The sequence below is a fragment of the Spermophilus citellus genome, assembly GCF_964194105.1.
Source record: "Spermophilus citellus genome assembly, chromosome: 6".
Classification (NCBI taxonomy): domain Eukaryota; kingdom Metazoa; phylum Chordata; class Mammalia; order Rodentia; family Sciuridae; genus Spermophilus; species Spermophilus citellus.
The window spans coordinates 160,630,770-160,762,348 of record NC_138187.1 but is presented as its reverse complement, the minus strand read 5'-3'; the positions used below and the strand labels follow the sequence as shown (position 1 = coordinate 160,762,348).

Here is a 131,579-nt window from a genome sequence, read left to right as displayed (position 1 = left end):
GGCTGTTGGAACTTGTTTCAGCATCGACTGAGCACCTTCTGCATGCCACATCTGTGCTGGACAGTGGGGACACTTGGATGATATGAATGAGGCTCCAGGTCATGCAGCGTGGTCCTCTGTGTCTGGCTGGGAGGAAGGCCACCCGGGGCACCCTTCACGAACCAGCAGCTGGCCTTGAAGGAAAAGGGGAAAGGGAGGAGCAAGTGGCTCCGGTGGACCCTGAGGCAGAGGGTGACAGGAAGCTGAGGAGCCTGTCAGGCCAGCTGTGGGCAGGAGGAGGGGAGACCTGGGAAGACGCCGCCATGCCAGGTGCCAAAGGGCCTGAACACTCTGAAGTGCAGCTTGGACAGTTGCTCATAGTGACCGCTCCCTGTTCCCCTCAGGACCCAGTCCCATGCTGCCCGGGACCACTAAACTATAGTGACCTCGCCCGAGCACTGAGTCCCGGGAACATCCTTCCCCCTCCCATCCTGCCCCTGGGGCCCCAACACCCGAGCCACAGCAGACACCTGCACATAGGTGTGCACCTTCCCTGTGTTTGGAGCCGCGCTCTGTGGCCTGCTCTTTGCTGCTCACCTGCATCCTGGTTTCTCTGCTGGGTTACCTCTCCGCAGAGGGACACAGCCGCCCCCTTCCCTGGATCCTCCTCCAGCGCCTGACTCCTGGGCCGGGTGTGTTAGGTCTGATGACAGAGGACACCTGCTCCTCCTGCAGCACACTCACGTGATCCACATCAGTGTTGGAGGCAGAAAGGGCACACTTAGGTGGTGGGCTCCACCTTGACCTTGCTTCCCCTTCACGAGAGCTCCCCTCCCACCGCCCGCCACGCAGGCACCAAGCTCCAGCATGGGATGCGGAGGCAACAGCCCACGGGGATGATTCCCTGTGCCACAGTCCCTCACTCACATCCTCACCCCACTTCTCCAGTTGCACCAACCAATAGAGCTGGGGTGCACTTCCACACCTCCTCAGTCTGCACTGGGGGTGCTGTTGGGTGTTTTGCTGAACACCCTGGTTATACTACTCTCTGCATTTACGAGAATGTAGTAAAATCATCTGTTTTCTTCTGCTCGGTAAAACTGGAGTTTCTGGAAAGCAAGGGTCATCTCTACACTTGGGTGTGTGCTCTGGGACTCACAGCGAATATGGGTCAAATCAGTGAAATGCCAACAGAACATGTTCCCTCCTGCTCCAACAAAAACGTTCACACATTTATAAGTGCTACTCAATGGAAAGGATGAAAAATGAATTACTTTATTTTTTCCCTTAACGCACAATGTTATATCACCCAGAAATCTCAGAATTCACCTTTCACGATTAGGGCAACCTTCTTTTCCCATCCACTAAACCAGCAGGATACCTAGACAGGTAGAGTCAACAGGGACCTTCCCAAGAACATCCCATTCCTGACTCCTGAGTCTGAAAATGTTGCTTTACATGGTGAAAGAACATCTTCAGGGGTGATCATGAATTGGGAGAAGGTCAGGTTATAGTGGTCCCAATGTAATCACAAGGGCCTGTATCAGAGAAAGAGGGGAGGTCACTGGGAAAGACACTTTTGAAGCTGCTGCTCTGCTGGCTTTGAAGGCTGAGATAGTGGCCATGAACCAACAGATGCAGCTCTAGGTGCTGAGCAAAGCAAGCAGAGGTTCTCCCTGAGGGTCTCAGAGTGAGCGAGGTCTTAAGGATGTTTCGCTCCAGCCTGCTCCAGTCAGAAAAAAATTGGTTCAGTTTAAAAAATTGGTTCAATGGCAATCTGCTGGAGGCTGAGGAGAGGCGGGTGTCATCAGAAGGGCCACCCAGCTGCACTGTGGTTTTTCAGATGAGGGCATCGGTGGGGACTGTGGGGGCCAGAGGTGGGCTTGCACCTCCATAGCACTCTGAATACTTCAAAATGCGGTAGCATACCTCTTGCAAGGGTCAGCAGCCCACTTGTCCGCCCCAGTAAAGACGGAGTCATATGGAAGAACTGAGGCCTCAGGAAGTCAAACCAACCATCCTGTGCCACCTTAGACTCTTCAGTGTCTGAGACCTCTCCCTGCACCTCTCCCTGACCACCTGCCGTGACAGAGAAGGAACTTAATGTAGTTGAACCAGGAATCTGTGCCTTGGAAGGAGACTGGTGAAAAGTACTCTTTTTAGAGGTCTTTAATCAAAGAATTTGAGAACTGTACTTATATAATATTCATGTGATTGAAATTAGATCACCACTCAGAAATGTATTCTGAGGCCAGGAGACTGCGCTAGTCCCCAGTGCCAGAAAATTTAATCCTGATACTTTGGGATCCCATTTTTTTGTTTTTAACCACATGATTTCTTCCTTTTAGTGTACCTTTTACCACCTACAAATATGAAAAATGTCTCAAGATAAAATTTTCCTTTGCAAACTATCAGATAGTTTCATTAGGAGGTTATAACTATAACCAAAAATACTAAAAAGCGGCTTTTTAGTAGAGAAGGAAGGATAAATGATGAAGAACCCCGGTAGTAGGAGCTGTGTGAGCCAATGGTGTCTAAGATGAACATGACGTGCATTCTAATAAACAAGCCAGGCCGAGGAATTCCACAATGTGCACCCACAAGACACAGCAGACATAAATCAACAGGGTCTCATATAAAAATAGTGGTCATTGCATAAGTCATTATATAACATCTTGAAATTTGGGAGGGGTTTAGTTCATTCTTTACTCAAAACATGTCCGTTGATTTACAGATGTATTTACCAAAACATTCATAAAATAATTCCAATAATGAAACATTCTCTAACTACTTCAGAAAGTTCTAAAATGAACAGAATTCATGCACTCAGAGAAACTCCAGGAATTTCAAACATAGGTTAAATCTTTAATAAACAAGACTTAAAAAAAATACTATTCTGTTGAAGCATTAGTGTTGACTTGCAAAGATCCTTTGTCATTTTTATCTTTGTTGATAAAGATAAAAATGATTGATTATAAACTGGCAGACAGCTGCCTGGCTCTGAGGCTCTCCTGCACTTCCTGCTCCTCCCCACAGTACCCGTGCGTCCACGCTGAGTGTGGCTGTCAACTCTTCTTGAGCTAAGAACTTTATACCTTTTGTTTAATTCACATAGCAACCTTCCCAAGGCAAACAATTTCAAATTCACTTTTTATAGATAAAGAAATAAAAATTGCATGGGGTAATTTTCCATGAGGCACAACGAGGTTCCAACCCAGACTTTCTGACCGAAACCAGATGGCTCTCTTGATTGCTCAGGTCTGTGGCTTCCTGCTTTGCGAGGTCATCCCACTGTGATTACAGAACCTGACGTCCTAAGAAGACCCCGACTAATCAGAAAGCTTCACATCAGTTACCTCAACGATAGCCGGACTTATAGGAAAAATATATTCCTATTGGGGATGAAAAAATATGTGATCATGGTCTTGCTTAATCAAGAGCTGGCCCAGGACAGGGCTAGAGTCAGTCATACTAGGAAGGAGTGGCCCAAGGGCATCACAAGGACACCCAGGTTCTCTTGCAAAAGCAAGCCCTGGTACACTCCCTGAAATTCTCCCATTTGTCAGGGAGTTAATATTTACCAAGTACTTTCTGTTAGGCGGTTCTCTGACCCCCACCCCGCCCTCTCCTTCCTGGCTGCCTTGAGCTCAGCAGCTTTATTCTACCACCCGGCCTCCTCCCGGCCTCCTGTCTCAGGCCCAGCAATGGAGCCAGTGGACCATGACAGAATCTCTGAAGCCATGAGCCAAAACAAATCTTTCCTTCACTAAGTTTTTTTTTTTTTTTCCTTGAATTTTGTCACAGTGATGAACTAACACAGGAATTTAGGAGAGGAGTGGCCAAAACACAGCTTGAGTTCTTTTGTCCTCCAGCCCGCTTGCCCTGGATAAGGAGATAAAATGCCATTCTTTCAAATCTAGTGCTTATGCCCAGATCTCACCATTAAATTCTTTAGTCTTCTGTCTTTTATTCTGTCATGCTATCCCTAAGGGCATCAAGACCCTGCTATTTGAAGGAGGATCATCAAGTTAGAGGAAATAGTGACTGATAACAAATTTGGTTGATTTATCAAAATAATGTCCCACTGTGTAGGTGTCATGGTTGTTTATATTTACCCACCGGATTTGTTGCCGAAGGAGGCTGATGAAGTAGTGACTGGGTCCTTAGATTCTGGGACCCAATGACTTGGGTTCCAACACCAGCAATACCACTTACTAGCTGTGTGACCTTGTGTGAGTGACTATTTCTTAAGTGCCTTGGTTTTCTCACTGTGTCATGATGATAGTGATAATAGCACCTTCTTCACATGCTGTTCTGCATGCTGAGTGAGACATGTCCAGAGCAGTGCACACAGAACATGCAATGTCCGTGTTCGCTGCTGTGACTACTGAGGATGCTGGGCTCTCTAACTCTGGGCAGAGGTTGGTCTCCGATCACGTGGGACTTGGCTTGTAACCACTGGGGAAAGCAAACCAATGTGTTAACCCCAAGGAAAATGTGTATCAATCCATAACATGAGAATAAAGCCTCTACTCTTCAGCATTAGAGCCAAGCATGGAACGTGAATTTAGAATGACTTAATGAAATACAGTTTGAAATGTTCCTCATCCTCATTCACTCACTCACTTCATATTCATTCAATTGAGCAGATCTTGAACATCTACGTGCACATGACAGCATGCTCCTGGACTTCATGGCTCCCTCCAGGGACACACATCAGCAAACTGAAGAAGAAAAGGCAATCCTGACAGCCACCATGCTCCATGCTACCAACTTGATCCTGGGTCTCTGAAAAAGCAAAAGACGCATTCACTGCTCTTTCACCAGGAAATTTTATATTATTTACATTTATATTATAAAATAATTTTTAAAAATTTTTTAATAATTAAAAAAATTCTCCAAGGATTTTTCTGTAATCTTGACACCAGTGACCAGGCATTGGAGAAGAATTCTTCCAACCTGGCCTATTTCTCTTGGGAAGGATGAGGAGTACTATTCTCAGAAAGAGTGGGTTATGAGGGGTGAAAATAGAATTCGCAGTGCCATCGATGCACATTTTGGCAGCCCTTGCAACAATCCATTTGAATATTAAGCTTGCCATGGTTCAGGAGTACTTAGTACACCAGTGTGCAGCCTAGTTAGCGTAAAGTATGTGCCATGTGCTGCCACTTAACATTAATGGTGTGGCTCATGAAATCAACCTCCTCCAAGCTGCAGTTTTCTTGTTTGTAAAATGGAAAAGATGACAGCATCAATCTCACGGACTCTAGCGAGCATTGGGGACGATGCATACGTGAGACTTCAAGTGGTATCTGCTGCTCCACACTGGATACCTACAGGGTACCAAGGACTGTCACATGACCTCATTCCCTCTCAGGGCAACATGTGATGTAGATATTATTATCCTTGACACTGGGAAACCAAGACTCAGAGTGAAGTGGCCCACATGTTATCAGAGCCAGGAGACGGGGAGCCAGGTCTTGTACTTTCCCACTGTGTGTCTGGTGTGTACACAGGGAATTGTAGACGATCATACTTGCCACACAGATCAAAACTAAAGGGAGATTTGAGTAGTTCTGGAGTTTCTGATCAAGGCAAGCAAAGCCCAGCACCTATTAGTACCATCAAAACCTTGAAGGGCCTCCCCTGGCTCTGCTCTTCCCCAGGCCCTGGGGAGATCCAAAGCCAGCTGCCAAGTCCACTTCCTGGTGGCTGGATCAAAACAGGGCTCTCGGGCAGCATCAAGAGCAAAAATGACATGTTTAGGAAGGTTTCCACCTCAGGATACTCTCAAGTGTCTCCATGTGCTGGACATTGTTTAATTGAAGGGGTTACAGAAGTGAATAAAATCAACAGGAACCCTTACAGCCTAGCAGGAGGCACAGGGGTGAACAGTGAGAAGAAGCAGTAAGTGAAAGATGCTGCCCGCTGATGGACGGGCCCGGGGAGACAGCAGGGTGGGGGTCAGCAATCCACAGGAGCGAGCAGCTCCACAGCCTCTTTTACCCAACACGTTCCCGGATGTGAACCCAAAGAAGGTCAAGACACTGCTGGGGCACCACAGGAAGCTGGTCTCTTCTCCCATCCAGGAAATCCCCAACTCTGCAGGAAGCCCTGAGGAAGATCCTTGGAGCGGGGTCTCAGGCCACAGCATGTTGTTCAGGAGAAAACTGAGCCTCTGCTTGGAGAAAAGCAAGGATCTCGGGGGCCAGTGGGAATTCTGGGGTGGAGGCTTCTCCTACACGGGTGGTAAATGCTCAGCTTGTTCACCCTGGGGGGACCAGAGACGACCAGTACACTGCTGAAGGGGGTGGGGGGGAACTCCAAGATTCTCCCTTCCCAGAGTCACCTATTAGCCCTAGAGTGGCACGCGGCACTCCCTGTGTGGCCCTGGAAACTCCCTGTTTGCTCTTATAATGTAATTGTCATATTAAACTGTGGAAAAGTCAGAGGAGATGGTATTTTGTAGGGCAGATAAACCAGGGCTTGCGCCAGAGACTGACTATTTCTTAATAGGCCTGTATTCATGTACCTTGGGCTCCAGAGATTTTATTGTATGGTTTGAAATAAAAAAAGTATTTCATACTTATTATCTCATGTGACAGTTTTTGTTACAAGGTATTTACGAAGCAAATGGTAAATACTAGGCACAAAAGATACTCCCATGAATGTACAATGTATTTCCTTCCCTCAAAGAGTTTAAAAGGTAATTAGAGGGCTGGGGCAGTAGCTCAGAGGCATGTGTGAGGCCCTGGGTTCGATCCTTAGCACCACATAAAAATAAACACAATAAAGGCATTCTGTCCATCTATTACTACTACAAAAAAAAAATTTTTAAAAGGTAATTAGAAAGACAAGACAATATAGGAAATCAAATACTAATGCAAGCTGTAGAAACAATTCAATGCAAAATCACAAACAAGGCAGACATTAAAGGGCAGGTGAGCTAGAAAGACCCAGAGCCTGGGCTTCCCAGAGCCTGCTTCCTATGGGCTCCTGCCAGGGCTAATCAGAAAGCTTCACCTCAAGGGATTCCTTACTTGATCTGTTTTGGAGACCAGACTACAAGGTCTCCAAATGAGGAGAAGATAGTTCTGCTGTACTTTTCTCTCCAGGACTGATGAAAAGATGTGGGGATAGTTGAAATTGTCCGAAAGGTGAATGAAAGTCAATGAGAAGCAGCACGACAGCCTTTGTCAAAGTTTCGCAAATGTGAGTGGGCCTGGCTACAGGGCACCTGCTAGGAGTCAGCCTTCTGATTCCAAAACCGGCTGCAGTTCTGCAACGTGCACCATTTGGCAAGTAACCAGGTGAGAACCTGTTCATGACGAGGGCATCGCGCTGGACGTGAGGAAGATCCAAGTGAGAAGAGCAGACATGATTCCTACCCTCTGCAAGAACCTATCATCTATTTTTAGAAAGAAAAGCTTCCACGATGATGATACCCAAGGCGTTGGTGACGATGCAGAGGCGGAAAGTTCAGATGTCGAAGTAAAGCAGGGACTCTCAGAGCCTCCGAAATTCCTGGGAATGAAAGGAAAAATTCATTTTGCTCTAAGATAGAGACCATATCAAGGACTTAACTTTTATCACTCCATAAAATGCTGAGTTGTGTATAAAAACTGGATTTTTTTTTGTTGTTCTTGGATGAAAAGATAAAAGAATAATTGAATCTCTTCCAGCACCTTCAGAAGTCAAGCCAACAAAGCTAGCTGACAAATGCACTAGGTCTCCTATAAATAAATGCATGCCGTCCTGCGAATCTTGATTGATGTCTAGATAATACACAATGATATTCACTGTAACATTTTATTATCATATGTAGCATTTTCATAAACTTCAAACTTATTAAAGCAATTTCAAAGAGTTTTGGGTTTTGATGGTAACTTCTAAGTGACTCCTGCGTTACTGAGGGGCCAATCAATGCTGGGTCTCCCTCTTTGATGATATTCTCGGGCAGGAGGAATAGTGAAATGGAAGTATTATTTCAAAATTTAACGAGGGGATTCTGAATTTTAAACACATAATACTGTATGTCAGACTCTTAGGAGCACAACAGGAAAACAGCAACAATGTAAGTTATAGAGCATTAATGTTCAGAACGGTACCAGGCACACTGTGGCCTCTCTCTTACTAGATTAATGAATGAAGTGTGTGTATGACACAGTGAAATTAACTATTCGCACGTCCTCTTTGCTAAGCCCTACACTCTGTGTCTTATAAATCTTTATGTCTTCAATACCTTACTCAGTGCCTGGCACATAGTAGGTGTTTGTGAAATATTTGATGAACTTGTCAGTTACAATTTGAGCAAACCAATCCACCTCCTTCACATTTCTTTTTATCTAAAAGTAAAATAAGTGGGCTGAGCTGTAAATGGTTCTCAGAGACAGCAATACCTCCCCGTAGGAGCATCTGGAAATGTGGAAAGGCAGTTTTTCTTCTCAGGAAAACCCTAAGAGTTTTCCCACACAATAGAAAATTGCCCTGGCCAAAGTGTTTAGTGAGGCCAATTGGAATGTTAATCCCTGGTCTTGTTCAGAGTTCTAAAATTAGGTGTTTTTAAGTAGAAAGAAGTAAATTTTGAAAATTATTATTCTATGACACAGACAGGAATAACATCAGCTGGAAGGGTTCCGGTTTTGCTCCCTCTTTTGCCCCAGGTATGTCTCGGGTGACGTTGGACCTGAGATCAAGGGCAGTATATGGGCTGTATGAATGAAGAGGCCAGTGTCCCTAGAGTGAAGGCCAAACCACTGTCTCTGCTCTCCATGGGTCCAAAACCAGCCATGGAAGCACTATTTGGCCCTTTTACACTAATCCAGTTATAATCATTCAATCTAGAGAGTAGAATTAGGCCCCAAACTCTATCCTGTCCCCTTCCTTCCCCCTAAAAAAATTATCAAAGCAACCAAGACAAAGACTGTCTCTCTAACGAGTTTTAAAAGTGATCTTCTTATTCCTGAGGCTCCGGCTCTGGCAGGCTCTGATAATCCTGCCTTTCCTGGTGAGTTAGGGTGTTTGGAATTTCAGCAACTCTCCTAAGTTCCCTTAATGAAGGCCCATTTGGTTTCCCTGCTCCTGGGGTCACATTAGCAGTGTGAGGAGCAGTGAGTGACCCCTTTTAAAGACACCACATGAGGGCACCACCCAGTGCTGTGGCTGATCCAACTGTCCTGTCAGTATTTCTCAAGGGTGCATCCAAAGGTTGGGAACCACAAAGTCACAGCCAAACTTTGACTTACACTCCTGTTCAAATTTACACTGGCTTGTTAATTCTAGGGTGAAATGTAGTCTTTTGTTATTTAAGTTCTGGAACATTTTTTTTCCCAGCGAGAAATTTTGTAGTTCATTTTTTTCCATTTTATTCATTCATTTGTTTGTTTGTTTGTTTGGTCTTAGTATTTTCATCTGCTTACATATGAGCCTCACATGTTAAGGAAAAGCATTAACAAGGAGGTGTATATAGACATTCATATTTTTCTCCCTGATAAAATAAGTGAGTGTGTCTATGTACATTTATGTTCACATTTATATAGAATTTTCTTAAAATCAGTGTTTATTTTGGAAATTAGGATATTATAAGGATTATTAAGCATATTGCTTTTTTTCCTTCCCAATACTTCATGGGGTATTTCTCCAAGACATCCATTATAACTTTATGCTTCTTGGTACTCAAAGAATATCACACAGAGGGAATGAAAAATCATTCATTTATCTAACAATAAGCATTCATTTTATCTCCAGTTCTTTAATACTTTGAATGACATTGAAATAAAATTATCTGTACAATTTGTTGAACATACTTGTATTTATATTTCTATAGAATATATTCTCTGAAGATGAAATTGTATAAAATAGTATAGGTCTTTTTTAAAAGAAGAAAATCCTAAGCATTTTATTTTTATCACCATCACAACCATTCTCATTATTGAAATAAATATTGACAATTACACAAAATTTTGCGTAATTTCACATCAATAATTTAGGTCCCATAGTTACGTGACATAGCTAGCTAAAAATATATGAAAATATGTCTTTGGAAGCAAACCCAGCATTCTTCTGGCTATGAACTTGACTTGGTAACAGGAGGTGCTAGGGGCTGACCAAGCCTAACCCGGTGCTGCCTGGGCTGTTACGCAGGTGAGACGTGCACTTCAGAACATGACTGGTGAAGAGCCCGTATCTTTGAAATGTTCTGCAGCAGTTTTAGTGATCAATTCTAAATCTATAAAGCCCATTGACATTTTATATGAACCTTTCAGCCATTAAGCATTATCAGATATACCAACAGTCACAAGAAATATATAGGGCTGGGGCTGTAGCTCAGCAGCAGAGCGTTTGCCTCGCACATATAAGGCACTGGGTTCTATCCTCAGCACCACATAAAAATAAATAAATAAAATAAAGGTTTTATGTCCATATACAAATAAAAAAAAAGAAATATATACTCTGTTTCTCGTAAATCAATCAGAAGTCAAAAAAAGCAGAAGTTTCTTTAAAATTCAAAGAAAATCTGGTGCAATAGGGTAGAATATGTGGATTCCCACTTTCATCCCCACCACAGCAGAAATAATTTGGCATCAATTCTTGGGCAAAATTGTTGATATTGGAGTTTGGGGATCAGGTAGGAAGTTATGAAGCCCCAGGGAAGCCCAAGACCAGGGACCCCCATTTGGAGAAGGCAGGCCTGTGTCTGGGTGGCATGCTTCCTAACCGTGCCCAGTTACAGATCCAAAAAGAGCCCTTTCCCTCTGTGGGCTTAGCCATAACCCCTTGGCCTTAGTCCTGCCGCCAGCACTGTCCACCAAGCCTCCTAACATAAGCATGTACCCTCATGCCTCAAGCAACAGCCCACTGACCTTGGTCCTGGCCCTGGACTCTGCAGCAGCCCATGACCCAGCTCTAACCACACTCCAGGGACACTTCTGCCCTAACAGGAATGCTATAAGAGGCATGGACAGGGCACCAAGAGGAAAGCCTGCAGACCTTGGTCTGACTACGGATCCTAGTGTCCCTGTGTCTCAATCCCAGCCCCGTCCACTCATGGTCCAGAGGCAGTCCTGCTCACTGAGGGATCTGGCTAGAGACAGGTCCATCCACACAACAAAGGCAGACCTGCAAATCTCATTTCTGACTATGGACCTTAAAAAAGCCTTGTAACTTGGTTACTTCAGTTTCTACTGCACTATTGGAACAATCCTGCCCACACAGCAACCCTCCCAGTGACATAGCAGAAGCCATATTAGGAACCCAGGAGTCACATCCACTCGTGCACTTAGTAATCGGTCTACCATCTTGCACACGACTTTGAACCTTCAACTGAATCCTGATTCCAGTGCTAGACCTCGTGGCCAAGATCATGAGGGTGGTCACATTGACCCAGAGACCAGGAAGAACCATGCCAAACCAGAATGCTGATAGCAAGTCTGCCAGTTGCAGGTGCCACTGTGGACACAGCAGAGGCCACCTGACTTGGCTCCATCCACCTGACTGTGATCCCACAGGTCATCATATCAACCAGGGAGTCAACAGAAGAAGCTCTTTTCATGACAAAACCCATATGTAAGGACTAGCAAGGTATTTACTGCTTCAAATGCACAGACACCAATATAAAGCTCCATGGATCATGAGGAATGAAACCAACATGATGCCACAAAATTAAATCAATAAAGCTACAGTAATGGAGGCCAAAGAAACAGAAAGCTACAACGGATTCAAAATGCTCGTCTTAAAGATGCTCATCTTAAAGGTGCTCATTAAAATGCAAGAGAGCACAGAGACAGCCAATTGGGGAAAGATGCATAGACAAAATTAACATTTAATAAGGAAACAGGAAACACTCAAAAGGAGTTCTGGAACTGACGAGTGCAATAACAGAACTGAAAAATTCAATAGAAAGCTTTAATAACAGGCTTAATCATGCAGAAGAGACCATCAGTCTCAACGATAATTTAGTTGAAATCAGCCACCTAGAGAAACAAAAAGAAAAAAAATGAACAAAAAATGGTGGAGAAGGAACATGGGAACTATGAGACCCGTCACTAAGCAAATAAACATATGGTTATGAGAATTCCAGAGGGATACAAGAGAGAAAAAGGAGCAAAAACAGTCTATTTAAGAAATAATGACTAAGAACTTCCCACCACTTGGGAAGAATATGGATAACCAGACTGAAAAGTCAACAAGTAATATCAACGCAAAGATCACCCTACATGCTTAATAACCAAATTGTCAAAAATCAATAAAACAAAGAGAATTTTGAAAGTACCAAGAGAAACAGCAATTTATCAAAACTGTATATAAAGAGTATTGCATGCAGCAAGCCTATTCATCAGAAGTAAAGGGGAGATAAAGCCAAAGCAATAAAAACTGAGGGAGTTTATCAACACTAGAACTCTATTACAAGAAATATAAAGGAACCCTTCAAGTTGAAATGAAAGGGCACTCAGCAATGACATGGAAGCATAAAACTCACTGGAAAACATGAATACGTAGTAAAATCCAGAGTAATAATGTCATAGTGGTGTGTGAGTATGTTTTAACTTCTACCATAAAATTTGGAACAAAAAAGTATTATAAATAATGATAGCTATGTTAATTTGTACATGGACATAAAATATAAAAGATGCAAAGTGTGGCTTGTTTAGCATAAAATGTTGAGGGAAAGTGAAAATGTAGATTTTTATTGATTTGAAGTTTCTATCAACTTAAATATACTATGTAATATTTTGTATATGGACTATGTCGACCACAAAGGAAAAAACCCTCCAGTGGAAGCACAAAAGATACCAAGAAAGAAATCAAAGCATGCCTCTACAAAAGACAGCATGACAGGAAGAAAAACCTACAAGACAGGAAAAAATGGCACTACTGAGTCCCAACCTATCAATAATTGTTTTGAATGTTAATGGATTAAAGTCACCAATTAAAGAGACACAGAATGGCTGAATGTATTTTTTTTTAATTACAAGATTCAACAATATGCTCCATGCAAGAGACTCGCTTTGTCTTAAAGGACACACAAAGGCTAAAAGGGAAGAGATGGCAAAATACATTCTGTGCAAGTGATAACCAAAGGGAGCAGGGTGTTGAGACTAATATGTTGCAAAATGGACTTTAAGACAAAAACAGCTAACAGAGACAAAGAAGTAGGGGCCAGTTAGTCAAAAGAATATAATTATTTTGGAGATATATATATATATATATATATATATATATATATATATATATGCATCTAACTTTGGGCACACCTAAATATATAAAGTAAATATTAAGAGGGAAGGAAAGATGGACACGGGCAGCAACACCATAGCAGAAAATGACTCAGTGCCTCACTTTCAACAGTGGACGATCATCCAGGCAGAAAACCAATAAGGGAACAGCAGACAGACTCCTACTATAGGCCCAGTCGACCCAAGAGACACCCAGAATATTCCCTCCCACAACAGGAGAATACAGACACTTCTCAAGCACACACGTGACCTTTTCCAGGCTAGGTCATATGACATGCCACAAATAAATCATAATAACATTTTTAAGAAGATTGAGATCTTATGAATCATCCTTCTGACCACAGTGGTATTAGACTAGAAATCAAAATGAGAGGAGTGTTATGATATTTACAACCACCTGGACATTGAACCACACACTCCTGAACAGTCAACAGGTCAAAGGAGAAATCAAAAGAGAAACCAAAATGCATCCTGAGATGATCGGAAATGGAAACACAGCATCAGTGAGCTCATGGGAAGCTGGAAAGCCGTCTCACAAAGAGGTTTACAGTGATAGGTTCCTACCTTAAGAAAGAAAAGGGACTGGGACATACGTCTGTGGGGGAGCACTTGCCTAGCACGCATAAGGCCCTGGGTTCAACTCAGAACCACACACACGCAAAAAGGAAAAAATTGGTCTCCGGCAAGATAATTCTGTACCCCGGGCATAAGAAAAATTACAAACTCAGCTGACAGCAAGCAGAAGTAAGGAAATGATCATGATGAGAACTGAAATAAATGAAATAGTAGAAAGACAATTAAAAAAAATAAGCTTCTGAAAAATAATAAAAATTGAAAATCTTTCACTATATTAGCCAAAAGAAGAAGAAGAAAACTCCACTCAGTTAAATTAAAAAATGGAAGAAGAGACACTGCAATTAATATCACAGAAATGCAAAGAAATGTCAGGGATATTTGAACAGTTAGTGGACAAATACCTGTTTAATGTTTCTGTTTCTGCATGTTTTGATCTTCATAAATTATAAAGATCACAGTTATAAAGATCAAAACCTACAGAAACAGAGTCATTAAACATACCCGTAACAAATTAAGAGATTAAATAAGTAATCAAAAACCTCCCAACAACAAAAAGTGACTCCACCCAATGCCTTCACAGGTGAATTCTACCTGTCCTTTAAAGAAGAGTCAATGCCAATCTTCTTCAGAGTCTTTCAAAGCGTTGGGGAGGAGAGAATGCTTCCACTCTGGTTTGACAAGGCCAGCATCACCCCATAACTAAGGCACATGTAAACACTACAAGAAAAGAAAATTCTAGGCCAATGCTCCCGATGGACACAGTGCAAAATCCTCAACTGAATTCAAAAACACATTAAAAGGGTCATGCAATATGACCAGGATGGTTCAACATACACAAATTAATAAATGTGATTTGTCACATTAACGGAATGAAGGATAAAATCATATGATGATCTCTATGGATTCAGAAAAAAAAACACTTGACAAAATCCAACATTCTTTCGTGACGAACACAAGAAATTCAGTACAGAAGAAATCTACCTCAATAAAATAAAGGCCAATGGAGCAAGTCCACAGCTGGCGTTCTAGTCAGGGGCTAAAAAGCAACTTTGTCTCTAGACGAGGAAGAAGACCAGGGTAACCTCTCCCACAAGTTACACATAAGATGGTACCAGAAGTCCCAGCCAAAGCACTAAGGCATGAAAAAAAAAAAGGAAAATACATCAATATCAAAAAGGAAGAAGCTAAATCATCTGTGCTCAGAGTTGAGATGATCTTTTGGACTTACTTGGGATGGAGCTGTTCCTTTCTCCGTACCCTTTTCCCCTTCTGGCGAGGGAACGTCTGTCCCCCTGTTTTATGCCAGAACCTATAACTGAGCTACCACGTTCACAGCTGGAGAGCAGCTGACCTTGGAATGACCCCTGCCTGGGACTCTCCTGTATCTGACTTGGATCATATTTGGATGAGACTTTGAACTTAGACTTTAATGTTGATTCTGAAACCTGAATAGACATTCCTCAGAAAACACACAAATAGTTCTATGAAAATATTCAACATCACTAGTTACCAGGAAAATGCAAATCAAAACCACAGCAAGCGATCACTTACCCTAGTTAAAATAGACATTATCAAAAAGACAAAAAATATCAATTACTGGCATGGATATGGAAAAGGGGGAACTTGGGCACTAATGGTGGGAATGTGAATTAGTAGTCATTGCTAATACTTTTTCCATTGCTATAACAAAAACTCCTGCAACTGGGAATTAATAAAGAAAAAAAGGTCTAGTTCGCCTCCCATTTGGGGGATTTGGGAGCATGGTGCTGACATATGCTCAGGCTGATGGGAGCCCCATGGCTGTCACATGGTGGGCAGCATGTATATTTGAATGCATGTGAGAGGAAGAGGTCAGGGAGTGGGGAAGAGTCATTCTGGCTCTTTCGTAACTTGTGAGAACTAGCCAGAGTCCTATAAGAACTATGCAAATTCCTTCTGAGGACAGCACCTACAGTGATTTGTCACCTGTCAACCTTGTCACACTGAGGACCAAGCTCCCAACCCATGAAGCACTGGGGGACACCCTCAAGCCCTGTCCAGTCAGTAGCAAGTGTTACGGAAAACAGTATGAGATTCCTCAAAATATGAAAACTAGCACTCGTAAGGTCCATAATACCACTTGGTGTATTCCCAAAGGCAAGAAATCAAGATGTGTCTCCCACACTCAGTGTAGCACTGTGCACAATAGCCAAGAGAAAGAACCAGCCCAGGTGTCTGTCACCGGTGAATGTGGACAGAAAGGGCCATGTGTGTACACCATAGAAGAGAATTCAGCCACTGCAAACGGTGAAGGGTGAATGAAACCCGATTGCTTGTGGCAACATTGATGACCTGGAGGAATCTATGTTGAAATAAGCCAGGCACAGAAAGCCCAATTCCACATGAGCTCACTTAGAAGCAAAACCTGTGAAATGAAAAGACGTTGATATCATGGAGGTAGAGAGCAGATATGTGGGTGAGAGGCCAGGAAGGGAGACTGGTCGATGGGTACACAGTCACAGGAAGGCAGGAGAAATAAGTTCTGATAGCCCTCTGTACAGTAGGGTAGCTGTGATTATCAATATTGCTATTAATATTCAAAATAGCTAGAAAAGAGGACTTTTAAAATGATAAATGTATGAGGAGGTGGATGAAAAATACAGTGATTTGATTATGATCATGCACAATGTATGTATTCAAGCACCGCACTCTACTCCATGATATGTACAATCTTTTTAGCAATTTTTAAAAACTTTTATAAAGGACTGGAGGAATCAGCAAGGCCTGCTCTTTGCCCTTCATCTCTTCCACCACGTAAGGCACCTCGTGGTGGCAACTGGGGGGTACAGGCCCTCTGCAGACCCTGCACCTTCCAGTACTTGGACCTGGGACCTTCCGAGCCTCCAAAACCGGGAGGAAAAACAAAACCAAAACTTGTTTAAAAATCACTCATTGTCAGTTTGCTATGGCAGCACAACTGTGGTGAATAATGCCGTATTATATACTTGACATCTGCTAAAGGAGGCAGTCTTAAGTGCCCTCACCGCCCCCCTACACACACACACACAAGTAACAATAGGTGAGGCTAATCACTCCGATTGTGTGGACCATCTTACACGGTATGCGCATTTCCACAAACTCATGCTATTTAATTCTCAGCCACAGAGAAACAAGAGACGCTGCACACCTTAAAATGGAGAAAATAAGAAGTGTTGTACATCTTCAAAATATACACTTATTTGTTGGCTATCCTTCAATAAAGCTTGAAAAAAAAATTAAGGAAATCGATGCTGCTCTACGAGGAGGTATGAGAAAGTTTGACAGGACTGGATTCATATCAGTTTTCATCAATGAACAGCTGCAGATTTAACAGTGGATCCCAGTCCAGTGGTGTAGACACTGGTCTTGGTACCACAGCGACCAGAGGAAGACCACCACAGGAAAAGCAGCCAGCCACTCCACATTGTCTCCCTAGCACTTGCTCCAGACTTTACTACTGCACGGATACATAAGCCAGTCTGTCCTAGAACAGGACACCCCAAAGCTGTTATCATCATTGGTAGGAAAAAATATGCAGAATAATTTACAATCGCCTGACATGCCAACGTCGTGGGTCTGGGTACAGAAAATTGTGCAATCAGAGCAAAATTATTTGGGACACAGTTTGATAACTAGATTATTCCAGCTAAAATGGAATGTGTGTATTTCTACTTGCTGATGTAATCAATCTCCCTTTAGAGACAAAACTGATGTCTTAGCAAGTCAAGTAGGTAGGTTTTGATCTGGTCTTTATTTTACATCCAACTGTCCACCTGTCTATTTCTCCACCCTGGTCAGTGATCGTGGCAGGAGCTCAGTAGCAGCTCTTGCTCAAAGCACAGAGGTGGTTACTGTACACCTGGTGTTTGTGTTCACCTCTATTACTCTGGAGTGCCAGGCCTTCTCTTCCTGGGGACTCACACTGAGGTGGCTCAGGTGGAAAGTACACTCACTGAGCAAACAGCCTATGTCGCAACTTTTCATAAATATAACTCTTTGAATAACTTAAAGATGCACTTATTGGATTACTAACAGATGATAAATCCTGTAAAAATTACTTTAAAAATTTTGGTAAGGTTTCGTTTGAGGCTGTCCTGGTTCATCTGATTTGTCAACTTGATGAGATCAAGAGACGCCTGAATTAAGAGGCTGCTGGGTGTGTTGGTGAGGATGTCCCCAGGAATTATGGGCCTGTGGGACAGCACACTGAGAGGGAAGCCCATCCTGAATGTGGGCAGCACAGTCAACGGGCTGGGGGCCTGGAGGGAATGGAAGGTGAAGATCAAGAGAGTCCTGCTCCTTCACTCTTCCCAAGCAGACTCTGGCCAGTGACTCTCCAGGGAACCCCCATCCATCCTGGACTGTGGCTACATCATGGTCCCTCTTGTTCTGAGCCTCCAACTTCTTGGACTGAGCAGTGGCCGGTTCCTCCAGTTCTCCACCCTGCAGATGGCCACCGGGTCTATCCAGCTTCTGATCCTGGAGGCCAATCAAATAAATCCCCTTTGGATAATCACGGATCTGTAACTCCTGTTGGTTTTGTTCCTCTAGAGAACCCTTTGACAGGTTAATTACCGCATCAAGCTTTGTAAATGCTTTACAAATACCTTTTAAACACATGTACTCTCTTTCAAGAATATAAGGCATTTACATACATATCATTAAAAAAATATGTATTGTATTTAGTCCCATCGACTGATGGTGTGATACTCAGGTTGCAGAACAACCCTGAAAGCCATTTTGAAAATCTCCACTATGACTTGGAATGAGTCTTCTAATGGAGTTCTCTTCAGATTGCTAGTGGTTTCCATTCCGTGAAGGTAGCTGCTGTGTGTAGTGCACACCGGCTTCTGACCATTATCCTCATCACATCCTCAGAAGGCTAGGCTGACTCCTGGTACCTTTTACCCAGAACAGTATATTCAAGTATCATATCAATATTAGCCAGTAAACACTGCTGATATTTTCCCCAACAGCATTAGTTCCCAGACCTTCTCCCTTCACTCACAATCTGTTTGGCGCTGTCTGCCTCTCCCTCTGAACCCCGGGATTTTCTGCTATTTGGGACTCTCCTACCTCTCCAACAAGGCCAGATTAGCTTTTCTAGCTCCTTCTCTATTGCTCTCTGAAGAGTCTGGTTCAATGCCTTTGACTTCCTGACCCCTCAAGAACACACCCCTCCCCCCAGTTTCAACCATAAAATCCCAGACCCATGGCAGTCAAGGGTTGAGCATAAGTCACTTTAAATTCCTTCTCAGGATAATTTTGTGTATGCAAAGTGGCAAACATTTTCTTTTTAAGAAAAAGAAATTCTTTCCATATTTACCCTTCAACAATACCCCTTAGGCGTGAAATGCACCTGGAAATATAAATTCTACTTTGTTCTTCTATTAAGGTACATATGTCTGAATAAGAACACCCATTTTGGGAAATCAATGACCTCATAAAGCAGAACTCAAGAGACTTCTTAGAGCAAACTCGTCTTGATGGTAATGTACACAACATTCAGACTAACGCACATCTATTGTTATTCACAAATTTGGGGGCTTGGTTTATTTATTTGTTTAACCTTTAAACCTTCATTTTACATCTCTCTTGGTCACTATTGCAGCTGGTTGAGGTTAACCTCTAAGGAAGCAGGTAAGTCAACAGTTGGAAAGGTGCAGTCCCCACCAGGCCTCCTACCTGGGGGGAACAGGATTGCAGTGAATACCTCTTTCCACTGGAGGGAACACTATAGGGGCAAATTGAATTGCAAGAGGCATCCTCATTTTTCATTTGGAAATTCCCATAAAATTCTTCCAAGACCCAGTTGCAAGCCCTTAGTTTGAAGCTTGTAAGTCTGCTCACTTCTCAGAAGATCCTCAAAAGCCCTGAGCAATGGTTCACTTGAACATTGTGCTTCTTCTGAAGCCTAGTTAACCGGTGGTCAAGTTTGGCCCCACTTGTCCCTGTGACTTCCAATCTAAGAGTGGTGTATGTGGCAGAGAAAAGCCACCTTTGCTGCTGGCTCTCTCAGCTCAGAGCCTAACTTCCCACAGCCTTTGATGGGCTACTGTGAGCGCCCCACTGAGGAACTAGGAGCAAGGAAAAGAAAGTGGGCTTTGAGGGCTGGGGAGGTGGCTCAAGTGGTAGCGCGCATGCGCAGGGCACTGGATTCGATCCTCAGCACCACATAAAAATAAAATAAAGATATTAAAACATTCTCCCTCTTTCTCTCTCTTAAAAAAAGTGAGCTTTGAAACCCCACATTATGGGATTTGAGGGGACAATGACAAACCACCTGGGAGGGAGGAACAGGCTGACTCCTGGAGCCAGGAGCCTGGGGCCCTCCCCTAGCTGGTGTTCACCAGGACTGACAGGAATGTGGGGCCAGGCGACCAGAGACAGGCCCTACGCCCCACAGGTCATAGGATGGGGTGTGCTTGTTTTTAGAGGATCAAGGAAATCCCTACCTCTTTAAGAACAGCTCCTCCCTTTTCCAATAACCCCTCCAGAATCTGAGTCCAGTGGAGCATTTGCTCTTAAAAATCGCCCAGGACAGACAGGACTTGGACATACAGAAGAAGACAGAGAAAAGGTGAGAGGAGGAAAGGACTGGTGCTGCGAAGGGCTGAACGGGAGCTTGATACGTGAAGGGGCACAGCTGTGGGTTTAGCCGATGTGTGGCTGGGAGGAGAATGACATCCGGTCCAGGCAGATTCTGGGTTTTGTTTTTATACACTTTGGTGACTCTATCTAGAAAGTAAGTAAGAAATAGAGAGAAAAGTAGTAGTGGAGTCTAACGATAGTCTCGGGAACAGGGAAGGCTGGGAAGTGTAAGTTTTTAGAAGGAAGGAGCTGGCTCCATGGCATGTGGAGATGTAAACCCCCCAGTCTACGTCAAGTGGAATGAGAAGGCAGGTGTGAGTGTGTGTGTGTGTGTGTGTGTGTGTGTGTGTGTGTGTGGAGCTGGCCCCTGCGTCTGCAGGTTCCACACCTGAGGATTCATCCAACCATGGATGGGTGGTCCTCTGATGGCTAGATCTGGTCCCAACACACAAAAGGCTTTTTTCTTGTCATTATTCCTTAAACAATTCAGGGCACAGTTATACACATAGCACTTGTGTAATATCAGATATTAATAGTAACATCAATGATTTAAAGTATCCAGGAGGATGTGCATGGATTAGATACAAATACTAGGCCATTTCATATAAGGGACTTGAGAATCTGCAGATTGGGGTGTCCAGGGTGGAGTGGAGGCCTGGAAACAACTCTCCACGGTACTGAGGGTGGCCGCACGCACACACACATAAATACTGGTTTCTTCACTCAGGCCTTCATGCACAGGAGGTGGATGGGTGCTGGGTGTGTGGCTTAGTTGTGACTCTCCTTTCCTTTCTTCTGCTCATTCTCTTTGGTAAGAGTGAATGACAAAAGGCCAAACACAAAAAAAGATAAATTATCTGTATATAAATTATATATATATATGATGGATCATCAGTTTCTCAGTTTTGGAGATTAGACTAAAAGTGTTTCATGTCTTGGAAGAAAACATTTTCTTTGGAAATTAGAGACATACAGAATATAGTTTGATTACTAACCAGAATTCTGAAGTCTTTTTTTTTTCATACTGTTTTCTTGGGTGCAAAAGGAAAGATTTTTATTATGCCAAAAAGCAACACACAAAAAAATACGTTTTCAGAACTACTGATGCAATCAATGTCCTTTGCCCAGGCAGCCATGGGGCGGAGAGTGGCCATCGTTGGAGCTGGTGTCAGTGGCTTGGCTGCCATCAGGAGCTGTCTGGAGGAGGGGCTGGAGCCCATCTGCTTCGAGAGGAGCGATGACGTGGGCGGCCTGTGGAAGTTCTCGGTGAGTGGGCGAGGGTGCGGGAGGCGGGCAGCAGAGGGGAGGTGAGCAGCACACCATCGAACACGGCTTCCAAACTGGCCACCTGGTAGTTAAAATCCCTACTGGAATCCACAAACTAGGTCAGGCTGGGAAGCAAACTCCTCTCAAGTTAGAGGTCACCTAGGCAACAGGCTACCTTTGGAAGTTGGCCCTGTGAGCCAGAACTCACCTCTGGGTAAATCATTAATAACCGCCATTTGGATATGAAATCCAGGGTCAAATAATGGTTAGGTTTATATTATACACACATATAAGTATTTCACTCATTTAGAAAACCCGAGGCTACCAAAGGTCCTCCTAGTGATTCTGTCCACAGACTTTAAAGTTCCGGGTGCCTTTGCTCTTGGGTGGTCACCTCTGCCGAGCATTGTTTGGCTGTGGGGCTGGGGTCATTTCTGCGCTCTCTGTCCTGTTCCCTTGGTTGAGTCTGTAGTCATGCCAATGTCATGGTCTCGGGGACGCTGCAGCTTTGAGTGTACTTTGAAGTTGGTGACCGGACCCTTCCAGCTTTGTTCTTTTTGCTCAAGATTGGGGCGGGGCTACTCAAGGTCTCTTGCACTTCCATGTGGATTTTAGATTATTGTCTCTAGTTCTGTGAGGGATGACATTGGTATTTTGATGTGGATTTCACTGAATTTGTAAATTGCTTTGGGTAGTATGGACATTTTAACATTTAATTCTCTCCATCCATGAACATGGGAGGTCTTCCTATTTTTGAGAAGTCCTGTTTAATTTCTTTCATGAGACTGTGCCATTTTGATTGAAGAGGTCTTGGGGTTGTAGCTCAGTGGTTGAGCACTTGCCTGGCATGTGTGAGGCACTGGGTTTGATCCTCAGCACCACATAAAAAAATAAATAAATAAAACAAAGATATTGTGTCCATCTACAACTAAAAAATGTTTTAAAGAATTTATACATAGGTTGTTGTTGTTGTCGTTGTAAATGAGACTCCTCTCATGATTTCTTTCTCAGCAACCTCGTTATTGGTTGGAAAAGGGACAGCTTCTTTAGTAAAAGGTGTTTTGCAAACTGGTATTCACATGCAGAATGTTGAAACTTGACCCCTCTTGCCCTTTGAAAATTAAACTCAAAGTGGATCAAAGACCTAACCTGTAAGACCCAGCACCATAAAAGTACGAGAAGAAAACACACAAAAACACTTCAAGACACTGGTATAGGGGAACCAGCCTAGGTGTCCGATAGCAGGTGAATGGGGAAAGAAAATGTGCTGTATATATACCTAGTGGAACATTATTCAGCCTTATAAAGAATGATAGCCTCTCATTTGCAGCAAAATGTATGGAACCAGAGGACATTATATTAAGTGAAGTCATCAGACACAGACAAATTCTGCTGTTCTTTCTCATGTGTGGATATTTTAAAAAAATCATAATGTATGTAGTGATTCCTGGAGGCTGGGAAGAGCAGGGACAGAGAGGAGCATAGGAAGTTTGACAACAGGCACCCACACACAATTAGAAGTAATAAGTTCTAGTGTTCTACAGAACAGTGTGGGAGCTACAGTTCACGATGCCCTATTCTAGATCTATGAGTTACTGGTATAGAGGAGCTTGAAGGCTCTAAACACAAAGTAATGACAAGGAGGCGGGAAGTTCATCACCCGGACTTGAACAGCATGTATAACACCCGCACACTGAAATATCACCCTGGGATGTGCACCATTATTACACATCAGTCACCAGGTCATTTAAAATGTCAAGCCAGGCATTATGGTGCATGCCCATGATCCCGGCTACTCAGGTATTTGAGGTCAGCCTGGGAAACTTTGCAAGATCCTATTTAAAAAAAAAAAGTATAAAGAAATGGAAATTTTAACTGCTTTGATTTGTCATTACACAGTGTATACATGTATTGAATCATCACACTGCACCCTATCAATCTGTATAATTGAAATATTTTTTTAATTTAAAAATTAAGGAGTTTCAGGTGCTGACTTTGGCCTTGTAAAACCACATAATCAATGAGACAGCTGTGTGACAAAATAAGTGTGGATGTGCTGCCCATCTCATCATCCATCATGGAAATCCACCAGCAGAGAAGCACAAATGTACTCATCAAACGTCCTAATCCCTGAGGCCTGTGGAAGTTGCCTTATAAGAGAAAGGGATGTTTGTGCTGGGATTAAGTTTAAAATATCGAGATGGAGCCAGGCACAGTGGAACACACCTCAATCCCAGCAACTAGGGAGGTTTAGGCAGTAGGATTGTGAGCTTGAAGCCAGCCCCAGAAACTTAGTGAGGCCTTAAGCAACTTAGTGAGACCCTGTCTTTAAATTTTAAAAAAGGGGCTGGGGTGTGGTTCAGTGGTAAAGCATCCCTGGGTTCGATCCTCGAGATATATATATATATATATTTGAAGATGCACAGAGGAAGCACAGGCCCAGGAACACAGGTGGCATCTGGACACAAAGAAGCCAAGGAATGCTGGTGTGCACCAGAGCTCTGAGGGGCAAGGAGTGGCTCCTCTCCTGAGCCTCTGGAAACCAGCACGGCCCTGCTGACTTTGGGGCCCAGAGATGCTGATTTCTGATTGCTGACCTCCAGAACTACAGGAAAACCAATCCTGTTCTTTAGGCCACCGTGCTGATGGTAATTTACTACAATAGCCACAAGAAACAAATGGAGTGACTTACTCAGGGGTTCCTAACTCTTTCACCCCCACCAGGGGGTTACAGATCACAAATGCTGTGGGAACAGCAGTACTTCTCAGCCACCCAGGACTCTGCAGCCACACCCCTGTACCCAGGTTGTATTTCCAAATTCCATCAATTTTATATTTTCATTACCTTTAATTTCTGAAGTCAGCATTTTACAATATCTCAACTGTCTTTTCTTTCAGAAGGCGTCAGACGCCACTTAAGTGTGAGAAACTAAGGGTGCAGACAGTTGACATTTGCTGCTATTTCCTAGAGCACTTTCCTCTGCCCACCTAGTTCTTCTAAACCTGATTCAAATCCAAATAGCATAATTCCCTATCCTTTGAGCACAGAGAAAATAAGGTGCTTTATGACCAGGCCACAGGTCTCAGTGAAATGTCTTTCTTTCTCAGAGCTCTCCAAATAATATATCGGTGAATTTCAAGGATATAGGCAAGAAGTTTCATGGATGAGGCTCTTTTCTCTGAATTCACCCTTTCTTAACTTCTTCTGTATCTTTTCTAGTTTACAAATAGGAGGAATGTCTATTGTTGGAAATGTTTGGGATCAGAAGGTTTTAGGGTGGATTTTTTTCAGAGTTTGGAATATTTGCATATATACAATGAGATGCCTTGGAGATGAGATCTGCGTCTAAACACAAAATTCATCTGTTCCTGATGTGCACCTTACACATGTAGTGAAAAGGCAATTCTGTGCAATATTTTACTGTTCCTGTGTTTCATCTGCAACCCGTCATGTAAGCACAAATGTGGAATTTCCCACCTGCAATGTCTATGTTGGCATTTGAAGAGTTTCAGATTTGAAAGCTTCTCAGATTTTGCATTTTCAGGTTGAGATGCTCAAGTTGTATCAACTTATTCCTTGATGTGTATTCTCTAATTTATTGATATAGCTTCGGTCGAACTTCCTGAATTCACTGAATTACTTACCAGGCTGCAGACATGCTGGCTTTGGGCATGCGTGCAACATTCTAATTTGTACTAAACATTCATATTCTGGGGGTCCTAACAGCTGTGAGTTGCATGAACCCTAATTAGAGATTCCCAGTGCTCGGTACTTGTCATTATGAACCAGCAACAGGAAGATCTGCAGTTGATCTTTCATCAAAATCCAGTTTGCTGATTTATTGTTGGGGGAGCTGCTGAGATAGAAAGGTACTGTGGCTGTGCCGTGGTCACAGAGTGCCTCGGTGGCTCCACAGAGGCGTATCAAGGTTCGTCTCTTCTTAACCTAAGATGGATTTTCCGTTTGATGCTTTTCACTGTGTCACTGTCTTGCATGTGGAGCTCCCAGCTCTATCAGGTGTGTCGCAGGAGTCTCGCACAGTGACCTTTGACTTCTGTTTGTCTCACTCTGTACTGGGACTGCCAGCCTTCACTGAACAGCTCCTTGGGTGCTTTTAAAGCTCCTGGCCAACGCTCTCAGAGTGGGACAGACTCTGTTTGGTAAAGTGCCCCAGTTGATTCCAGCATGTGGCCAAGATGAGAACCACAACACGGGGTCCCGATCTTCTCCTCACTATCATTCCTTAATGTTCTTTTTTCTTTCTTCATCATCACTTCATGGCCTCTCTAAGATTTTAGAAGGGTGGTTCTTTCTATAGCTTCTCAGGATTAGTAGAACCAATTTGGATACTTTTTCATTTCCGAAAGTTAAAACTTTGTTGCCTATGTAAGTACCATAAATGCAATGTGTTTGGTTCAAAATAGATACTTTATATATGGTGGAAAGCTCAATTTTTAAAAGATTAAATTTTAAAGTGTTAACATTTACATATCTTATAAATAGTTGGCAACCACCTGTCACTGTTTGCTGTTATACATTGAACACTCATTTATAAACTGACCACTCATGCTCACGAGGTGACACATTGAAATCATTCAAGATTGAAATTTGGAAAACATCCATCACCATGTTGAATTCCTTGAGGAGATAAAATAATTCTAGTTATACATTTCTTAAAGGACATAATGAAACTAGTTCCCTTAGAAAAGAAAATGTGAAGAAAAGCAGGTCCTTCCACATTCTGTGGAAGATTTGCTGGAGTGAAGTTGACTTATGTGTGGTCTTACTGAGTCTCCCTGTGGGTGATTGTTAGAACTGCTGTGAATACGATCAGAAAACTCAGGTACCAGTTTCCTTCACTCACAGGAACGTGTGGAGGAGGGCAGGGCGAGCATCTACCCATCAGTCTTTGCCAACTCTTCCAAGGAGATGATGTGCTTTCCAGACTTCCCCTATCCTGAGGACTTCCCCGTCTTCATGCACAACAGCAAGCTCCAGGAATACATCACCTCATTTGCCAGAGAAAAGGGCCTTCTAACACACATACAATTTGAGGTAAGAAATAGCTAACCTTAGGGGTCCTGATGAAGAGGTTCCATTTTTCTTCTCTTTTTTTTTTATTGGTTGTTCAAAACATTACAAAGCTCATGACATATCATCTTCCATACATTTGATTCAAGTGGATTATGAACTCCCCTTTTTTACCCCAAATACAAGTTGCAGAATCACATCGGTTACACATCCACATTTTTACATAATACCATATTAATGACTGTTGTGTTCTGCTACCTTTCCTATCCCCTACTATCCCCCTCCCCTTCCCTCTCATTTTCCCTCTCTATCCCATCTGCTGTTGTTTAATTCTTTCCCTTGTTTTTTCCCCTTTCCCCTCACAAACTCTTCTATGTAATTTTGTGTAACAATGAGGGTCTCCTTCCATTTCCATACAGTTTCCCTTCTCTCTCCCTTTCTCTCCCCCCACTCGTCTCTGTTTAATGTTAATCTTTTCCTGGTGCTCTTCTTCCCTGTTCTGTTCTTAGTTGCTCTCTTTATATCAAAGAAGACATTTGGCATTTGTTTTTTAGGGATTGGCTAGCTTCACTTAGCATTATCTGCTCTAATGCCATCCATTTCCCTGTAAAATCCATGGTTTTGTCATTTTTTAGTGCTGCATAATACTCCATTGTGTATAAATGCCACAGTTTTTTAATCCATTCATCTATTGAAGGGCATCTAGGTTGATTCCAAAGTCTAGCTATTGTGAATTGTGCTGCTATGATCATTGATGTGGCAGTATCCCTATAGTATGCTCTTTTAAGGTCCTCAGGGAATAGACCGAGAAGGGCGATAGCTGGGTCAAATGGTGGTTCCATTCCCAGCTTTCCCAGGAATCTCCATACTGCTTTCCATATTGGCCGCACCAATTTGCAGTCCCACCAACAATGTACAAGTGTACCCTTCTCTCCACATCCTCGCCAGCACTTATTGTTGTTTGACTTCATAATGGCTGCCAATCTTACTGGAGTGAGATGGTATCTTAGGGTGGTTTTGATTTGCATTTCTCTGACTGCTAGAGATGGTGAGCATTTTTTCATATACTTATTGATTGATTGTATGTCCTCCTCTGAGAAGTGTCTGTTCAGGTCCTTGGCCCATTTGTTGATAGGGTTGTTTGTTATCTTATTGTTTAATTTTTTGAGTTATTTGTATATTCTGGATATTAGGGCTCTATCTGAAGTGTGAGGAGTAAAAATTTGTTCCCAGGATGTAGGTTCCCTGTTTACCTCTCTTATTGTTTCTCTTGCTGAGAAAAAACTTTTTAGTTTAAGTAAGTCCCATTTGTTGATTCTTGTATATAACTCTTGGGCTATGGGTGTCCTATTAAGGAATTTGGAGCCCGACCCCACAATATGTAGATCGGAGCCAACTTTTTCTTCTATCAGGTGCAGAGTCTCTGATTTGATATCTAGCTCCTTGATCCATTTTGAATTGACTTTTGTGCATGGCGAGAGAAAGGGGTTCAGCTTTTCTTTTAACTATTCTTTTCCTATTTGACAACATTTTAAATAGGGTGGCTTCTCCAATCCTAGATTCAGAGAACATAACTTATGTTATGTTCTCTGTCTTAACTTATGTCTATAACACATGAGAAATTTACAAATATTTGACTACATAAAATTCTTGGACCAAAATGGCACTAACTCAGAAATCAATAACAAATAAATAAATGCAAAATATCCAGAAATTTAGAAATTAAAGACTCTTAGTCAGGTGCACTGGTGCATGCCTGTAATCCCAGTGATTCAGGAGGCTGAGGTGGGAGGATTGCAAGCTTGAGGCCAGCTTTACACAACTTAGTGAGACCCTGTCTCAAATAAAAAATAAAAAGGGTTGGGGATGTGGCTGAGTGGTTAACCACCCCTGTGTTCAATTGCTGTCACACACACCAAAAAAACAAAAAAAAAAACCCTATTTTTCTAAATAACATATGGGTCAAAGAAGAAATTTAATGAAAATTTTAAAATATCTAGAACTGAATATTTAGACTGTATGCATTAGTACTTGAGCTATCCTTTCATGAAGTTATAAACTTAAATGTTTGCAATAGAAAGTGAGAAAGGTTTAAAAGTCATAAGTTAAGGAATTTTAAGAAATTTATAGAAGAAAAACATAATGAACCCAAAGAACATAGAATGAAAGTGATAATAAAGTATTAATTAAATAGAAATCAAAATTGAAAGTACATCCTTTGAAAAGTCTAATAAAATAAGCAACAGACAAATAGCTGGAAAAAAAATGAGCCAAGACAAACAAATAACATTGAGAAAGAAAAAGTAGACAGAATAGATACAGGTAAAATTTAAAAATATAACCAGAATACTATAAAAGTGTTTGCTAAATAATATTTTAATTTGTTCAAATCTTTAAAATCTTTTTAAAAATGTTTTTTAGTTGTAGATGGACACAATACCTTTATTTTATTTATTTATATGTGGTGCTAAGGATAGAACCCAGTGCCTCACATGTGCTAGGTGAGTGCTCTACTATTGAGCCACAACCCCAACCCCTTAAAATCTTTTTTAACATACCAAAATTCACTCAAGAAGAAGTAGAAAGCCTGATAAGTCTTTGGTGATTTATAATTTTTGACTCAGAAATTAGAAATCTTCCATAAAATAAGTAAGAAGATAGTTCCATAGATGAGTACTTTCAAATTTGCAATGGACAAATTATTTCAGTATTTTACAAATTCCTTCGGAAGTTAAAAATAGGTGTTTTCCAAACTCACTTATAACATTATAACCTTAATATCAAATGCAGAAGGCTGAGGTTGTGGCTCAGTGGTAGAGCGCTTGCCTAGCACATGTGAAGCCCTGGGTTCGATTCTCAGCACCATATTTAAATAAGTAAAATAAAGGTCCAAAAAAATTTTTAACTAAAAACAAATTTTAAAAAAATATCAAATTGGGCTGGGGGTGTGGTTCAAGCGGTAGCATGCTCTCCTGGCATGTGTGGGGCGCTGGGTTCAATCCTCAGCACCACATAAAAATAAAATAAAGATGTTGTGTCCACCGAAAACTAAAAAATAAATATTAAAAAATCTCTCTCTCTCTCTCTCTCTCTCTCTCTCTCTCTCTCAAAAAAAAAAATCAAATGCAGAAAATGTAAATAGGAAATAGGAAAATTATAGGCCAGTCTCCCTCCAGAAAATCAATCCAAAAATCCTTCAAAAATGATAGCAGCAGAGTATTTTAAAAAATTAACAGTTTTTATTGAATTGAGTTTGGTCTAAGGATGCAAGATTTTAATATTATAAAATATAAAGATGTAATCCACTATAAAAACCTATCATAGGAAGAAAATCATATGTTTAACAAATTCAAAAAAGACATTATCTTAAACTCAACACCCATTTGTGTTTGAAAGAAAGATAAAAAAAAAAGGAGAAAATTCTCACCAAACCAAGATTAGAAGGGACTTTTCTTGACCCCTGAAAATATCCATTAACATTGTCTTAAGTCTGCACTGTTCAATATGGCAGCCTCCAGTCACACTGGAAAAAGATGTGTTTGAAGTGTAAAACGCACACTGGATTCCAACATCTTGCTATGAAAAAATATGAACTTCTTCACTAACAAATTTTATTTTGATTACATACTGAAACTCTACTGTAGTGGCTATATCAGGTTAAATTATACATTTTTTTCACTTTTAAATGTGACTGCTGGAAATTCTTAAATTACATATGTTGTGCATATGATATCACTAGTGGACAGTTATGTGCTGAAGAGCAAACAGAAACATTTCCCTCAAAATCCAGAAGGTGAGGACTCCTAATTATTATTACTTCTCTTCAATAATCTGAAATTTAAGAAACAATGGAGTAAATAAAGAAAAATAAAAGGAATGACCCAACTTGGAAGAAAAGCATCGTTATTGTAGATGATATGATCGTCTGTGTACTAAATCCAAACGAATCTACAAAAATATTAGAATTCGTAGAAATACAAAAAAGTTAGGCAAGGAAGTAGCCCACAAACTCAACATACAGAAATCAATTACATTTCTGTAAGCCAACAGCAAACAGAAACTATGATCCAAAACAGGTATGATTTACAGTAGCCTAAATAAGTAGGTAGATAGATAAAAAAATAATGTGATTCTAAAGAATGATGTACAAGATCTGATGGGTTCATATGTGACCGTCTTATTATTTTACTTCTTAAGTAGAGTGTCATACACATGTGTGTATTCTCTCAGATGTATGAAATACTACATAATAAAATCTCTAAGAACAATTAATACCAAATAAAAAAAATTATGCTTTCAATATAACCAGAAGAATTGAAAGATTTTTTAAAAAGAAGGAGCAGGCAGCCATTTAGCCATGACTAAAGGCTCACTGATGACGGACACTGGAGCTGCTGAGCACAGTCCCAGCAGCCTCCCCTCCCCTGGGAGGCCCGGGGAGGTTTAGACCTTCTCCCTCCGCCCACGGAACCAGAGATCTGGACGTGTGCTTTTACAAGCTTCCTAGGCAACTCTGACACCTAAGAAAGCCTGAGAGAAACTTGTGTCCTGATATAGATGATTTCTCTCACTTTAATACAACACTAATATTAACAGTGAAATGTCTAGAGGTTAGGATGCGGCTGCTGTTGCAAAGAGTGCTAGCTACCAGGGTGCTTTTGTGTGGCATGTGCCTCTTGTGAACTATGACTGAACTCACTGTTATATCTCAAAGAGTGTCCTTCTTGCACTGCAGAAAGTACTGGTGGTACACTACAAACCGTGCGAGAATAAAAAGCACACACCCACGCCACATGTCATGTTTTGATTTCTTTGAAGAGAATTTTGAATTTTGAATACGAATCTTACTAATGAATTTTTCCTAAGCCACTATCTATTAAGAGTATTTTTCATACTATTTCTTCCAAATCTACCTATGAGCATAGAAAAGAAGGCTTTCTTTTTGTATTTCTCTTAGACACTTGTATCCAGTATAAGTAAGCGTCCTGATTTCTCAACTACTGGCCAATGGGATGTTGAAACTGAAAAGAACGGTAAAAAAGAGTCGGCTGTCTTTGATGCTGTTATGATCTGTTCTGGACATCATGTCTACCCCAATCTACCAAAAGACTCCTTTCCAGGTAAGTCTGAAACGTAGGCCACCATCTACAAATTTGACAAAAAGGATTAAACTAATGATGTCTGTATTACTATGACTTCTGATGCTATAATAGAATACTTGAGGCTTTGGACTCATTAACAAATAAAAATGCATTTGGCTCGTGATTCTGGCTAGAAGATCCAAGTGCATTGGTGCTAGCATTCTAGCAAGGGACCCTTGGCTGCACCATCACACAGCGCAGAAATGGAAAGGGAGCCAGCCCTTTGCCAAAAGAGTAGATTCCGTGGTGGGACAGAAGCAAGAGGGATTGGGGAGCCTGGCTTGCTCTCTTGGAAATAAACACTCCACCAGACCAGCACTACCCCCTTCCAAGGGCAGCGCCCCCAGGGGTCACATTTCCTCCTTCATGGCCCCCCTCTTGAGGGTCCCACCTCCCCTCACCCCGCCACATTGGGGACCAGACTCCCAGCACAGAATCCTTTGGGGGACACACTCTACCCAGACCCAAGTGTCTTTTTTTCTTCAAATAAAATGCCAAGGTAAAAGGACATTCCTGCTCTATCTAATAGAGCATTAAAATTCCTCCTTTCTGTGACTTTACCCACCTGGTTAAAGGAGACGTCTCCCACTTGTCGTGCAGGTCTGGAGCACTTCGGGGGCCAGTGCTTCCACAGCAGGGAGTACAAGGATCCGGGCCTGTGGAAGGGGAAGCGAGTGCTGGTGATTGGCCTGGGGAACTCAGGCTCTGACATTGCCATAGAGCTGAGTCGAGTGGCTGAAAAGGTACCGCCCCACACAATCAGGGCCAGCACAGAAGCACATGACGACATTGAGAGGTGGGGTCTGCAATGGGGAGGGGGCACCTGGTGAAAGCTAAGAGGTATTTCACAAGGCCCAGCTTCCTAGGTGACAGGCAGGGGCAAGGAGTGATGCTGGCATCCAACAATCTTTTTTTGGGGGGGTGGGGGGGACAACCAGGGATTGAACATAGGGGCACCCAGCCACATCCCCAGCCCTATTTTGTATTTTATTTAGCTACACAGAGTCTCACTGAGTTGCTTAGTGCCTTGCTTTTTGCTGAGGCTGACTTTGAATTTATGGTCCCCCTGCCTCAGCCTCCCAAGCCGCTGGGATTACAGGTATGCACCACCACACCTGGCCCTGTGGTTTTTCTTCAACACATTGGTGCCTCACATCTGTCTGATTGACTCCTCTAAAACTGGAGTGGATTCAGGGTCAAAGTCATGACTCTGAGATTCGTGGGCAACTTGTTCACTGCCTCTGGGTCTCAGGTTCCTCATGCTGCATCCAAGGATATCTGTTGGAAGCCTCCTGGGTGCTGGGCACTGGGGTGCGTGTTGGAGGGAGCGAGAAACCCAGCAGACATTGGCCTTACATGGAACTCCGTCTAGTGCAAAAAGACACGTGGAATAAGTAAATGCTCAAATGTGCAAGTTAAAGCTGTGAAAGGACTAGAAAATCAAGAGACAGCCTGTCACCAGGCCATCAGTAGAGGACGCCTACTTCCTGGGGCAACTGGAAGGACCCGATGACCTGTACGCTGAGAACTAGAAGCTGAGAGAGAGGCAGATGTTAGAAAGTCTGGAAGCAAGGGGCTCAGTGTCTCACAGTCCTGTGGCTGCAGCTCAGGGGTTTGGGAAGGACGAGCTGAGGGGGTGGGGAAGATGGAGAAGATGGTGACATGGGTCCTCAGGGAATGAGCTCATACAGATGTCACCTGCTAGCTTGGGCAGATTCTGTAAGGGTTGGCACTCGGAATCCCAGAGATAGGAATCACATCTCCAGATGTCATAGGTCCCCAACATGGGTCATCCCAAGAGATGCCCTGGCCATCCACTACACATGTCCACCTTCACCTCATGGTGCTGCGGTCACTGAAGTGGGGCGATGGATACCGGACACAGGGTGTGAACACACATCTTGTGTGCCTGTTTACCACACTACGTGGCACAGGGAGAAACATAGGAACTCGGCCCCACGGCCTCTCTTCCAAGGAATCTAAGATTTAGCTCACCGACGCATGCGGATCCAATATGACGGCAAGAGCTCAGCAGAACGGGTGACCGCAGTGTAGGGGCTGCCACTGGAGGAAAGGGCAGATGCCAGGACCCAGTGCCTAAGTGACTGCAGACCTGGAGGCCTCACAGCAGGCGGACCAGAGCCCGTCCTCGACAGATCATGGGCTCACGGTGGAGGAGGCAGACGCTGCGCTTGGAGCGCTCATGGCAGGAGCAGAGGCGTGAAGATGGGAGGAGCCGCGCGCTCTCAGCTGCTGAGACTCCTCCAGCTGGATGGAGGCTCTCACCCTGGCGACCTGCGTCCTGCACCACGGTGCTCAACACCTGCGTGGAGAGGAGTCCTGGGAGGGTGGGACGACGGGAGCTCGCTTCACCCTGCCATTTACAGAAAGGGACTGAGGGCCAGAACTGCCTTCGTCTTCGTGGAGGCCCGACAGGACTGGAGCTGAAATTCTGGTCCTCCGCTGCCAAGAACCGAGGAGCTGCAGGAACTGAGTCAGGAAAGAAAGGGTGGGGTCGGGTGACGACGTCTTTTCAAGGACTTCAACAGAAGGCTAAATAATTAGAAATCATCCACAAGTAAAGGTAAATATTTAAGCCTCCTGAGCTAAGGAAAGGTATGATGAAACCACCATGGTGCCGTGGAATTTGTGTTTGTCCCCATGATGGATGACCGGGAAGAAGGACCATTTCCAAGGCTCTCAATTCATTGATCTTCAGTCTTTTGCTATTTGTCTAGCTTCCCTTATAAGAAATGCCTTTAAATGACACTATATATAAAAATGTTTTTTTGTTTTTTTTTAAAGAAAAGAAAAAAAACGACACTGTTTGGGATGAACAAAACCTGAGCAGGTGCCACATGCTCAGTGCTACTAGCCACGTTGTGAAGGTGGTAGCATTAAATTAGCCCTCGCACACACATGTCGTGTGGAGGCACTGCTCCTCCCCATGCTGACACCAGGAAGCCAGGATTTGAGCCTATGGCTTTCCAATTCCAAATTCCCTCCTTCTTTTAGGAAGGAGGCAGGCGTTTTTGTTCAAAACACCCGCTGTTAGATCATGGTTGCTTGTCTGTGGATGGCAGCGGTCAGGGAAGCTCTCAAGGAATAATGGCTGGAATTCCGTTATCTGTCACCTAAGCCAGGGAAGACTGGGTTAAAATGTGAACACTTGCCTGCACCCACCAGCAGGGCAGCTGACCTCAGATGGAATTAGCTCCAGTGAATGTCCCGGGAGTGCTCTCAGGATCCCTTTGAGATTTTCCCAAGTCGAGGTGACTGATGGTCTGAGCCTTTTACTCCTGCATGGGCCAGTCACTGCCTGCAGGGGACTCAGGAAGGGCACAAGACCTCGAGGGAGACCCATCACTTCAGCCAAAGCAACTCCCAAAGAGGGCTGGGTGCTGAGGGATTCCTGCAGCAGCACCCGGGGAGCCGGGTGATGACCCCATTCCGACAGGGGACACGGGGACGCACATCACAACGTCCACTGTAAATGTGCAGCTTTCACGGTTGACTTGATGTTTGCAGGTCGTCGTCAGCTCCAGAAGTGGCTCCTGGGTGCTGAGCCGGGTCTGGGATGATGGCTACCCCTGGGACATGGTGTTCATCACGCGCTTTCAGACGTTCCTCAAGAACAGCTTGCCCACAGCCATCTCCGACTGGTGGTACATGAAGCAGATGAACTCAAAGTTCAAGCACGAGAACTACGGCTTGATGCCTCTAAACGGGTAACATAGCGGGACGTGGTGTTTCTGCTGAGTCGTTTCAGTGTCAACAACCCTGAAAGTGTGTTGTAATCACAAAGCAAATCAAAATATTGGTGTAGTGATCACATTTCATACATCAGAGGATCAAGAGCTGCCAGTCTTAGGAGTGATTTCCACCCACCCTCCGTAGCAGATTTACTCGACTGCACAGTCACACAAGGCTTAAGCAATCGGTTCCTACGATAATCATAATAGCTCTTAATGTTTTAAGTACTTAATTCACTTCAGAGTCTTCTGAAGCCTCTGCTAGGCTCCAATGTGTATTATCTCATTTTATCCACACAACTTTGAAGAGAGCTCCATTAGCATCCCCATTTTAGAGACAAGAAAACTGAGGTCCAATGTAGTTCGTAACTTTACGAAGTCCCTCAGCCAGCAAGTAGAAGTAGCATTCAAAACAGCCAGATCTGCTGGCTCCAGAGCCCCTTGGCCACGTGCTCGCTGCCTCACACTGAGTGGCAAAGTCAAACAAGGCAAGAGAGCTTTCCCGGGGGACACTCTCATTGCACACCCCCAGCCAGTCCCCCTCACTGAACTATGGCCACATCTGGAGCTTCCTCCTCAGTGGCTCCTCTAACTCTTCCAAGCCCATCTCACGGTAAGAAATGACTCTGATGTGGAGTGAAAACCAAACCTCAGAGTGAATTCATTAATCAATAAGTATCAGTTGAGCATTTATTACCTGCCAGTCCCCGGTTAGGTCCTGTGGATACAGCAACAAGTAACAGAAACCCAACGAGCTAGAAAGAGTGGCCCTCGTGGGTGGGCTGCCATGAGAAGAAAGGGCCAGCAAGGCGGTGGCCGGCGCCATCAGGACAGTTCCCATCAGGGTCCTCAGGGGGGGCCTCAGAAGAGGACTTTGAGGGAGACTTCAGAGGTGAGGGATGGGCCTGGGGATGTGCATGGCCCGCTGCCTGGAGGCTTGGTGACAGGATCAACCTGACTCCTGGGAAGGGGAGAAAGGCTGCCGAGGAGCCAGCCGTGGGACCTAGTGGGCACTGTGGGGAGTGACAGGAAGCCACAGGCATCTGAGCATGTCAGGGACAAGATCTAAGTTTGCACTGAAGGTCACTCCACTGTTGTGGTCGCCACCCCAGGCAGAGGGCAGAGCCGGCAGCAGTAAAGGACCAGTTCAGAACTACTGTCACACCCAGATGACAGGATGGCGGCTTGGACACAGCTTGCCAGCAGTGAGGGGTCAGAAGTGGCAGATTCCAAGGGAGCCCAAGGCAGACCCAGACAGGATCTTCTGTTGGGCTGGATCAAGGATGTGAGAGCAAGGAGGCGCTGGAGGACGGAGCAGGGTGGGGTTGACACTCGCTGGCGGGGGAGAAGACTGCGGGGAAGCAGGGGTCTCATCTGAGACAGAGGAGCTCAGGATGCCGAGCACCTGCTGCCACATAATAACTAGCCCCTTCCTCCAGTTCCACAGTGGGCTCAGACGATCTGTGTCCACTAGGTTTGTTACTGAGTAAAAAATAGTGGAACTCGCTCTTTTCAGACTTCCAGGGCCCAAAGCTTCAGACCGGCCCCCTCCTTTCCTGGCCAACGAGATTCCTAGGTGCCCTGTCCCTCACCTGGGGGAGCTCAGGCCTTGTCCCTCTGTGACAGCCCAGCTGCACTAACCCACCTTCCACCTTCTTGCTCCTGTTGGACTTTCTTTGTATTACAACAGCCAGGCTGGAGTTCACTAGGAGCAGCAGCTGACAGTTTTCAGCACTGGAGCCCATGCTAGAGACTGCAAAATTCCTCATGTTATTCAGGTCTCCCAGCCACCTGAGGCAGGTATGAGTGTTAGTGCCAGACAAGAAAAACGAGGCACAGAGAATCTAAGAACCCTTGATTTTATCCAGGTTCACAGGTAATAAATAGGTAGCAAAGAAAAAGTACAAGCAGCAGGCACTCTCACATTAGGACTTTTCCCTATAAGGAAAAGGAGTATTCACCGGGTTTCACTCGGGTCTCAGGCCAGAGAGGCTGGAATTAGGGAGGGGAGGGACTCTCACTCCTCTTGAGCGTAGGATTGTAACTTGGGCTTTGAAAGGAGAAAAGGCAAATGACGGGAAATTGTTGTAAAGGCAAAGCTCAATTTAGGGGGAAGGGGCTCTAAAGCACACCGCCTCATTTTGGTTGGGTGTGGGGTTCATGCTTGGATTTGGAACGAGCGAGGGATGGGTGAGAAGGGGAGCCGCCTAGAAAACAGATACGGGGTCAGCCAAGCTGCCTCCCTGCGGTTTTGTTTTTTTTAACTGTTGGTGACTCCACAGCTCAGAAAAAAAAATTCCTGGGTGGTATTCTCCTTCCCTATCAATTTGTGTATGACCCAGGGGGAATGTTGCTGTTCTAATGCTTGTCTCCGTGTCCTACAGAGCCCTGAGGAAAGAGCCCGTGTTCAATGATGACCTCCCCGCCCACATCCTCTGCGGCAGGGTCTCCATCAAGCCTAATGTGAAGAAGTTCACAGAGACCTCGGCCATTTTTGAGGACGGGACGGTGTTTGAGGCCATCGACTGCGTCATCTTCGCCACAGGCTACAGTAATGCCTACCCCTTCCTTGACGACTCCATCATCAAAAGCAGGAACAACGAGGTCACCTTGTACAAAGGCATCTTCCCGCCTCAGCTGGAGCAGTCGACCTTGGCTGTGATTGGCCTGGTCCAGTCCCTGGGGGCTGCCATCCCCACAACGGACCTGCAGGCCCGCTGGGCAACCCGAGTCATAAAGGGTAAGCAGCCAGAGTTCAGGGACGGGTGCTCATGACAAGGTCATTGAGTCCTTGAGAAAACCATGGTCCTCATCACAAAGATCCCATCTGGTTTGGGGCATCTGTAACTCCATGTTCCTCAATGCTCTGTTTTATAAGCGATTGAACTCTATCACGTCGGACTACGATGTGCAGGAGTAAGAGATTGTTAGAGAAGCTTTTTGTCACTTATAATTCCTTCCAGCTGATGGTCACCAGCGGTCATTCATTAAGAACACCTGAGTTCTTAATCTTAAGTGCATGACAGCTTCATAAAATTGTGATTTCAAAATTCAGTGGGATGACATCGCTTGGAAGGTTAATAGGAAAAGGCGCTTCAAGCCCTTATCCAGCCGCTCAGGTGTCCACGGCCATGGTCAGCCTGGTGCTAGGTTTGCCTCCATCATCTTCCCTCTGTGCGTCCGTGAAGGAGAAGCAGTGCATGATCAGAGGCAGAGAGTGCTAGGTGTGGCCCAGGGTCCGTTTCTAAGATAGAAGAGGACTGACTTTCTATGTTATTAAAAAAAGAAAAAGGACACAAGAGACCTGGCTGGGGCCGGTAAGGAAGGCCATCAGTGTCCTCCGGTGGCGGGCCCTGGGGTCAGATGCACGGAACTTCTGCAGTTGTGTGCAGAGGCACATCACAAGACTAAGTAGGCTCCCATGATTAGAGGGCAACAAAGTTCGTTGCACAAAGTTGAGTTGCACCTTGAGCCATAAAATTTCTGGATGAGGAAGGCTGGGTGGCCTGCTGCCTTTTACAGCCATAGCTGAGGCTCCCGGTCCTACCACGGCTTATGGGGTTTAAAGATTCTTCCACTCACAGGAACTTGGAGGCTACCTCTATCCATCCTGGCCCCCCCTCACCACCAGGCCTCCCACCCTCAGTGATCTCCCTGCAACTCCCTGACTCCCCCACCCCAGGCAGAGGGTGCTGCTGCCCAGAGGCTGATGTTGCTCGGGGAGGCAGCAGACAGGAAGACAATGGCTTGAGGTTGCCCTCGGTGCCACCCAGGGCTCAGGCCCAGAGAAACTGGAACCTAAGGAAGGGAGGACACTCACTCTCTGTGAGGACAGGAATTGTAACTTGGGCTCTACAGAAAGGGAACGCTCAGACTTAGGACAGATAGGAAATAAAGCCAGCAGCCTCTTTTGGGAGAACCAGAGGACCAGGACATCAGGGCCAGTAAGAAGCAGCCCAATGGCAGCAGCTGGTGGACCACGAACACAGTAGGTTTCTTCCCAAATCTCTTCCTGCCCAAGGACAAGACGGGTTCCCAGGCGTGGAAGCAGCTGCTCAGTGACCCCACCTCTCAGGAGTGACGGAAGGGGTCACTGAGCAGCTGTGCCGGTGGGGCCTAAGCTTAACTCTTTCCAAAGTGATTCCAAGATCGCCAAAGAAGCCATCCTAAATTGGAAGGGTCTCTGGACAGAAACCATTCGGGCTTATTTCGGAGAACTCTGTCAACCTTTGTGAGCAGCTCCATGTCAGATCTTGTCTTCTGAGGCTCTTCTATGTTCTTGATGACTTGGGGACAATACATGTCCTTTATTTTCAGGAAGACCTGTGGGTGGTCCATGGGAGCCTGGAGGCTTCACTAAATTCTGTATCTTACTTGCTCGAAATTCCCTCTTCCAGCAAAGCAGAATTATTTCCTATGGAGTTTTGTTTGGTTGGTTTTTTAAAAAAATATCGAAAAAACATCCTGCCAGTTCACCTCTGTGTGGCTTTAAAATATGACTGAAAAATTAGAATATCATCCCTGAAACTGATATAAAACATCTGGTAGTCAGTTTAAGAATAAAGATAAAGCTAATCAGACGGTGGTTTTGAATTATTGTGAGGTGTCTCAGTTCTGAGAAGACGAGGAGTGGAAGCGGATCATTGTCTGTCTCAGAAATCACCTGTTCATGTCTTCAGCATTTTATTTTACTAAACCGAAAAAAAAATGGGAATAATTAATGTGTCTTTTAACTTGTTAACAAGGGAAAGTGGGAGGCTCTTGCTACACGAGAGTTGTTCACCTGTTGTCTTTTCTTTCCATCTCTCTCAGGAACTTGTAGTTTGCCTTCTAGGAATGACATGATGAGTGACATTGATGAGAAAATGGGGAAGAAGCTCAAATGGTAAGAGCGCCTGTTGTTGGCGAGGTCCAGGGGTGTGGGAATCTGTGGGACTCCTTGTCTCAAAGGGTCCTAAATGAGGTCATCAGGGTGACAGCTAGGAGCCACATCCGTCTCATGGAGAAGAGCTAGTGAAAATCTACTGTTAAACATAGACACAAGGTGACTAGCAGATGGGGAATCTGCGTGTTAAGGTCAGTGGTGTCCCTCTGGGTCTCTGGTAATACCTCCCAGAAAAGAGACCCAGGGATGATCAGAAATCAAAGGCACTGAGCTCCCAGCTGTGGAGTTCTGTCCTCTGGCCCATGCACCCTTCAAGGTGGCGATGACCCTTCAGATGCCTGATAGAAATGACTCACCAACACGGGGATGGGATGGCAACGCCCCCCCCCAGCTCTGTCCCTGATTAACCTGAGCAAAGAACAATTTATCTGTTTGCTAATGGGGATAAGAAATGCCCTTCTCAGCTGCCCTGCAACATTGGGGAATTTCCAAATGAGGTCGATATGCAGGTTCTATGAAAAAACTTCAGGGCTGGGGATGTGGCTCAAGTGGTAGCGCGCTCGCCTGGCATGCGTGCGGCCCGGGTTCGATCCTCAGCACCACATACCAACAAAGATGTTGTGTCCGCCAAGAACTAAAATAAATAAATAAATATTAAAAAAATCTCTCTCTCTCTCTCCTCTCTCACTCTCTCTTTAAAAAAAAAAAAAAGAAAAAACTTCAGTGTAGGCTGAACAAACAATCAAAGATTGATGCTGGTGTACCCCGGGAAAAGGAGGGGGCACCCTCCCTGTTCCTGTTCTAAATCAGGTTTGGCTTTGGTCACCCACGGTAGCGTTTCCTCCCCTGCCTCTAGGTTTGGCAAAAGCGAGACCATACAGACGGACTACATTGTTTACATGGACGAACTGGCCTCCTTCATTGGGGTGAAGCCCAGCATCCCGTGGCTATTCCTCACGGATCCCAGATTGGCCGTGGAAGTTTTCTTCGGCCCCTGCAGCCCCTACCAGTTCAGGCTGGTGGGCCCAGGGAAGTGGCCAGGAGCCAGGAACGCCATCCTGACCCAGTGGGACCGGACGCTGAGGCCCACGAGGACGCGCGCAGTGGGGGAGATGCGGAAGCCTAGCCTGCCCACCCAGCTCTTCAAGTTCCTGGCTCTTCCCCTTCTGCTCCTTGCTGTTTTCCTTGCGTGGGTCTAACCACCATTCCTGCCAGAGTCTCTGGGTCACTACTGGTAGGAACTTAGCTATTAAAAAATTGAGATTTCACACATCCTGCATTCCTGTTGGGGATCATTTAAAGCACCCTGCAGACACTGGGCGGTGAATCAGTTGCTTCCTAGGCTTTTAAGGAGACCCTTTCAGATTCATGTCACGGTCTCAGCAGATCATTAGCTATTTCGCCTTCCTTTCCACTCTCACTTCATGATCAGAATGGGCTTCTTCAGGTTTAAATCATCTCCTGAAACATTTCCTTCTTTAAACGTTGTTTAAATATGCGCTTCACGTGTAATCAAATACAAATCAAGCAGTTATCCTGGATATTCCTAGGCTGCCTCCACCATTTGCAGGATCTAGAAGATGGTCTGGCTTTGTGTTCTATTTTGTTTCATGTAGCCTGCTCTGGGCAATACCTCCTGTTTCCTGGCCAAGAAACAGCAGAGACCTGGCCAATGTACTAAGTTAACACAAAGTAGCTCATTTTATTCATGTTCTCAATAAGGAAATCAACTCTGCAAAGTGTAGCAACAAAATAACAACAACAATGAGCACAGTGCCACATGCACCTTTTAGTTGAACAGATAGGCTTTTCAAAAACTAAATGTTTTACCAAAACTGTAACCAAATCTAATTCAACTCTTACAAATTGAACTTCTGAGGTAACATGATAAACCTAAGTTTTTATTTTAAAAAGCGTGAATTGATACATTTTATTTAAAAATGTGATACTTATCATCTCTAAAGTCTGATATTATACTGGTTAAAGTGGTTTCAAAGGGCTCCTCCTCTTCCTCCTCTTCTTCCTGTTACTTCTGTCTTCTTTTTTCTTATCTTAAATTTGCCTTTTTTTCCCTTTTTTCCTTCTGCTTCATCAGAAATGATGGAAGAGGAGAGTGTCCACTCCAGAGAACTCTTGGACCTTCTGAGATGTGGCCAAACTCAATCTTACCTGTCATCACATCTCAGCGCCCACAAGTCTCTGCTCAAATGTCAGCTTCCTCATCCTGCTATGCAGAAATGCAGTCCCTGTAACTCTGTGCCTCCCGTCCTTTCACATCAAGGCATCTGACACAGCTGATATTTATTTGGAAATCACCTATGTACCCTCACTGGAATGTAAACGCTGTAAGAACTTGGATATTTTCTCTGTCTCTGTAACCCTGGTGCCTGGAATAGTACCTGGAAACTAGTCCCCAGCCAATAAATACCTGCTCGCTATGTTGACACAAGGTTTGCTCTGCCTCCTTCAAGTGTCCCAGACACAAAGCCTTGGTTGGGAAGGAATGAGGAACTACTGCTAGTTTTATTTTTGCTGAAGTTTGAATACAGTTGGTCCCCAGGTGGCACTGTCGGGAGGCGGTAGAACTTTGAGGTGGGGCCTAGCAGAAAGGCTTTGGGTCACTGTGGCATGGGGCCATTCTCTCCTCCGCTCCAGCTGGGGATGTCATCACTGCCTGCTCCTTCCTGCCTTTCCACCCTTGCCATCCACCATGATGTGACGCAGCCCAGACTGAGCCAAAGCCAGTTCTGTGTTCTTGAAGCCCCCACCTGCGAGGGGCCTCCGGGATACCTCAGGTATCCTGTTCAGGAATGGTGAGGTCCACAGATCAGAGACAACTGCCGCAGAAGAGTGTCAACTCGCAGATTCCCAAGCAGAGGGGCATCCCAGGGCACCAGAGGCCACATGGTCAGACAGTGGGGAGAGATACAGAGAAAAACAGGCAAAGCTTTCATTGTGGTTCTCAGGGAAGGAGTAGGCAAGGCAGGGTCAGGGGTGAGTTTTAATATGTGAGCAGTCTCTGGGGCTTGGGGGTTGTCCCCAGTTGCCCCATACTTGGCTCTGGAGTGACTGGGCAGAGGGACAGTTTCTGGGAGTTTGAGAACACAATAAAAGAAGTGGTTGGGGTAAGGGCTCTGGATCTTGGGTTTTTAGACAGGCAAACTCAGCAAGTGAGTCATTTGTTCTTTGGGAATTAGCTAGTCTTACAAGGACTATGATTTTAATTCATGTATGCATTATGTATTTATGAAGCTGTTTCTGTGTGCTGGGTTTTATGCTAGGAGATGCACATTTTCTCTGCCTATGCAGTTTTTAGCCTGGGAGGATCAGCAAAGTCCCAACATGTTAGAGTATCAAAAACAAAGAATGGAAGTGTGTCAGCAAGGTGGCAAAATAAACCCTCTCCAGTTCCACTCCCCGCAACAGAAACTAACCACCCAACAACCACAAGAAAGAATAGCATCCCGAATAGCCCAGAATTCAACCGTGAGGCTGACACACCCCCTAGACCACAGAACCAAGGGAAGCTCTGACCAGTTGCTGAGAGAACAGTTCCCTTTGGGCATGCCACCCATCCCGCAAGCAGACACTGCCACGGAGAACTGGCTTCTCAGTGGACCAAGGAAATGCAGGTGGACCTTCGGCTTCTGCATCGCTCCATCCTTTCACAGGAGGCTGCCACCTATCTGTCCCCAGGGAGGGAGGGCACTACCAGGGCTCAGAAAGAGCAAGGGCGAGGCTCCCAGCAGTCTTGGCTGCTGCTGTTTGTTCTGGTCAATGGAGGAATCACACCAAAGAAACCAGCTACCACTTCATGCTACATGGGCCCCGGGGTTGCCGAGCTTGGCTCCCTGGCCAGAGTCCACCCAGCCCATCTCCCCACGAAAAATGACCCCTTAAGTGAGGAAATGGATATACTAATTAGCTTGCTTTAATCAGGCCACATTCTAGACATTCTAGACAAAATACTGCAAGTATATCCCACAAATATATAAAATTATCATTTGTTGATTAAAAATACATAAATAATTGAGAATAAAAAAACATGATTAATACAATAACCAAATCTGTCCTCTTGGGCAAAAAAAAAAAAAAAAAGTACAGGAGGGAAGGGAAAGACAAAAGAAGCCAACAGACAGGGTCACAGTGAGACCATGAAGCCAGCTGGCCAGAGCCTAGTGAGGCAGCACAGGCCGCTAGAGGGCCACAGCCATCGTGTGGCCAGTCTCATCTTGCTGTCCATCTATCAGTCCACCAGGAGACTAAGCAGAAAAGCATCTGCGCCAAACAATGAAAAGGAAACATTCTTACCACTGACCTTTCACAGACTGGTAATATGTATACTTCAGACTTTCACTAAATCCATGAAATTAATGCCCATCTCTGTGAATAAAGGTTCATGAGGTCCTTTCCTTGGGATTTTTTTTTCAAACAGTATTAAATACATAATTAATTTTCCATTAAGTTTGGCTCTTCTACAGTGTTTTTAAAAACAGAATGTTAAGAAACAGTCCAACATCTGTAATCAGGAATGGATGTCCCTGGGTCTCCCACAGTCCTGGAGCACTGCCCAACTGCCCCGAGGGACTGCTTTCACTACTGTGGTTGCCAACTCCAGAAAGGAGCCCCTGGTGACCAAGATTTGTACTTTGAAAACAATGCAGTAGTAATCTGTCTGAAAGGCATGCACACAACACACCCAGGGGCCTGTGCTGGGTGATAAACCCCTTCTCCACCTCCACCCAGTTTCAGCCCAGGAGGTGAGGACGGATGAACAAGCTTGTTCTTCCGTTTCCTCCTTTCAGGTGGCCCATACCTGCAGTTGTTATCCTTAACTATCTCTCTCTTTCTACTCAGATAAACCTTCTGATTCTCCATGCCTGTGTATCACATATAATGCTATTTATCATTTCTAATATGCTATAACCTAGAGATAGTCTTGATGACTTGTATCATTTTATTTGTTTAAAGTCCATTAGCTATTGTTTTCAGTAACAATTCAACATAAGGTTGATCGTGTTTTATTAATAAATTGTCTTTGCCAATATCTTACATCAGTTCCCTGGACATTAAGTGATAGCCCAGTGTGGCCAAGCCACCATGCTGGGTAGTCATATGGGAAGGCCAAGTTGAGCACTGTCCCTGTTGCATCCACTACAGCCCAAGTGTAGCAGAGAATTGAAAATAGATCTTAGCTTTGCTGTATCAAGCCAAAATATTTTTATAGAAATCCGCCTCTACACTGACCACATGTATCAAATGTACTGATGTGTCACATTATACCTTATAAATATGTACAATTGTTATATATCAATTTTTAAAAATATATTTTTAGTTGTAGATGGACACAACATCTTTATTTTATTTTATTTATTTTTATGTGGTGCTGAGGATCGAACCCAATGACTCATGCATGCGAGGCAAGTGCTCTACCACTGAGCCACAATCCCAGCCCTAATGATAATAATAATTTTATAAAAGAAATCCAGCCTCTGCACTTTCAGTTGCCCGAGATTTTCAGAAATTGCCAGCATATGGTAGAGTATTAGAGTTTAATTTAAATATTCAGGCTTAATTAATTCTCAGAACAATCTTTGAGGCAGGTCTTATCAGAGGCCTTTCAGAGGTCGAGTGCTAAGGCCTCTGATAGTTTTTCCATTTTCCTACCAGTGGTTTCTTTTTTTATGAAGAAATGTTGGAAAAACTCTCATTTAAGTGTTCATACAAACAAAAATTTTAAAGCAAACAAATACAATGCAATATCGCATACTTGTTTACAAGGTAATTATGGGTTTTATCATAAAAATAGGAATTCAAAATCCCTTGAGGTAGAGAGAGCTACAAACTCAGTTTTAAGATAGACATCTTTCACTCCTATCATTGTGAATCTGACCACATGTACAATCTTGTTTGGAGATGATATAAAAAGTATAAATGTGAGTCCCTCTAGGAATATATCCTGGGCCCATTGTTCTCCCTAATGGCACCTATCAAAATATCACAGGTCAGTGATACAATTTGATACAAGGCTCCCTGATAATAGCAAGTATTTTATAATACTCTATCTGCATGAATACATGGGCATATGTCAATAGAGTACATGCATGTGCACACACACACACACACACACACACACACAAAATCACCATCCCCCCAGTAGTAACGTGTAGGGCCTCTTCAGGCTTTGTAACTACAAATACACACCCAGTGAGTTCCAAAATCAGTTTGAAATATGGGGTAATCTTGTGCAAGACTTTGCAGGAACTATATTAGCCAGCATTCCCCAATCAGGCAAAAACAAAAACAAATTCCAAAAGTTCCCTAAAGGGAGAAGGGGGAAAATGCTGTTAAGAATTCATCATAAAAATGGGAGTTCATAACCCACTTGAATCAATCTGTGAAATATGGTATATTAAGAACTATGTAATGTTTTGAACAACCAACAATAAAATAATTAAAAAATAAAAAATAAAAAAATAAAATGCACAAAAATGTGAATCTGAGATTATACTCCAGATTACACTCATCTAGAAAGGGCAGGTTTGGATCCAAAGCCACATCTCATGATGTCCAATCCAGTAAATGTTTTCAGAATGTTGCAATTGCCTCCTGATTTGGAGTGGCTTCTTAAGGTGATATTTGACCCTTATGTGTCCATTCAAGTTCTGTTGACTTTTAGAGACAGAAATCATGCAGCACATAGCTCCCTTCAAAACAAGAGTCCAAACTGCTGACACTGAGAGGTGGCACCCGCCTCTAACCAGCCCTTAGTGTTTACATCCACAAGTGACTGGGATGGACGGAAACATGCAAGTTTATTTACTTGAATTATTTGTATAACAAAATGGATGAATTTCCCAGGTTTATACATACCACTCTCAACTCAATAACTTTTTATGCATGTGGATAGGCACTTCAAATGTAGAAAAGCCAAATTTACTTCTTAATTACCCCTATCACCAATACCCTTTGTTACCCCAAACCTGTTCCTTCCTCAGTCTTATTCATGAATGTTAGGGAATTCTATTTAAATGCACATGTGTTAAGAAGGTGTAAGACTGTACATTAAAATATATATATGAGTTGCAGTTCACATATGCAAATTTAATTACAAATGAAATGAATTTTATTATCTATTTAACTGTACATTGAAGCAAAGGAGGATGGAATGAAAAATAAACCAATAAAATAGACCTCTAAACATGCAATTTCTCAGGCCAAAAACCTATATATAATCCTCAATTCCTTTCTTTATCTCATGTATTAGTCAGTCGGTGCTGCTATGACAAAGTACCAAGGACTCGGGGGCTTAAAGAGCAGAAATGTATTTTCAGAGTTACAGAGTCTCGACGGAGTAAAGCTGTCATCAGGGTTGGTTCTCCTGAGACTTCTTGATGGCTTGTAGATGGCATCTTCTTCCTTCTGAGTCTCCCAGGGTCTTCTGCCCATGTGCGCTTGTGTCCCCATCTCCTTTCCTGAAGAGGTCACATTTATTGGACGTACCCTACACACGTACTCCAACCTGGTTACTTCTGTCAGATACAGTCACATTTTGAGATTCTTGGAGTAAAGATTTGGCATCTAGATCTGGGGACACAGCTCAGCCCATCGCCCCACCATTCCCTGCCTGCAGCTCAGCAAGTGTATTGATGTCCTCTGCCTCAAGCCTCTGCCCTCATTCAACCACTACTCCGAGAGGCCCCTGAGAGTGTCTAATGCCAGTCTTGCTCCTGATTGTTTCTGTGCATTAACCCGAGTGATCTTCCTCAAACCAAATAGGATCATGCCACCTCCATGCTTCAACCCAGACAGTGGCTGACCACTGTGACTAGAATAAGATGCAAAGTCCTGCAGGACCCACGAGATCCCTCTGTGCCTTTACCCTGGTCTCACACCGTCTCCTTCTGCTCCGTCCTTCCCAACCCAGAACAGTCAGAGCAGCTCTGCTTTCTCACATTCAGCTCCCCACTCACACAGGGCAGTCTCAGAGGGAGGCTTCCACCACGGTTTCACACCCGCAGGGCCCCACCTCACACCTTTCTTGGTACGTTTTTTTCTGATTTTTGTTGACTTCTTTATTATCTATTCCCCCCTCTCATCTCCCACTAGGAGATGATCATAAATTCTGCCTGGTTTATTTTCCACTCCATCCTCCTTTGCTTCAGTGTACAGTTAAGTAGACAATAAAATTCATTTCATTTATAATTAAATTGGCCTGTGTGTACTGCAACTCATATATACATTTTAATGTACAGTCTTACACCATATGTGCATTTAAACATTCATTTTTAAAATTTAAATTAAATTTGTTTTTTAACCACCAGATAAAACATAAAAATAATATACATCTGGGGCTATTATGTGATGTTTTGATACATGTATATATTGTGTAATGTTTATGGGTTAAACATATCTACCTCCTCAAACATTAATCATTGTTAATCACTAAAAATAATATGGCTTGTTACTTAATCTTAAATTGTGACATTCAGGGATGGGGATGTGGCTCAAGCGGTAGTGCACTCACCTGGCATAGGCAAGGCGCTGGGTTCGATCCTCAGCACCACATAAAAATAAAATAAAGGTGTTGTGTCCACTGAAAACTAAAAATAAATAAATAAATATTAAAAAATTCTCTCTCTCTCTCTCTCTCTCTCTCTCTCTCTTTAAAAAAAAACTGTGACATGCATTATGGAAAATGATCTTTCCATTGACAGTCAGATAATATAATGTGAATTTACTTTTATAGCTGCTGGTGCTACAGTTGGCTTTTATGAAAGAGTATAGTGTCAAAAGTAAGCTATCATAGCAAATCGTGTTAATAATTAGTATTAATTAATATTAAATCAATAAACATTATATGTTCTCTTAAGTAAAACCTTCTAACATCCAGTCTGTTCTTCTTGAAAAGATCTTGACAGCAGGCCAGGTGACCGCCCAGGTTGAGTCTCACTCACACACTGAATCTGACACGTTCACATGATTCCGGATTCTGGAAACACCCACTCGTATTACAGTCACCCGAGTCACAGGCAATGGGCTGAGTGTGTGCCTCCCCAGATCGACACGTTGAAGCCCTAATTCCAGGGCGATGATTTGGAGGTGGGGTCCCTGGGAGGCCATGAGAAGGTGAGGTAGAGCCCTCATGGGGGTTGTGCCCTGTAAGAGGAGGCCAGTGCCAGGTGGCCTCTACGTGAAACAGCATGGACAGACAGCTGCCTGTGCTCAGCCCTCCTCAAGAAGCAGGCACTGGGTCAGACTCCAACCTGCAAAACTGCAAGAAACGTGTGTGTTGTGAAGCCATCAGGTCCATGGTATTTCATTCTGTCGGCCCAAACTGATTGAGGCACAAGAATATTCATAGTTTTAAGGCTATTTATTTCAGATTGAATCATCAACTAATTAAAAGAAACCAATGCTACTAAGCCCTGAAGCTGATCTCTCCCTGCATAGTCTGAGGTGCGTGGCTGCTCTGGGGAGCTCTCATCACCGTCTCCATGCCCAGAGCAGTACCTTGTGTCTTCAGCAAGTACTTTCTTATTTACTTCATCATCCTCTTTCAAAAACAGCAGCAAGCTTACCAGAAAATTCTCTATGCCCCTATCACAGACGAAAATAAATACACTAAGAGGCCATAGCAGAACCAGGGGGCTTCCCTTGCCTTGCAGGCTACTGGACCATCTCCTGGCAGGGAACAGCGGGGAAGCCCCAGTAACCCACCGCTCAGCCCCCAGGGACAGTGCCCTCAGCTTGGCAGAGGAGATGCTGACCACCTCCTGCTGATTCTGAGGCGGTGCCTTTGCTAGCCAAACCTTTTCTACAGACTTTTGTACCAACTGTATTCACAACTCCTTTTCACCAACTCCGGTTCCAGGTTTAACGATGAATGAAGAACTGAAAATAAGGGCTTTGTATTTTGGAAACATAAGCTGATCATGGTACTTGTTCATCTGTGGGGATTAAGTTGAAACACTACTCCCCACGAGGAACTGTGCGGCCTCCTGTTGGTTGTGTAACCGTGCAGGTATCCACAAGAAAGGAGCGAGTCATGAGGCAGGTATGTAGGAAGCCCTAGGCGCTGCCCGAAGGCCACAGGGTGACTTCAAAGTCACCAGCCTCCCCCTCTGCTTCTGTGCCCTCGGGGATGTTTTCATGTTCAAATATCCACTGCCTCTGCATCTCTTCCACTTTCACACTAATCTCAGTAAAGGGCCTGCGAGTTACTCTCACTAAAAAAGATGGATAAAGGCTAAAACTATCACCTTCCTGGAGGCAGTACACTCACAAAGGAGATTGGCACTTTCATTCTTGATACTTTTGATATGTGGGAAGCTGAGCTCAGCTGCAGGCTGGTGTGAAGGGAACAGGGACAAGAGTCACGGAGCCCAAGGCTTATGCCACTTCCTACTCCACTTTAGATCCAGCTATTATTCCCCCCCCCATTTTCATTTTCTCTACTATTGCCCAGCTATTATTTCTTAATACTGAAATAACTATACTTCTGACTGGCCCAGGCTTGAGTGTCGCCGTCATCATCCAGCCTGTTTGGCCGCAGCCCCACCTATTGAAGTGAGCCTCTAAGCGCGTCACTGCTGCTCACGCTCGGTCGCTGGTTTTTCTTTCTCCATTTAAATCACATGCAAGGTGCCTCCCAACATGGATCTACCTACTTTCCAAGTCTTCCTGTAACTACGTTGCAAACAAACTATATGATTCACAGTTTGCTCTCGGAACAACCCAGAGCAACCTCCAAGTTTGTGTTTATGGTCATCTCCCTGCCTGGAGAGCAGGCATCTCTCAAACCCATCTATATTGTTTCCTCCTGGCTCAGACTTGTACTGGTTCCCCTGGAGCATGCTGAGATCTAACTCAGTTATGAGGCTACTGGCAACAAAGGGTGGGCTGGGGCAGATGGTGATGAGAGTAGCATCCCTTCGCAAAGCAATTGCCCAGGGGAGGCCCCAGTAGCAGCCTTTAGCACCCTCAGGCCTGTCCTGCACCAGCCAGAGAAGCTCAAAGTGATTCAGGGATGCAGGATTCTCGACTTCACTGGAAGCCTTGGCCGGGTAATCCACTTATGAGTCCATTCTGAAACTTTCAAAACTAAAATTTGTTCTGATTTTTCACAAAGTTGTTCCTGAAGCTGCAAGAAATGAGGTCCTTCTAAGTCCACCACATGAGCACACCAGCTCTATGGCATGGCCGGAGCTGAGAGTCTGCCCTGGAGTTCATGGCCACCACCCCTGTCATACGGGAAAGTGCAGCAGTCACCTACTCCCTCAGGGGACTGGCTTCTCTAGGTGTTCCTCACAGTCAGGCAAAGGTGGCTGCGTGGACACCGCACCACAGTTCACAGGGCTCCAGGAGCTCCGGCTGCGTTCAAGTCCAGGACACGACCACCTTTATGCCCAAATCTCATTTTTGAGTGTCCATTTCCTTGGACGTTTCCTGGCACCAACTTCTCTATTAGTCAAGATCCTTTCAGGGAAGAGGAAGCCCACCACTTTATAAGACAAGAATATAATATCAGAAAGTACCAACAGGGCATCAGCAAACCTAAGAGCAAAGAGGAGCACACAGTGCCACAGGCCTGAGGAGAGGACAGGAGCCAGTGGGGGTCATCGAACGCCCACGCTGGGAGGGATCTTGAGGGGCTGGTACCCCAGCTCCGAGCGCCGTGCAGGCTGGCTGGTGCACGTGTCTCTGAGGCAGCAAGAGGAAACTGGCCTGGGTGCTGAGCTGCCAGAAAACCAGAACCAACCCGCACAGCAGGTGGCCAGGGGAAGCCAAGCTGCTACACGTGACAGCATCAGGGAGCAGCAAGGAAGGAGTGAGCCCTTTCTTCTTGGGCCTGTGAGACTCCTCCGACAGGAAGGACAAGCGTGGGCCGGCTCAGACAGCCCAGCTGTGAAGACAGGGTCCAGGTTGGGAGGAAGTGACTGTCAGCAGGTATTCTTTAAGCCCATTTCAAATGCCACCCCAAAGGCTTTCTTAACATCCCCCCTAGATGAGTTTCCCTCTCTTTGAATCCATATGTGAACCTGGTTTCTTTCTGGTGTCCTGTTTTTCCTGCAGCACGTTTTCGCCTATGCCTGTGTGGGTACCTCCCTCTCCACTTCAACCTTCCCCATGCTGACACCTGCATGTTACCGGACCCACGACACCTGCCAAAATGGCTCGTTTTTCTCCATGTCTCCTTTGGCTTCATGACAACTTTATATTACCCTTGTTCACTGCTGGGTCCCCAGTGCCTAGAACTGACAACCAGGCTTTGTGTGTGCGTGTGTGTGTGTGTGTGTGTGTGTGTGTGTGTGTGTAGTGTGTTTGTGAATAAATTAAACTGAATTGAAAGCAGTTCAGGGAAGTCAGATGAGGGATGTCTGGGGATTCTGAATATGGAAATGCTGTGGTTAAAGTGTATGTTGTTGAAGAAAATATCTTTTCCTTGGAGTGATTAAAGGAATCTCACACCCAGAACCTAATTTGCTGCCTTCCTCTCTTCTTCCCTTGACCAAGTCAAAGGTGACTGCCAAATTCCCTACCCGGACTAACGTCCAAAACCTGAAGCCAGTTCCCCACAGCAACAAATACAGAGAACGAGTTTTGCAACCAGGACTAAAGACCAAAAAAATTGTGCTTGGCACAGACTTCTGGAAAGATAAACACAGAGTATGATATACAAAACAAAAGACAATGGTCCCCACCCCCAGGGAAAGGACAAATTCCAGGAAAGCAGAGAGCCTAGAACCCCCTGTGGAGTAATCCCTGCTGATGTGGTTATAAGAACAGTCTTTAAGGACATCAGCTGGATGGAAAAACAGGAGCTCCAGCGCTGACTCCCTCCTGGGGACAAGCCCCTGAATGGCCAGCCATACGTCACAATGCAGGAGCTGGGGACCCAAGGGAGAGACTACAGAGCCTGGGGAGTACAGAAACGGGAAGGAGGAGGAGGAGGGTAGGGGCGGTTTCTCTCACCCACACAGCCCTCCCTCCATCCCAGGCAGCACAGAGGGCAGAGTGCTGCCCGCTACGTGGGGAGAGGGATGGAAGTGAGCCCCCAGCTTCTCCCAGGCCCAGCTCTGGGCCTGCTCTGGCAAACCCATTGTCAGGCTCACCTGGTACCAAGGCAGCCCTGGCCCCGAGCTCCAGGCTGACCCCCAAAGATCAGGCTGCCAGGCCTGCCTGAGCTCCAGGAAGCAAGCTGGCTACTGCAGACCAGGTTCAGCCCCTAGGATGGCCCCACAGGCCAGGCTCCAAGCCAGGCCCAGGCTCCCATGCACCTGGTTCAGCTCTGTTGATACCAGGACCACACTGCCCCCAGGCACAGAGCCAGGCCCATCCTCGGGGACCCGGCCTCTGGTTGGCCCTAGCACCAGGTTTGCCCCTGTAGACCTTGGTTTCAGGCCTGTCCTAGTACTTAGCTGGCTGCTGGGGATGCTGACTTCTGGCCTGTCCCAACACACACAGTCAACAGGGCCATCACAGTAGACCACAGAACGAGGCTGGCCTCTGTGGACATGTTGCAACTGGGCCTGCCCACATGGATGCAGTCTCAGGCCTCCCTAGCAGCCCAGGCCCCAGGCCTGTCCCCATAGACACAGGCAGCAGGGTGGCCTCCCACCTACTAACCTAGGCACCGGCCCAGCCCTCCTGAAGCCTGAAACATCAAACCAGCCATAGACTCCGAGTCAGCACACCAAGAATCTCCACACAGGCTGTGGTAGACTGGAAGAGATGCCTGCTTCTTAAACATGCAGACACCAACACAAGGCCACAGAATCACGAGTGACCTGGAAAACACGACTCCACCAAGGGAGAACGAGCAATTGTCCCTGAAGACGTGGAGATCTACGTGTGCCTGACAAAGAACTCGAAGAGTGGCCTCAAGAAGTTCAGTGAGCTAAAACAGATCATACACAAACAATGCATGAGCAAAATTAGAAGTTCAACAAAGAGTTAGAAACCATAAAGCATAACCACACAGAAATTCTGGAGTTGAAGAGCACAAATTTACAGAAATGAAAAATTTCATAGAGTGCTTCAACAGCAGGCTCAATCGGGCAGCAAAAAGACAATGGAGCCGGGCACAGTGGAGCACTCCTGTCATCCCAGCAGCTCCGGAGGCTGAGGCAGGAGGATCACAAGTTCAAAGTCAGCCTCAGCAACAGCAAACTAAGCAACTCAGTGAGACCATGTCTCTAAATAAAATACAAAATAGGGCTCAGTGGCTGAGTGTGCCTGAGTTCAATCCCTGGTAACTTCCCTGCCCCCCCAAAAAAGACAATGGGGTCTAAGAGGTCATTTTAAATTACACAGAGGAACAGAAATAAGAATGCATGAAAAGGAGTGAAGGAGAGTCTATGGGACTGATGAGACATCATAAAGCAAACCAATGCATAGGCATAATGGGAGTCTCCTACGGAGCAGAGGGACAGAAAGAGGGAAAAAACTTACGTAAAGAAATGATGACAGGAAACTTTCCAAACCAGGAAAAGGAAACCAATGTGTAGATCCCTGGATATGAATGAAAGAATAGATTAAACAAAGAAATGGTCATTAGCCAGACATGGTGGTGCAGGCCTGTAATCCCAGTGGCTCAGGAGGCTGAGGCAGGAGGATGTGAGTTCAAAGCCAGCCTTAGCAACTTAAAGAGGCACTAAGCAACTCAGCAGACCCAGTCTCTAAATAAAATATTTTAAAAGGGCCGGGGATGTGGCCCAGAGGTTAAGCATCCTGGGTTTAATCCCTGGTAAAAAAAAAAAAAAAAAAAAAAAAAAGAAAAGAAAGAAAGGAAGGAAGAAAGGGAGGGAGGGAGGGAGGGAGGTTCATTAAGACACTTTATAATCAAATTCTAAAAGTCAAAGATAAAGAATTATAAAGGCAGCATGAGAATAGTGACTTATCCAGGAAACCCCTAAGAGACTGTCAGTGGCATTCCTAGAAGAAACTCTGCAGGCCAGGTGAGAACGGGATGATGTATTCAAAGAACTGGGGGGAAAAAGTGTCAACCAAGAACACTAAACCTGGCAAAGTGACCTTCAGAATAGCTTTCACACCATCAAATGAAGGAGGGATAAACACTTTCCCAAGCAAAAGGAGAGGGAGCTGATCACCACTGGATCTCCTTTTAAGAATGCTAAAGGGAGTTCCTCAAAAGAAATGAAAGGAAATTGGTTACTAACATGAAAACATGAGAGCATGAGAGTCTGGGGCTGTGGCTCAGTGGTAGAGCACTTGCTTTGCATGTGTGAAGCACTGGTCTGATCCTCAGCACTGCATAAAAATAAATAAACAAAATAAAGGTATTGTGTCCATCTACAACTAATATATATATATATATATATATATATATATATATATATATATATATATATATACTTAAAAAATTTTTTTAAATAAGAGCATGATATATGCTGGTTATGGTATATGTAGTCAAATTCTAAATACTCTAATACTGTAAGGGCAGTGTGTAGAAACTTGTACATATGCTACAAAAGTTAAGAAAAAAACTGTTAAAAATAACTACAGTTACAATAATTTGCTTAGAGACACACAATATAAAATACATAAACTGTGACTTCAAAATATGAAATGCAGGAGGGAGGGTAAAAGTAGAGGTTTTAGGTGTGTGTAAAGTTAAGTTGCTAATAGTCCACCCTGGACTATTGTTTTATAAAGGCCTCACAAATGCTAGAAAGAGAAAAAATGTAATAAATACACAAAAGATAAAGAAACCAAGCATAAGCAGTACAAAAAACCATCAAGTCACAAAGGTAGACAGCAAAAGAATAAAGGAACAAGGGACTTACAAAAAACCCAGAAAACAGTTGATAGATGGCCATGGTATATCCCTACTTATAAAAAATAACCTGATGCAACAGCCCAGATTGTCTTATAAAAAGAATGACTGAATAGATTTTAAAAAGAAAAACAAAATCCAAATGTATGTAATATGTGTTGTCCATAAGAGACTTGTTTTAGATTTAAGGACATACAGAGGCAGAAAAGGACAAAATGGGAAAAACCTTCCAGCCAATGGAAGCCCCAGGAGGCCACAGCGGCTACACTTAAGGCAAAAAAAAAAAAAAAAAAAACTCACTTAAAGTTGAAAACCATCCCAAGGGATAAAGAAGGTCACTCTGTAGTGATAAGGAGGAGGGCTGGTCACGAGTGTGTAACAGTGATACATACATGTGCACCGTACACTGGAACACCTAAACATATGGAGCAAGTTTTAGATCTGAGGAGAGAGACAACCAGACAAGGGACGCAGCATGGGAAAGGACCAAGGACACTGGGAAGCTGGACATACACACGCAAGGGAGGAAACCGGACCCTGCATAAATGGAAAAAAGAACAAAACTTAAAGTGCATTAAAGGCTTAAACTTTAAGATCTGAAACTGTAAAACTGTAAGAAAAAAAAGAGTAGACACCTTGACATTATTCTGGTCAATGAGTCTTTTTTTTAAATATATATATGTCAAAAGCAGGGATGTGAAAGTAAAAAAAAGATAAATGAAATAGCATCAAATTTTTTAAAAAAGGTTCATCATAGAAAAGGAAATAATTAACAGAGTGAAGTGACAACCCATAGAAGAAGACACTGTTTGCAAACCATTCGTGGGATAAGGGCTGTGTTAGTCAGCTTGACGTCACTGTGACCAAAACGTTGGACAAAGTCAACTTAGAGGAGTAAAAGTTTGTTTTGAGCTCATGATGTCAGGATTCAGTCCATAGTTGACCAGTTCCACTGCTCTGGGCCCAAGTGAGGTGGAGCATCATAATGGAAGGTCATGGTAGAGGAAAACGGCTAGCCTGGTGGTGGCCAGGAAGCAGAGAGAGAGAGAGAAAGAAGAGAGAGAGAGAGAGAGAGAGAGAGAGAGAGAGAGAGAGAGAGAGAGAGAGAGGAGAGAGGAGAGAAAGGGGCCACACAGAAGCTGACACACAGAAGTTGAACCCTCTCAGGGCACTCACCCAGGGACCCACCCCTCCAGCCACACCCCACCTGCCTACAGTTACCATCCAGTCAGTCCATTCCAACTAGGAAGGACTGATTAGGTTCCAGCTCTCATAATCGGATCATTTCACCTCTGAATATTGCAGCATTAACACAGGAGCTTTTGAGGGACACTTCATATCCACACCGTAACAAGAGGTTAATAATAAAATATGTAAGGAATTCAAACAAATCAGTAGCAATAAAACAAACAACCTTATTTAAACATGGGTAAAGGGCCTGGATAAACACTTCTTAAAAGAAGAAAAATGAATAGAGGAACGGAACCAAGGAATGGGGGGAGGGGAGGGAGGGAGGCAGCCCTGGGGGGTGACACTGGCCAAATGACATTGTGACATTGTGAGCAGGTATGAATACATGACAACCAATTCCACCATTATATACAACCATAACGCACTGATTTTTAAAAGTGGGGAAAAGAAGGACACGCTCAACATCACTAATATCAAGGAAATGCAAATCAAAATGAAAATGAGACCTCACCTCACACCTGTTAGAATGGCCATAATCAAAAGACAAAAGATAAGAGGATGTAAGAAAAAGGGAATCTTGGTGCATTTTCAGTGGAGATGTAAATTAATACAACCATTTTGGAAAACAGTGTGAGGTTTCCCAAAAAAAAATTAAAACGGGACTTCCCTATGACCCAGCAGTCCCACTCCTGGGTTCATAGCCGAAGGACAGGAAAGCAGTATGCAGAAGAGAGGCCGCATGGGGGCATCCAGCAGGCGCTGTCCACCACGCTGCGACGCAGCCTGGCCTCTGTCAGCAGATGCCCAGGCAAAGGCGCTGCACCTGCACACATTGTTCAGCCTCAAGAAAAGCAAATCTCATCTTTCACAATGACAAGGGGGAGCCGGAAGGACACTGTGCTAAGTGAAATCAGACAGGCATAGAGATGTAAATACCACGCACCAGTGAGTAGGAGGGCAGTGGCCATGACTTGGGCTGGGAGGGATGGGTGGCTGGTGGTCAAAGCCTAAGAGCTCAGTGACGCAGAGCGAGTAAGTCTGGAGATGTAACATGCAGCGCGGTGTTCAAACAGGGGTAAAGGGCCTGGTAAACACTTCTCAAAACACAGTGCTGTACACGTGGGATTTGTTTAGAGTAGGTCCAAAGTGTACTCACAAAGAACAGCGGGGCTTGAGTCAAGTGACAGGGACGCCAACAAACTTACTACAATTTGGGGATACATGTGTATGTTAAAACATGGTGCTGTGCACCTTACATGTAGCTTTATTTGTGAATTATACCTCAGTGAGGCTGGAGAGAGAAAAATAAACTCAAAATAAACAATAAAATAATAATTTTTGCACCCGTCTATGCAGCAGTGATGCAAATAATCTTCACAGAAAAGAGGAGAGCTTTAAAAGTGTTGTCAAGTTAAATCCACACCTACCCACGGAGCACCCGCTGGGTGTCAAGGGGGGTGACAAAAATCAGACTCGACAGTCCTGACAGCAAGAGGTGAATCAGTCCACAGGAACGCTTATGAGACAATTCAGGAGAGCTCCCCCGGAAGCCAGCGACATCGGGTGGTGAGGATACAGCATCGGACCTGAGGAAACTCAGCCAACGCCGCGGAAGTGCTAGGAAGGCTTCCCGGCGAGAAGGAGGTTTGGTCAGGGTCCTGACGCAGGCACAGACCTGCAGCAGACAAAATGAAGGTGGGAGAACCCCCACCCACAGTTCCAGAGGCCTGAGGGAGCAGGGAGAGGGAAGGTTGAGTGTGGGGTCCCAGACAGGGGTGCATGGAGGAAAGGAGAGGCTGGGGCAGCCAGCAGCGGGAGGGCAGCAAGGGACCCCAGGAGGAGCACAGAGCACTGTGTGCCCTAGGAAACACTTCCTGAGGCCCTGGGCGAGTCCAGCTCTGGAAGGATAGACCCCAGGAAGAAGGAAACACGGCCTGAAGCAAAGAGCCCACAGAAAGAACAGGCCTGAGCCTGTTCATTTGCAGGGCAGGGGTGGCAGCAAGAAGGTGGGGTGGGAGACAAGGAAGGGACAGTTGGCTGCTCTGCCCTCTGCCTGCCCATCAACCGGCCTCCCTACTTGGTCCAGAACTTCCTCCTGGCTAGCCCGAGGGGTCACTAAAGGTGATGAACCATAACTCCCCATTTGGGAAACTTTCGAAAAAGAGAATGCTGAGTTTTCCTCTCTGCCTCCCTCCTTCTAGCCCTGGGATGAGACAGAACTGGCTAGGACTGGCTTGGGGGAGGGTTATCTCTGTAGGAAGAATGGGCCTCGGAGCAGATGTGATGGATTGAAGCCTAAGGATTTGCAAATTACAATCTGTCAAGGCCGCTGGCTGTGCTTGTGGATCCCCTAAGACTCCCTTAAGTCCAGAAAAATACAAAAAATGGGAATTACAAAACGTAAAGTCATCTGGAAAATCTCCCCAAACCCTCACAAATCCTAAAATAATCAGCCTGTCCGGCAAGCACCATGGCTTCCCTCAACTTGAAAGCCCTTAGTTCTCCAATCCCTAGTCTGCTGCCCGGGGAAGCCAGGCACCAGGCAGCCTGTTCAAACCGCCCTGCTCTGGGTGACAGCCACACTGTAGACCACCGAAGAGCTGAGGTCTGCAGAGGACTCCAGAGACTGAGCAGGCAGCTGCTCTTGTCTCATCTCCCATACCGAACTCTTCATCAGTAACCAGAGGAGGGACAGCCTTCTTAAACCTCTTCCCGCTTCCCATGACCAGATGGAGCTCCACAATTTCAAAGCACACCTCACTCTCTAAGTTGCTGGTCAGCCTTTCACTGAGAGCATACTTGTTGAATGCCTGCTGTGAGCTTAGCTGGGTCCCAGGCAGAGGAATGAGAAATGAGTAAGGCTTGTCTTTGGGTTGAAGAAGCTCAGGGCCTCATTGTTGAGATGTGGCAGAGTCAAACAACAGCGTAGGATGCTGTGAAACTGATTAGAAAATTTGGGAGGTCAGAAGAAGGAGGGTCTGGTAGAAACTGAATTATTAGGAAAAATTAATTACCCTGCTCTGGCTCCTTCCTGCACTGCAAGGACTTAGAAAGTTAAAAACTGCTCTTCAAAGACTGCTTTGCAGGTAGAGCTTGCAGGCAACTTAGGCAGACACCTGGGCCTGGAGCAAAGGGAAGCAAAGGCTGAGTTTTCTTGCCTCTGCACGGGCAAGCATGGTTCACCAGCCGGGTTTACTCAGCAAGCCTCACGGCACACTTCCTGAGGTGGAGGCATCTGCAGTGACCCCAGTAGTGCCCTGCCTGCTGGATGTGATTCCAGTGTGACCTCACCTGTCCTGTGGCAGCCCCCTGGTTTCTGCTCCTAGAGCCCTGCCTCCTCTCCTTCCCAGTGTTCTGACATTACCCTCGCCTCTCTGGCCTATGTTGTTGCAACCCGTCCTGGCCAGCCTCCAAATCTCATCTTGTCTGATCTCATCACTTCCATGTTCAGAATTTCCCAGAACCTAGAAAATGGTGTCCAAACCCTTGAGTATAGCGCTGCAGTGTCCTCCACAACCTGTGACCCCTCATCTTCTGCTATTCCTGTCGCCTGAAGTCCAGCAATCCCAGGCCCACTGCCCCTCACTGGGTCACACCCCCCTTGCTCGTTTGTACGTTGGCACACTTTTCTCTTTGTTTGCTGCACACTCCTTGCCCCTTCTCTGGCTGGAAAGATTTATCCTTCCCTTGACCCTCAGCCTCTTCTCACTTTCTCTTAAAGTCGTTCATTCTTATTCTTCTCCCAGGCGGATTTAGATGCTCCTTCCTGAGTCCTGGCTGCACTGAACCCAGCTCACTGTCACACGAACCTTCTCTGTCTCTTGGAATGTTCCAGGTGGAAACTCCGTCTGCTGGCCCCGGAGCCCCTAAGACCCTGTTGAAATGCTTGACATGTGGTAGGCACTTGCCAAAGTAGAAGGAATGGCGGAAGGGAGGCAGGTGGGGAGGAAGATGAGGGGGGGACGGCAGGGATGGAAAGAGGTGGCAGCCAGAGATGAGATTCAGTGGCTCTGCAATTCTGTCCTTTGCATCTCCAGTTTTACAAACTCATCACCTACAAGAGTTAGCTCGGCTCCTCACATTCAGACCTTCCTATGTTTCCAGAAATCTGAGCCCCGTTGGTGCAACAAAACTAGCCCAGGTGCATCGAGTTTGTTTATACATACTATAGTTTCAAAGCAAAAATAAATAATCGTCATTGTTCCCTTAATCTCCCAGGGATTTACCTTACAGCTCTGGGGAGCACATTGGTCACTGTTTGGCCCTTTGGAACCAGGACTAGGGGCCTCGCTCAGCCCTCCCCCAGCCTTTTCTTCCTTTGCTCCCCTCCCCTCCCTGTTCTCCTCTCATTACTGCCATTCTCAGTCCTTCTCCACCAGATTTCACCAGGACTCCACACAATGAAGAATACAAAGAAAGAGGAATTTTTACTTTAAGAGCAATAACTCCTCCCCCTTTTCTCAGTTTTTCCATCAAAAGACATTGTTAAAAGCCATCCCTTCCACATCTAGACAACCGCTGGTCCTCCGGGAGGGAAGGAGGCTGATCAGGAGGTGAGGCCTCTTTCAGTCAGGCATTCGTTGTGCGTGGAGGGGATCTGGCATAGAGGATTTTGTGTAGGTTCACACCTAGTTCTGACCCCTTCATTTGTTAGCTCTAAACCTTGAAGAAGTAATTTTGAATTCAAGGTATCAAAGCTTCCTTTGCAATTGAGAGCACAGGATTGGTGATCTTCCTGCGTAACATTCACTGATGGCTATACTTTTGGCATACTGAATAATCAGGAGATGCCAAATTTCGTTATCTTATTATAGTAAAATGGGACAAATAATGAGCATCGACTGTAAACGTGCCTCTATGCCTTCTTGTGCTAAGGTGAGGATCCTGACACGCAAACCTTTTCACTGAGAAACCCTGTCAACTCACACTCTTCTGAAGAAGTCCTTTCCAGACTCTGCTACAGGCGACCATGGCCAAGAGGGTGGCCATCGTTGGAGCTGGCGTCAGTGGCTTGGCCGCCATTCGGTGCTGCCTGGAGGAGGGGCTGGAGCCCACCTGCTTTGAGAGGAGCGATGACATTGGAGGGCTGTGGAAGTTCTCGGTGAGTGGCACATCTCTGGGACACCAGGGGAAGGGGACGGGTTCCCAGTGCAGAACAAATCTGATTAGTTCTAATTCAGAGCCAGACAGCAGACCACAGAAGCCCCCGATCTGGAAAGTAAAATCTTACCTCTCCTGTCACACTAACATCTGACCACTCAAAACTACTTCAAAGCAGCAAGACTATGACTTCTCCACTCATCAGGCATCGCCCGCCATGGTGGGATCTAGCCCTCCAGGATACAGAGGGTGCAGGTGTCAGCAATGAGATAAAAACACGCTACCTCCTTCCCAGGTCGCTGAAAGGCTTCTGTCAATCACTTCTCTTAAAGGTTAAGAATCAGGTGAAAAAAAAAAAAAGATAAACAAATCTGAACTGAGACCAGAAGGCCTGAGTTCTAGTCTCAGCCCTTAGGTTTTCCTAGGCAAGTTGTTTTCCTTTCTGGACCTTGAATACTCATTTGTTAAAAAGAGAAGTTGGAAGATAGGTTCCCTCTAATGAGCTTCCCATTTCTAACAGAATATGAGTCTATGATTAATGTACATCTATGATGAGATACAAGTGATTATAAATGCTGATTATGTAAGTGGCTATTGGTTATCTATTGATTCCAAACCCAGAGAGAAAAATGGTGGTCTTTGCTATTTGATCATTTGTAGAAATGACATGGATTTCAAAAGCCAGGTTTGGAGAGGCTTCTAGCCTTTGTGTCCTGACTCTCCCATTGTGACTGTGACTGAATGTGGATGGTTTGTTTGTGTTTGGCTTGAAGACATTAAACCCACATCCTTTGTCCTATAACCATCTTCCATTGCTAGTTATTGTCCAACCTGCATCAATGGACTCCTTGGATAGAATTGATCAGTGCTAATTCAAAACACGTCTGTATTCATCTCAAAAGGTGTGTGGCTTTTGTCTTTATTTATTTATTTATTGTTGCTTTACATCTTTGTTCCTATTAAATCAAAAGTATTACACAAGGTCCCTAATTTTGTTTTCCATTACAGAATAATCAAGAGTTAATTTTTTTTCAAAAATCCCATTCTCTCACATTTGCATTTGCTTAATTTTCTTAAACTAAATCATGAAGTGGCTCTCTACCATCTCTTCAATAACGTCTAAATGCCGAAGGAGGCTCTCTTCTGGCAGGGTTTGCGCCAGGAATGAGATGTAAATATGTGGCATGACCCGTCTACTAAAGGTCCCATCCACTGGAGGAAGCAAGCCATAATATAAGGCCACAGTTCTTTGGAAGCCAATGGGCAAAACTCATTTAACTGGCAAAACATTTATTGAAAGTCGTTAGGTCCAGGGCTGGGGTTGTGGTTCAGGGATAGAGCTCTCACCTAGCACTCGCAGGGCCCTGGGTTCGATCCTCAGCACCACATAAAAATAAGTAAATAAAATAAAGGTATTGTGTCCGACTACAACTAAAATAAATATATATATAAATATAATATAAATATAAAATAAATATAAATATATATAATATATATATATATAAAGTCATTAGGTCCAAATGCACAAGTTGAATTGCCGTTGAGACTAAGGCTCACTTTGTGTGACATGGCAGACATTTTAATACATTAAATTACAGGTTGAAACCCAGGATTTCACCAGGAGTGTTAGGGGGCAAAACCCCAAAATGTACACATTTCAAAATAGATTTGGCCCTAAGAATTTCCAATAAAAGATGATTGAGCTTTATAACAACAAGATAACCCGGGAGACTGTCAACAGGCAAAGGCCTTGACATTTTAGAAGTGGACTAGGGAAATCTTAGTGGGTCCAAAGACAATTCCTGAGCCTTGAAGGATGTCCTCAGGAAGTAAAGGACCACTGTGAGATGGGATTCCAGAGAGAGCCGTTCCTACTCAGTGGCAGTCATCAGGTGAGCCAGCCCCAGTACCCCAGGGCATCAACAGTCCCTGAAAGGCACAGAGAAGGCGTAAACTCCTGCATCCAGGGAAGAACCCACATGTTACTGCTGCCAGCAGATCAGGAAGTTTATGGGAGCAGTAAGTGACATCAGTAAGATGCAGAATCAGACTCGTGTGACCCACTGTAAATGCAAAATCCTACTCAGAGGCCTAGTGGGGATGTGAACGCATCCAAATACCTGAAACTTTAGCCTCCTCAACGCACCCCACCCCTTCTTTCTTTTCTGAGGAAAGTTGTGTTGGCACAACATCTGTTTCAACAGGGATCTTTTAAAATGTGTTATATAAGCTTTTATCCTGCAAACCTCACACAAGGTGTGAGGAAAGACAGAAACCTGATAACTCAGAACTTTTCACTAGGTGCTTTTCTGAGAAATGGAAACCACGTGGGGTTTAAACACTAACAACCTGAATGTGAGAAAGTTTTAAGTTTCAGACACCCCATATAGGGCCTCAGGGCCTCAAAAGGTTTTATCGTTACTGCAATAAGACATTGTCCAATGTGCAATGGATTAGTGTCATTTTGATCGCAAAAAGAAAAACAATAGAACTGGACTATGTGGACATTTTTTCCCACTGATTAATTTATCCACTCAACCAATGTGGGCTAAGTACACTACGTGCAGGGTGTTGTCAGGCTATCGCTGCACCAGGGAGCCTGTATCATAAAAGCAGAGAGAAAACCAGGGTTAAAATAGCAGAATGAAGACTTGGGTACAGCGTAAAGGCAGCAGGTGGAGGTGGAGGAGACTCAGTACTGGTGAGAGGGGAGGGAAGCAAGCGCAAGGAGGCAGGACAGGTGGACAGAGATGCAGTAAGGGGGAAAAGCAGGCCAGAGTGCTGGAGAGTCAGCCCCTGACCTTGCCCTGAGTCCTTATGTCCTAGGACGAGGAGGGAAGAACACAGATTCCGAGGCCGGCAGTGATAAGGTCCCGGCAGCGGCGTGGACCTCTGGTCCAGGACAAGGCGTCCCAGAAGAGGCAGAGGCAGCCTGTGCCTGCCCACTGGCTCAGGCCTCTCCACGTGCTGAAATAACGAGATGCGGGCCCTGGAGCATTGTGGTTATATAACATGTTTTCTTTTCCTCTGTTTGAAGAACAGTTTTTGAGGGTAAATTCCAAATGTTTTTTTTTTTTTTTTTTCTCTGTGTTAAGATTGGCTGGGGTCAAGGGATAGGAACAGAGAGTCATTCAAGATGAAAATAATCCCAGACTTTTCACCTCTGTTTCCCAGAGCAGAGTCCTGGAGTCCCCGTCCCCAGCCCAGGGCTCCGCCCTCCCGCCTGTCCAGGGGCATCTGAGGCCTCGTCCCCCCTCTTCTCCCAGCCAAGGGTGGAAGACACTATCCGAGAGCAACCAGGACGCACTCAGACCCGAGCCCTGGGCCAGGAGACTTTGTGCCTTTTTCCCAACTCTACAAAATTTCAAAGTAGACGGTCTGAGACACACAGCAACCGCAGTGGAGGAAGCTTGTGTTTTCAACTTGAGAAGAGACACAGGCAGCCCCCGGCCCCCAGAGACACCCGCCTCGCCCCTTTCCAGCAGTGTGTCTCCTCGCCCAGGGGTTAGTTAGCTGGGGTGGGAGAAGACAGACCACAGGGGGGAGCCCCCTCCCCCATTGCACAAGAGTTCCACAAGCCTTGGAGGCTGCCAGCCTTCTCATGGGTTCTCGGGGCAGTACACCGCGTACACTTCTACCCTGTCCTTGCCACAGAGAGGAAACGTTTATTTCCAGTTGAGCTTTAGACTGTCTCTCAACATGAAGCCACGCTTCAATGACACAATGGCTTTAAAATGGAGTACCAAGATTTAACCTGAGTTGTAAGGCCTCTGGCTTCCTGTGCTTCTTTGGGGAAGAGGGAATACCAACAACTGGTGAGTTCAAGACGTCTTCCAGGACAGAGTCCACTGACTGTAGGGTTCTCAGACTGCGCTTCCTGGGCCAGCAACAGGAGCTGCTCCTGGAACCTTAGACGCCCCACCCCCCCAGGCCCTGCCTCAGGCGCACGAGATCTGAAACTCTGGTGGTGGGACCAGGAACCTGTTCTGAGGCACCCGTCCTCCCGGGGACCCATCATATCAGAGCTGACGAGCCACCTCAGTATGGGGTTCTGGGGCCATTGAAGTCCCCGCTGGATGTCCGTGCAGCAACCAAACAGGCCAAGAGCCACAGCCTCCTTTGGATTGTTTTGATGTTGTTTCTTAACATAAGCCTGAGACCAGAACACCGTGGTGCAAGATCAGAAGAGGAAGAGACTAAGGGACTCCAAGAGCGGAGCTGACCTTGGGGCAATCGGGATAGGAAGGTTCACGTGGAAGACGGCCGGGTTCTGTGCCAGGCTCTGGGTGCAGGCTTCCAGCCCACGTCTCACAGAGAACTTTTAACTTTTGCTTTTTTTTTTTTTCATATTCAAAAGGCTGTAGTCAAATAAGAGTGGAATATTCTCAGGGGAACACCCTCTTTGGCCACCTCTTAAAGCCTGGTTGCTGTTCCTAGGAGCACGCAGAGGAAGGCAGAGCCAGCATTTACCGGTCCGTCTTCACCAACTCTTCCAAAGAGATGATGTGCTTCCCAGACTTCCCGTACCCCGACGACTACCCCAACTACATGCACCACAGCAAGCTCCAGGAGTACCTCAGGGCCTTCGCTCACGCCAAGAGCCTCCTAGGACACATACGGTTTGAGGTGGGTCCTTGGGACTTGCACGGCTGCTGTTCACGTGGGGTACAGGCTGGAGAAGGGGGCATCTGCCGTGGAAAGCAGAGCTTAGTGCTCCCAACCTCTCCAACCAGCTGTTGGTTCAGATGATAAAACACTCACTGGGGTTTTTGCTCTCAGGCTCATCCCCCACTAGTCTCCTAGAGCTTCCAAAACACCTTAGAAAACGCTGGAGGCTGAGATCCCATAAGACTGCCCTTCCCACCCACAGGCTCTGATGTTTGGGAAATAACCCAAACTTCTCTAGCCCGTATTTCAAATTCTGTGGGTTCAATGTCAATGAGCTGTGACTCAGGGGAGTGTGGCTTGGGCTAGGAATTCTAACACTTTGAACAGGTACAACTTAGGGTCTGACAGAGTCAGGGCCATCCTTCACCCCCTGGCTCACTGCATTTCTCCTTGAAGAGTCATAAAGGCGATGACACGAAGTGCTGTTTCTGTGATGAGGATGTTTTATGCTTATTTGAAACCCTTGGCCTCAATTACAACTGTTCAGTGCACACACAGAGAATGGGCAAAATAATCAGCAAAATTATGGGTTGGGGTCCTATTTACGTAAGAATTTACCTGGAGTAGTTCCAAACACACAGCTAAAATAAAACTTTCTAGTTGTCATTTCATTCCACTCATTTACTCGTTGCACTCATTCGTTTCACTTATTTATGATATTCCAAATGCCCGAGGTGCCTCACTTTAGACATTAATGAAGTTCCCAACATGGGGTCTGCACTGTGCTGTATGTTGTGTGTCCAAAAGAACAGCCAGAGACTCAGCCCTGAATAAACTCGGATCAAAACAAATATGTAAATGTGAACATTTAGAGTAAGTGACAACGTAAGGTTTAAGTGACAATTTGAATCAAAAGAGGAAAGTTTAAAGAGCTGTCCATAGTTCATAAAGAAAATAACACTATGGAGATCATAAAGCAAGAGTGTACTTTGGGGCTGGGCATGGTGGTGCACACCTGTAATCCCAGTGACAGAGGAGGCTGAGGCAGGAGGATCACAAGTTCAAGGCCAGCCCCAGCAACTAAGCAAGGCTCTAATCAATTTAGTGAGACCCTGCCTCAAAATGAAAAATAAAAAAAGTTTACTGGGAATGTGGCTCAGTAGTAAAGCATTTCTGGGTTCAACCCCAAGTACCAAAAAATAAGAAAGATACACTTTGAGGAAGGAACTTTTCTAAAAAAAATAAAATTTTAGTTGGTAGGTGTTGGGTTAGTGAGTGACATGACTGAAATTATGGAGGGGAAAGTGACCCACTTATACAGAGAAGAGTGAGCAAACCAAGTTGGCCCAGAGGGAGATCAGATCAGTTAGGAGAGGTTTAGCCACATACATCAGTAAAGCTGCATGTTCCGTGGCTTTAAAAACAATGAGGGTGACTGTGCAGCCATGTAAATCAAACCTGGGTTGGGTCCATCCCACCACAGCTATCAAGGTCTTCACCATTTTAGCATGAAGTTATATCATCAAGGCACCTCACCACCCAAAACAGCTGCTGGAACTCAAGTCATCACAACCATCTTCTAGGGAAGGAAAAAGAGGAGGGGATGAGGGGCAAAAGAATGTTCTCTAGCTGAATCAGCGCCCTTCACAGACTCCCCTGGAGAGTCTATCCAGCGCTGTCTGCTTACATTTCAGAGCCTGAGAAGTGTATCCCTTTGCTGGTTATTGGGTCACTCCAAACAAAACCAGGGTTCAGTTGGTAAGGGAGGAGGGGAATAGATAGTGGGGAAGCCACTAGCAAAGTGGGACTATTGGAAAATAAGGCTAAAAAAGTAAATTGGAACAAAATCATGTGGACTTTTAATTATGGCACTAGATGTGTAAAATGGATCCTGTGAAGTAACTGAAATAATTTTGAGCAGGAGACAGAATCAATGTGATCTTTAGAAAGACCATTGTGATGAGCAGGCCCGTGGCGATCAGAGGACGGAAGACAGGCTCCTTAGAGACCCTTGCAGCAACCTGTGCACGGGGTTATCAGAACTGGACCCAAGGCCACGTTAGAGTCAGGAAAACCAAGAGAACAAGAGTGAGATTTGAGATAAGGGTTTGTTTGGCTTCAGAGGAGAATGAAGAAATACCACACAGAACACGCCGTGGGTGTGTAGCCGGGTGGCTGGCAGGTTCATGTCATCTTCAAAGAAATGCAAAATGGAAACCAATTTGGGAGAAAATGTAAGTAGATCATCATAAAAACACAGCAGGTAGCCCTCCGGGATGGCAGGAAGGAGTCCACGGTGATGCACGTGAGCTCAGCCTGTGGGAGTTGCTCCTGTTTCCAAGGGAGAGCCTCTGCGTCCACGGGAACACACCATCTGTAGCACGCAGATGCCAGCCAGGGAGGGCAGGAAGCCACGTCAAGGGGTGGCGTGAGCATCGCCTGGATTGTTCCAAGGCACCAGTCACAAAAGGCTCGATGTCAGTTATCCCCAATCAACTAATGAGGTGTCAGAAAGACAGAAATACCAGGGGTGATGTTCCTTATGCAATCTGAAGACTCACTGAAGATTTGCCTTGACTCCTATCTTAATCTTTCCATACATTTCCCAATGGCCAGGAAAGCTCACAACAATGATTTCTTCCACAGAAAATACTGCAAGAAAGAAAGAAAGAAAAAAAAACATAAAAATTATAAATAAAAGGAACGTTTCTGGTTTTCTTTAAGACTCTGGTTACCAGTGTCAAGAAATGTCCTGGCTTCCTAGTCACTGGCCAATGGACGGTTGTTACTGAGAAGGACGGGAAGCAGGAATCTACTGTTTTTGACGCTGTGATGATTTGCTCAGGACATCACGTGTACCCCAATCTGCCAACGGATTCTTTTCCTGGTAAGTATGAAAAAAATGTGTAATAATCTGGGGCTCATATGCAAACGTCAGGGTTGACAACAGATCTTTCAGTAGATGGGACCTAATTGTTCTTAAGTTACCAGAGATTTCAGAAGGAAAACCATTTCAGTCTGACGATAGGCTAAACATAAACTCCTGGGTTAGGAGAGTCAAAGATGTTCAAGTCAGAGGTCGGACAGACACGAGCTCTTATTTCACAGACAGTGACCACTCAATAGAAGTTCTGATGACACAAGGGGTCTCAGAGTGGAGCGCATTCAAAAAAGTAGAGTCCAGCTAGCAAATAATTTAAAGAAAGGCACATTTTCTTATTTATAGGAAAACCCCTAAGACTCTAAATTCATCTTCCTCCACACTTTGCAGATTGATTTTTGTAATCCCAGTGGTTTGGGAGTGTGTGTGTGCTTGTGGGGTGTGTATAGAGGCACACTCCTGGGCCGTCCCAAAGTGGCAAATGTCACAGCCTCTCTGCCCCCTCTACTACTCTTCTTTCCTTCTCTGCAAAAGGAACACAGTGCCCTCAAAGATACAGTCCCATTTCCAGGCATGAGGTCCACAGGACAAAAAAAGTGTGAAAGTTCATGAAAAATGGAAGACCCAACTGTGGATGTTAGTGGGCAGTAGATGCAGCAGTTAGTTGTGTGCGGTCAGAACTCCTGGGCTTCACTCCCTATTGCTCCAGCGCCTGACCACTGAAGCTCTTGGTCCCCAATTTCTTCACCTCTTAAAATAGAGATATCAATGCTGACCATTCAGGGCTGTTATCCAGAGTCGATTGTTAAAAACATGACAAGCACTTAGCAGAGGATCCAGCCCACAGTAAGCACTGCATACGCATTAACTACTATTATATGATTGTCCAAAACAGAAATTCTAACACCTTGAGATGTTAAGACACCAGAGGTGATTATTTGTGGGCTTAGTGTCAAGAACTAAATGGGGAAGGAACGTCAGTTAGGGAATTTTTAAAATTAAGGCTGATAATAGGCTTTTAAAAAAAATAGTAAAAAACGGAGTCTTCACAATTTCCAAAAATCACTCAAACCCCTCCCCGTTGCACCTAGGCCTAGAGCAGTTACAAGGCAACTACCTCCACAGCTGAGATTACAAGGGCCCAGAAGCCTTCAAGGGGAAGAGGGTCCTTGTGATCGGCCTGGGGAACTCGGGATCCGACATTGCTGTTGAGCTCAGTCGCCTGGCTGCACAGGTACGTGACCTAATGGGTTTGGGGAAGAACACACACTAAATCAACAGCCTGGGCCCTGACGATGGTGTCCGCCATGTCATACCACCTGCTGATGCGCCCTTTAAGTCAAGGAGGCCCTGACACATCTGCACGGGCAGAAAGGTAATGTGGCCCGGGCCGGGAAGAAAGTTCCTTCTGTTGAGACCTGAGGTGAGTGTCCAGGCATAATTACATGAGTAAGTGTGTCTATGCAGGTTTCTGTGTTAATTTTATGTTCTGATCGCCTCCCCATCAGTCGGTTCCTAATCAGGCCCTATCTGTATTATTTGTCACACTATTTCCCAGCACCTACCACAAGAAAGGTACCGCCTCTGTTCTGAAGTTCTGGGACAGGCACACGGTTTGGTTTTGGCGACCGCTTATTCCTTCGTGACAACCAGTGTTCAGTAAATATTGGGTCCTTATTATGGGTCCGAACTCTGTTATGCTAAAAAGACAGGCGTAGTTAGAGCAGTTCCTGACTTCAAGGCCGGGAGAGGAGGGGTGGACAGGGCACGAGACACGCGTGGACCATCATGAAAGGCAGGGTTAGTCTCCCAGTGGGACAAGTGTGGCCACAGCCGCACCATGAAAGGCACCTACCCCCAGGCCGAGCTGCACGGGACCAGCTGACCCACGCTTGACTGGCCCTGAAGAAACCCAGTGTATTTTTAAGGAGACAAGTACTCAATAAATAAACTCTTAAATGGATGTAAATAAAATCTAAAGTGTTTTAAAGCTAAAAATCCCCTCAAGTTGTCACAAGGAGGGTAGAACAGACCAGAGGCCAGACTCGCCTTTGTTAGAAAGCCCAGGACTCCTGGGGGAGGTGCAAGGGGAGGACGGGGGAAGGACACAAGGGAAGGACACTGGGCACAGAGAACAGAATTACTCCATGGTGTCTCCGTGGCCTCGTTTCATGTAGAGATTCAGCTGCACCTTTCCCTTCAGCCCGCCTCCTTCTACCACCCACCCTCCTGGGGCTCCCAGACCCCCGTCTTGGTCCATGAGTAGGTAGGAGTAAACGTGCCATAGCTGAATACTTCCTGTTCCAAGAGGCAGGTTCTCATCCTGTCAACACTATCACCAGCCCTCTGGGCAGGGAGAAGGGATCCTGCCTCCACCTACTTTCAATTATGGACTTTTTTCATCCAGACCCTCGCCTTTGAAAGGTTTCAGTCAGTTTTATTTTGGTTTGGTTTGGTTTGGATATTTTTGTTGGTTTGTTGTTTGTGGTTTTCTTATGTGACCAGAAGACCTGACCAGAACCATTTTAGAGGAGGACAAGTTTATTTGGTGCTCATGGTTTCAGAGGTCTCAGTCCATAAGGAGCCAATTCTGTCGCTCTTGGCCTGAGGTGAGGTACAACATCATGGTGGACAGTGTGGCAGAGGAAAGCAGCTCAGGATATGACAACCAGGAAGCAGAGACAGCTCCCCTCACCACAAGCAAAATATCAACCCCAAGGGCACGCCCCCATGACCCCCCTCCACCAGCCACATCCTACCTGCTGAGTTACCATCCAATTAATCCCTACCCGTGGATTTATGCACTGATTAGGTTAAGGCTCTCATAACCTCTGAAATTTCTTGCATTGCCTCCCACATGAGCTTTGGGGAGAGACCTAATTTCTAAACCATAGCAGAAGGTGTTCCTATCTAAATATTGAGGGACATATGTAGAAGTGTCCAGAGAAATTGAGTCATATTTGCTTATTTCTTACAAAGTGATACTGAAATCTGTGTTGCCTTTCCCTTCCAGGTCATTATCAGCACCAGAAGTGGTTCCTGGGTCATGAGCCGGGTTTGGGATGACGGCTACCCTTGGGACATGGTGTATGTTACCCGCTTTGCCTCCTTTCTCCGGAATATCCTTCCATCATTTGTCTCTGACTGGTTATACGTCAAGAAGATGAACACGTGGTTTAAGCATGAGAACTATGGCCTGGTGCCTTTAAATCGGTACTACAAATAGTATATATTTTATCTTTCAAAAAGCAGGGCACTAGTTAACCGAATTCTTTCTCTCTCGACCCCACTGTCATTGTCTCATTGAGTCGGGTGGGATTAAATTAAAAACTGCACAGGTGACACAAAAGACTGGATGATCATGTATGGGTTGGAAACCTTGTAGAGACCAGTTGGGAGAAATGTATGCAGATGAATCCGAATGGGCGTGGACCAGGCAGCTAATCCTCTGAAGAGCAGGATTCAGAGTAGCTACAAGCCATAGCATAGGGCGTGGAGGGCAGAACAAACTTTTTTTTAAGACTCTCTTGTCCATGCTTATGGGCGAATGAGGTTATCAATAACATCTGCTTCCCAAGACTCTTGTCATGTTCCATAGGATAAGAAAGATAAAAATGATTTTGTAAGCCATAGAGCATTACAAATATTGGCTCTTAGCCTCAAGGATTCTGATGCGCTTCTCAGGCACATTTAACAGAATAGTGTCAATCAACATGTCTCTACCAGTAGGAAATCTCAGAGCAAAGGTGGACGCTTCCTCCACCCCTGGCAACTGCACAGTTTTGCGAGGCAGTCAGGAGACAGGGCACCTATAAAGCAATTGTTACCGCTGTTGACCGGTGACGAGTCCTTGCTTCCCCGATGTTGAAGAATAACACCAAAGAAGCACGCCGAGGCAAGGTCAGAGGAGAAATTAGAAGTTTATTAAAGGACAGCAGAAAAGACTTCTCCCGGAGGAAGAAGGGGACCCAAGAGGTGGAATCCAGTTGGTGGGCAAATGTGTTCCCCTTTTTATAGGTTTGGTGATGAAATGTAGGTTGGAGAGCCCGAGGGGTGGGACACAGGTGGACCAAAAGGGCAGGGAGGACTTTTGGGATGGGCTTATCACTCCTCTGGGATGGGCTATCTCCAAATCTGTTGGGGGCTGTTCATTAATACTTCTTTGAGGTGGACTTTGGCCTAGGGCCTTTTCGGGACTTCGTCAACATTCCATGAATTGTCCTGTGTTTTCCCTGAGTCATTCCCAGCATGGCCTCCATTTTAGATTTCACTCGGTATTAGACCCGATTTACCTAACTACACTGACTACCTAACTTTAAATCTGGCTTCACAATGAAGGTCCATAGTGCCGATGTGACCTGTAAAATTACTAAGGTTCATTTATTTACTTCTTCTGGAGAAAAAGCCCGATACTCACTAATGAGGAAGGCCTTCTGATTAGAAAGATCAGTATGGTGGGGGGTGAGGGGGACTTTTAAGTGGGTAAGAAAAGAAAGGCTTCACTAAGAAATTTCACCTGCTGGCCATGTGGGCCAAAAAGTTCCACTGCGTGTAGAGACACCAGTTAAGGAAAAATGAGGAGGAACTGTAAATCAAGCAACAGGTTTAGGAATGAAACCCTGATCCAAAGCATTTATCCTACCCCGTCTCACTGACTGCTATATCCCTCGTGAAAAATTAATGTTGACTTTACACCTTTAAAATAGATACGTTTAACACAAAAGGCATTCCAAAGCTTGAGCTGGTTAATATATTTTGTCCTATAAAAGTAACTGCAAACTATATGTTGGCTTCTCCATTTAGACAGTTAATACTCAGTTTTGGAAATCCATTCATTCTGAGAACAAAGCTCCCTCCCAGAAGAGATTCCGGGTACCCTTATCACTCCGCCTTTGCTGGAGGTGAAGGAGAACAGAACCAAAAACAGGCTTTGCTGTGACCTCCTTTCTTTTTTTCTTTTTTCTTTCTTTCTTTTTTTTTTTTTTTTTTTTGTGTGTGTAAGGAAAAAAGAGGTTACAGAGTTACAGAGGTGGAAAACTGTGGAAATACACAGAGATAAATTTTAACATTTAAACAGTTTCTTGGTATATGAGATACTTAGAGGAAATTCCAGAATCCCTGAAGGAAACTTAAGTCAACATGAAATATGTTGTCATAAAAAATATCATTCCTAGAATTTTGGCAACCAAAGCACAGTATCTAAGTTGTTATTTTTTGTTTTGTGACCAGAGCTGAAGGAAGAAAACCAAACATGGCAATAAAACACTTACCACACATCTTTAAAATCTTCCCTACACAAGACCTTAAAATTGTAATAATGATTCACTTACAGTAATTGTGCAGGCATGTGCCGGGTGCAGTTCAAAGTGCTCTCTAGATAATTGTTCATTTAGTTCTCACAAGAACCCTATGAAGAAGATACTAGGATTCTCCCCTTTGTACACATAAGAAAACAAATAGAAGCAACAACCGGAAAAGTCGGAGCTGTCACGCCCTTGGGCCATGTGGCTTCGGTGTCTACACTCTTAAGCACTTTATTATGTCTAGAAGTGGTTTTATTCTATCTAGTGAATCGCCAAGTCGTAAAAGCACCCGTAAGAGAAGGCTCAAGTTTCAAGGGTCAAAAAAGGAAGCTCCAACAACATCTTAAGAATTGTCACAGATGTAAGAAGGGAACTTCCCAAGAGACTTCTGTGACCTTCATGCTAATGGTTAGCGGATCAAATTTGGTAACAGTGCTGTAAGCAGCTGCAGATATTTCTTGGAAATGAAGTATTTTTTAACATTTTTTCCACATTTTTTATTGGTGCATTACAGTTGTACGTATTGATGGGATTAATTGTGACATATTCATACATGCACACAATATAACACTAGAATTTGGCCAATATCACTCTCCAACATTTAAAAATAGTTCTCTAGGTGGCTAGCTTGAGCTGAGAATCATAGCTCTCACAGACAATGGTCTTGAAGTTATTGAGCATATCTAATATGCATTAAATTTGTAATAAAAATGTGTCAAATGAATGCATATCAGATCTCTTTTCTACTGGTTATAAGGAATTTTTCATGCCTTATAAACATTAATTTATTCATTTAAAAATGTCACAGTGGCTTTATTAAATAGTAACAGGTAACTATTCACAAAATCGCTAATCAACCACTAATCATAAAGCTAGTGACTGGACCATCACACACGTTCTTTATGTTTTCTTTCCTTAGTGCAGACATGCATGCTTTAAACATGACTTCAGCTGTTGCTTGGAAAGGAGGTGTTTCACAGCAAGGCTGTTTGCCTCTCGTTTCTGCAGTCCCCTGAGGAAAGAGCCTGTGTTCAATGATGAGCTCCCGTCCCGCATCCTGTGTGGCACCGTGTCCATAAAGCCTGGGGTAAAGAAGTTCACAGAGACCTCTGCCGTGTTTGAGGACGGGACGGTGTTTGAGGCCATCGACTCTGTCATCTTCGCCACAGGCTATGGTTATGCCTACCCCTTCCTTGACGACTCCATCATCAAAAGCAGGAACAACGAGGTCACCTTGTACAAAGGCATCTTCCCGCCTCAGCTGGAGCAGTCGACCTTGGCTGTGATTGGCCTGGTCCAGTCCCTGGGGGCTGCCATCCCCACAGCTGACCTACAGGCCCGCTGGGCTGCGAAAGTGTTTGCAAGTAGGTGGGCCATCTGTATTTCATTCTTTTAGTCAATGAGCATTTATGGAGCACCTCCTGTATGCCAGGTACTGTGCTAGAAATCCAACGGGGTAAGATAAGCAGGTGCTCCTTGACTTCACAGAAGTTCATATGGGACGTGGGGGGATGCCACAACAGGGGAAGCTGTGGGGTCTTCTGGGGAGGGAAGCTGGCCAGTGACTCCATGGAACAGCATGAGGAAAGACACCAAGGTGAAGAATGACATTGCATGTGTGAGGGAGCAGAAGCATTTGGTGTAAGGGAATATAACGCAGAGGAGGGGAGTAGCAAGGGAGGAAGGGAGGTGCTAGATCACCAGGGGCAAGAAAGGCTATTAAAAAGCAGCCTGACCTTCTCACAGGGAACTGAGCAGCCTTTGCAAGGGTTCACATAAGAGAGGACAGCATGGGGTCAGTGCAATGACAGGTGCGTGGCAAAGGCGAGGAGGGCCTGGTGGGCACTGGGGCACGCTGGAGAGCTGGTGAACATCAGCTGGTGTCACTATCACAGTATCACTCTGACTCTGTGACAGTCTTCTCCCCCGCCCCTTCCTTGGTTCTAGACCCCAGGATCTCCAGGGGCTGCAAGAATTCTTATGTGAGGAGATCAAGAATATGAGAATTACATGGAGAAAGTCTCAAATATATGGATTTAATTACTCCAGTGACTAGATTAACACTAATATTGAACATGTCCTTTTATTCAAGGATTCAAGAATCTTGGTCAATGTAAATACAACCTGCCTAACAATGTTCATAAAAACTTATAAGGAATGAAGAAACTATTGCAATTATAGATTGTTTGTACATTTATGCTTTCTATAAATATTGTGGATACATACATTCCTATTTCAAATGCACCATGAGGGATGATTATTTAAATGAATGCTGCCATGAAATCTCTTCTATAGGTCCTCCTCTGTAAAATCCTTCTATTGTCCCTGTCTCTTGAAAGGCACAGCAGTGCCCAGAGCCTTGGGTTTATGGGAAGACAGGATATAGGTATAAACCTAGGAAATCTGCACAAAACAAAAGGCGTCATTTTATTCATTTAGCAAATATTTATTGAAAACCTACTGTGTGTCGGGCTCTACCTTATACTTAGGACACAACATCAGAGAGAGAAGACCCAGATTCTGACCCCTTTACTTTCTAGTGGAGCATACAGTAAATGATGGCTATAGGGTGCCACTAGGCAGAGGTAAGGTGCTCACAATGCCCAGGGCGTGCTCCTGTCTGCAAATGTCGTACTGACTTTCCTCTGGTGTTACAAATGAGCTACAGTCATCAGTCAGAAGAAGGCTCCATAGAGGTAGTAAAATTTGCAAAAACCTAAAATTCACCTGCTTTCCCTTAAAACATCCTCTGTGGCTGTGGGCTTACGTTGAAGCCCACACTTCCTCCCACTGTCTTGTTTAGCTACCATGAGCCTTAGAATGAATGGTTTTAGCACTTTGTTTCTTTTCTTGGTTTTATTCCCTGAGCTTCAGGGGTCTTGTTTAGGAAGTCAGTGCCAACCCCAATATGATGGGCGCCCTGTGTTTTCTCACAGCAGTTGCGAGGTTTCTGGCCCAAGTCCTAAGTCTTTGACCCACGTGGGTTTGACTTCTGTGGTGCAGGGTGAGAGAGAGAGCTATCTCATTTCACTCTTCCACATAGGGCTGATCAGTTTTCCCAGCACCATTTGTTAAAAAGGTTCTCCAACAAATATTTTGGGCACCTTTGTCAGATGGCTGTAAGTATGCGGTTTGTCTCTGCTTTCGATTCTGTTCCATTTGCTCTTCATGCCATTTTGATGCCAATACCATGCTGGTTTTGCTACTACACCTCTGTAGCATAATTTGAGATCAGGTGTTATGATGACTTGTGATCATTCTTCTTGCCGGCTTTGGCTATTCTGGGTCTCTGATTTTTCCAAGGGAATTTAAGGACCTACTTTTTCTAGTTGTGTGAAGAATATCATTAGTATTTTGATGTGGATTGCACTGAATCTCTATATTGCTTTTGGTAGTATGGCCATTTTGACAATATTAATTGTGCCCATCCAAGAACATGGGAGGTCTTTCCATCTTCGAAGGTCTTCTTCAATTTCTTGTTTCTGTGTTCTGTAAGTTTCATCACAGAGATCTTTCACCTCCTTGGTTAGATATTAATTCTCAAGTACTTTTTAAGGTTATTGTGAATGGGATGGGTTTTTCTGATCTCTCTTCAGCAGAATCACTGTTGGAGTATAGAAAAGCCTTTGATTTATGGGTGTTGAGCTTTTATCTGATTATTTTGCTGAATTCATTTATCAGCTCTTGAAGTCTTCTGGTGAAGTTTTTGGGGTCTTCCACAAGTAAGCTCAGTTAATCAGCAAACAAAAATAGTTTAACTTCTTTTTTTCCTTTTTGTATCCCGTTAATTTTCTTCTTTTGCCTGATTTCTCTGGCTATTGAATGGAAGTGGTGAGAGTTGATAGCCTTGTCTTATTCCTGATTTTAGAGGAAATGTTATCAGTTGTTCTGCATTCAGTATGACATTGGCTTTGAGTTCATCACAAATGGCCTTTATATGCTGAGGTTCCTTCTATCCCTAGCTTCTCCGGCATTTTTAACATGAATGGGTGCTGGATTTAACCAAAGGCCTTTTCTGTATCTAAGGAGATGATCACATGATTCTTGTCCTTAATTCCATATAAACGGTGAATTACATTGATTGATCTGCTTATGCTGAAACCCACTTGATCACGGTGTATCATTTTCTTGATGTGCTTTTGAATGCAGTTTAGCAGATTGTTCCTTGGGAAAACTTTTAGTAAGAGGATACAAACAGGAAATCTGAAGAAACCCAAAGCTATTACATGCATGAGGTGCTCCTGAGGCATGTTGAGGAACAGGCCCTCCTTGACCCTGTGGGAATGGGAGACTGGATGATTTGGAGCTCCAATATCTCTGCCATCACTGTCTCCCGCCACGGCTGCTTTGCCGTTCCCTGAGAAAGTTCATAACTTCTCGGGTCTTTGTGAACCCTTAGTCTGCTAAAGGCACCCAAAACAGCTCTTCTTAACACAAACATTTCATAAGTACTGGATGAATTCCCTCATGTGTCATTGCATACTCCTGATTTCTTTGTCTTTTCAATATTTCTCTCTTCATTTCTTTTTCAGACTCATGTACCCTACCAACCACAAATGAAATGATGGGTGACATCGATGAGAAAATGGGGAAGAAACTAAAGTGGTGAGTGCTGGCCCTGGCTGATGACAGAGTCCCAAAGTTGCCTCTGCACATAGCAAAGCACCATCGGTCTGTAATTTGTCACCCGTCAGAGTTCATGTTTTTTGAAAACCTTCTATAATCAACTGTATCAGATGGGTAATCAGTCACTAAACCTCTATTTAACTCTGGAACAAAGATTCTCTGATAGGAACAATTTTGCTCTCCAGGGAACATTTGGTAAAATCTGGTCACTGCAAGCAGGGAGGGCTTACGACTGGCCTTTACAGTTAGAGTCTGAGATGCTGCTGACCATCCTATAATGTCAGGCACAATCCACCAACCAAAGGAATATCCAGCTCAAATCAGAATAGTGCTGCTGCTGCTGCTGCTGCTGCTGAGAAATGACTCCCCAGCATTCCCCAAACGCTCCTACTCCATCAGCCCTGTCTGCCAGCAAGTTAGTTAGTTGGAAATTGTGCAGTGGCTTCTAGTTTGCTGGAATAAGAAAGCCAAGTAAAATCTTGGGTTGAACTTCCCTGCCCTAGCGTTTTCTTCCAACAGAGTTTGGCTTCAGATTCATCCAAATGTGTTTTCAAGCATAACATCAATGAGAATTGTAGAAAGTCCTGTAAATGTCTAGACGTCAGATACTTAAGTGGACTTTTCATGTTCATTACTTCTATAACAGAAGACATTTTTCAAATGATGTATCAAAAATCTGTTGAAAGGATAATTAGGTAAGGGGCACATATACAACTGTGTGGGAAGTTTCTTCCTCTTTCAAGCCTCTGATACATTAGTCCTCTAATGCCCCAAAATGGGTTCCTGCTCAGGGCCTAGAGAAGAAATGGAATCCTCAGAGGGAATACAACCTCCCACGTGACCTCATGAGGTTCTCCTAGGAGTCACGGAGGCAGGCGATCCAGTGTGCTACGATTCCTGCAGCTTGATATCCTTTCCTTTAGAGGCCAACACGAAAAAAGAGGAAGGAAATGAAGGCCTAAATGTCAATCTTATTACTTAAATGACCAACTACTCTTCCAGTTTCCTTAAGGATGAGGCCACACTCCAACTAAAAGTATGAAACAATGTACATTAATAAATGACAGCAATATTAAATTGTTCACAGGCCAATATAAAAATCAAACATTGGGGCGGATTCTATGCAAAATTGTATAAAGAATAATTGTGTTAAAGAGTAACCTCAGTTGGGCTGGGGACATAGCTCTGTGGTAGAACGCTGGCCTGGTACGTATATTCAATCTCCAATACTGCAAACCACAGTGAATTAAGTTAATCATCCACCTTGAACCAGGGGGTCAGTTTGTTCCAGGCCATGTGGTCAGAGATAAAAGAAAACTATATCAAACTCAGATAGAGATTAGGGAGAAAAATGAAAGAAAAAACTCACTTATCCAAAAATAAAAAATAAAAAAATAACTTCAAATTTGTAGGAAAAGATTGGGCTGAGGGGCATAACTAGAGGTGCTGGCCAAAACGTTATTATTCCGAGAAAAAAAATAAAGATTCATGCTTCTGTTGGCAGCTGTGACTCCTACTCAGGCACGTTCTTTTCCCTCCTCAGGTTTGGCCAGAGCCACACTTTGCAGACAGATTATATCACTTACATGGATGAGCTGGGCTCCTTCATAGGGACCAAGCCTGACATACCGTGGCTCTTCCTGACTGATCCCCGGCTGGCCCTGGAGGTCTTCTTTGGCCCCTGCAGTCCCTACCAGTTTCGACTGATGGGACCAGGGAAGTGGGAGGGGGCCAGAAATGCCATCCTGACCCAGTGGAACCGGACGCTGAGGCCAACCAGGACAAGAGCCGTCAGCGAAGCTCAGCAGCCCCATCACTTCTACAATTTGCTTAAAATGCTTTCATTCCCGCTGTTCCTTCTGGCTGTCTGGCTCACATTGTATTCATGATAAGGTCCTCTGGGTCTCAGAGTTCAGCCCAGGACTTTAATCCCCAAATAAGACACTGAGACACACAATCAATCACCAGGTAGCCCCTCCTTCCCTTCCTACAGATGGGCATTTGAACCAAAGTGGAAATAAAACAGGAAATACCCAGCTGCTCTGTTTCTGAGGAGAATCTATTCTTTTAAAAGGCTTGTCACATGCTGAACTGAAGTATGGGAATGTTTGAGAGGAGGAGAAGGAGGGGAAGTTGATTGGTATAAACAGATTTTTCCATTGGAGGAAGTGTAGTAAGCTTTGTAAAAGTATTTTATCCTGTCATATAGCATATCAACCAGTGCCTTTTCCACAATAATTAGTATTTGACAATAAATCAATATAAAGGTTTATAACAATATAACAACTTAGACAAAATGAATAAGAAATTGCTTGAAAGAGGACTGGCAGTGTGGCCCAGTGGCAGAGCGCTTGCCTTACATGCGCAAGGCCCTGGGTTCCATCCCCAGTGCTGCAAAGCAAAAAGAAAACCCACGGGGAGTTCCACTAGGAAAATCCACTGAACATGTAAGAAGCAACACTGCCAATCATATGCAAACTCTACCAGAGAATTAAAAAACACATCCCTCTCCCACTCATTGAAGAGAGCATCATCCCCTGATACCAAAGCAAGACAGACATTACAAAAAAACTAAAATGCAGATCAATATGATCAATATTTCTCTTAAATATATACACACAAATTCTTAATAGATACAACATATAATCCAGTACACAGAATGGGTAATATATCATGACATGTAGGATTTATTTCAGGAATACAATGTTGGTTTAACATTCGGTACAATTCACCATATTAATGAACTAAGAGTGAAAAACCATGTATGATCATCTTGATAGATGCAGAAAAACATCTGACAAAAGCTAACATCCACTCCTGATGAAAAAACTCTTAGCAAATAAGAATAAGAAGAAATATCCTAACTTGATAAAGCGTGTCATTAAAGAACCTACAGCTAATATCTTACCAAACAGTGAAGGACAGAATGCTGTGTTCCTAAGATCGGGAAAGAGGGACAGACTGCCCTCCCTACTCCTGTTCAGTAATATACTGGAGCTTCTAGCCAGACACAGGCAAGAAGAGGAAATAAAGGACATCCAGACTGGATGGGAGAAGTGAAACTCCTGACTCTTAGCATGATTGTCTATATAGAAATCATTGAGAAATCTACTTAAAAATACAAAAACAAATGTGCCGCAGTCTGGCTAGGCACAAATCACAAGCCACTGAAGCAGGAACAAACTTTATTTCTGAACTCCACCAGCACACTCCACACACGCTCCCCGGGAACTATCCCGAACGCCACGTGGCTCCTCCCGGAGGCAGCAACCGGAAATATCCCTCCTCAGGCACTTCCCCAACCAATGGGAACTCTCCGGGAATCCCCACGAGAACTCCAAAGTAGCGAGAACTCCAAAGCAGCGAGAACTCCAAAGCAGCAGGCCTAGGCAGACAGCAGGGGTCTAACATACACAGCTCAACATAACCATCATCATCCCAAAGGCCTGCTGGCTTCACCTCTCAACCACTCCGTACTGGCAAAAATGCCATGCATCATTCGGACTCGGCTATGGCTCTCAGCACAAATGATTGCATTTCTTTATTATTATTATTATTGATTTTTTACTTATTCTTTTTAGATATATGTGACATATTTTGCCATATTACACATGTATGGAGTATAATTTATTTTAATTAGAATCCCATTCTTGTGGTTGTACATGATATGGAGTTTCACTGCAGTGTATTCATATATGAACATAGGATACTTGATTGCATTTACATATACTAACAATAAACGATAAGAAACTGAAATTTTTTAAACTGTCATTTTATGAAAACATCCAAAATTATGAATACTCCAAATACATCTGGCATAAGCTAGGTAAGATCTATACACTAAGAACCACAAAGCATAGAAGTTAAAGAGCAAATTCGAGCTGTTCCAGACCTGGGCTGAGACTCGGCATCGCCGTAATGTCAGTCCTCAGTGCGATACTAACCAAATTCCCCCACAGTCTTTCTAAGAAACTACAAGTGGATTCTAAAGTCCAGGAATGCCGCAGACCTAAGTTGCCAAAACAATTCCGAAGGGGAAAAGAAAATAACTAATTTGGAATTCTGACCTTCCCTTATTTCAAAACTCACTATTCTGTGAAGCTACAGTAATCAAGGCAGTATGTTATTGGGATAAAGATAAACCATTAGGCCTTAGAAAAGAAAAGACTTCTCTAGCAGTCAGAGAAATGCAAATCAAAACCACCCTAAGATACCATTTCACTCCAGTAAGATTGGCAGCCACTATGAAGTCAAACAACAACAAGTGCTGGAGAGGATGTGGAGAAAAGGGTACACTTGTACATTGCTGGTGGGACTGCAAATTGGTGCGGCCAATTTGGAAAGCAGTTTGGAGATTCCTGGGAAAGATGGGAATGGAACCACCATTTGACCCTGCTATTGCCCTTCTTGGACTATTCCCTGAAGACCTTAAAAGAGCATGCTACAGGGATACTGCCACATCGATGTTCATAGCAGCACAATTCACAATTGCTAGACTGTGGAACCAACCCAGATGCCCCTCAGTAGATGAATGGATAAAAAAAATGTGGCATCTATACACAATGGAGTACTATGCAGCAATAAAAAATGACAAAATCATAGAATTTGCAGGGAAATGGACAGCACTAGAGCAGATTATGCTTAGTGAAGCTAGCCAATCCCTAAAAAACAAGTGCCAAATGTCTTCTTTGATATAATGAGAGCAAATATGAACAGAGCAGGGAGGAAGAGTAGGAAGAAAAGAGTAACATTAATCAGTGACATGAGATGGGAGGGAAAGGGAGAGATGAGGAAAATTGCATGGAAATGAAGGGAGACCCTCATTGCTATACAAAATTACATATAAGAGGCTGGGTGGGGAATGGGAAAATAAATAAGGAGGGAGATGGAATACAGTTGATGGGGTAGAGAGAGTAAAAGGGAGGGGAGGGGAGGGGGGATAGTGGGGGATAGGAAAGGGAGCAGAGTACAACAATTACCAATAGGGCATTATGTAAAAGTGTGGATGTATAACCGATGTGACTCTGCAATCTGTATTTGGGGTAAAATTGGGAGTTCATAACCCACTTCAGTCTAATGTATGAAGTATGATATGTCAAGTGCTTTGTAACGTTGTGAACAACCAATAAAAAAAAAAAAGAACAAGAAAAAAAATAAATAAATAAAAAAGCATGAAAGAAAAAAAAAAAAGAAAAAAGAAAAGACTATCCAGAAAGAGAACCACACAGACATGGACTGAAGCACGAGGGGGGACAGGATGGTCTTCAATCAGTGATATTGGAAACACTGGAAGTTCATGGACACAGGAAAGAAGAGCTTTGACAGTATCTTGTAGTAACTTACAAAAACTAACTTAAAACATATCAAAGAACTAAAAACAAACTTAAAACAACACAACTTGAGGAAGAAAGCATAAGATAAAATCTTTGGGTAAGGCAAAGACATTTAAAATACAATACCAAATGCACAGTTCATTTAAAAAAATATAAATTGTACTTTATCAAAATTAAGAATAGTTTTTTTTTTAAAGAGAGAGTGAGAGAGGAGAGAGAGTGAGAGAGAGAGAGAGAGAATTTTTTTAATATTTATTTTTTAGTTCTCGGCGGACACAACATCTTTGTTGGTATGTGGTGCTGAGGATCGAACCCGAGCCGCACACATGCCAGGCGAGCGCGCTACCACTTGAGCCACATCCCCAGCCCAAGAATAGTTTTTCTTAGGAAAGAAAATAGTGAGTATATTGATATTTACAACATCTATATTAAGTTAGTATTTAATAAAAGCAAGATGAACCTGTCAAACTGGAGAAATAGAACATAGTGAGGAAAGTTCTGATTTGAGAAGAAAAATTCATAACAAGTTAGGTCAGTTTATTTTTAGGATTCACAAATTTTATTCTAGTAATCAAACCAGATGCAGCTCCAAAGTGTTCTGTGTGTGTGTGTGTGTGTGTGTGTGTGTGTGTGTGTCCGTGGCCTATGTTTTCTATACTAGGTTATATAACTGAAAGGAGCCCTTAATAACTGGAGACTGATTCCCAGGGTCCTCTGCACACACCTCTGTTACTACTCCATTTCACCTGGGACCACAAATGAAGGATGATCTGAAATGTACAGCGTCCTGGGAAGAAAACCCGCTCTGAGTAGAGGGCAGGGTGTGAGAGCTCCCTTCCCTGCTCAGACCTGGTCCTAGGTGGGCGTTACTCCCACATCTGGTGGAAGTGCAGGTCAGTGGAAGTGTGCTATTGGGTCCTTCAGACTTCAGTGTCTTTGGGCCAACTGGAGACTTCCTTGGAAAATGAGGCTCAGTGTCTTCTACAAGCAAATGGATAACATTTTCATTCGACTAAATTGGACAGAAAGCTCCATGCGCTTGGTGCTGTGTACTAGTGGACATCAGTGCAGCCCTTCCCTTTACCACCCAGGCAAAAGAAGAAAACAAGGGGTCACTGAGGAGGAACAAGGAGCCAAGAAGCATTCCAAACCCAAGGACACACCACTCTTCAGCTGGGACTCAGCTGATCGACTGTGAACTGTCTGGGTGTGGATCGGGGTGTCCCTATGATTGAATCTAGTGGAAGGACTGTACCAAACAAGATCATCAACAGTAAATCTCTTCATACCTGTGCATTATCCATAATGATCACTGATTTCCTTGTAGGCTGGTAGCAAGCCTGACAGGCAAGAGACTGCTCTGCTTTGTATGTTGACACAAAGGAAACTGCACTCTTAATACTATGTTTTGCTTTTGAAATGATAACATCAATTAACACAGAAGAAGGAAATAACTGATATGGCCCTTAGTCGCAGAGGCTCTTGAACATTGACTCTCCACTCTCTGTTATGTATCCTGTGTCAGGCCTGAATCTTCTACAAACAGCTCTTCATTAGTCTTTATGGTATTTCCTGTATTTACATCACCCTGCCCTGCTTTATAATGAGGAAATAAAAGCTTTGAGGTAGCGTGGGGATTAACGGCAAAGCCAAGCCTCTTGCACCCTAATCCCATGTTCTTTCCAGAAGCTAATTGGCTGTCAGTCACTTCCTCTAAACAGCACATGAGGGTACTAAGAGCCAAAGGGACACGGGCATGTCACCACCCATGTAACATTCTCGAATGCAGAGAGAGGACTGCTCTTAATAGATATGCATAAATGCATTGTGCCCATTTTATTTATATATGTGTGGTGCATATATACATACATACATACATATACACATACGTATACACACACACATATACATATATACACACATACACATATACACACGTATATATGTTGCACACAATGTATGTTTGTGTGTATGGGTACATTATCGTATATATGCACATATTCACAGAAAATGGACTATGTATTTAATCATATCCGTGGGGAGTACTACCTACTTCATATATGAAGAATACTACATGTATATGTGTATGCATGTGTACATATACATATAATGCATAAACATAGTATATATAATACACAGTAAAAAATTTGATCAATATTACAAAGTGTCGGGAGCCTCCACACCGGAACCAAGCGCCGTTTAACCTTGAGTGATGAGAGTGTGGAGCTGTGGCAAGCCAGCCATGGGCTGTGTGTGTGAACTATGAGCATGAGTGCACAGGGTGGACTGAACCCATGTTGCCCCTCTGTTTGGGAGGGCGACATTAGTGTCTTTTATCTCGCTCTGCCTATGATCCCCACACAGCACATGAAATGGACGTGGTCTTCCTAGATGTCAGTCAACCTGCTGACCACAGACATTAGAAGCTAGACTCAACCCCCTGAAACCTGACTCCTTGCCTCATCTGAATGGCTTCTCCCCAATAAAAGGGTTCAGCACCTGCTCCTCACTCTCTTTATTGCCTGTCTTTCCCCCTTGTGGGAGCTGTGGCTGATGAGTGGTCACTGAACCCAAAGAAAAGGTATTTTCTGTGTCTGTGTCTTTATTTAGTCCCGGATTCACTTGGAGTGACCCTGATCAGTTTAGTAGTGTGAAGTGACGAGAAAGGAGATGGGAAAGGAGTCGTGCCCCTAATTCCCATGATGTTCAGGAGTCAACTGTACGTAAAGGTTTTATCTTAAACTGAACTGCAGTGACCTAGGCTTTCAGCTGTCCTCTGCTTAAGATAATAAGGTGTAGCCTCGCTGACTACCTTCTCTTAGGATAGAAGAACTAAAAACAGAGTCCTAATGCCTGAGTTTGTTAATCTCCTCCAAGAGAAGAAATTGTCATCTTCAGGCATTTGGGGCCCTAATGTGTCACAGGTTCTTCACTACCCCACCCTGCTAATCATCTAATGAGATCTGCATCTATTAAGGGGCTGACCCACATTACAAGTGTGTCTTGCAAATGCTTCCCAGAGATCCTTAGGCGTCATTGGTCTTTGGCACTGTGCCAGGCATCCAAACCCAGATGCATTCAGGAACTAGACTGACAGGTAAGTAAGGGAAGCAGACAGGTGGCCTCTCCATCATTCTGTTGGCAAATTAAACATAGGGGAATCATTCTCTGCATCCATAAACAAATGTGCAGGCCTCATACAGTCAGATTTCCTAAAAATGTTTTAGAGAAGCCTGATATTGATACTTTTATCTGATATTTCTTTATTGTTCAGCAGCTAATTTTTTTGAATACTTTTAAGACTCAGAAGGACCCAGCCACAGCAAGGGTGGGTTTCAGTCCAAGCGCTCGCAGTTCAAGGCCTTGTCCTCACTTCGCCGAGAACAATCTGTATCTCCTCTTCCAATCACCACAAGTTCAAAAGGAGTGTGTGTGCTAGTTACTTGCCAACATTGGCTGACTGATGCTTGGGCCACCCCGTCATCATCCGGCCTCCCCTCTGATGCCTCTTCAGACACATAATCCATTCATCACCTTCAGGAGCCACCTTCAGATAAGTGACCCCCTCTGCATTTACCAGGGTGGCCACCATCCACTCACAGAGGTGGACCCCAGAGGGTCCCGTAAGTGCCAGGTTTCAACGAAAGAGCCCCAGTTCCCTGCTCACCAACCAGAACTGCAGCCTCAGACCCATTCCAAACTAGAGTCTTAATTACTTAATTGAATATTTAAAATGCACACATGCACAAGGACATGCATTACAGTTTCATTTATAATCATGAAAAAAGTGGAAATACCTCAAATACCCACCAGAGTGTGAAATAATACACATTAAAATATATGAAACCAATTTATGCACACTGACACAGAATACTTTCCAAAATACGTTGTTCAGTGAAAAGGCAAGTAACTAAATCTCTCTCTCTCTCTCTCACACACACACACACACACACACACACACACACACTATTTTCTCATTAATGTAATCAAATATTTGTATCTATGTGGATGTAAACGTTAAGGATACACAGAAGGAAATCCCTGAAAACCAGTTGTCACCACTATTTTCTCTGAAGATTGGAGTGGTTCTGGGAGTGGGAGGGAGAGACATTCATTTTTTGTATTGCTTGAATTTTTCAATGAGGTTATTTTCACACGTGACTTGTGCTACTTTTTAAGCATTATTTGAAAAGAGGTATCATTTGGACTAGAAGGCACCTGCGAGATGCCAGAGTGGTGAGCCTTGTGAAGACGAGAGAGAGAGATTTTGTGTCTGGATGGTAGCCTCAACTACAAATCATCCTCCGCTTCCTCCCCAGTATGACTTATCCCGTGTGTCACGTTACCACTCCCTGTATTCTGATGACGGGGATTTTTTTTTCATTATATAACAGTAGTTATTGTGTTACTGCAGGATAAGGCTATGGTTAGTGAGTTATGGACTGCCTGGAATGCACTTTATCAGAGCAAACACTTGTAGAGGAGCTAACAGAAGGTCAAGTCCAGGCCACGGACAAAATAAACTCACAATCTTGCCCTGGGGATAAATAGTCTGGGGCCAGATATTCCCAGGACAACAGTGGCAGGATATTTTGCCCTGTCAGTGAGTGAGATAAGAAGAATGTAATCATGAATGTCCCTAGGTAGCATGTGCGATAGACGTTTCCTCCTGGATCACCCAGATAATGCCAAGATCTGGAGCAAGATGACTGCAGGGTTTGACGACTCCCCACCTCCCCTTACCTCTCCTCCCACTGGTGAAGGCCTGGCTATGGCGTGGCCCCCCTCAAAACCCTTCAAAGTCTTCCTCTCACCTTGAGGATAACGTCCCAGCTCCAGCGCAGCCAAGGTCCTCCATGATCTGGCTAGTCTTACTTGTTCTTATTTCTCCCTTTGTCCTTGTTAACACTCATCAGTATTGGGCTCAGCGCGACTCTGACTTCTTTGTTCCAATTTATGCTATTCTCTTTGTCACGGATAGCCACCATCAACCTGCACAACCTCATCACCGCCATCTTGGATAAATCCTGTTCATCATGTTTTATCTTCTTTCCACGGTGGCTTTTCATGGAAACTATTGTCCTCACCTTCTCTGGCCCACACTTAGCCCACAGATCTACCCCTTCCCACTATAGGAAAACAAAATCTGAGGAACTAATTCGCAATGAATTTTAAATAACTGACATCTGCTAACATAGGTGAGAGTCTTTCTAGACGGGGTTGTCAGAGTCACAGGAATACAGAACACCCTGTTAAGTTTCAGTCAGACAATGAATAATTGTTAAAGTAAGCATAGCCTCTACAATATTCTTGTTCCCTAAATGAACCCGATAAACACCAAAAGCAGAACCACAGGTGTCAACCAGCAAGTGGAGAAGGCTTTTTCTGCCAGGGCCTTCCCACTTTCCCCCATCATACACGTGAGATAATGGCCTTCTCCTAAGTGTGACCCTAGTAGGTCCAAATGCTTGTCCTTGGGCAAGCCGTCTTCTCTGTCGTAACTCCCACCTCTGTTATCGTGACTCCAAAGTCTAGTCTTTCCATGCCTCTTAGATGTGCTAGCACCAACTCTAAAACTGGATCCCAAAAGACTGTACCAGGAAGGCTCTTGTTCCTGGTATGTGATGGCCCACACAGATTAAAATCTTACAAATAATCTTTATACTCTCTCCTTTTATATCTGTAGCCAGTGGGTCACCAGATCTAAACCCGTGGGGACGGGACAGGGAAGGTCCAACACCAGGTATCCCTGCTCCTTCTGCATGCCTCTCTCTTCTAGGTGACACACTGCCCAGCCCCTTAGTGAAGGGGCTGCAAATGCTCCTGTCACAAGGAAAGAACTGGAAAGTCTCAGTGAAGGCTTTGGACTTTTATTTCCCACTCTGGTGGCAGGGGCAGGCAGGTTGGGATACGCTGAAGGGCCATCCCACGTCTACAAGCAAGGTGATGTAGGGTAGGTTGCCTGGACACTGCACAGGCACAGTTCTCCAGATGTTTTATGAGTACCCGGCTCACTTCCCAAGCAAGGCCACTCGGTTCTGGTCCTCACCTGAAGACTGGAGACCTGGGAAGAGGCCAGCTTCCTGCTCCACTGCCTCCTTGATCACACTCTTTAAAGTCCTCTTATCTCACTGCAAACTGCCCTACACATGCTTAGTGCTCACCCCCACAACAGAGTTGCACATGTTATTAAACTTACGCTGGTTCTTCTCTTATTAATCTGTATTTAGTGACAGGGATCTGTCCCAACTTTATTTATTTACTTTTTTTTTTTAAGCCCTGGGTATTGAATCCAGGGCCTCATGCATGCTAAGCAAGCACTCTACCCCTGAGCTACATCCCTCGTCCTCAACTCAGAACTTTATAAAAGGTAGACAGATATTTTCCTCACAAATTCATTAAAAGACCCAAAATGTTTTCTAACATGAGAAAACAACGGGGGAGGGGCATTAAGCTGAGAAGAGGCATAAATTAACAACATAAGAGAATAACCCGGCATCAGGGTAGAAAAGTTACTGTGTCGAAGGATAAAATCATGGCAGTTTAATTTAAAGATATAAACTGGCTTTATTTTCTACTCCAGAACTGGGCAGAGAGAATGAGAGAGAATGGATGTTCCGATGGGCAGAGCGAGGGAGGCTGGTTTGTAGATAAAGAAACAGGAAAGTACAAACAAAAACCAAAAAGTGAATTGGCTGTTCCAAAGTCACTTCCCTCATAAGGTGGGAACAAGAGGCAGAACAATAGGAAAATAAATGACCGGTTCACATCAGGTTAACTGTGTTATGTAAGGATTAGGGCAGAGGTACTTCCTCATCACATTAACGAATCCTGATTTCTCAGGTCAGATGAATAATTGAGTTTCAACTTGTCCATCTGAAACCTTAGCATGAGTTACTCCATTTTTATTTTGGGTCTGATCTCTTGGGACTCAGTACAGGACTTTAATCCCAAACAATGGCCTCCGGTAATTTTAACAATTGTAAATAGAAAGAGTAGAAACAAGAACAGTTAGGAAACCATTGTGATAACATAGGCCTTATGTCAGTAATTCAGAAGTTACAACGATTACCATAAACATGACTGAAATGTTCCTTCTTTTTACCTGTTAAAGAGTTTGTTCACAAACATTTAATACTATAAACAGAACAGTATGAAAAGGCTTGAACTGATATACTATCAGATATCTTGAATACTTTGGAAGAAATCACATTCCCACGGTTATTATGCCATTATACACCCTTATTTACTTTTGGAAGACTTTCGTCAGGTAACAATTTGTCCAGTAGCTCAAGTATGTGAAATAGCTGGCACATACCATGTACTCAATAAGCATTTGCAAAATAAACACACATTCCTCATTTCTCTAAAAATAGCCCCCATTCTGACATTATAGTGGTTGACTGGCTTCACCTCCCACCCCCCCACACCCCCATTACTACACATAAAGTCTCCTATCCATGAAATGAGCTGCAATCTTAGTACACAAATATTTTAAGACAGATCACACCCTTTTGTCCAATCATGTTTATGTTCAAGCTTCATGGAAACCAAGCATAAAGATGCATGGTTCACCCTGGGTCTTTGAGCCTTCCATCTCAGGGCTCCAAAGTCGCATAAAACTAAGGCCAAATAAACTTGTGTGCCTTTCTCCTGCTAACCTGTTTTTGTTTCGTTTTGTTTTCTTTTTCCTTTAGGAACATCAGCCATGATCCTTTACAACAGACAGGAAAGAGATCCCGGCCTTTCCTGCCTCATCCCAGCTATGGCTTCTGTTTTTAAGTTTGAAAAGCAAATGAATAAAGTAAACAGTATTTCAAAGTAAACACAATTTCAAAGAGGAATTTTTAGTCTGCCCAAGGGAAAAAAAATGCAATCAGGTACAACTGTAACACAAAATCCATAAAAATAAGAATTATGACAGCTATAAATATATAAAAATATGTCTCTGCTTAGTAATTGTCCCCCAGGCTCTTCTCACACTCAGAGTAGTTGTGCTGCACTTAAGAACAAATTATTACTAAGGCTCTTCACTAATTTACACTGATACCCTACAATGCAAACACTAGTTGGTCTCTTTGCCTTAACTTCATAAAGTATCATAAATTCAAAGCTAGTTGGATTTTCTCAGTCATTACATGCTTTTTTAGCTGAACGATGTCTTTGTGGGATCCATGTTTCTTGATGTAAGCAGCTTCATTTATTTCTCATTTATGGGTGTTTGGATTACTTGTTTTGGATTACTTGTTTACACTACTGCCACACACATTCTTATACATGTTTCCTTATGTACCTGTTCAAGTTTCTCACTTCCTCTCTCGCTCCCTCCCTCCCTTTCTCCTTCCTCCTTCCATTTATCTATCCGAACATCTCTCACTTCATCCTCGTTTTTATATTGAGTGTTTCACCTCACTTAATGGTGCCCTCTTCTGAAAGAACAGAAAAGTTCAGGTACTTAATTGTTTTCTTTCTGTGTAATCATGTGGGTAGAGTTTTGAATCCTCCAATTTTAGAGTTCTCTTTTGTCTTATAGGACTCTAAATTTTTCCCTTCCTTTCTTCTTTTTCCCTTCATTACCAAATTACCAAATGGTTTGCCTACCTTCCTTTTGTCCCACTTCTCCCCTAAAACCACGATTGCAAAGATTCTCTTTAAATGTAGCCTATCCTGTTAAATTACACCTGTCCCATTTATCCTGGACAGCCCTACACAGGGGTGCCTGGTCCTTGAAATTGCTAGTCCTGAAATTCCTTCTCAGTACCCTGCGCTCTGATCCGCTTAGATGTTTTCCCATATTTTCTGACATAAGGTGCATTTAATCAATCTAGAGCTTGCTTAACTCCGCTTTCACTAGCCTCCTCTTCTCTCTTTCATGCTGATTTTCTTGGTCTGTCCCTAAAAAGTCTTGCAACCTGATGGGGAGGGACAGCAGAGAGACCACACACTGACTGAGTGGTTTTCCTCTTTTTCGCAGTTACTTTGCAGTTTTGTGTTTCTCTTAGAGTTAACAGGGGCATGTTTTGACGAGAAATAACTTTTTCTTTCTAGGTGTTTGAAGTTATTTGATAAAGGGATCCTGGGAGACGGGCTGCTATGCAGCCACCATTGTCCTCCCTGCTCCAGCTGTTTCTGCCCATGTGCAGGCTTGTGCAGATGTGTTCACTGAGACAGTGCATTCTTGGAAGGCAGCATCTTGCTGGTTCCTTGCCAATGATTAGCACCTGCTAGAAACTGTCCACAGGGATTAAAACCAACCTAGTTAAGAACAAAGAAAACTACATTTATTAGGGACTACTTAAGGTTACAATGTGAAAAAACAGATTCAAGCAGCCTCAAAAATGTGCTATGATGTCTTACAAAACAGCAGCTGTGTTTATAGTTGTTAAAACACAAGTGGGTTGGAAATTACATTTCTTGTTTGTAAGGAATTGTGCTTGGTGCTGGCAGAAGTTAAACTGTTCGTGAGAAAGAAATTGGGTTCAGTCTCAGGCTCTGGGTAGTTTGGGGAAAAGGATCCCATATTCAGAGGGCAGCAGAGGTAACAATGTTTCAAGGGTCAACTTGCAAGACAGAGAGGTGGGGTAGTTCAAGGATTCAGCTGCAGAGGCATCTGAAATCTGATTCAGAGTGGCTTCTCAACTCTTTTCTAAGTGCCCCCAATCAATGCTATAATTTTTTTTTTTTAGAGAGAGAGAGAGAGAGAGAGAGAGAGAGAGAGAGAATTTTAATATTTATTTTTAAGTTTTTGGCGGACACAATATCTTTGTTGGTATGTGGTGCTGAGGATCGAACCCGGGCCGCACGCATGCCAGGCGAGCGCGCTACCGCTTGAGCCACATCCCCAGCCCGCTATAATTTTTTTTATAACTTTTAATTTTCCCCTTTGATAAAACTAAGTGAGAAGTTGAGACTCTATCATTTGAGCATATGGGTTATAACACAAGCCAATTCCAGTATCAATTGTAAGTTATTCTCTGTATTAAAATATTATTCCAAAACTTTTATTAACTCATAGCATTGACTAGTAATCAAGGAACTTAAAATCACAACAAAGGGGCCCGGGTTGTGGCTTAGTGGTAGAGTGCTTGCCTAGCATGCATGAGGCATTGGGTTCAATCCCTGGAACCACATAAAAATAAACAAATAAATTAAAGATATTGTGTCCATCTACAACAACAACAAAAAAAATTTAAATCACAACAAAATAGTGTTCCAAAATGTTAATATCAGCAAAAAATAAATTAATTAATTAAAGTCTGAACATATCAAGTGTCAGGAAGAGGAGGAGGGGGACCCTTCACTGTGGAGGGAGTCCAAGTAGGTGCACACACTGTGGACAACAATTGGTCAGTATCTAGTGAAGCTGAAGATATGCCTATCTTGTTTACTGGTGCATATTAATTATTCAGAACGGGGTTTCACTGTGACACACATGCATGCAACACAATTTGATCAGTTTCATTCCAGCACCTCTCTCTGCCTCCCCTCTGTCCTCCCCTGATCCCCTTTCTCTACTCTAATGCTCTCCCTTCTAGCTTCATGAGACCCTCTTCTTTTACCTCTTTTCCCTCAGATTTCCACATATGAGAGAAAACATGTGCTTGCCCTTCTGAGTCTGGGCTTGTTTCCTTTGACACAGTACTCTCCAGCTCCAACAGCTTTTCTACAAATGATGTCATTTTATTCTTCTTTATGACTGAATAAAACTCCATGTGTATCTATACACCACATTTTCTTTATTCATATTTTGTCTGATACCTAAGCTGGTTCCATATTTGGCTACTGTGAATTATGCTGTTATAAACATGGGAGCGTGGGCTGAGATTGTGGCTCAGTGGTAGAGCGCTCGCCTAGCACATGGGAGGCACTGGGTTTGATCCTAAGCACCACATAAAAAATAAAGAAATAAATAAAATAAAGGTATTGTGTCCATCTACAACTTGAAAACAAATTTTTTTGATTTTTAAAAGATAAACATGAGAGTGCATGTATCTCTAAACCATGCTGACTTTAATTATATTGGATAGATACTAAGGAGTGAGATAGCTGATTATTTGCTTGAATTATCAGAGAACTACCAAGGCAGCAACAACAGATCTAGAAAGTAGAAAGCCCACAGAGATGGGCCAGACGCCTCCGAACAGCCTTTTTTTTTTTTTTTTTTGAGACCTGTTCCATTTAGAGAGCAACAACTGAGAGGGCAGACTTTTGCAGATTCCCAGGGGCTACAAAGGCAAAATTCCAAGTTCAAGGACGGGTGGAACCGGAAAATACTCCAGGCCCTTAATTGCAACCCATAAAGGGTTTTTAATCAGCCAAACCCAGCCTTCCAGAACACCCTAGCAAGATAACCTATGCTCTTGTAGTAAAACCAATAAAAACCAAATACAAGGAGAATATTTTAAGATTAACTGCAGACTGGTATAAAAGGAATTGTTACCTTCAAACACACAACAAAATTTACAGATGACTTCCCAACTGAAATGATGGAAGTCAGAACGCAACGTAATACCTTCTAAGTGCATTATTTGTAATGCTGCCAATTCAGAATTCTATGCCTTTTGGAAATATCATTCAAAAGTAAAGGTCAAATAATTCATACTCAAAAAAAGAAACTAAAATAGTCACCAGCAGACTTACACTAAAGGAAGTATTAGAGTTGTTTAAGAAAATTGGAAATGATCCTGAATGGAAGCGCAAAAATACTAGATGTGAAGGGATAATAATGTGCATATATTTAAAGAAATATTGATTGCATGCAGCAATAACCAAAATGTCTTGTGAGGTGGTGAACACAAAAATAACTAAATCTACACAACCATTATACTACGAGGTGTGAGGATAATAAATTTAAAGGGTTAGGCACACTTTTCACTGTCTTGGAATTGGTAAAAATACAAACACATCTCACGCTTTAAAAGAGCAAAGTTGCATATTTCAATCCCTAAGGATACTCCAAAAAGAACAGTAGGAGATAAGCTAATTATGGAAAGGAATAAAGTATTTTATTAATCCAAAAGTGGGCACAAAAGAAAAAGAAAATAGGATATAAGTGGTAAAATGATAGATTTACAGATTAAATGCAAATAAGTCAAATATTTCCATAATGAGTAAAGTTACCAGACTGTATTTTTTTTTTCTAAAAGGAATAGCTGTGTGACACTTTATAAATGGGTAAAGTCAAGGAAATAGTGAAAAAGCTATGTGGGATGAGGCCTATGACAAATGCTAGGGTGTGGTGGATTATGAGAATGAAAATACCATCCATTCTAAAGACCAGATTTTTGTTGTTGCTGCTGTTAATTAGAATTGATACTGGATAAATACTACTGTCCCCAATCCCATGGGAGATGACGGGTGGAAGTATGGAAGAAGGATTAGTCCAGCAATTCCAAGGATGCTTATTTAATTATTATCTTAATGAACATCCTGCAGTGTGGCCTCTCCCCACACAGGCTTCCTGAGTTTGCTTCACGTGGTGAGTAAGAGCCCATCCTGTGGAACAGACGGCCTGGATCCAGAGCCCTCCTGTGTGACCTCTAGCATTCCGCCTCATCCTTGTGTGTATCAACATGCTCTCTCAAAAGCTGTGGCTAACAAGATTCACTCTCTCGTGGGATTGCCGTATTGATCAAGTTAAGCCAAGTAGAACTTCGGTCAGGTCTGGCTAACGACAAGGGCTACGTCAGTGGTGGGTATTCTGGGCCTCTCCTCCCCCCCTCCCCTGCCCCCCACCCCGCAAGGCTCCCTCTTGTCTCTGCCCCAGGCTTCGTCCCCATTCCAGCCGTGGCTTCTGCTCTGTTCTGTCAAGATGACCCTGCATAAATTCTGTTTTTAAGAAATTTCATCAAAATAGATCAATTATACTTCATCAAAAGTAAAACTTCTGGTTTTCAAAGTTAAAAGACAACCATCAGAAGGAGAGAAAATATTTGCCGCTCACGCATCTGATGAGATTCGCATCTAGAATACATCAAGAAGCCTCGGCTCAAGAATAAGAAGACAAAATGGGCAAAATATCTGAATAGACATTTCTCTAGAAAAGATATACTAATGGCCAAGTACATTAATAGATGGTCAGCATGATGAGCCATTAGGAAAAAACAAATCAAAACCACAAAGAGATTCCACTTCACATCTACTAGGCTGGCTATAACCAAAAAAGGCACACGGTGGCCAGTGTTGGAGAGGATGGGGAAGAACCGGGCCTGTCATACACCGGGATGTAAAATGGCACTGCTGCGTTTGGCAGCTCCTCAAAGTGCTAAGCACAGAATTACCCCATGACTTGGTAAACGCACTGCTTAGGTATGTATCCGAGAGAAATGAAAACTATGTCCACACAAAAACTTACAGGGAATGCATGCGGCAGCATTGTTTGTGCCAGTCAAAAAGTAGAAACAACGATCAATTATACTTTATCAATTATACTTTATCAATTACACTTTGTCAAAAGTAAAACTTCTGTGTTTCAAAGGATACCATCAATTTTTACAACTTAAAACCCTTGGCCTGAGAAGCACTTGCCAGGCAGCACTGCCCGCACGGGGGCTTCCCAGCTGGTGCCCACTCCTGCTGTTCCATGTGGCGTGCGTGGTGTGGCCAGGTCTGGAAGGGCTTCACACAACGCCTTTCCTCTGTCATGTCCCACGTGTGTCACTTACACACTTGCTGGCATACCTAGGTGCTTCTTCTCTGTGTGAGCAGAAGGCGTACTCATTGCCAGCAGGGCTTCCGTGAGTCGTGACCAACCAGACGAGGGACAGCCAGGACAGAACTGGAGAATTGTTCATGGGCTATTTACAAACTCTGTGACCCAACTGACCATGAAGCAACTTAATTGTTTTTCTTTTTAACTAAAGAAATGTGTCCAGCTCCTTCGTGTCTTGGTCATTGTTATCGTCACCTTGTCATCGAGCTACTCTATTCATTGGATACAGGAAGCCTCTCATTGTGCCCGAATTTGGTGTAGGGGATTTCAGGGAAGTAAGGCTCCCTGAACTCCATATGCAACTTGATCAACCACCCTTCCCCCGACACTCCCGTCCTCTCCATTCTTCCTCTCCCCAGCTTCCTCTCCACCTACTGCTTATTTATGTTGTCGGTGGCTGCTCTCTCCACTAGAAAGCAAGGTCCACGGGGGCAGGGGTTTGCCCTTTTGTTCGTGGCTGTAGCTGCAGCACTTGGACAGCGACTGGCACCTAGGAAGTGTTGATATTTATCTAAGGGATTTATACCAACAGCTCAGGTGCTTGGAGCCACTGGTCCTGCTGGGCTGCAGAGGGGAGTCCGTTAGCTTCATCATTTCCACCACATCCGAGGTACCCGAGGGCTCTACAACCCCCTGCCTTAGTTTTCTAATGTTAATGCTAATAACCGAGAGTGTAAGCAAAAGGAAGTTATCCAGTTCTCCATCAAGCCAAAAAGAAGGGTGTGGGTGGGAAGAGCTTAGAAATCCCAAGAGCTTCACGTAAGCAGCGTTCACCCAACCAGAGAAACCTGGGTAAGATGTGGGTCTGAGCACGGCGAGCAAGCAAGGCACAGGCTACCACAGCATGCTGGGACCCCGAAGTCACCAAGTCTAAAAACCAGGCCAGAACAAGAACGTCAATTCCAGGAGATCAGGGACACAATCTGTCTGCCCACCCAGGCACAGTGATGTGCCAGAAAAGGTGCCTCACGTGCAGAAATGAGACTCAGTCAGGAGAGGCTGTGCCATCAGCCAAATGGAAGTCACACGCCATTAGCAACACACCCACATGTTCAAGGTTATTGGTGGTGAAAAAACCAAGTTGGAAATCAAACTTGGAGTGCCATCCCATTTTGTGTGTGTGTGTGTGTGTGTGTGTGTGTGTGTGTGTGTATATATATATAAGCAGGTGGAAGAACATATCAAAATGGGTACTTAGGGATGGTTTTAACTTATTTTTATTTATCCATTTTTATCAACTCAATGCACGTTTGTTACACCCATGATAAGATGAACTTCTGAACCACCTGCATGGCGTGCCAAGTATGTGCCTTGGTCCTCCGTCACTACCTGGCTGGAGCACTGAGCCTCTTGTTTAGCCCCAGGACTCCTTGGAGCTTCAGCTGGCAGAGTGCTGGGGGAGGAGCAGGAAGCTCCTCCCGCTTCCCACAGCACCTCTGCCTCTTAAGACTGTCTCCAGCCGCACACAATGGGGAGAACTCTGCTCTCAGAGGGGCAGTGCTCAAAGACAAGGTAAGCGTGACAGCCAGGAGCAGAGAAGGAAGGGCTCAGGACCCGGAGGGACCCCACCGAGCTTGGCTCACCTCACACACTGCCTTACTGAATACTTTGGCTTTGTTAAAGGGCTTGTTTTTAATGTTAAACCGAGACTCATAAACAAGGTCTGCAAGCGAGTCCAAGACAATTCAGCATCTCTCAAGGGGAAAAGGAGACTAGGATTTGACCAGCGAGGCGTTTCATTCAATTAGTGCTGCTTACTGAGTTACCATGAGACTGTTTAAATCCAGCTACCTGACCACACCACAGGGACTCTCTCGCCTGTGTTAAGCAATAATGACCCGTCAACTCCTTGACAGGACACATGGCAAAGAAGGTGGCAGTGATTGGAGCCGGGGTCAGCGGCCTGGTCTCACTGAAGTGCTGTGTGGACGAGGGGCTGGAGCCCACTTGCTTTGAGAGGACAGAAGACATTGGAGGGCTGTGGAGGTTCAAGGTAAGTGAGGTTTCCTTGCATCTTGACTGGGTGGTGCTGCTATTTCAGGGTGAATCATAGCTACTTGTGGCCCTATGCAGGGATTTCAGGGGCGACTTTGATCCAGTTCTCTTGTTACATATCTAGAGCTGTTCAGGAACCTGAGTCCCAGGCTGGCATCTCTGCCCAGGTCAACACTAGGCTAGCCCAGGTGCCAACCCAGGCAGACATCCTTGGTATCCAGCCATCGTCTCGTGGCCCATATTTTTGTCATTCTCCTGTGTACTAGTTAGGGACTATACTAACGTTGGAGAACATCTTACAAAACAGCAGCAACAGGAATCTTTTCAAGGCACTATTTACTCCTTTTTCAATCACTGAGCCAAACGCTTCTTCAGAAAATGTGCCCCATCACTTCTGATATTCTCTCCCACAAATAACCACGTTTGTTTCTCCAAACTACAGATTATGTGCTAGTATAACTGCTATGAAACTCTTCATTAAATATTTGTATTATTTCAATTTTTGCTATTCACCAAGTGCCAATAGTGACACTGCTAGCCATCCTTAAGGATTTGTATTGAAATCAGAAAGGCACATGAAGTTTCATGATTATTCCTTCCCACAAGCTTTCAAAAGGTACTGACTTGCCACTTCCTTGCTGTGAGATCTTGGGCAAGTGACTGACATCCCTGTGCCTCAGTTTACATGGTTACATTGGGGATAATATCAGAGAATTATCTCACAGTGCTGCTTTGGGGATGAGGGGAGATCATATACATAAAGAACTAAGAACAGTTCCCGATTCCCCACAGAGTTCTCTGTTAGCTACTAACAGTGTCTACATACTTTATGGACTAGCAAGTGGAGAAGGAGGGAGGTTGAGTAGCTGGCCATGGCCACGCAGGTCGAGGTGTCACATTCAGTCCCAGGGAGCTGAGCACCTACTTATCACTATGCCCTAACTTGTGTTCTTGCTCAAAAAGGTTAAACCAAAATTCAAGTTCATAACTCAGGAGATGCAACCTAAGGGTTATGTATTAGGTGTATCTAACTGAGGTATCGAGACACATGAGAACATTCCAGACAGGAGCAAAATGTTCAAATCCATGCAGAGGGGAGGTAACCATGTCAACTGTGGCCATCCGGAGGGCTCTTCCTACAGGCTGACCAACTAGGGGCATGGCAAGGTCACCCGGAATATGTGCTTTGCCAATTCAAAACTCATTCCAAAGGAATGTTTCTAACATTAGACTTCTCAAATGTAATCTGGCCTGCGAAACACCTATGTGGGTTCTTAAAGACACTGATTACCGGACCTTCAGAATCAGAGTCTCCTGGGGGGGTTTAATAAGATTTCCAGTGAATCTTGTGATGAGACAAGTCTGGCAAGAGCTGCACAATATCAAGCGGGAAATATTGCTCTACAAGCACTCTCGGAGTCAGAGATCGATCCTCACATGAGACACATGGCTTTGCAGAGAGGAAAGCTGGAAAACCAGCTTGAATCACATTCATTTCTTACAAACTGGTCATTAGTCTATTATAGCTGGTCCTGAGAGGGTGATATAAAATGCTGGTCATTTCTGTTGTGATTAAAGACATACTACCTCTCTGCAGGGGAAACAGTAATCAAAACTTCACAGGCTGTACCCCGGGCCCTCCTTGCAAGGATCTTTCCGGAGACTGACTGCCAAGGGGGCCACTTGGCCACTGGCAAGCCCCCTGCTCACGGGGAAACGCCTCTTCACAACTCTACCACCCAAAATCTTTTCTGTTTCCCATTTACTTACTGATGCATTATAATTCCACATCATGGCACCCATTGTTACACATGTGTGCTGCACACAATATAATCTATCCCTTTTGTTCCCCGCCACCTCTCCTTTCCCTCCTCTTCCCTCCCTTTAGACCTCTACCCCATTCTACTATCTCCCTTCTATTTTCATGAGATCCCTCCACATCCAAAATTGGTTTATAAATGAGTTTTTCACTAATTTCTCTGTTTACACACAATCCTTTGGAGATCACTTAAAACATGTAGTGGTGACAGTTTAAAAAAAAAAAAATGTAAAATCCTTGTCCCAAGCCCAGCTTTGGTGCTGAATTCTACTAGAAGTTTCTCCAGCGCCCCCTAGTGTCATCTTGGGAGGACAGGCAGGGCGGAGATCATGCTCTAGCACTTTTCCCAGCACAGAAGCACTCAGCATGCATCTCTCTTCACTATGCCCGTGGGAAGGAGGTCTTGGGATTGTCTTCACTGATATCTGAACCAGAAATTCAGGATGGAGATAAATAACAGCCAGGGGAACATAATAGATGCAAAAGAACACAAACGAAGGTCTGAGCCTTTGCATTTAACAACCTCACTGAGGTACGGAGAGAGCCATTAGCCTTCTCTGCCTATGCCCAATGCCTTGTAGTCATGGGGAGGTAACCAATGCACCCGGCTTTCCTGTTACGCACAGGCCTCCCCTCTCCCAGGGCATGTGCCCAGCTATTTCAATTAATTTTCACATAACAATCTCTAGATGTCTCCGTCTCTTTCCTCTAGAGTCGATCTGAAATATCACTTTGTCTCTTAAAACATGACTCCACCAAGGTCTAATATTTCAAATAAATTTATTTTCTCCAAAGACATTTTTCAGGGTCAAAGAGATGCTGGGCATGCCTCAGACAGTAAAAAGTGAATCAGACACCAGCACGGTCCTCAGCACATTTGTGATCATCTGGCCTGACGTTGTACACAGCCCGCACAGCGGCCTCCACTAAGGCAGGTCAAGGTTCCTTGGCTTTGACGGCATTCAAGAAATGAAAGCTTACATTGGTAGAATTATTTTCACATGCATTATCTCATTTTATACTTGCAATAACCTTCAACATTATCTATAACTATCAACCCCATTTAACCATAAGGAAGTCAAGGTGAAGAGTCTTGCCCATATGACTAAGCAGTGACAGTTCTCAGAAGAAGCCACAGAACTGAGAATACGCACATGTGGTCCTCCACGGCACTGCTTCTCTCATCACGTGACTCACGCTGATTTGGGGATCTGTTAAAACCCCAGGGTCTTGTCCATTTGAGCAACTGATGATCCAAGTCACTATTATCCTGTTCTTGTGTGGCTCATTGCTCTACCCCTACTTAGAAGAATTCTCATTCGTGTGTATTAAACATTAGTTGGTTTGATCCTTGGTTGAGAAAAGTCTATCTGACATCAATCATTTGTCATCACTGTCTGCCTCCCTGCTCTGGGTCTTCTCAACTTTGACGATCTGCGTTTGTGTCCGTGGAAGTTATTGATTAGAATGTAGATCATGGAAGGATAAAAATGAGAAGCGGTTACCTGGGCCAGCACCCGGTGGGACTTGCTGACCTCAGTATGCACTCCACCTGCTTTCCTCCTCCTCAAAGCCTTTCCTGTTTTAGTTGGCATGTGATTGTTAGCTGCATCTGTTCACTGAAGAGTAGTGTCTTATCTGGATGAGTTTAGAGCAAAGCGCCATCTCCTTAATAGAAGACATAACAACAGCCTGACCCTCATTTTTCTTGCAGAGGTTCTCCTAGATAAATTTATCACATCATAATTCACTATAACGGATTTTGGCACTCTGCTGCCCATTTGACAGAACCAAATTTAATATGTTAAAACGTATAACTCTCCAGGCAATCAAACGTGCAATATAATGATCCCATAGTTCTGTTTACCAGCGGTCTAAGATATAAGTTAATTTTTCCTAACATGTTTAAAGAACAATAGAATAGAATAAAATTTATAGTATACTATAAATAAATAAATAATGTTTTATAACAGAACAAAGTTTATAGTGTACTATCAGCAAAACTAGTGAATGCCTATTTTTATTGTTAAGTCCTTTATGCAATGATAGAAAAGGCTCCTGGTTAGCATGACTCATTCAATAAACGTATTGACTGAAGCCTCCTATACTCCAGACTCATACCAAGTGCTAAAAATACAGAGACGTACTGTCCTCACTGTCAAGGAGCTTGTACCTCAGGAAGGAATACAAAAGAAAATCTCTTTCAGAGTGTAATTTTATAAGGGCTAACACGCTGACTGCTATTGGAATCACAGAGCCTCACCCGGTAGGAATCAGACTTCCATGAGGTGTGATGCTGTTATGTCTTGACAATAACTAGGGATGGGGTCTGTGAACATGCAGATAGAGAGTCTCAGGCAGAGCTAACAGCATATGCAGAAGTATGGAAGCTTGAGAGACCTGAGTCTTAGAAGACACAGAGTCACAGCACAGCTGGAATGAAGGAGGCAGGTGGAGGAGTGACAACTTTTGAGGCTCCAGAGAATGGACAGGGTCCGTCATGAGGAGACTGTGTCCCTTGTAAATACCTGAGTCGGGAAGTTGCATGAGAAAACTCCGAATGATCAAGGCCAGTGATTCAAAGAGATGCCAGCCCAGTGGAAAGACGGGAGCATGCAGGGATGCTAGATGGCTCCCTGACTCCTCTGCACATCTGAGTAGCGAGGGAGCTCTTCCAAAACACAGGCATTTCGGCACAATTCAGACCTACTCAAACTTGGTGTTTTTCAGAGCTCCCGAATCCTCTAGGGTAACTGGCCCACCAATGCTTTTGGAAACCATAGTTTTGTGTTCAGTTGTCAGACAAAGAAGTAAAAAGTTTCAAACATATTCATGTAGTACAGTAGATGGATGTAAGATCCATCCCAAAGAGTGAAAAGATAGAATGATAGAAAGTTTTCAAAGAAAAGTAATTTTATTATTTCTAACTTTGTAGAATAACTATCCATCATGGGAGCAAAGTACTGATTGGTAAAGTCAATATGACGATGTTTCACAAAAAAAAAAAAGGACTAATGTGTAGGTTTTTGTAATTCATCTTCATAACAAGCGAATCTAATTTTGCTTTATAAGTTTGCTCTCTTGAGTAGCTTATATATATTCTACTTTGAATCTTACTTAGTTTTGACAACCTTTCTATTTTCATAAAGTCAAAAATACTTTAATCTAGTCCATGATCAAAGATGAAAAATCCAGGGCTATGATTGTGGCTCACTGGTAGAGTACTCTCCAAGCATGTGCAAGGCACTGGGTCCGATCCTCAGCACCACATAAAAATAAATAAAATAAAGGTATGTGTCAACTACAACTAAAAATATGTGTATTTTAAAAAGATGACAAATCCCAAATCACTGTTACCTGAACTAATTTAGTTTTAAAATACAGTTTTCTGACATTCTGAAAATTTCGAACGAGGAAAATCCTCATATGACCATTTGTCTCAACCAAGTAAACTGCAGCAAATTTGACCCATAAGCAAATCCAGTCTCTGTGTGCATTAATATCATCTTTAGGAAGTGCTTGTATTTTAAGTAAACAAGTAAGTTCATTTATCTGTTTTGGAATCTGTATCTCCCTGTCCTTGTCTTGGTTGACCCCAAAGCCTCTCTTCTCTTAGTTTCTTCACTGTCATGTCCCCAAAGCCCTAATGCATTTAATTCCATAGACTAATAAGCTCCATACAAACCATAGATGTTTGCATCTTACCCCTAAGTTGAAACTCGAGGCTTGCGCAGAATAAACACTTGATATGTATCTGTTTATGAAGTCAGTATTAATCATCTTCCTTTTCTCCTGGGAAAACAACACCCATTTTACCTAGGTTTATTCAAACACATCTATTTCATCCAACTAAATGTAGGAAGAAATAACATTTTAAAAAATTCTTTTTTATATATATTTTGTTTTGGGGGGGTGCTGGGGATAGGACCCGGGGCTTCATACACGCTGGGCAAGTGCTTTTACCATTTTATTACACCCCCAGCCCAACAAACTTTTTTAAACTACTGTCTACCAATGAACACAACTATAAAGATCTTCAGATAAGAATCCTAATATCATCATCAATTGCTGATAAACTGCACAAGCACGACTCATGAAGGTGAGCCTTGCCATGGGCTCAGGCACCAGAACACGATCTCACCACTCAAGTTCCCTTAAAACTGGCCTGACGAAAATCCACCACATTTTAAAGCCAATTCATTGAGTCTTAAAAACAAACAACTAACATCCTGGCTATAGCTTAACAGTCTAGTTTGACTGATTTTAATCTATGGTTTCTTTTAAAAGTTTACTCTAGTGGTATATAATAATAGCAAAAGAGGCAAACACTGACTGAGGACACATCCTGAGCCAGGCATTGTGATGAGTGCCTTATTGTGCTGGAGTTATCAGTGAGTCCCACTGTGCAGGGAACAATGAGGAGACTGGCTTATGTAATTGTCCCTGATCACCAAACCATTAGAGGTGGTGGAATTGGGATGTCAGCCCAGTCCCTCTGATTCCAGAAAGCTTTACTGATCACTCTGTGCTACTCACAAAATTATCTGGTCTGATCTTACAAATACTCTTTTTTTTTCTTAATGAAATATTTCCTATTCTGAGCACTTGATTGGATAAGAAGCTCAGGCACTCAGTCTTGTCAAGGACCTTGTGTTCAGTCAAAAACCAGTTTGGCTTTAGTATTATGAAATTTGAAGCTAGTATTTGAAAAATAAAATATCATTGTTTATTTATCCAGTTTAGATCATTGTATCCCTGCATCGGGCAGAAGCCCCTCCATATTCTATCACAAACCCCCTTAGGATTCCGATACTTGCTTACAGTTAGCAATCACGTCACAGTCAACTCTGACCTCCCAGGAAACTGGCCTGCCCTGACTAGCTGTTCCCAAGCCATGTGCAATCGTGACAGGCATGGTCCAAGTTTTGATTCTGTCCAGGAAAATTAAATACACACCCATGAAAAAAGACCTACGGTAAGTCAGAGGGGTGGAATGATCATGAGTGGGTGAGAAGGCAGAGAGAGGAAGGAGGGCAGAAGACGTTTAGGAACAGCCTCTATTTAGCAAGGATCCTACATCATTTAGCTTTGGCACCCATATTGGTGCTGCTAACCCCTGAAATTAGGACACAGTGAAGTCTAGGACACAGAGGGAGCTTTTCACTTAGGAGACAAGATCCTACAAGTGTACTCTTTTGAACTCTCTGAGATCAAGTTTAACCTCTGAACAGAAAATACTAGAAATCTCAGGTTGGTGACGCGAATGCACCCGTGCAGTTATTGGTACCCGTCAGGGCAGCGACCCTGGTGGACTTCCGTGCTGCGGTGAGCAGTGAGCCGTGACTGACGACTGTCTGAAGCCTTGGCTTCCTCACTCAGGATGACCACCGCTGCTGTGCACTGCTGCAGCCCTGTGCACATAAGAGGGGGCTGGAACTCGGGGCACTCACTGGTCCCGACTCAAAACAGTCTGAAGGAGGTGAATTCAAGCTCACATTTAACTCTAGAGACCAACACCCTTCTGCTAGTCCAGACTAACCTCCACCTAAAGATCAGGCAGGAAAGAAATGTTCTGTGAGAACAAGGATGAGAAAGAACATGCACAACTGATCTGGGGTGGAGCTGGACTAGAGGTGAATCTTGGCTTTCCTTTGTCACACGCTGTGGAAGACCCTCTGGGGCTGTCTCAGGAAGTCTGTCACTTCTTTCGGTTGGTGAATTCCTACAGGCTTTCCTTGATGCTGAACCGAATCAGCGAGTGCTATTGCTCTGCGTTACGCCTCAGTCTGTGCATCCTCAGAACACATATTGGGCTGTTCTTGGGTAGCATCATTTAAATTTCCTAATAAAGCCTCTTTGACCACACAGTGATTTCACAGACTTTGAATCACCATGCTCAGCTCTTTTCAGATTCCCCATGCAGGGCATTCTGCAGAGCACTATTTGTAGGAGAAATCAGACTCAACCATATGGTTGCTTCAGGTTTTGCCAAAGCACATTTGCTGACATCAGAAATCAGGTTTAAGGTTGGATCGGTGTCAGCGCTCGTCACCTTTATCACTCTAGGAAGGGAAAGTTGCATAAAGCACAAAGTGAAGGCAGGCAGGCAGATACAAAGCCAGATGTGAAAACTCCCCATTCTCAAATGTACTCATTTTACTTCAAACTCTCTGTCTTGTTCTCTGTCCAATGTCCCAGCGTGTCGTAGTCCCTAAAGATGGAAGGGGTGTGTGAAGCCTCTTGAGGGCAAATTTAAGCAGTTAACTGGTTCCCAGAAGATGACATTAAATAGGTAGAGACTTGGGACACTAAATATCCTGCAATGTGCCAAATAAATGGTCCCTGCCACACCCATCAACAGCATCCCATTCAGCAAAGCTGGCAAACGCACACAGGTCCCAGCACAGGAACACACTGCACCTCTCCATCCATGCATTCTAATCCTGCTGCCACATTACAGAGTCACTTGGCACAGGAGTGTGAGAAAGGTGGGACACCAAGGGATTGCTCCAGTACATGACCACCCCTAATTATTTCACTCCCTCCTTCAGGAAAACGTAGAAGATGGCCGAGCAAGTATCTACCGATCCGTCATCACCAACACCAGCAAGGAAATGTCCTGTTTCAGTGACTTTCCTATGCCTGAAGATTTCCCAAACTTCCTACATAATTCCAAACTTCTGGAATATTTCAGGATTTTTGCCAAAAAGTTTGATCTTCTAAAATACATCCAATTCCAGGTATTGTATTTTTGGGGAAATGAGTTTCTCTACGTTAGTTCAGTTCACTTTTAAATAAAAAAGTTATCCTGATGATAGAAGAAATTGTGAATAAACTCTCTTTGTTAAAAGGTTAGAGCATGATACTAATCCCCCCAAACAGTGTGATTGCTCCTGCCTGGTCATGTAGATCGTTTACATTAACAGAAGAAAATCAACTGTTAAAATTGAACATTTAATGATGATAATATTAATGGTAAAACTGCATTTAAACTATATCCATTATCATTGAATGTCCCTAGCTTATTTCCCTTGAGAGGATATATGAAGAAAATCAGATTACTTTTTTTAACATCTCTATAATGGGATTTTTTGATATGTGTTAAATAAACTTGCTACTCTCCCTTCACCTCAGAAGCCTGTGGGAACTATCCCTGCTAATTTCACAACCTCCAGCAACACAGAGATGGCAGATCATTTCGAAATACATTTGGAATCATCTTTTCCTTTGCTTTCTCAAAAACAAATAATCAACAGCAATAACCAAACATTGTCATTCAACACACTGCCTTGTTATCATTAACATATTCTCTGAGAACTAGTAACTATATAGAAAATGAATTTTAAATTATTGAATATGAATTTTAAATTATATTTCAGATAAATACTGTTAGGCATATTTGTTTTGATACATCTCATTTTCTTAGTAATTCTACTTTTACATGTACCAAGCTTGTATCATATTAGTTTTTAATTATTAATTTTTATGGAAGTCTATATTCGTAAACACTGTTAAAATGTGCAGTTTTACCTAATATAGTTTATCCCGATTCCTGGTACTTTTATCTTGTGAATGGCTGGTTCTTTAAAACAGAAGCTTAATGGTAGGTCTTTGTACATCTAGCTATCAATCTAGGTAACAAACCTACAGCCCTCCTGTAAAATGTAGTTTATACTCTCTGTTCTTCTAAAGATCATGTTAAAGTTACAAGGGAGCCGTTTCTCCTGTTTATTATGTTACTGCTGCCATTGTTTTCTGGAGGGTGGGGATTTCCTTTTACTGGTCTCCGTGCTGATTAAGTCATAGATGTTAGGACTTGATTCAAGAAACAGTAGATAATAGGGCTGACAGTTCAGAGATAGTAAAACGAATGCTGCATGAAAACCATCTTGCCTTTCATTGATGTTTATTCACATTGTAGTCTATGCTGCATCAAGAATTAATAAAGTGAATGTCACCTCATTTAAAAAAAAAAAAAAGGCCAGGTGCAGAGGTGCACAACTGTAATCCCAGCAACTCAGGAAGCTTACAAGTTTCAAGCCAGCCTCAGGAAATTAGCAAGATCTGGTTTCAAAATTTAAAAAATAAATAAATAAAAGGATTGGGAGGGCTGGGATTGAGGCTCAGCAGTAGAGCGCTTGCCTTGCACTTGTGAGGCACTGGGTTCGATCCTCAGCAAAACATAAAAATAAACAAAACAAATAAGGGTACTGTGTCCATCTGCAAATATATATATGGATGGGGGATATAACTCAGTGGTAAAGCGTCCCTGGTACCAAAAAAAATTAAAAATAAAAATAGAAGAAGTAGGTGAACTGTGCAAGGCTCTACTGAGTGGCAACGTAACCTGCACCAGCTTCTCAACTGCAGATGAAACCACGCAGAGAGCTTGTTCAAGTGCAGACTCTGGTTAAACAGGCTTCCAATGACAACTCAGAGTCTGCACGTCCTTCAGGCTCCTGGGTGACCTAAAGGCCCTGGTCCTTAGATCACACCTGGAATAGCAAGGATTCACAGTGCTTGGTTAATGGGCAACTCTGAGCTACAAATCTGAGAGCTTCTCTCAGCTGCTGTCTACCCACGTATTGTGAAGCTCTTTCACATGTTTTCCATCCATGTCACCTACCCATTTTTAAATTGAGATAGCTTTAAAAGTCACCAAACTGGTATTTTGAAAAATGTCAAATTTTTTAAAAAACAATATTGTGCTAATCAACTTCAGAGAAAGAAAGGTTTATTTTGGCTCGTGGTTTTGGAAGCCTCAGTGATGTTCTCCTGGCCCACTGCCTTGGGCTTGTGGGGAGGCAGTAGCTGTGGAAGGGAACCCACGGTGGAGCAAGGCCGCCAATGTCATGGCATCTGGGAACAGAGACAAGAAGGGACTGAGCCCAGTGTCCCCTTCTAGGGTACACCCACAGGGTCCAGACTTCCTCTTGCTAGGCCCCACCTCTTAAATGGTCCACCACCTCCCAACAGTGCCGTGGGCTGGAGACCGAGCCCTTGGTGAGTGGGCCTCTGGGGGACACTTACCCAAGTCATAGTATGTACAGAGGAGACTCAGATACTTGAAAGCAAGAGTTACAGCATGTCATTCCTCTAGACGTGTGGCAAGCTTTGCTTCCATTTGTTTCTTAAATACCTCCGGCATGAAACACTTAGGAACACTTTTTTAAACTACTAGACTTCCAGACAATGGGCTTGTTAAAAACAATTAGTGAAGCAGTAAATTATTTCAAGCAGATGACATCCTGAGCTGCGTAGCTAACATGTCACACCCTCAACAATGATGAACTTTAACAATGCCACTCGATGGAGGGCTGACAACCTGCCAAGCTCTCTGCTGCGTGCTCCACGTGAGACATCTCTGCTCCCGCAGAGCCCCCACACAGGGGCACCCTAAGTGCATCTTGACAAATGCTCGCTGTGGGGCACTTGAATGGCATGAGCAGACTTGCCTTCCTTCTCTTTTCTCCCTCAAGTCCTCACTCAGCATGGCCCCCTCAGCACAGGGCCCCCACTGCAGAGTCAGGCCTGGTGCGCAGAGCAGCACATCCCCAGCGCGGCCCGTCAGAGAATGGGAGGGGCACACTTGGCACTCTTCGCCTCAGGGGCCTGCAGGGATGGGCGCTTCGGGGGCTTGGAGGAGAACTAATGGGGGTTCTGCATCACACTCCACCCACCCCCACTCCCAGGCCCCGGGAAGCCCACGCCAAGCCTGAGCCTTTCTCAAATGACGTCTCCTCTGTGTTTGCTCCAGACGACCGTCCTCCATGTGAAAAGACGCCCAGATTTCTCATCCTCTGGCCAGTGGGAGGTTGTCACCCAGAGCGCTGGCAAGGAGCAAAGCGCCATTTTTGATGCAGTCATGGTTTGCAGTGGCCATCACATCCTGCCCCACATGCCCCTGCAGTCCTTTCCAGGTGAGGCCGGGGGATTCGAAGTGGGGAGCAGGTGTCCTGGATTGCTGCCAGGGCTGGGGGAATGGAAAGACTGGGAGGGAGCTGGAAAGATCAGACTCCAAACACCATCCGTGTATCAACCTCTTTGGGTCTCATCACACTGATGTCCTCTAAAGTCACAAGGCTTTCCAGAGAATTCTCACACACACTGGCTCTGCGCAGAAGAGGCCCTGTTAGCCCTGTGCCTGCCAAACGCAGATGAGTCCGTTGTATCTCTGGAGCCCAAGCCTCAGAGCCATGCCCAGTCAGCAGTCCAGAGAGAGGGCCTGGGACTCAGTGCTGCCACAGCACGGTGACGGGGAGGAGGGCAGGAGAGGGGCACTGCCGCTGTCTGTCCTGAGGCTGCCCAAGCCCTCCCTTGCAGGAAGACCTGGAATGCAGTGGTCCTCCTGCCCCCTCAGACTCCGAGGCTGAGGCAGGCTTGCTCAGGGCACTTAACAGGCCATCACGCTTGGGCCCTCCTGTCCAAAGCAATGGAACCTAAACAGAATCACCTGGCAGACTGAGAAACACACCCTAGGATTTCTGATCCCATATACCTGGCAGGAAGCTAAGAATCTGCAGTTCTAATAAGTTCCCAGGTGATCCTGACATTGCTGGCCATGGCCCCCATTTTAAGAACCAAGGTATAATGGTTCTTGCAAGTAACAACACAACCAAAGGCAAGTACTTCAATAAAGTCATGTGTTCCTGGGAAGAGTGACCCGGGTGACCAGGAAAGCACACGGAGATGCTTATCTGCAATCAACCACCAACAGGTTACCGACTTACTCAGTTGCATTCCTTCTATATGCCTGGGTTTGAGCTTATTTTAGTTTTCATTTGCATTTGCAAAATTAGAATAATAAATGTATTCTAATTATTATACAATTATAATAATATCATTTCATAATGTGTTTAAAATATATTTAAAAGAATATCTGCCGTATGATACAGAGGTGTCCCTAGAGAGTCCAGAATCAAATCATGGGTCGTCAGAAGCCAGCATCTCACTTGCTCTGTTCATCAAACATATTTTTTGTCTGGTAAATACATGTGCTGCAGCCTCTTGTTTCAACCTCTCCCTGTACCTTCCTGATTTCCACTCTGAGTTTCCTAGCTGACCTGTGCTGTAACTCCTGTGAGAGGGGATAAAGGAAAATGAGTGACTGACCCCAAAAGGGCAAACCAACAATGCCATTTCACTGAAATTAGCCTGACACCCTTGCACCCTTGGACATTCACAGCCTTCTCTCCTCTTCCCCCTGAAGGTGTCGAGAGGTTCCAAGGCCAGTATCTCCATAGCCGGCAATACAAGCGCCCAGTTGGATTTGAGGGCAAACGCATCCTGGTGATTGGAATAGGAAACTCGGCTTCGGACATTGCTGTTGAGCTGAGCAAGGAGGCTGCGCAGGTGCGATGCTCTCTGCTGACCTGGTACCCTGGGGAGAAGAGGGGGGACAGGCACACTGGCACATCCCAGCTGCAAAATCAGTCATTACTCGCCAGTTGGTTGGGTTGCCCAGTATGGTACCTCCCCGATCTGCCCCTAACCAGCCACACGTCACTTCTAGGCTGTGGCTCCCTCATTTGTAAAAGGAGAAGTTTCCACTAGATGATTTTCAGTATAAGAGACCTAGTTTCTCCCAAGGGGGCTTACTGAGAAGCTGACCTGTTCATATTTGGGGACTGCCTTTTAGAAATTCAGGGTATTTGAAATATAGATAATGCTCAGTTGCACAAATACCAGGAAAGAAAGAGCGAATAGACAGCCAGCCACCTACCCGGGATGGGAGCTGTTCATGTGCTCTCCAAAACTCCCACACACTCAGGAAGGACACCAGCCGACCACCAGTCAAGTATCACCAGATGTGGTCAACAGATGGCATTTAAATAAATGGCAGAAAATAAATCCCTTCTAGAAGGACAGACCCAGGCAAAGATGAGGACAGCTAAGGGTTCTCCCTCCAGTGTCCACTCCCGACAGGGCCTGGAGCCGGAGCCCAGTCACCCTACCGTGGGCTCCTCTGCTGCTGTCTCTGGCTGCACAGGCAGCCACAGCCTTGTCTTTTTGTCCTGTAAAACTTTCCTGTCCTGAGTCTTATACATTGAGCGCTTGAGATGCCCAGTAGCAAATGTGATAAATACACATGGTGTTTCCCCAGAAGGTTAATGAAAGGGTTACACTGGGACCTTTCAGAGTCACTTGTCACTCAGAATTGTTCAGTGCCAACCTAGGGACACAGCAGGTTACTAAAACCAGAAAAGGACTTATTAGACCCAAGTGTGAAAAGAAATTAGCTTTCACTTTTCAAAGCTTTAAGACCTCAGTATAAAGAACAAGTGTGAAGGCAGTAACTATCAAAGCTCAAGCAGAGCAGGGGTGTGGGGCCACCTGCCCGATGCCCTCGTACTGGGGACACCTATATGGCAGGAGGAAGGGCATGTGACTGGGTGAGATGAAGACAGCTGAGCTGACGTCGCCATCCATCAAGCAAAATCCACCCTCGACCACTGCAGGGCATCAGGACAGGGCTTTGGGCTTAGGACGGATGCTCCAAAGATACCAAGTCCTGGACTGCAAGAGCCAGTCCTTCACAGGGGTCATGCCATGCACAAGGCCTGCTTGTGATGCCAGATTCAATACTAAGAAACCACCTTGGCCATATTTGTGAGCTTAATAGCTCATTCTTCTTTCCCCAGCCTCCTCAATACTAATTAATCACATAAATCTGTACTTATGAAACCTCTATTCAGAATAATGCCTTCTCAAATCTCCTGGGAAAAGACTTACCAGAGGTCTTACGAGAGCTGTGTACACAGGAGACAGAACCAGGTGCAACTGCAGAACTTAAATTACAGCTGAATGACCAAGATCCTGAGTGAGCCCTGCTCTTTTAAAAGAAGGTCACATTCACAGGATCCAGCCCCATGGCCAGAGCCCAGAAGCCCCACTCAGGACACTGTGGGATGGGGCTGGTCATCCATGCATTCCCTCTAAACTCCAAAATTCTGCCCTCCATCCTGAAGCACATCTCAGAGAGATCAGCCTGAGCCGGACCCCAACTGCATGTGCTCCAGGAGTGGTGGGGCCGGCCAGCTCTGACCCCGAGGCAGTAGGTAGGATCTCAGCAGGAAGGAGCAAAGAGAACAGGCAGGACATCTGGTATGAATCAGGGACCAACCCCAAGGGAGAACTGGGGTGGTAAGTGGAGGAGACACTGAAGGACAGTGTCTAGTACCTAACGAAAGTCCTGCCAAGTCAGCCTAGGAGCAAGACTGACGCCGAGACCACCCAGAGACCAACAGACCAACAGTGTTTTGTGGGGGTGCTCCCCCAGCCTAAGGATTGAAGCCCTTGCCACAAACTGTATCTCCAAATTCAAGCTCAGTCCAGATGTGAGTCACTGTAGGAAACCAGCCCCTCCAGCCTGAATTTACAAAATGGGAACAGCCAGCAGTGCTTACGGCTCGCCAGGCAGTACCTGAAATACTTAACACGTAGCACCTCGTTTAATCTGAATGATACCCCCATTTTAGAGAGAGAGACACAGAGGCACAAAGAGGTTGAAATAACTCACTCAGGACTACACAACTGCCTAAGCAGTGGGTCTGGGATTCAAATCCAGGCAGTCTGGATCCAGAGTCCATGATCTTAACTTCTTAAGTGAATCATTTATCAAGGACAGCCTTAAACCCTAGAACTCAAATGGACAAGTGAAAATCTGAGACAAGCAGTTCTAACGTGCACTTGGAGATTGGGAGAGTAACCGTCAGCAAGGAAAACACTTATATTTGAAAAGAGATTTAAGTACACGTTTTGAAAACAAGGGAAATCCTAGTACACAAGGTAAAGAATACATCTGAACGGGAACCCAGGGGTGTACTTGAAGAGAAACAGAACCGCAGCATCAGTTCAGAGTTTTCGACCTTTAAAACCCAGCGTGGAAGGCAGTTTCCCTCACTGCGCTCCCTCCGGGGGGTGCAGACCCCGCGTTTGCCTGTGCAGTCATCAGGCTGTGGCCACACATTTCCAAGGGTTGTAAACATTCACCTGGACCATGAAAGAAATGGGGGAGGGTGGGCCAGGCGAGTGGATCTACTGGGAGCAGAAAACCACTCTGTAGACACAGCAGAGATGGCGGACCTGACCTCTGGTATTACCCAGAGATATTCTCACGTGTCCACGCAGTCCTCAGGAGGTGTCGAAGCCATTGGTCCCCCATTGGCTGACAGTGAAACTAGAAGGACTTCACTTTGAGGCAATGTCCCCTCACAACAGACTTGATCTTCACGACAGAATCCAGGGAATTCTGGGGCCATACGCATTAGATCACCTACCCAGTAGGTTCCTCCCAGGGGTACAGTGCTCTGTACCGCGTTCCATTTAAACTGCACTCCTTTTATTTCCCAGGTATTTATCAGCACCAGAAAAGGCTCCTGGGTCTTGAGCCGGATCTCTGAAGATGGTTATCCTTGGGACTCTGTGTTCCACACTAGATTCAGCTCCATGCTCCGGAATGTTCTGCCACGGGCCATTGTCAAATGGATGTTGGAGCAACAGATGAATCGGTGGTTCAACCACGAAAATTATGGTCTTCAGCCTCAAAACAAGTAGAGTCATTTTGCTTTTCAATGATTTGGTGCATCGGTAAGCTAGGTTGTCTGAAGAGGACCCTCTTTACAAAGATCCATGTTGCTAACAGGGTAGGTAGTCTGAGCCACAACCTAACAGTACGTGCAGCATACGGGTTCTGCAGTGAGAACGCCAAACTTGTTCCCTATATCTTAAAAAATATATTTCAGAAGATTACGTAGGCGTGTCAGACGCTGCTCCAAAAGCAGAATTGGGGCTTATGGGAAGAACTTTCTAGCACTGAAGAAGGCTACTTCAAGAGACCCCAGCCTTTTTTCCAAGGGACGAGGCGGGAAGCACATAGCTCCCCCTCTGATTAGCTCGGCCAGGGTGGTGCACCCCAAGGGCTCTCCCACCGGCAGCTTTTGAGGACAGATTCCTTTCTCTTTACCAAAGGACAAATATTAGTCGATCTCAGATATATACATCAGTGATATCGTAAGCACAAGCAAACATTATGGGTGTTTATTTTTCTTTAGTGGATAAGAGACTCGTTCCATTTAAAAAAAATATATAGAGATCTTAATAAACACCAGGCAACTGCTGTACTGAGGCCTGACACAAGTGCATGTGCTGTCGCACTTAAAAAAAAAAAAGAAAGAAAATGGTTCTCAGATCTACATAAAGAAAAAAATAGAACTCCAGAAATAGTTCAGTCCACCATCCCGTTACCACAAAGAGCGTCCATGGATACTCAGGATCAACCAATATCCCCAGACCTATCTTACATGTTGATTCTCACACGGATCCCCCAGCAGGTTTCATTACTAATTAAGTGAAGTTTTCTCTTCCTTTCTTCTGGCCAGGTAGGAATTAAATGAAAAGGCAAAATAAAGCTGACAACAAAAAACTCAGAAGCACCGATTGGATAATGGTCCCCAGCCCTCCCGGGACTGACCGAGTGCTGGTTGTGTCTAAGCCCCGGGGGAGGGGGGCCTTCTCTTTTACCCACTTCACCTACATGTTTTCCTTTCTTTATTGAAGGGAGGGATTTGGGGACTGAGAATGAAGTCAGGCCGAGGCGGGTCAACTAGTCAGGTTAGAGTCGCGGATACCTGAGAAACCCCTTTGTTTTCAGAGCTGCCACCCCCAAATGCCAAGGGGGCCCAAGGTGGCTCAGTGAAAGGTCGTCCTGAGTGTTTTCTTCTGTGTGTCCCAGGTACCTTCTGAAGGAACCCATCCTGAATGATGATCTCCCGAGCCGCATACTCTACGGAGCTGTCAAGGTGAAACCCAGGGTGACGGAGCTCACCGAGACCTCTGCCATTTTTGAGGATGAGACGGTAGAAGAGGACATCGATGTCATTGTCTTCGCCACAGGATACACCTTCGCTTTCCCTTTCCTGGAAGAGTCCCTCGTCAAGGTGGAGGACAGCAGGGTCTCGCTGTATAAACACATGTTCCCCCCGCAGCTGGAGAAGGCCACCCTGGCGTGCATAGGTCTCATCCAGCCCCTGGGGTCCATCTTCCCGACCGTTGAGCTGCAGGCACGCTGGGCGACACGCGTTTTCAAAGGTGAGTGGGCAGCTTGCCCTCCTACAGCCCTGCAGAGGTGCCGACTAAAGGCTTCTCCCGGGCCCGGGGCCAGCTCTCACCCTCCTCGGCAGGTGATTCCCCCCTGCCTCTGGGGTTCAACTCTGCAACAGAAAACTCACTGAACACCTGTGCTGGGACCTGGGGGCACAGAAAGAAACCTAAACAAATCCTTTTAACATTGTACAGCAAATGCCTCGGTATAGGAACACACGAGAGCTATGGCGTGGGACAAGGAGGGCATCCGGCCCAGGACAACTTCCTGGGTGGCTGCATTTCTAGGGCAGAAAAGGAACCACCTGAGAAAGCACAAAGGTCCATGCACCTGGCGAGCTGCCAGCTCCTCGGCATTCCCAGAGCATGTGGGTGAGGTGGAGAGGGATGGGAGCAACCTTGGGGAAGGTGACGGGGACAGGAAGCAAAACTGCACCATGCTGAGGGTCCTGGATTGCAAAGTGTAAATTGGTTCTTCCCAAATCTGGCTGCATGTAAAATTGTCTGGTGGACACTTCTGGACCCTTACTGATTAAGTCTGGCCTGCGATTAAGCCTTAGATAGCTCTTCAGCCAGAGACAACAGTGGAGAGGTATAAGCAAGGAACAGGCATCAGCAGATTTGCACTTAAGGTAGATTATTCCAGCAGAGGTGCGGAATAGAGAAAAGAAAGGGGGGAGAATGGGGGCCTCCGAGCCCAGCAAGAAGGCCCCTGCAATCGTCTCTGCTGATACACAATGTGCCCGGGCCAGAGCACAAAGCAGAGAAGAGGACAGGAATGTGTGAAATCACTCAGGATAAAACCAGCAGGATGAAGGGTGGTTCAACAGGGGGAGAGAAGGAACCAAGGCAGGCTTGCAGAATCCAGCCCTGGAACCTGGGTGGACAGAGTGCTGGGAACAGATGGACAGCCAGAGTGGATGCGAGTCTGGACAGGAGGGCTTCAAGGACGAGCTCAGTTCTGACTTCCGGAACCTGAGGGTCAGATGGCTGGCCACGAGCAGGGTCTTGACCGTTTCTCAGTACCTGTGAGGCTCAGAGGACACCTGTGGACGGCGGGGGGTGGAATCACAAGCCCACAGTGAGGAGTCCTGCCCTGATGTACCTTCCCTGCCCACTGCCCTTCATTAGTGGGGGCCACTCTCATCTCTCACCAGCCTGGGTTTGGTGGCCATTTCCTGGTCTCTCAACCTGTAGGCTCACCTCCCTTCAGCCTTTTCCCCCAATACAGCACCAGATGGATCTTTCCAAAGGCAAGTCTGACGTGGTCCCAGTGTCCTCTCTCCCCCAGAACAGAGCCCATGCCCCTCGGCCGGGTTCCAGCTCCTCAGACGGGCTTACTGTCCCCATCTCTTCTCGGAGCCTCTGCCCCTTGGTCCACGCTGACTGTGTGGCAGGAGAGCGTCACACAGAAGGCCCCAGCAGCCCCGGCCCTGAGTTCGGCTACACAGCAGCCCTGTCTGGTTGATGAAATGGCCCGAAGCGGATTTTTGAACCAACTGCTAGACAGAGCGAGGATGCTGAATCGTGCCCATGACTCAAACCAAACTTCTGTTTTCTAGGCTTGTGCAGCTTGCCCACAGAGAAGGCCATGATGGAGGACATCGTCACAAGGAATGAAAGAAGGATTGACCTGTAAGCATGTGTTAAAAAAATGTTTACATAGGCCAGTGTTTCTCAAAGTATGGCGATCTGACCACCTACAAAAGCCACCTAGCTGAGAAAAGTGCGTATTGCTGGGTTGCAACCCAGTCCAGCCAGCTCAGAAGCTCTGTGGATGAGACTGGGAATTTGCAGTTTTGTTCTTCCTAGAAGATTGTTGGACATACTACTTTGAGAACCAATTACTTAGAAATTTTGCCAAATCAGAACATTGTCCTTAGAGTAATTTTGTTTCAGTTTTATATGACGAGCATGTGAGATTCCAGATCTTCTCAGGCCACCCACACCCCAGTGAGAGAGGGAATGAGATGGAGCAGTGGTGTGACAGTAGCCTGAAGATCTCCTGAAAGTTAGTTGGGGGTACCCATCAAAATAAATCCGGAAAGGATTTTGGTGTGACGAACCAAGGATTAGTCATTTTTGTTGAGGTGGAATGGGATTCAACAGCAATGGAGTATCCTGGGAAAGTTGTCTCGGGGGTCTTACGTCTGATTTAAGGGGTTATCTCCTTCTCTAACATTTATTGAGCATCTACTACATGCCAGCCAGACTTCTGGGTACATTAGTAACTTAACAAGCAAATATCAAGCGTCTTGGCTTTTGCATGTGTCGTACATGACTGCAGCAACCCTGACTGGTGCATCCTTGCCTGGAGACTCACAACTGCTCAAAAAACACTAAACGAGAGTCTCAGTCACCCTCGTCAGCTTCCCCGAGTCCCCGGGGATTCTTGATTGTTGAGTTATGGCTCACTCTCCATCTGAGCTAAGGGTTTCCTCCCAGGATAAACTCCCACTTTCCACCCAGACTCATTCAAAGCTCATGCATCCTCCACTCACCCTCCATCCTTTCAGCAGCTAGTGGATGCCGCGTATTCCCGTGTGACCTGGAACTCATGTGAATCTGTCCTTTTCCCCTTCTTCATTAAGGTTTGGAACCAGCCAGAGCCAGATACTGCAGACCAATTACGTCGACTACCTGGACGAGCTGGCCTCAGAGATAGGTGCGAAGCCAGACTTGGTCTCCCTTTTCTTCCAAGACCCCAAGCTGGCGCTGAAACTCTATTTCGGGCCCTGCAACTCCTACCAGTACCGCCTGACTGGGCCTGGGCAGTGGGAAGGAGCCAGGAGGGCCATCCTCACCCAGAAGCAAAGGATCCTGAAGCCCCTGAAGACCCGGTCTCTGAAGGCCTCATCCCCTCACCCCACCTCCCTCCTGCTGACCGTGATGGGGCTTCTGGCCATCGTCACGGCCCTGTTTTTCCACATTTAGTGGTTCTGATCTGTGCCCAAGACCACACAGCAGGGTTGAGATGGAGCTCAAATCTCAGCCCAGGTTTGTTGGCTCTATCATCTTGTCAGTCAGTGCCTCTTAAAGGAAACCAAGACTAAAAGGAAATATCATCATATTCTAAATGTTAGAGTCAGGAGGAACAAGTTAGTGGGGTAACTGTGGGGAATTAGGAGAATTAGGTCTATACCTAAAACAAGATCGTGGCATGAAATCTCTTTCCCATTCCACCTTCTCCTCAAGTTCACCAGGCTCCAAAAAGTACCATAAAATACCACTGATCCCCAGGTAGTTAGAGTCACGAGCCTTGGGGAAGAAATGGTAGAAATTACACAAGCGGAAAGCAGCTTGCTGGCTTAAATAACTGAAAAACGTAAACTGTGGTCAACACTTATAGCTCCTGCACAGCGCACTTGACCATGTTCCGACGCGGGCTCTTTTTGGTACCAAAGTTCTCAGATACTAGGTTGTGCTCAAAAATGCTGGAGGAAACAATGAGAGGAGAGACAGAAAAGCACACGATGCTCAGAGAGACCTTGAGCCTCAAATTGAAAGCTAAACCAACAGCCTATCCCCTGCATTTGATAGCAAAACTGCTACAAAAATGTTCAAAACAGAGCATTCCATGACAGCTAGCTAGAGTGTTTCCCATAGACCAGAAACTGTGCTGTGTGCACAGCTTATGTATTGCTTTATTTAACTCTCACCACAATTCGAGGTAGGGACAGCTATTCTACCCATTTACAGATGATAAAACTAAGACTCAGAGCAGTTATAAAACCTGCCCAAGACCACACAGCTGGGCTTGAGATGGAGCTCAAATCGCAGCCCAGGTTTGTTGGGCTTTCCACTGAAGATCCTGTTCTCAGTCCAGAATATGCTTTTTACAAAAATCTGATGAAGGACTTATCAATATTTAATGCTGTTTATTATACTATCCATGTTAGTTTGGGGGACCTTTTCATGGACAACAGTACTCTCCCCTTGCAGATATGATCAGATTAATCTTATTTACAATGTTTAGTTTATGTTTCAGGTAAATCAAGAAAGCATTCGAGTATATTTTAAAAGAACAAATTTTTAAAAGGCATTTAAAGGAATTTACTGTAAAAGATCCTATGAAAAAGTAGGAATCAGTGAAGAGAAGGAAAAGTGCGTCTCACAGGTCGATGGAAAGCTTGGTGATGGCTGAGCCTTGAGCCTGGCGCTGACCTCACAGGTCACCAAGACAACATGCTGAATCGCACAGAACCCTTGGCACCCGATAAGAGGAAGCCATCCATTAGTTAGGGGAGACAGACATTTCCTTGGAACTGAAGCTAAAAGACACACAATCAGTTCAGGGTTAATGAACATTGAGCAACACGGCAAACATTGAGCCAGGGAACCTTCGCTCTAGCGGCTCTTTCATGAACTGTGCTTTGGCAGATAAGCAGAGCCAGGAGCCCAGACCACGAGAGGGCAAAGGGCAGACGTGTTGAAGACTCGGGCAAATCTCTTCTCTTTATTCCTCCAGAACTTTGTGGACACTGTTCTTGATTTTGGCCTGTGTTTCTCTCTGAAGGGCCTGCAACCACGTGAAGGGAGCCTCCATCAGCGGAAACTTTCCTTCACATTCATTGAAGTCACACCGGCATTGACACCCGATTTTTTTTCATGGCTCTTATGAGCAAATTCCTTTTTTTAATCACAAATGGTGTATATATGTAGCTCTGGATTAAAAACAGATTACTTTGCCGATTATTAAAGGCAAATACGCCTTAATAGCAAAGGTCAGCAACTGCCGCCCGGGGGGCCCCCAGCCCACCACCTGGGTTGGCACGCGGTTTCACTGGCGCACGGCCCACCTATTCAGTTATTGTCTGTGGCTGCTTTGGGGCTTCAATGGCAGAGTTGAGTCCTTGTGTAGAAAACGTGTGGCCCCAAAAAGCCTGAAACATTTACGGTCTGACCCTCTCAGGAGAAGTCTCCAGCTCCTACCTTACGATACGCAAGGCTTGGTCCCGACTGGCCTGCACACCTTGCCTGATTCCTTCATTTTCTCTGAAGTAGCCCTGGTTCTTACCCTGCTTCTACCGGGGAAGACACTGAAGGACACCTGCAAGGTGGATGCTAAATGAAAGAGGAAAAATAGCTCCATTAGGACAAAAGTATGATCAAATATATAGGCTTTGAAAATTTTAGAAATCATTTAAATTTTTCCAGATATTCCAGTTATCTTTTTAAACACATGACTAGTTTTTCTTGCCTCTGAGGAAGGTCTACTCCACCCATCTTCCTGCCTCCCTACATCCTGAATGTGACAAACCACCTAGGGCAGTTCACTCCAAGCTCTGATCCGCAGACCCCCTACATTAGAATACCTGGGAGCTCACAGCAGTGCAGGGTCCAAGTATAAATATCCTCTTGTCACAGTAACCCACAGCTGCCGAGTCAGAATCCCTGCTGCAGTCGCAAAAACAGGGGCTTTCAGAGATCAGTCCTTGGTAGTTTCCATCTCCCAAGACCCAATTCCTCCTGAGTTCAGCTCTGACGCTTCGTGCCGCAGTTAACAGAGTTTGCTCTTCTCCTGGGAAAGATGTTTCCACCTCCTCCAAAACCTCCTCTTGCAAGAGTTCTTTTCTAACCTTTCCTTTTAACTCTCCTTCTCTGTATGATAGATAACTCCTTGATTTTCTCTATCGAAAGCCAAACATGTCACATTTGTTCTATACAGAAAAATGAAGATATTTTTAAAAAAACTACTAGGACCATGATAAGTAATAAAATTTCAAGGAATAATTTCAAATAATAAAGATTTCAAAAGCTTAACCCAGAGGAAGCCTCTTCTTTGAAACCGGCCTTTCATCCTGAAAGAGGCCACTACAACCTGCAATTTGGGGCTGTTTGCAACAGGTGGGGTATGCTCCCGCTGCACGGAACTCGCTCTCTTGTCCACTCTGCTACATGACCAGGGAACACATCAATGAAACTAAGAAAAGGGCTTCTAGGGTTACATCCTACTTCATCCAAGTCAGAGGACAAAATGAGATCAAACACGCAAGGGTTTCATTCAGGAAAGTCCCTGTGGGAGAGGAAATAGGAAGCAAGTAGGAAAGGCTGGAAGAGCCGTCAGACCACAGTGCAAGCCTGATTCCCAGTGAAGGAGACAGGGGCAAAGACGGGGTGGAAGCAGCTCAGCCTGCTGTGCAATCGGAGGAAAATTCCACAGAACCACTGAGGAGCCATCAGAGGACCGGAGCAGCTGGTAATTCCTCCACCACATGCAGGGCCAACCACTGCAAGGACAGGCTGCTCTACTTACATGGATGCCACGTGTCTATCTAAAACTTGTGTTTTACTACTAAGATGTCCATGCATGTGTGCTGCATATTCTGGGAGATGGGCTTTAATTATGACACATAAAAAGGGTTCTCTTGTTAAACATCTCTATACTTGTAGCTGCTGGCCAGTAGAAAGCATAAAAGCATCGATTTCTCTTGAAGCTGAGCTTCTATCAAAGTTTAGCAACCTAAGCCAGCTGATAAAATACTAAAAGTCACTAGATGTTATAAACAATTCAATGGTATATCCTAATATTTAACTCTAACATGTTGTGCATCAAGAAACTGAGACTCAGAGTAAATGACTTTCCAAATTATCTGACTTGTATGTGGACCCAGCTCAGTTTGAGGTCAGGACCAGCTGGTTCTCAAGCCTATGCTACATGAAATGATGGAGCCACTGGAAAGATCATGACCTCCTCTGCCTTTTCCAATATCTATCTCATACCCTAGACGGACTATCACGTTAATCAGTTGTGCTCCTTCTGAATGCACCAAAGATAGAAATGACCCCAACAGTTGATGAAATGCAAGTTGCCAGACAAAATTCAAAATGATTTTAATAAGTTTGTGTCTAACGACACAAGATAAAATCATATTGATGTCAATTGACATCATGTGAATTTAGTTAGGTATTAGGTGTTCCTGAATAGGAATGGGAATTGCATTTGTTTAGGAAAAAAAATACCATCACAAATGCATTAAGAGAAAAAGGTGAGCAACCCGGGTTGGGCAGAATTGGTCTTCAGGAAAAAGAGAAACATTCAAGTTATTTAAAAGAGGAAAAAAGGGAAAGAAAAAAGAATGAAGAGGAAGAATAGAGCCAGTGGGAGGACAGATGCTGTTCAGGGTGCAAAGGGACCTCTCCCTGTGGCACTCTGAATATTTAGTAAGGTTATTAAACACAAGAAATAATTAGTGAAGTAGGCTTTTTTGTAGAATAAAAATAGGTGTGGATCAAACTATGAGAGCACATTCAGAGGTTAATGCAGACATAGAAAGACCATGGAGAAGTCAACAGACATCTGGGAGAGCCGTCTTATAGAGGGCATGTACCCAGGGTCAGGGATTTGCCAACTGCTATCCAAGGTACATCTATTTCAAATCAGCTCTCATGGTGCCTAGGGTTAGAAAGGTTCCTTAAAAGGGTGTTTAAATCACACAAGAGACCAGCTCGGAGTCCTGACTTCTACAAGATGTATAACACCATGGAGAAACCTAGACTCCCCCCACGAGCAAGGCCATCTGGTCGGCTATTCATCCACTCCTTCAACATTGATTAAGCACTATGCTGCGTCTGGGGATACGAAGATGGACAAGAAAAAAGAAATACAAACTATTGAAGTTTAGCTAATTGAGTTACGAGGCATTTACAAAGAGTTTCTGCAAATATTATCTCACCTAAGCCTTGCCACAACTTTGCAAGAAGTTAGAGAGAAGGACAATTACCCCACTACAGAGATGAGAACACTGAGATGCTCTGATTGCTTGTCAGGGTCCTCTCTGCTTCCCCCCACAACACTCTTGCACTGTACATATACCATCTCAGCATTTCCCACTAATTGCAAACTGCTAGGCGGATGCAGGACCAAACCTTAAGTGATATAATAGCTTATAACCCAATTGTATGGTTTCCCATTGTTATGGTTTGGATGTGAGGTGTCCCCAAAAGCTCAAGTGTGAGACAATGCAAGAAGGTTTATGATTGAATTATGAAAGTCTTAACCCAATCAGTGAATTAATTCCCTGATGGGATTAACTGACTGGCAACTGAACGCCAGTAGGGTGTGGCTGGAGGAAGTGGGTCCCTGGGGCATGCCTTTGGGGTATATATTTTGTCTGGTGAGTGGAGTCTCTCTCTGCTCCTGATCATCATGTGAGCGGCTACCCTCCACCACACTCTTCACCATGATGTTCTGCCTCACCGTCGGCCCAGAGGAATGGAGCCCGCTGTGCATGGACTGAGACCTCTGAAACCATGAGCCTGTAAATAAACTTCTCCTCCTCTAAAATTGTTCTTGTCGGGTCTTTTATTCACAGCAGCAAAAAGAAGCTGACTAAAACACCCGTAAAATTCTCACCAAGCTAGACAAACTTGTAAAGGGATTCCAAAAGAATGGCTGCTGTTGGTTCCAGTCCTCAGAGTGGAGATTTGGATCTCTGACTTGCAGAGATGAGACCTATTCCAGGCACAATAACTGGTCTTGAATAGGCTTGGAGTTCCCTGTCCTGGGCTTTGGTGTTTTCACTGTGCAGGTGCATGCTCACAAAAAGGAAAGGAGCAGCCTCAACAGGTAAGGGACTTGTTAAGAATGTGTGCTCTTTAAACAAAACACTACACAGAGAGGTGCCCGTGGAGAGGCCTGGGCAAATAGGGAACCTCTTAATGAATTGTGTGGAGGGGTTAAAAGGAAGAACCTTGTTCTTTACAGGGAGAAAGAAAAAAATTTGCACTAGGTGGTCAAATTTACAACCAGGAATGAAACTAAGTTAAATTCTATGCTCTCTTTCAGCTCTAAAATTACACGGCTCTAAATATGCATCAGAGGAAGGGAAGAAAGAAAGGGAGATTTAAGATGACTTAGAAATACAAAGAAGGATCTAGTAGAAGCTAGGTAAGATGCAATAACAAGTAATCCCCAAATCTCAATACCTTGAGACAAAACAGATTACTTCTCTTTGATTCTTGCGTCCTTTGGGGGTCACTCAGGTATGCAGGCTAATGGAACCACTATCTTAAGTTGCTAGCTACCACAGTGAAGAAAACAAAGTCTTACGGGATCTTTTACAGGCAATTTAATGCTCCCATCCAGAAAGGACACATTACTTGGGTTCACAGTTTCTTGAGCTGCCTAATCACACACTTCCAACCGACCACTAGGAGGCCACAAAGTACAATCCTACCAAGTCCCCAGAAAGCAAAGTGCATATTTCCTAAGGGGCATTATTACCTTTGGATCTGGCTTCTCGGGTTCTAGAGCCACTTGAATAAGAGAATCCAGAGATTTTCTCATCTTGTGGGCTAGAGTTCAACTAACTACAAGTCCTAAAAATAGCAGAATGTGAAGGTGCCACTGAAAGGCAATCTTCTCATTTTTCATTAATACAAGTCTCTAGCTAATTAGGTAAAATAATCATGATTTTGCTCAGTCAACACTTTAAAGTCCTTTGCTACCCCTCAGGTCAGCAGCATGTGAGCAAGGCCCAGGGATCTCCTTGGTATGTACCACGTATACATCAAGGTAAGTGCTTAATTATTACTGGGCTTTGGGATATTAATGGTGGCCCTAACTCTCCAGGTGTTCCTGACTCAATGTCAAACGTATTTTGGTTTTTAAAATCATACTTGAAGTAATACTAGTCTTCAAGGTGTGCCTTCTGGGTAAAAATTAGGTTTGAAGTCATTCAAGTTATTATCATCTTCAGAGCTTCAGGAAGGCACCGAACTCCAAGGACTAACGGTGCTGTCTCCCTGCCAAGGATTCAGTAAGCCAGAAAGAAGGCCAGGTGTGAGCCCAGTGGCTAGCAACATGCTCAGGGTTTACAAGGCCTCCAGATGCACAGCCAGAGGCTGTGGTCACACAGTATTAGGATCAACAGAAAAGATTAATTCTTCCAGAGCCCTCTCCCTGCCTCAGTTCACCAATGTCTCTTCGAGTTCACTCTCTGTGCCTGGAGGAGTCATTTCAACATTATGATCAGTTGTCAATTATCTGGTCTAACAATGACATCATCACCACCATCACCATCCTACACAGAATTCACTACGTGCAAGGCTTCTGACACAGATGACGTCATCTAACCACCACAATTACTTGAGTCAGGTATTATGATGCCTATTTTATTAGCACCACATTCTAATCAACTGAACTAATTGGCCAGACATTACATCTACTTTAAATTAGGAAAATGGAGCTGAGGAATTTTTCCAAGATTACTCTGGCAATAGCTGGTGAACACAAATCACAAATCACTCCAGGACTTGTGATTTCTAAAGCCACACTCTTCTGACGCCATCTGCCTAGAATTTCCCAAGGGTTTGGGCGATCATCCACACTTTTTTGTGTTTTTAAAATTAAACTTAAAAATGTGAGTGACATCCACTGAACTTCTATTCCAGAAGGAAAGGGAGGGGGATGGAAATAGGAAAAAGAAGAATGAATCGGACATAACTTTCCTATGTTCACATATGAATACCTGACCAGTGAAACTCCATATTATATACAACCACAAGAATGGGAAGTTATACTCCATGTAGCTATAGTATGTCAGAATATACTCTTACCATCCTGTCTGTCCAAAAAGAACAAATAAAAATGTTTTTAAAGAAAAAACTGTGATATATATGATTTTTTAATAATAATTTTGTCTAAATGTGAAATGGTCCAAAACTCTTAAAAGTGAAGTTCTGTTTTTGCAGCTATTAGCACAGTTGTCCTGTTTTATTCTTGTCCCTTTAAAAAGTCGATGAGCAATGGGGATGGCGCTGTGACTCCCAAACTTACTCACAGATTGCAGGCAGAAGAATGAGTCTAAAGTGCAGGTTCCCAGACAGTGTTTTCCTTGGCGTTTCACTGATGCAAAAACCAACAAGTTAAAATGTAAGCAACAGCCAGCGGTAGGTTCAAAATTTTGCCTAACGGTCCTATTTCTGTCTCCTCCGGCCACACTGGTTCGGGCTGTTTGATTTCCGCTAGCTCCAGAGTCCTGAGTGGCCCTAGGAATTGTGATACACAAAGTAAGTAACCAGATGCCATCTCGGCCGGCTTCCTTTGGAGGAGGAAGGTAGGGCTGGAAGTTTTCCTGTTCTGCTGTGCTTGGGGCAGAGGTGTCTCACAGAACTGGCTCCCTCTGCTCCGACCCCACCGGGCTCCACAGGGAGCGATGGTGTGCGCCGGGGTTCTGTGAAGGGCTGTGAAGTGGGAGACTGCTGAGCCTTGTGTGTGCGCCGGAGCGTGAGTTCAGGGTGGGTCAATCACCCGGGAGTTGAAATGAAGGGGGAACTTGGAGCTGTAATGCCAAGGGGAATGGGTCCTTTTTCCTGTGCTTCACCAACAGCCGCCAGCAGGGTCGCGACAACCATTAGGCTGTCTACCAAAGGCTGGCACTTGGCACAAGAGGCCAGGAGCAGGCTACCCCTGAAATGTGACTGACTTGGGCTGGCATGATGTCATTTGTTTGCTTGTTTGTTTTGTACAATAATATTCGGATTTCACTCTTTTTTTTTTTTAAAGAATTTAACCTTTATTTTTTATTCGTTGGTTACGTGGTGCTGAGGATCGAACCCGGTGCCTCACCCACGCTAGGCAAGCCTCCACCACTGAGCTTCAGCCCCAGCCCTCATATTTCACTCTTGATCATGATTATTTAATACGGGGATTGATGGACCTGCTGAGCACTATCTGTGCAAGTCCTCGAACCTTGGAATAAAAGGATGTCACCCCTTCATCTCTTGTTCCACCACAATTTTCCTGCAATGGCTTTTTATCGCAGCAACTGCTGAATACCCACTTTGCAAGAACAGGATGTCACTGAATGGAGCACTGCCCCAGCACTTGCTAAAACTGCAAAATGCCTTGATCTAATTCGTTCTTGGCAGAATTGCCTGGGCTCTTCTTGAAAATGCAAAATTACTCAAGGCACTTCTGCAGTTTGGTAACGACAGCCCAGCCTTGTGTTCTAACCCCCTGCCCCATATTATCACAATAAATTAAAGTGGACACTCCACCTGGCTTCAGTAAACTACATATTTGCATTGTACTTCTCTGGAGTAGAAGACACAGGAAAAAAAAAAAAACAGTAGCTTTAAACCTTGTGGTTAAATTTTTGTAATTTGTGCAACCAAGCATAACTTCCCAGCTCATTTAGCAATTCTGTGTGGCTAAAGTTATTTTACATGTTTTTTTTTTAATTTATATAAATTCACTTTCACTCAGTGACACCTACCTTACCAGTTTAGTTATATTTTCTTAACTTTTATTATTTCTTTCCTATGTAGTCAGCTTTTTTTTTTAGAGAGAGAGAGAGAGTGAGAGAGAGAGAGAATTTTTTAATATTTATTTTTTAGTTTTCGGCGGACACAACATCTTTGTTGGTATGTGGTGCTGAGGATCGAACCCAGGCCGCACGCATGCCAGGCGAGCGTGCTACCGCTTGAGCCACATCCCCAGCCCCTGTAGTCAGCTTTGATGAGGTTATCTTCATTAAAATAATACGATGTCTTTTAACACTTCCAACAAAGAAGTGGCCAAATTTTACCGAATATCCATATAAGAGCAATAACAGTGGAAGGTTGATGCTTGCCTTCGCCTGTGAAAAAGCATGCCAATAATCAGCAAGGTAATCGTGTCCTTATCACCCTA

At 44.4% G+C, this 131,579-nt stretch overlaps 3 protein-coding genes across 3 annotated transcripts; all 3 read left to right on the top strand.

Moving 5' to 3' along the window:
- Positions 1-21,533: 21,533 nt before the first annotated feature.
- On the top strand, positions 21,534-41,674 carry LOC308651204 (flavin-containing monooxygenase 3-like; the record flags this gene model as incomplete). The annotated part of the gene is made up of 8 exons (XM_081298155.1): positions 21,534-21,665; positions 26,533-26,721; positions 31,655-31,817; positions 32,439-32,581; positions 35,367-35,566; positions 37,975-38,330; positions 40,403-40,475; positions 41,332-41,674. 8 exons carry the CDS (start codon positions 21,534-21,536, stop codon positions 41,672-41,674), a joined length of 1,599 nt encoding a protein of 532 aa, XP_081154281.1.
- Positions 41,675-62,434: 20,760 nt separating this feature from the next.
- Positions 62,435-81,872, top strand: LOC308651205 (putative dimethylaniline monooxygenase [N-oxide-forming] 6; the record flags this gene model as incomplete). Its single annotated transcript, XM_081298156.1, is given in 9 exon segments — positions 62,435-62,566; positions 67,003-67,191; positions 69,898-70,060; positions 71,146-71,180; positions 71,184-71,288; positions 73,068-73,267; positions 76,366-76,721; positions 79,890-79,962; positions 81,527-81,872. Coding segments are annotated over 9 exon segments (1,599 nt in total).
- Positions 81,873-100,405: 18,533 nt separating this feature from the next.
- Positions 100,406-122,917, top strand: FMO2 (flavin containing dimethylaniline monoxygenase 2). The gene is made up of 9 exons (XM_081298154.1): positions 100,406-100,539; positions 100,884-101,020; positions 109,393-109,581; positions 112,599-112,761; positions 114,051-114,193; positions 117,194-117,393; positions 118,575-118,930; positions 120,505-120,577; positions 121,534-122,917. Exons 2-9 carry the CDS (start codon positions 100,889-100,891, stop codon positions 121,874-121,876), a joined length of 1,599 nt encoding a protein of 532 aa, XP_081154280.1. The 5' UTR covers positions 100,406-100,539; positions 100,884-100,888; the 3' UTR covers positions 121,877-122,917.
- Positions 122,918-131,579: the final 8,662 nt, after the last annotated feature.

Bases quoted from the DNA above. Each gene is read 5' to 3' on its own strand.
- FMO2 (XM_081298154.1), top strand. From the start codon at position 100,889: ATGGCAAAGAAGGTGGCAGTGATTGGAGCCGGGGTCAGCGGCCTGGTC. The intron at 109,582-112,598 runs GTATTGTATTTT...TGTTTGCTCCAG, and splicing joins TAAAATACATCCAATTCCAG to ACGACCGTCCTCCATGTGAA. The intron at 118,931-120,504 runs GTGAGTGGGCAG...TCTGTTTTCTAG, and splicing joins GGCGACACGCGTTTTCAAAG to GCTTGTGCAGCTTGCCCACA.